Below are 123,489 nucleotides of genomic sequence, written 5' to 3' on the forward strand. Positions count from 1 at the left end.
TAAAAAGTGGCTGCCAAGACCACATAACACTGGTCCTGAAAGACCTACACAGGCTGCCAGGACGTTTCCGAGCACAATTCAAGTTGTTGGTGCTGACCTTGAAAGCCCTAAATGATCCAGAATACCTCAAGGAGCGTCTCCACCCCGGACACCGGGGTCCCTCTCCCGAGGGCCTTCTGGTGGTTCCCTCAATGCAAGAAGGGAGGTGACAGGGAACCAGGCAGAGGGCCTTCTCGGTGGTGGCGCCCGCCCTGTGGAATGCCCTCCCAGCAGATGTCAAGGAAATAAACAACTGCCTGACTTTCAGAAGACATCAGGGAAGTTTCTAATGTTTGAAGTTTTATTGTGCTTTTAATATTCTGTTGGGAGCCGCCCAGAGTGGCTGGGGAAACCCAGCCAGATGGGCGGGGTATAAATATATTATTATTATTATTATTATTATTATTATTAGCGCAAGCCATCGTGAACACTCCACATTTAAAAACACCTTCTGCGGAAGATACAGGAGCTGTCTACAGGAAGATCCTAACAGAACCAGAGAACTGTGGAAGGGACCCTGAGGGTCATTCAGTCCAACCCCTTGCAATCCGATTCCCTACAAAACATTATTATTAGCCCCCAATCCTGGACAGGCAAAATATCGCTGCTTGAGACAGCACAGGATGCTGCCAGGATCCAGAGGGCACTCTCACCTGCCTCTCACCTGTGGTGGAGTTGTGGCTGGCGGATGCGGCCTCTCGGCTGGTGAGCAGTGGCTCCCTGGAGCTGGCCAGGGGGGTTGTGAGTGGGGCGGTGGTTGTCGTGTTGCCCCCCTCCCTGGTGGTGCTGTTGGTGGGCCTGGGAGGAGGCAAGGAGCCCGGGTGAGTCGTGTGGTTGGCAGAGGCGGTCTCTTCTGTGGGTGCTTCTGATGCCGTGGGGCTGATCTCGCTGTGGGGTGCAGAGGTTTCCTCCACCCCGGAACTGGGTGCAGTTAGGTGTTTGGAGACGGCCGAGGGGCTTGCTGCTGAAGAGCTGGGAGTGGCCTGCGTGCTGGCGGAGACAACTGCAACGGGAGGGGAGGGGAAGTCAGAAAGGAGCAAACCTCCACAGCTCAAGGAATCATCATCATCATCATCACTTTTAATTTGTATACTGTCTTTCTGTCTTACTGTACCCAAGACAGTTTGCAAGCTGAAGAAACAAAGAGTGGATGTCTTATAACCATCAAATGCAATACAAAAACATGAGAATAAAACATAGCTATAAAATAAGCAACCTGCATCAAATAAAGTAACATTCAGAAATCATTAGAATAGTATAAGAATAATAATATCAGCATATAAAAATTAAACAGAAATCCACTCTTAACAATTACAATAAATAATTTCTAAACTACAATCAATAAAACCAGGGCAAGCCACAGTGCATAAAATAATACGATACAAATTGAGAAGCAGAGACTGGAGGGTGAGGGTGAATCGTCACAGTGTACCATTGGGACCCCAAAGGGTCATCCAGCAGAGCCCCCTGAAATGCTAAAGGTGGCCCGATGGAACCTCCATGGCCCAAGCTAGTCTACCTCTGGTTTTCTGAAGGCTCAGCAGGAGAGCATCTCACCTAGAAGACAAAAGGTCCCATTGTTCAATCCCCAGGGGGATCTACGGGTAGGCAGGGGGGAGACTCCTGCCTGGGACTCCGGACAGCCCCTGCCAGTCTGTGCAGACAGTATGAGGCTAGGTGGACCAATGGCCAGACAGCTTTCAGAATCATGAGGACTAGAATCTTGCTTTATTTTTTCAAAGACGAGATGCAGCTTGACACTCCAACCCAGCCTAAATCTGGCCCTGGTAGACTGCCTCCAAAACTGGGGGTTCTCAGGCAGTGTGGCAGTGATACGCCTTGAGTACAGTAAGACAGAAAGAAAGGGAAATGAAAATATGCTCTGCCTGGCACGGTGCCCGTGTGGCTCTGACGCCCATCAAGGTGGAACGGGTGCAAATATTGGCCGAGGCTCTCGAGGGCCGCCTGCTACAACCGGCCTTGCCTTTCCCTGCCAGACAAGCGGAGGGCTGTTCCTCCACCTGCACGGCACAAATAATCGACACACCTGGCAGAATCAGATTGTGGCGCTGCCCCACCCTCGTGGGCACAGTCTGTTTGGTTACTTCCCCACATCCTGCTTCTCTGCCAGAGGGATGGGGCAGAGACAGGCAGCGAGGCTGGGAGTTGTGTTTCAGACCGCAACAGAAACGGGATGGGAACTCAATGGGGCAGCCGGTTGGGCGCAGAGGAATGGGGTGGGGGGGACCAGCTGGGGAACCCCCAAGAGCAGTGCTGGATTTATTGTCGCTGTTGGTTTGTGTTGAATATATGCTAGATGGTCATTGATGGACCTCAGAGGTATCTCAAGCCATTTGCGCATGTTGCCCTGCAACCAGTCCGTGCAGAGTGCAGGCACCCTATATATAGAAAGGAGCAAAGCAGGGATATTTGCAGGAGCAGACGGGGCCCATGACTTACATCCGAGGAGCCTGCACAACGCAAAACACAGTTGCTGGATGTAGGTTTTATTTCATTTATTTTTTATCTTATATTTCGGAAATGGACATCCAGTTTTGTTTCCCTTTAAGAAATGTTGGGGCCCCCAAGAGAGTGGGGCCCTAAGCTAGAGCTTGCTGAGCTTAGACGTCAATCTGGCACTGCCCATGCTGCCCCACGTCCCAGTCCTTCTGCAGCCCCCCACCAGCCCCCTACCTTGATCTGAGACCACCAGCAGCAGAAGGACCCACACGGCCATGGCGGCGGGACCCAGTTCTCCTGGAGGGGGAAGGCAGGGAAAGCAGCTGCTTGAAGGAGTCTCCTCCCGCCTGCGAACAGGACCCAGGCACCTGCCTTGCCACCTCTCCAAGGAGGCGGGCACCTGGGCAGCGGCCAAATCCCGGCTTGTGATGCTTGGCACCTGGAAAGAAGGCAGGAGCGTGGCCTGACAGCTCCCCCTTCTGGACAGGTGAGGGAAAGCAAGCTCAGAACTCACATTTCCCCCCCCTCTGGGCCTCACCCAGAATAAAAATTGGCTCATGCTGAATTTTTAAATATACTGTATTGGCCCGAATATAAGCCACGTCCGAATATAAGCCAGACCGCATATAATATAATATAATATAATATAATATAATATAATATAATATAATATAATATAATATAATATAATATAATATAATATAATATAATATAATATAATATAATAAGCCAGAGGAAAAAAAGGCAATACCCGAATATTTGTGTGTGTGTGTCATTCAGTCTTCCTGCCCCTCTTGCTCTCCTGCCACCCCTTGGAGAACTGCTGCAATACGCCATCACCTGCCTTGTGAAGAATCATCACAGAATTGTAGAATTGGAAGGGGCCCGAGGGTCATCTAGTCCAACCCCAGGAATCTTTCGCCCAAGTGGGGCTCCGACCTCAACCCAAGTCAGAAGCTATGGACCGGTGATGTTGGTGGAAAGGCGCCAGGTGGCGCCATCCCTACGGCAGCCATTTCCCTTCCAACGAAAACAACTTTTTAACTCCTGATTTGCTGCTTTTCTTCCCGTTGCTGCCTTTGAAAGGTGTCTGTGCTGCTTTTTGATCTCACGATGGCCGCGTTAAAGCATTTTCATCTGCAGGCAGACGAGGCCTGCCACACTCCAGAAACCCTGGAGAGCATCTCTCAGCCGGCGTAGACACAGAACTGGGCAAAGTGGACCAGCAGTCCGACATTGTGCCTCTGGAAATTGGACATTTTGCTCAGCTGCCTTTGGCATCTGCCTGTCATGGGAGACAATGGAGTTTGCCTCCAGAGGGGAAGTCAAACCGTGGGAGAATCACAGCGCCGGCTGCGAATGCAGAGACCAGGAACTCAGTGGTGGCACCCTCTCCCATCAGATGTCACGAAAATAAGCAACTAACCCGACCTTTAGAAGACATCTGAAGGCAGCCCTGTTTAAGTTTTTCATGTTTGAAGTTTTTTTATTCTGTTTTTAGTGTTCTGTTGGGAGCCGCCCAGAGTGGCTAGGGAAACCCAGCCAGATGGGCAGGGTATCAATAATAAAATAATAATTATTATTCCTTCTCTTAGATGGGCTCCCTTCCCAGGTGGACGAGCCCCACCTGCCCCTCACTTTCCTTTCCAGCATGGGCAGAAACCTCCTTCTTGCCCGTTGGACCCCCTCTTGGTCTCTTCTTCGCCTGCAGGGGAAGCCCCTAAGTCCCTGGGGGTCTCAGCCCCATCGGCTCCCCTCACCTGGTTCAGCTGGCCAGTCCAAGCCATTCCTGGGATTGGGGCCACTGCCAGCACATCCTGGCAGCTTCATGGAGCCACAGATGGGAGCTGAGTGGGGGGGGGAGCAAAGGTGGGCAAACTGCCCCAGAAGGAGAATGTGCCCTCCAACAGAGGTGCCCCCCAACACCCCACCCGCTCAGTGGCACAGAGCCCGGGCTTTGCCCGCAGACATCCCAGCAGCAACCCCCTGGCATATCCAGGTACCCCAAACCCCCAAAGTGTTGTGAGAATTATAAGGTCTAAGATATCAAGGTTCTTAGAACAAAAGCAACAGTGGATCTGGATGCCTGAAACTGAACCATCTCGCTACAATGCCCCCTTGCCGTGTCCCTCGGTTTTTGTTGATTTAGCTCTTCACTGCTGAAGAGTCTGCCCTGGTATTTGTATTTATTTATGTAAGAGGCTCTTGGGCTTTTTCCTAGAAAAAGGAAAAAAATTGCTCCCGAGTAGGGAGCAATGCTAAGAGGCTAGTGTATTGTTTAAGCCGGGTGGTCAGGTCTTTGGCCCTGAATGAATTTACAGCTGGGGAATTGACAAACCTGCTTGCCTTCTGCCATTTTCTAATTCCTCTTCTGTCTTCAAGGAGTTTTATACATGCCTTTTCCCCATTATTCAGATAGTGTGTGTGTGTGTACAAATATATATATACAATGGTACCTCAGTTTTCGAACGTAATCCGTTCCGGAAGACTGTTCGAGTTCTGAAATGTTCGAAAACTGAAAACAAGCAGTGTGGCTTGTTTGACTTCCAACAAGAGTTCGAAAACTGAAGCATTTACTTCCAGGTTTACAGTGTTCAAAAACTGATATGCTTGTCAATGGAGATGTTTGAAAACCGAGGTACCACTGTGTGTGTATGTATGTATATATATATAATCCTCTGTATACTTATTTGAGAGTGACCTCCTTAAATCCAATGGGGTTGATAAGGTCAAGGATTCTCATTTGAGGCAACCACGGGGCAAACAGAAACCAGGGTTGTCTTTATTCTGTGTTATACTTCCTTCCTCCCTCAACATCAGCTCTGGCTCCTCTTCCTGCAGGAATGTGGCCCCTGACATATTATCCCAGTGGCCTTTGACCAAAAAATAAAAATTATCCCACCCTTGATCTACACCCGTGAGGACTAGAAATCCCCTGCCCTCTCCTTTTTAGGATAATAAAATAATTTTGCATCCTAGAATCAGAGAACCCCAGAGCTGGAGGGGACCCCAAGGGGCGTGTACCCAGCCCCACTTGTCTTCTGGTGATGCTATCAGGGTTTCAACCTAATGGGCATGGCTGCCTTTGGTGGGTCTGCTCTGAAAACAACTTATTTGGCTCCAGCTCTCTTGGTTGTGGGTCTTCGCCGCTAGCTGCCCTCCCTGCTCACAGCCCCCTTACCAAGAGAGAAAAAGGGGAAAGCTTTTTGCCCACCCTTCCGCTCCCCCAGCCTCAAATGCACATGAAATATTTCTCTCCTTGCCTCCCCCCAATTCTCTAGCGATCGGACAACACTCCACATCTGGTTCTGCTACTACGCTGTGGGGAGTCAAGGTAGACCTGCCTGCATTACTCAGCTCAGGGAAGTAAACACAGATGTAAACAGAGCCCAGTCCGGGACGCCTCTCTTGGCCGAGTCCCAGGGCAAAGCAAACCCATGAGGCAGAACAGGGGGGGCCTCTTCCGACTGGGCCCTCCAGCTAACTGCTAGCACTCCAAAATAACTGTTTTTGGAATAAAGGGCTGATTTAAAGAGGAGTCTCTTCTGCAGGCTCTGCCCCTGAGCTCCGCCAGTTCCCAGCTGCAGTGCTGCTGTGAAAATTATTATTATTATTATTATTTATTAATAGCATTTCCCCCAAAGATTCTAGTCCTCATGGTCGTGAGGGGAGGATTTAAATAAGCTGTCACCTTATGCCAAGAGCACTGAGCTCAGGGCGGTCTGTGCTGACAGCGGCTCTCCCGGGGCTTCTGGCAGGAAGTGTTTAATTCCCAGCTGTACCTGGAAATGGCAGCAGTTGCAATCCCAAGACATTCTACATGCAAAGCATGTGTCCTATCCCTGTCCTAAGGTGTTCTCGCCAGAATCGAGATTGTGATTCTCGTGGCTCTAAGTGGAGGGGTGCTTTAGGTGGTTTAGGCAAGGAAATTTGGGGTGCAAGCCTGTCCAGTGGGCAGGGGGGTCCTGGGTTGGCCAGACAACCCCCCCCTTGACCTCACTGATGGGGCCCAAAGGACAGAGACCACCCGTACCCCAGCCTTTAATGTTCCACTAGTCTACAAAAGCCCCCCTTCCCATACGCAAAGCCCCCTTCTTAAATTCCCTGCATCCTATGGGTCTCCGTATGGCTTGAGTTCCACCTTTAAGAGGACGGAAGCTGCCAAGGGGGAAATTGAACAAGAAGCCCAGGAGGAGGCAGATGGGTGAAGTCAACCCTTAAGATTTATACTAGACCATCAAGCCTAGTATATCACTTTACACGCCACTTGGTAAGACAGGCGAACTAATACCAGTATACTGGAAGAAGCAAGGCCCACCAAAGGGTCGTGGGCTTTGAAGACACTCGAACTCAGGACGCAAGGGAGAAACGGGCTAAGAGGAAGGCACGCTTGGCAAACCCTCACCAGGATCAACTCCCACCCGGAAGCCTATGTCCTCACTGTGGAAGGACATGTGGATCCAGAACTGGCCTCCCCAGTCACAGACTCACTGTTAAAACAGTGTTCATGGAATGAAATCTTACTCGGCTACGAGAAATCGCCAAAGAAGAAATTAAATCACTCACAAAATCAAAACCTTTCACTATCAGGTTTTGTCCAAATGCACTTATTTTAAGGCCATCTGTCTGTCTTTTATTTACTGGTACACAACTATCTCGTGTTTCCCCAAAAGAGTTCAAGGTGGCCTATTGTTGCCTTCTTCCCTTCTACCCCTAACAACAACCCTATTGGGGAGGGAGAGACAGTGACTCGAGGTCACCCCACCCACCCATGATTTGAACCCTGGTCTCCCAGGTCGTAGTTCAACACTCTAACCACTACACTATGCTACCTATTTGTAACATTTGAGTTCTCAGAAATTGAATTAATGGCTTTCAAAGGGACACAAATTTGGAAATACTCAAATTTGGAGTCCATACTCCCAAACCCTGACCTTTTGTGCTCTAAATGTTCTGAAATGTTTCCAAGTTGTTTTGTTACAATCACTTCGAAACTTTCTTACATGGTTTCAGAATTGTTTGCAATAGAGTTGCTTTAAATAGTTTTGCTTTAAACTTCCTAATGTTTGCCAGGGAAGGCAGGCCAGAAAAACAAGGAGCCAGCCTCAGAACCTTAAAATTACAGCTAAGCTGAATTTGAAGCTGAAACCTACCCCCAACCTAGCCAGATGGGCAGGGCATAAGTAACAAAATAATAATAATAATAATAATAATTATACTGACCCAGAGCAACTAGACTGCTGGGCTTTTAAGAGGACCCAAAAAACTATCCAACATAACCAACGTCACCCCAAAAACACACACACTCCCCCCCCGCCCAAGGCTGTGCCAAGGGGTTCAGTGCCCAGCCTGGGCACCAGAGGGCGATGGCACCCCACAATTTTGGGCTCAGGAGCCTCCCCATAAAATTGACTCTGCAAGGCCAGCCTTTGCCAACTGGGCGCCCTCCGATGTTTGCCTCGCCAGCCGAGGGCCAGAAACATCTGGGACGCTGCTTCTGAAGGGAAGATAAAAGCTCCAAACTCTCCCACGCAATAAGAAGCCAAACAGACAGTCTCTCTTTTTTTCCCAAACTCCTGCACAGGATTTTTACTGCACAATGGAATGTGATGATAGATAGAGAGATAGGATATAATGGCAAACCTCCCCCCAAAAAACCGCAAGAAAAGAGGGGCATATTAAACATAAATACGGCGGGAGGAGGAGGAGGGGGAAATAATGGAGGGCCGAGAGTGGAAGGCAGAGTCACATCTGGGCACGCGGCGGTTGGAGGGGTGGGGAAAGAGGGGCAAAGTCCGGGGGGGGGTTGAGACTGGGTAATGGCAGCTGCGCTGGGTGGGAGCTTCCAAAAGCAGCCCCCTCCCCCAAATCCTGCGCCCCTCTCCTCCAGCAAGTTTTTAAAAAACGTCTCAAGTCCTGTGTGCGCGCGCGGCCCCAAAGGAAGTCTTGGAGAGGGGGGGGGACCCCCCTTCGGCGCCCGCAGCCGTCCACCTTTGCATTGTCCGACGTGGGGGGGGGGATCCGCGCGGAAGAGGAGCCGGGGTCCGGAGCGGAGAGGAGAGGCCTCCTCCCCCCCCCCCGCCGCGCATGGTCCTCCTCCTCCGGGCTCCTGCCTGCGCCCGTCCCGTCTGGCGGGGCGCCCCGTCGAGGCGTGCGCTCAGTAGGCCGGCACCTGGTGCGGGGGCTGCTGCTGGGCGGCCGTCTGGGGCAGGAGCTGGCAGCCGCTGTTGACGTGGCTGAGCACCTTCTGCTTGAGCTGCGCCACCTGCTCGCGGAGGAGGTTGGCCGTCGAGGCCAGCTCCGTGTTCTGGCTCTTGAGAGACTTGACCTTCTCCTCCAGGCGCGAGATGCGCTCCAGCTTCCGCCGGCGGCACTTGGAGGCGGCGATGCGGTTGCGCAGCCGCTTGCGCTCGGCCTTGATGCGCTCCTGCGTGTCCATGTCGATGGGCGAGAGGGGGGGGCTGTCGCCGAAGCTGGCCACCTCGGGCACCGTCTGGGGCTCGTCCTTGAGCGGCGGGGGCAGGCGCGAGGGCGCCGGGAAGGGGCTCCCGTCCGCCGGGTAGCCCCCGGCCGCGCCGGCGAAGGGGCTGAGGTTGGCGTAGATGGGGGGCTCCGGCGGGCCGTGCTGCTGCTGCTGCTGCGAGGCCGGGGCCAGGCTGGCGGCCGAGGGCAGCTCGCCCCCGACGGGACCCCCGCCGCCGCCGCCGCCCAGCTGGTTCTGGTTGTGCAGGTCCTCCAGCGCCTTCACGAAGCCGGCGGCGAACTCCTGCTCGTCGGGGGCGCCGCCGCCTCCTGCTCCTCCTCCGCCGCCTTTGGGGAAGTGGAAGTGGGCGCCGCCGCCGCTGGTCGGCGTGGTGGTCACCAAGCCGTTGGACTGGATGATCAGGCGCTCCAGCTCGGGAGAGGCCAGCTTGAGCAGGCCCAGGTCCGGCGAGCTGAGCAGCGCCGCGCCGTCGGGGCCGCCGCTGGGGGGCTGCGGGTGGGGGTGGGGGTGGGGGCCGCCCCCGCCGTGGCTCTTGCCGGCCGCGCCCGGGTCGAGCGCCAGGGAGAGCCCGTCTTTCTTCATCATGCTGGAGCCGTCGGGGAAGGCGCCGCCGGGGCGCGCCGCCGAGGGAGAAAGGGCCGCCGCCGCCGAGGCCGCCAAGGCGATCAACACGTCGTCATGGTAGAAAGGAATTTCCATCCTCTTCCTCCTCCTCCTCCTCCTCCTCCTCTCCCCCGCCGGCTGCGGAGGGAGGCAGGCAGGCAGGCAGGCAGGCGGCCGGATCGCGCCCGCCTCCCCTTCGACGACGGGCCGGCGCGCAACCGGCGCTTGGCGCAAGGGATCCTCCGGGGGCTTGGGCAGATCGGGGCTCGGCTCGCCCCCCAGACGCCGCCGCCGGCGACCACCCTCCCCCCGCCCGCTCCGACTGCGCCTCGCTCCTCCTCCCGCCGCGCGCCTCTCTCTCTCTAAGGCGCCGGCCAGCGCGCGCGCCCCCTCTATATAGCCTCCGCCGGCCGCGATGAGCTCACCGCCGACGCCTCCCATTGGCTGGAGATGACGTCTGAAGGGGAGGGCTGCTGGGCGCGGGGACCCGCCCCCGTCTCCTCCCCCGGGCGCGCCCCCGCCCCGTCGCCAGGCGACCCGCGCCGACAACTGCGCACAACAGCGCGCGGCCTCCTGGGCTGAGGTCATCGCCGGGCTGGCCGCCGGGGGCGCGCCAAGAGGAAGGGGGCGCAGAGGGGGCAGCGCCGCGCGCGGGCTGGCCTGGGATCCACTTTGCAATCTAGATTGCACCGAATCCAGTTTGCAAGGGGGCTCCCTGCCTGCGCCCGTTCTGTCTGTTCCCAAACTTCTGCGCCACACTTTGGGAATAAAAATGTGCCCGCGCCACACCCATTCTCAAAATCATTATTATGGATAAGAAATACATTGGGAAAGAAAAAGGAGCAGTTTCTAGCTCTTGCTGGATTTAGAATGTAGAGCACAACTGCAGTATAAAATGGCCATTCGGAAAGTATAAAACAATGCAGTTCATTGGGACATCATTTCCGAAATAAAATGATAAGCGAGCCTCTTACATATGTGCCTGAAGTAGGTATACAAGCTGAGTGAGAAGTGTGAGCTCCCAGTATCACTTGAAGCTCTCATTTGGAAGAGAAGAGTAATAATAATAAATAATATATATTTATATCCTGCCCATCTGATCTGGCTGGATTTCCCCAGCCGCTCTGGGCGGCTCCCAACAGAATATTAAAAACACGATGAAACGTCAAACATTAACCCTAAACAGGGCTGCCTTCAGATGTCTTCTAAAAGTCAGATAGTTGTTTATTTCCGTATTTTGCAAATAAAATAGATTTAGATACTATGCTATGCTACACTGTTTAAATGTTTCCCTACCGCCCAACAGCCGGCCTGGACCTGGAGAAAACCTCGTCTCAGACTCCCCCAACCCGACTTCTCCAGAAGCGCCCGGCAGGAAAGTCCAACCCCACCTCAGCCGGCATCTGGGGAGGAAAAGACCCCTTTGCCTGTGGGATGGGAGTCCCTAAGGCGGTTGGATGGCGTCTTGTCTGCCTCCTTCCGGCAACTCCTGCTGGGGCCCAACGTCTTGCTCTGCTTTCCTTTGGACCCCATCTGTGGGGCAGAGAAGAGGGTCTTGCCATCTGAGCAGCTCCGGACCCCCAGAAACATTACCCAGGCCTGCGCTAACGCAGTAGTTCGACTTCACCCTCGGAAGCGCACTCCATTCTCTCTTGAGACAGATGTGTGCTGACAACAACTATATCTCACCTTTTCCTTCAAGGTACTGTATTTTTCCGTGTATAAAACTATATTCCCCCCCCTAATTTTTTTAAGTTTGTAATTGGCGGCCGTCTTATATATGGAATGTTGCAATTATTTATTTCTTAATTTTGGGGCTCCAAAAATAGGGGTCGTCTTATACATGGTCTTATACGCAGAAAAATACAGTATTTATTTATCTGAAATTGCTTTTATACATGCAACGGATGGGCACCGATTGCTTAGGCCCGTGAATGTCCATCTCGCTCCTCTAAGTAGGCTCTGCCCGTGTACATGTTTCGGTGCACTTTGCAGGGAGCGGAGATGTAAAAAAGAGCGAGTGGCCTCCTTAAAATGGTGCAAAAAGGAAAAGAACGGTAGTGCAGCAGAGAAACAATGGCAGCGAAAGGTCAGGGAAGAGTTGGAGAAAGCCAGTGTCCTTAGAGAAAGCTCCACAGAGGGGTTACTCAGAGCATCAGGATAAGCCCCCCTCCTTGGCGCCTCTCTTTTGGAAGCCTATCAGGGCCTGCAGCAGAGAGGGAGGGGCTCCCCAGGGAGGGGGAGGGGGCTAACCCAAAGCAGATGTGCAGCGCTTGGCCCCTTGGAGGGGAGGCAGACCCTGCGCAGAGCCGCCTCTCCCGCCTCCAGAAAAGCCTGCCAGCCTTTGCACAGGCAGCTGTGGGAAATCAGAGCTGCCCCTGTTGGGTTTCAGCCTGCTGCTTGCTCCACAAACCCCTGCAGAGGCCGGGGATCCAAGGGAAGTCAGGCTGGGCTGGATCAGCCGCCCTCCTCACTCCGGCATCCTGTGCAGTTCCCATCAGACCCCGGGCGCACGGCCATCTTTGCGCTACAGCTCCCATCACAGAACGGAGTCACAGCACTGAAGGGACCTCCGGAGTCATCTAGTCCAAGCCCCAGCGATGCAAAAATAAAATGAAATCCACGTGCGGTGCTTTCTTTTCTGGGGGCGGCGCAGGGCTGCACGTACCCCTCAACATTTTGTGAATCTTTGTACTTTTGTCCATTTACTGTTTTTATTGCCTCCCAACTTGAACTATAAAATGGTGATTTTCTTGAGTCAAAATGAGACATTTTTAAAGGGGAAAAGCAACACTGTCCATGTGATTTGAGTCTTCACTCAGCCAGCGAGCTCACCAGGTGTGCTTTGGGCCAGTCCCTGGTTCGAACCAGACTTACATCTGAGGAGCCGACACAACACAAAACACGGTTGCTGCAAATAGGTTTTATTTCATTTGTTTTTTATCTTATACTGTATTTTGGAAATGTACATCCAGGTTTTTTTCCTTTTATTTTTTTGCCCCCCCCCAAGAGAGTGGGGCCCTAAGCTAGAGCTTGTTGAGCTTAGACGTCAACCTGGCACTGGCTGCCCCCCTTCTTCATAGAGGGAAAGATTTTTCTACGCTGGAGAAATCACACAGGGAGTCACAGGGCAAAGCTCATTTCAGGGTCAGGAAGCCTGGAAAGGATGTTTTCATTCTTGGTGCCGCTGCAGCCGAGCGGAAAGGAAGGCAGGAAAGAGAGAAAAGGGGAAATGGGCACATTTGGGGACTGATCCCTCCCCTTGCCTGCCTCTCCTGGCAAAGGGCTTCCTGTTGCCCCCCAGCCTCTGGGGAAATGGGCCCAGCGGGAACCCCCAATTCCCCCAAATCTGAACCCAAGAAAGTTGCTTACTACTGGCCCAGAGATGGAAAGAAGATAAAGTCCCAGCCAGAGATGAATGGCTGACAAAGATGATGGACTACGCCAAAAGGGCGAAAAGGACCGGGAAAATCAGAAACCAGGAAGGAATAAATTTCACCATTTATTTAAGAGAACACGGTAAACAATTAAAAACTTGGGCAGGATTTGAGTAACGCTTGTAATATCTTAAAAACTTAGGTAAAAATGGACTATTTTTTAAAAATAGAGAAATTACGTGATGCAGTAGGAAAACTATTCCTATTAGCTGCTGACAGGCTTGTCCTTCCCTACGAATTTAGGCTTGTCCTTCCCTAAGAATTTAGGCTTGTCCTTCCTTGTGACAAGGCTTGTCCTTCCCTCCAAGCAGATCCGATCCCCCTCCGAAACCTGCCAGGCTAGCAGCCCAGCCCTGCAGCTGGTTGGGGGAGCCCTTCACATTCCCCTCTCCTTTCTGGGGGGGGGGGGGCGCTGCCCCTCCTGGGGAGTCAGACAGAGATTTTCCTCTTTCCTTTTTTGCCGCATCTTCCCTCCGGCCTGCAACTTGGCAGGCCAGAGGAGCTGGCGGACGGCTCGGGCTGCTGCGTAAGAAAAACAATTTACACCAGGGGGAGAGATTTAAATGGAAAGCAGCGCCAGCGGCAGCAGCGGCCTCTGTGGCGTAGCAGGTTTTTTAAGCAGCTCGGCTTGGGTGCCTGTGAATCTTGGCCTGGTGTGGAGCAGCGCTGAATCACCAGCTTGGCACCTAAATATATTTGCATGCTAGCTGGGAGGGAAGTCAGGCCTGCAGGAGCAGCTGGGAGGGGTGTGGGCTGCTAGCTATGAGTCTGCCCCCCCCCTGGCTCCCCATTGAGGTCACCAGGGCCTCTGAGCCAAAAGGCTCTTGTGTGCAGCTCGGGCTTAACCCTTTGCGAGCCAGAGAGAGAAAGGAAACGCACACACACAGAGCTTCAGATCTCTCTGCCTTTCTTTTCTTTAAAAAAATCCACCCCCCTCCACCTCTTTCCCCCTTTTCTTCCTAATGTCTCAACAAATGAAAGTGATCTGTAGAAAATGCAACTTGGAAAAAGAGACATTGCACCAAACAGGCTCTAGCTTCGGGCCCCACTCTCTTGGGGCCCCCCAAAAATTTAAAGGCAAAAAAACCCTGGATGCACATTTCCAAAATATAAGATAAAAAACAAATAAAATAAAACCTACAGACAGCAACCGTGTTTTGTAGGCTCCTGTTTGTTATGTACAAATGGCTTGAGATACCTATGAGGTCCATAAATGACCATATAGCATCTATTCAACACAAAAAACAGCGTCAATTTGTTGTTGACAAAGGTCAGCTGGACATAGAAAGGGCCCCATTGCCTTCAGGAGCTGAGGGCCGCATCAAACCTTAATCCGGCCTTGCACATACTTTTGTAAACCAAGAAATCTTTAATAATAAAGGGGGGGGGGAATCCACAATAAGGGGCTTTTTTAAAAAAAGGAGGGACCCGGGGTACCGATTTCCATTTCTTCTTAAAAAAATTAAATGATAACAATTTATTTAGCAGACAAAAACATTGGCAGGGTTTAAATCTCACTTGCAGTGTAATACTACGGGCAAGATGGGAAGACATAAAATACAGATGTTTTATTACCCTCACATTAACCCTGAGAGGGAGGCGTGGCGGAGAGGCGGTGACTGGCCCGGGTCTCTCTCCTGGGTCCTCGTTCGGCACGCGAACCACTGCTCCACACGGGATTTTGCAAGGATCTTGTGCATGTTACCGGCTGCTGTTCCACCCCAGTCTGCAAAAGACGCTCTTACAAAGCTCAGAGGTGCCCTTGGTGTAAGCGCAGAGGCACTCTTGTCAGGGCCATTGCCACAGGCCAGTCTGCAGGTTGAGTCCCGGCAGGAGGGACATTTTCCCTTTTAAAAAATTCAGCAATGCCTGAGGGGCAGGATAGGGAAAGATAAAGAGGCGCGCCTGACATTCCTCCCTGTAACAGTTCTCCTGTGTCTTTGAAAGCCGGGGGACAGGCAGATATTCAAAGGGTGCAGTTCTTGCCTATCCACCATGCCGGGAAAAAGCTTCACCTGGTAGATTTATTCATTGCTGTTGCTTCACAAATACCTAAATTGCATCGCAGCCTGAAGTCGTCAAAGTGGTCTACACAGTATAAAAATAAGGTGAAATGAGTCAACATGATTACTGTATTTTTCTGTGTATAAGACTATATTTCCCCCAAAATTCTTAAAGTTTAAAATTAGGGGTCATTTTATACATGCAATGTTGCAATTATTTCTTTCTTAATTTTGGGCTCAAAAAATGGGGGTTGTCTTATACACAGAAAAATACAGTATTTATTTTTTAAGTAGAAAGATCGTTTCTAGGTACTTTTACATCCTGACACAGCCAGGCTTCCAAAGACAGAGCTGTACAAAGAGGGTGGCAAGAACCAAGGAGATGGAATCCAACAGGTGAAGCATTCAGCGGAGGCTTCACCTGTTGAACTTCTGCAAACTTAAAGAAGAAGAAGAAGAAGAAGAAAGTAGAGGGGATTACAAACTGGAAGGGGGCCCGAGGAGGGAAGGATCCTCCGGCGACTCAACTGGGGAGTGGTGGGAGATGTTCTGTTCTTGCTTTATGATTCCTCATCTTCCCAGTTTAAAGGAGAAAGAAAAATGGCAAAGCAAAGGGAGGCGGGCGGGCAGGAAGGGGTTAAGGCGGCCGGGCGCGCGCCACGGGCGAGGGGGTGGGGGAGCGCGTCAGCAGTGACGTCAGGGCCCGGGACTGGTGCGGGGGAGGCGCGCAAGGGAAAGTGTCCCCCCCACGCCCACTTAGCATCGCCCCTGCCTCGTCTGAAAGACCCAGCTATTTCGGTTTCCGGGTCTATTTGGGTGCCTCCGCCTTTGGCATTGCGAGACCATCCCAGGCGGGTTCTACTCCCGAGTAAACCCATCCAGCCCCAAGGGCTCACTTGGGCCCCCTGAAATTTGCAATGGGCCTCCTTTGGGGAAGCGCTTGATTGGAGGCATTAGCAAATTATTACAGATCAGTGCTTTTTTTCCTTAAAAAAAATGTTAAGGGGTCCTCTCATTTAGACTCAAGAAAATCACCATTTTATAGTTCAAATCGGGGGAAATAAATCCAGTAAACGGACAAAAGATTCACAAAAGGTTTAGGGGTCTGCGTACCCCCAGAAAAAAGGCGTTTTCAATCTTAGCCAATTCTTATAGATGATTATTATTATTGCATTTATATCTCCCTTAATTTCCCCGGCGAGTTTCCCCCATCCTCATTTAATCCCCACAACAGCCTTGTGAGGTGGGCAAGATCCCAGCCCAGCACTACTCGCCCTGCCGCCCTCAAAAGCCTTTTTCTTTGGGCAGAATATTAAAATAATAGCCTTGCTGTCATCGCTTTCCCAGGGGGCGTGTGATGGCCGTGGGCAGGGCACCCATTCAAAACCTTGCCTTTGGGACACTTCAGGCTTGTTTCTGGCCCCATTGGCGCAGCCCCTCTCTTTCCTCAGGCGGGCAAGCAAAGGGGGCTAGACTGGATGTCCCTCGGGGGTCCCTTCCAACTCTACAATTCCACGGGGCATGAGCAGAGCGCAAGGGCAGCCCCTTTGCAGCCAAGGAGAAGCAAGGGAGATGCGAAGGAGGGCTGGCGAGGCGGGTGGCCTGCGAGAGAGAAATTGGGGGGGCAGCTTTTGGCCTCCCCACCCCTTTGCTGTGTTGGGGGGCAGGTCCCTCCCTTCTCAAAAGTGGGGGCCCTGCAGTTGTGCCCCCAAAGTCCTGCCCTTCCACGGCACCTGCCACCCCAGGGGGCTCCTCGCCAGCCTCACCCCCTGCCAGCAGGGCAGGAACGCCCCACGGCCGGGCTGGGTGGGGGCGAGAGATTGTATCGCAGTGGGGCTGGCTGTCCGGCCGGTCTGCAGCAGCAGCAGCAGCAGCAGAAACTGGCTTGTATCCCAAGCAGCACACGCCCAGGTTGGAAGGATGGAAAATCCAAGCGCCAGATGGAAAACAGGCCTGTGCCCACCCCAGGGCGAGAGTGGAGGGCAAACCCTCCTTGCGGTTTCACGTGTCACTTGTGAATGCCACCAGGGTAAGGGAAGCTGGCGTGGAAAGGGGTTTCTTATTATTATTCCCCTTGAGATATCCTATCTCCTCTCAGTCCCCTCTTTCTGAGGCTAAACGTCCCCAGCTCCTTTGACCGTTCCTCATCAGGTTTCCTGACCCTTGACCCTCTCGGTCTCCCTCCTCTGCCCACCTTCTCAACATCCTCCTTAAATTGGGGTACCCAGAATTGGACACAGGACTGACCAAGGAAGCAGCTGGCGCCTCTCCTTAGATGGGGGGAGGAGAAACCTTCATCCCTCGGCTGTTGCTGAACTCCCAGCATGTGTGGAAGCAACACTCAGACGGTCACAGGTATCCCCACAGGCCTCCTGTGTTGGGTTCATACACTGGAAAGAATCTGCCTGTTGTGGATCCCTTTTTGGGTTTGGTGAGCAGGCGCCTGGGGCAGCTTTTCCTGGGCTCCCAGGAGTTCTCAATTTGCAGAGAGAACGGGGAAGGGAGGGAACCCCAATCCCAGAAGATGAAGGCGAGGTTTGCTCAAGGCTGTGAGTCTGGGTGGGGCGCCTCGGGTGTTCTCCTCTGGGTCCTCCTTGGCTCCTGAAAACCTTTCTCCCTCCGCACAAGCCTTGCCCCTTGCAAATCAGACTGGAAACCCTCCCCCTTGTGGGGCTGGTGGGCCTCCCAGCGAGGGTCTCTTGCAGGGGGTGCCCTCCTGTGGGGCCGAGGCATAAGGAGGGCGGCACGCCCAGCGCAGCCCCAGAGGCCCGGCCACAGCCAAGGAGCCCCAGCTTCTAATTTGGGCTCTTCCCAAAGCCCTGCCCAAGTTCCATGGAAGACTCCGCCAACCCCGTAATTAGTGGGACGGGACAGGTTTTGCGGCCGGACCGACTGGTTCAGACTTTCCGTGTTGATGAGACGCTCCTTCTTCGGATTCCGAACCATCCTATCTACGTAGCTTGGGAATTGAAAGGTGACTTCCCTCCACCACAGGCCCCCAACCCAGAAGAGGTCCTCTCTGTCAGACCCTCCAGGGGTCCCCATTTTCCAGGACAGTCCTGGATTTACAGGAGCCTTCCCGCTTCCTGATTTGATCCTGTTTTTCCTTAGGACGTCCCTGTTTTCACTGGAGAAAGGTTGGAGGTATAGGTTTGTCGTCAGCAAAGGTGCTGGATGCGACCCCCCTGCCCAAGGCACAGCAAAGTTGAGAAGATCCATAACCGGGGGAACCCAATTTTGGCCTCACACAGGGCACACCGTGTTATGAAAGATGACCAAAGTCCGTCTGTCCCCCGTTAGCAATGTGCTTTGGGAAAGCTCTCTGTGCATGCTCAGAGGCATGCGCCTTCGTTGTCGCACACTGCATTCAGCCAAAGGGGACAAACAGCTGTGCTTTAGAAATGATTGAAGCAGTGGCAACTCTCGCACACAGAACAACTCGAGGCTCCTAGCAGAGACCCTGGCCAGGCTTGGGGGGCCACTGCGATGGCAGCATTGTCCCTCAGCTCTGATTCCCAGCGCCCTCAAACTACAGTTCCCAGGATGCGTGCTTGGGCTGTGTGTGTGTCTGGTTCTGCTCAATTTGGTCGCAGCCCCTGAAAAAGCCTTCAGCTCCCCACCCAGGGGAGCCTCTCCCCCTTTTGGGTCCCCCTCACCTGGCCTGGATCTGGCCCCCTCATCTTGGGTTGCCCCCCCCATCTCTTTCCCAGCGGAGGAGGCTGCAAAATTAAAAGCAGCCTTCCAGGGCTTCCTAATCCATCCCAGGCCTCTCTCTGCCTTGGCGCTGTCCCAGGATGGGGGGAGCGAGGGAGAGCAGCCAGAGCCAGCCTTGGCCTAACCCTGCTGGAGACGGCAGAGGCACCTGGCAATTAAAGAAGGGGGGGGGGAAAGCACACGCAGTTCAGGCGCTCCCTCTCCGCCCCCCCCAGGTGCCCTTGGAAACAGGGAAGGGGTCCTAGGCAACCGCAGGTTGTGACGCTGTGGCTTCACGCAGGTTTTGCACAGGGATGGAGGCCTCTGTGAATCTCATTTTTAAAAGTACATCGGAGAGGAACAAAACAGAACAAAAGCTGTTAAGGAAGGAAAAGCTTAGTACAGACTTGTTTTTTTGGGGGGAAGGTGAGGGTCAGGAGATGTCTTACACTTAAGGATGTTGAGTCGGAATCTCCCCACTTGCAACTTGAAGCCACGGGTTCGAGTTCTGCCCTCCAAGGCAGGAGAAAACCGACTCATGCGCTTAGAAATTTGACGTCTTCCATGTGGCAGGTGTTGAGATGTCTCCCCTATCTCCTCTCAGTCTCCTCTTTTCCAGGCTAAACATCTCTGGCTCCTTCGACCGTTCCTCATCAGGTTTCCAGACCCTTGATCCTCTCGGTCTCCCTCCTCTGCCCACCTTCCAGCTTGTCAACATCCTTTTTGATGCCCAGAACTGGACACAGGATTCCAGGTGTGGTCTGCCCAACAAGGGAGTAGGACTTCCCTTGATCTGGACCCCAGATGTTTAGTGTCCTGTTGATGCAGCCCAGAAAAACATTGGCTTTTTTGTACTGCTGCATCCCACTGTTGACTCATGTTCAGCCTGTGGTCCCCCAAGACCCCTAGATCCTTTTCCCATGTCCTGCTAGTGAGCCAGGAATCTCCCACCCTGTATTTGCACATCTAAGGGCAGAACCTGACACTTGTCCCTATGGAAATCCAGTTTGTTAGCTTCAGCCCGGTTCTCCAATCTGTTAAAGTCATTTCAAATCCCAGTTCTGTCTTCTGCGGCATTAGCTACCCCTCCCAGTTTGGTGTCGTCTGCAAATTATACTTGACCCCACCCAGGAACAGCTGTGGGGCAGGAGTCTCTAACAAATGGACAGATCTGTGGTTCTAGCCCTGACCACTGCGCCTGCTAGCTCTTGTGAGGGTTCAAGTCCACACCTGCAAAGCTACAAGGGAAGAGGAGCTGCCACTTCTCTGTTTACTCTGTTTACATGTCTCTCTCTCCACCCCCCACTATTTGGCCGCCACCATTTTTAATTTTATTTTTTATTCCCCCCCAAATCAGGGGGGGGGGGGAATCGGGGCTCCTTCCCTGCACCCCAGCCCAGATTCTTCCAGGGGGCCTCAGAAGCCGTTGACCGTGACATCTCAGGGGAAAAGGAAGCCTTAATAAAAAGAATATATAAAGGAGAGGCAACGGTGGGGGGAGCACAGAGATTATTTTTATCCGCTGAGCAAAGGCCTGGAAGCATTTCTTCTGCTCCGCTTGGTGCGCAGCTATTCCAGAGTCGAGTGGCAGGGGCTGCCGTGACTCACGGCTCTGGAAGAGGAGAAGCGCGTCTCCCAGAGGGAGGGGGAGAGAGACCTTTGGCTCCCATGGGTGCTGGAAACACCTGCTCCCTCCCCACGGAAAAGGCCGTCTTGCCTGCTCACAAGGTGCTGCGGGAAAAGAACGTTCAGAGAGACTAGCGAGTGAGTTAGGGGGGGGGGAGGCAGAGGGCTGTCCTGCCCTCCAGCTTGCAACCAGGAAAGACACGAGATCAAAGGGAAACGGTTCAGGAGGGAAGAGGAAATGCTCAAGCTCCTCACGTTCTAGGCCTATGTAGCTCAGTATCGTCCACACTGACTGGCAGCAGAGGCTCTCCAGGGTTTCAGGCAGGGTATGGGACCCCTTGCATGCACAGCAGATTCTCTGTATCGGCTGCCGCAAGTGAGGAAAGATGCCCTGCCTGGGGGCTTCGCTTTGGGGGTGCCTGGCTGGCCACTGTGGGGCCACGATGATGGCCTGGATGAGCCAGCTGCCCCAGGGCTCTTTGGATAATGATAATAATAATTTCTTATTTATACCCTGCTCATCTGGCTGGGTTTCTCCAGCCACTCGGGGTGGTTCCCAACAGAATACTACTACTGATAATAATAGAGCAATAAAACATCAAACATTAAAAGCTTCCCTAAACAGGGCTGCCTTCAGGTGTCTTCTAAAAGTCGGGTAGTTGTTTATTTCCTTGGCATCTGATGGGAGAGGGTGCCACCACCGAGAAGGCCCTCTCCCTGGTTCCCTGTAACCTCACTTCTTGCAGGCAGGGAACTGCCAGAAGGCCCTCGGGAGAGGGACCCCGGTGTCCGGGCTGAATGATGGGAGTGGAGATGCTCCTTCAGGGATACTGGGCTGTTTGGGGCTTTCAAGGCCAGCACTGACCCTTTGAATTGTGCTCAGAAACATCCTGGGATGTCTTTATCCATTTAAGAAATCTTTCAAAAACAAGCTTTGCCTGGGAATCCAAGCACCACCCCCGCCTCTGGATCCGGCCGGCTTCCAGAACCACATTTCGCAAAGGGCAAAGTGTTCCAGGGGCAGGAGCTGCTTGTGGGTGGAGGGGGCCGAGACAGGCCACTTCCACTAGCAGACTGACCGCTCCCTGAGCCAGCCAGCTCATGCCAGGCACTGCCATGATATGGACTTCTTGCAGAACCGTGAAACAGCAAAACAAGATTTGCAAGTTGTGTTTTGAGAACCGAAGGGGAACGGGAGCACATTTTTTTATTTAAAAAAAGGAGAAGAAAAGGAAAGAATGGCTGCAGCTCGTTTGTTCTGGCTCCGACCAACTGCTGGTGATATCATGGAGGCGGCCGACACAGCCACCCGAGAGATTCTCAGAAGGGTCACACAAACGGGATGCTTTAGCTCCAAGGCTGAGGCAACAAATTCCACCTGGGAGGGAAATGGGTGTGTGGAGAATTTGGAAGCAAAGATTAGCCTGACTCCCTCCAGATGTTGCTGGATTGGAGTTCCCATCAGCATCCCAGAATATCAGCTGTGCGGATGGGAGTCGGAGTCCGGTAACATCCTGGGGGATGAATGGACGCAGATCACTTCCTGCTTGCCAAACACCCCTGGGAAATACCTGGGGGGCAATGGGCTGGGGGGGGGGGAAGGCTGAAGAAGAGAGACAGGAGCAGAGGGAGGCTGGGAGACTAAACTCCGGCTGAAGAGGTATGTTCCCATAGGTGTGATGGGAGCCCAGGTGGAAGCAGCAGAATTCCCTTGCCCGGCGATACCTTTTCATGCAACCCTGCTCCCCAAAAACTGAACCCGGAGCTGAAGTTCCCTTCGACAAGTCCCATTTCCTAATAAAAAAAAAGCTAATCGTTTAATCCTGACACTCTGAGCGGCAAGCCTCGCTCGTCCTCTCCGTTTCTGTCGTTCCAAAGGCTGGCAAGGCGTTTCTCTTGCCAAAACGATTCCAAAAAACAAAAAGGGGAAGAGGCGAAGTCGAATCGCCCCTCCAAAAGGTTACCTGGATTCTCAAATTAAGAGCTAAACTGTGTGTATGCGCTTGGGGGAGACGCTTTAAACACTCATTTCTAATAACTGGAACTTAAAAGCAAAAAGAGACGAAAACTTGAGGCCTTGCGTCTCCCCCGAGGTGCGTGGAAACAGAGGGACCTAAGAGTTTCTTTTGTGGGTGAAGAGGGACGGCAGACCAGCCTTCCTGGCCTGGCACCTGAGTCCGGGGCGCCATCACCTTCGGCTCCTCACTGCTTGGCTGCCTGACGCCCGGGCTTCTTCTCCTGCTGTCCTCCTCGGCCGCTGCCTGGGATCCCCCCTCGTCCACGGCCGCCAAACACACCTGGGGGGCGGGGAGAAGAAAAGAGGAAGGGGCTGAGCTCAGGGGAACCCCTTTGCCACTCACCCAGCCACTCTGGGCGGCTCCCAACCAAATATTAAAAACACAATACAGCATTAAACCTTAAAAACTTCCCAACACAGGGCTGCCTTCAGGGGTCTGCCACGGGGCCCAGATTAAATCGACCGGCAGGCCGGATTAGGCCCCCGATATGGAATTTGGACAAGACTGTGGCGTCTTTATTCTCTTAGGAGGGATTCAAGGGGTCTTACCAGGAAAATATTAGAAGGCATTTCAATCGGAATAGGCCAGATTGAATTGTGTATTTTCTGAAGAAACTCACACGAGTTTGCAAGGAGTTTTCTGCTGCGTAAGAAGGGGAATGCACTCTGCTAAGTGGGGAAACTTGCTCGCAGGAGTTAGGAAGGATATTAATAAACAACATATCAAGGCCGGGAGTCCCCTGAAGTGGGAGATTCCCCTGCCGCCCCCCGAGCTCCGCAGAGGGGCTCACCCCGGCCGGTGCCGCCGACTCCTCGCCCCTTCTGCTGCTTCTGCTGCTGCATCCCGCCGCGGCCCCTCCCCTTGGACACCACCTCCTCCTTGACCATGTCGATGATCTCGTCCGGGATGCGAAGGTACTTGATGGTGCTGCCGCGGATGTAGCACTCCGGCATCCGCCAAAACTTGTCTCCGTCCTGCCCAAGAAAAAAGAAAGAACGCGTGAAACCAGGACCAAAACAGATGAAAAAAGAAGACGACTCAAGACAGAAATAGAATGAAAAGAGCCAGTTCAATAATACAGTGGTATCTTGGTTCCCAAACGCCTTGGTTCTCAAACTCCAAAAACCTGGAAGTGTTCTGGTTCTCGAGCGATTTTTGGAAGCAGAACAACCGATGTGGCTGTTGGCTATTATTTCCAGGGTGCCTGCACCAATCAGAAGCCACGCCTTGGTTTTCGAACATTTCAGAAGTCACACAGACTTCTGGAATGGATTAAGTTTGGCGCTTTTGTTTTTGCTCTTTATTTTGCCTTTTTGTTTTTGAGTCGTTTTCGCTTCATTTGTTTTTGTGACTGATTGATTGATTGATTGTGTGACTGTGGAAATGGATAAAAGCCCTCCATCCAAACAATAACTGTCATCAGTGCAGGTAAGAATTTTTTAATATATTTTTTTATCCTCTACAATACTGTCCTTTTTATTTTATAGTACAGTGCATTGATTATTGCATTCACTTTATGGATCAATGGTCTTGTTATATAGTAAAATTCCCGTTAAATGGCTGTTTTAGGGGTTGTATATAAAAGTCTGGAACAGATTAATCCATTTTGCATTACCTTCTATGGGAAAGAAGCGCACCTTGGTTTTGGAACGCTTTGGAACGGACTTCCGGAACGGATTACGTCTGAGAACCAAGGGAGCAATGTACTGCTCTCTCTCTCCCTATCTTTCCTCATTTGAACGTTTTCCTGCCCAACTGGAGGCAATCTCAGGCAGGCTGCCTCCAGCCCCTTTGTTTCGGAAGCTTCATGCTTCTTGTTGCAAAACCGGCTGACACAAACGCTGTCCTTTTACAGCTTAAGGGGAAACCCCATTTCTAATCCTGCCCCCAGTGTGGTTTCTGCCAACCTGCTTAGCTCTGCGCTAACATCTACCTCCCTCTCTTCCGGAGGAGACTCGGGTTTTGTGCAAAAATGGCTCCTCCCCTGCTGAGCTGAAAAATAAAAGGAGATTTCCCCCACCCGCTTGCGACTGAAGTCTCGCCAACGCCAGAGCCCGGCCCTCCCATCTCCAAGAAGGTTGGGCTGGAAGGCAGCGCCACCTAATGGACAGCAGGCAAACAGCACCCCACCAAAAGGCAGAAAAGGGATGCTGGCTTACAAGGCAGTGTGGCGCAGTGGCTCCCAAATTTGTGAGAGAGCCCCCTGGGGATGGCGGGATTATGCTAAGAGGCCCCTAATGGGCTGGTGCCAAAGGTTTGGATGACCCTGAGACTGGGTTTTTTCTGCTTTTAACTTACTTTATGGAACTTTAAAAAATAACAACACAAAATGAAAATTATCCATAACATCCATTGCCTGCTCTCAAACTTCTGCACCACACTTTGGGAATAAAAATCTGCTTGTGCCACAGTCATTCTCAAAGTCATTATTATGGATAAGAAATACACTGGAAAAGAAAAGGAGCAGCTCCTAGCTCTGCTTGATTTACAATGCAGAGCACAACTGCAGTATAAAATGGCCATTCGGAAAGTATCAAGCAATGCAGTGCATCAGTCCCAAAATAAAATTAGAAATGAGCCTCTTACATGTGTACCTTAAGGAGGTATACAAGCACAGGGAGAAGTGTGAGCTTGCAGTATCGCTTGAAGATAACAGTAATAATAATATAAATAGTAATAACGCTTACCCTGGACGTGCAGATGACTTCGCGCAGGTTGATGTTCATCCAGTTATCACAGCTGACCAGGTGACCATTGTAAGTCTCCCCATTCTTCAGCTCCACCAGCTGGAAAGAGAAGGCGGGAGAGTAGATGAAGGAACTGGGCACCCAGAGCAGGGATGGGGGAAACACCTGGGACCCTCCAGGTGTTGGACAACCCCCCTCCGCATTCCAAAAACACCTCCCAGATCTAAAGAGGCATTTCCCTCCCTCTCTCACACAGCCCTGGAGGCCTTTGGGGCAACATTTGACACCCCCACAGCCCTTGCTTTGCCCTCCCAAAGCCCAGGACAGTGGGACCGTGGTTCCCAAATGCCTAAAAAACCCGGAAGTGTTCTGGTTCCTCAACGTTTTTCAGAAGCGGAACATCTGATGTCAACGATTGTTTCCGAGGCGCCTGCGCCAATCAGAACCCGTGCCCTGGTTTCCGAACGGTTTCCGAAAACAAAAATGCAAAATAAAGAGCAAAAACAAAAGTGCCAAACCTAATCCGTTCCGGAAGTCCGTTTGACTTCCGAAATATTCAAAAACCAAGGCGCAGCTTCTGATTGGTGCAGGTGTCCTGGAAACAAGAGCTGACAGCTGCATCGGATGTTCGGCTTCCAAATTTTTATCGAAAGCTAGAAAACTTACTTCTGGGTTTTTGGAGTTTGAGAGCCAAGGTCCCACTGTATACCCCACCCTTCCCTCCCAGGAGTTCAAGGCAGCACTCCTAGTTCTCCCCCCTTAAGAGGCAGGCTAGTCCAAGAGGGGAGATTTGAAACCTGGTTTCCCAGGTCTCAGTTCAACACTCTAACCGCTACACATCGCTGGCTCTGGTTTGGTTCCAGATTAGTGTCTTCCCCCCGAAAGCCAGTTTTCTGTATGCAGGGATTTAAAAATGAGTAAAATGGGGGGTGCATCCAGCCAGTCTGAAATCGTACAGCTCAGCAGCGCGTCAGCCTCCTCCTCTGCAGTTTGACGGAAGGCTAGACGCGCCCCGGACTCACCATGGGGTGGTTCTGCGCCGTCTTCAGCAAGGAGAGCGGAAGCTGCAAGAGGGGGGCAAATTGGGCAGGTTGAGAAACACACCTGGCAGGTAAAGGAGTCTTCAGAGTCGAGGCGACCTTCATCGTTGCCATGCTTTTCAGAACCGAAGCAGAGCCCTGCTGGATCAAGCCAAAGAGTCCTGCCCTCACGCTGCCCACCCAGACACCCCAAAGGGAAGCCCCCCAGCAGGACTTGAGCCGCAACTCTCCCCACTCTGATACCTCCGGGTATAGGGCAGTATATAAGGTCAATAAATAAGAAGAATTGTGATTCCCAGCTGAACATAACCCTCAGCTTACTGGGCATCAGGGGGGGGTGCAGCAGTCCCCATTTCCTTACCTTGGAGGGAGGGAAATAAGCCCCCCTTCCACTGCCTTACTCTAGCAATCTTACCCCAGTAAAATCCACTGAACTCAATGGGGCCGACTGCTGAATGAATATCTGGAAGATGTGGGGAGGAAACCACTTTGGCTGTATCCAAGGGGGAGGCACACAACCCCCCCCCCTCTATCACACTAATGCTGCAATCTGGTAAATGCCACCGCGCTCAGTGGGTCTCATCCCTAAAGGAGGCGGGGAGGAGCGAACCCCTTCTGCTTGACCCAAGCCCCCTCCCCACGTGAAACCCCACCTCCTTGTTAGACATTTGTACTGCCATCTGAAGCACATGCCTACTTTGGGCACACTCCATTGAGCTGAATGGGTCCTGCCCCTGAGCGACTCAGCTTACCGGGGGCGGGGGCAGCGGGAGGGAGCCCCCATTGCCTTTTCAAGGGGGGTGGAGAGGCCGCTCCATTGCCTTCCTCTAGCCCCCCAGGCACCCACGTCGCCCCCTCCCAGGACACTCCATTGAGCTGAGTGGGTCCTGCCCCATAGCCAATCCCCGCGTGAGCCCCCCCTGGCTTGACCTCCCGAGCCCCCTCCCCCTTAGCCCAGCCTCACCATCTTCCTTCCCGCTCACGTTGCTGCTGCTCCTTCTGCTGCTGCTCCGCCGCCCCAGCAACGTCGACTTCCGCTTCCGGCTTCCGCCCGCCGAAGGCTTCGGCCTCAGCGCCCGTCCAATGGGGAGCCTCCTGAGCGGCGGCCGTCAAGCGACGTCGGGAGCGGCGGCCGCGACAGTGTCGCAAAGAGGCCGGGTCCGCTTTACCCAGCAGGCCCCGCGGCGGAGAAAGGAGCGCCTTGCCCACAATGCAGCGCGGCGGCTGCTTCTGCCTCTGGCCAAGAGGAGGAAATATGAAATAAAGATTGGCCTCTTTTCCCTGGGGACCCTCTACCCTTTTCCTAGCTCTATGGCCCCTCTACCCCTTTCCTGCTTCTGAGACGCCTCTACCCTTTTCATAGTTCTGTGGCCCCTCTATCCTTTTCCTAGCTCTGTGGCCCCTCTGCCCCTTTCCTACCTCTGAGACCCCTCTATACTTTTCATAGCTCTGTGGACCCTTTACCCCATTCTACCTCTGTGGCCCCTCTACTCTTTTCCTAGCTCTATGGCCCCTACCCCTATTCTGCCTCTGAGACCCCTCTACACTTTTCCTAGCTCTATGGCCCCTCTAACCCATTCCTACCTCTGAGACCCCTCTACCCTTTTCATAGCTCTAATGGGTAGAGGGGCCACAGAGCTATGAAAAGTATAGAGGGGTCTCAGAGGTAGGAAAGGGGCAGAGGGGCCACAGAGCTAGGAAAAGGATAGAGGGGCCTCAGAGTCAGAATAGGGGTAGAGGGGCCATAGAGCTATGAAAAGTATAGAGGGGTCTCAGAGTTAGGAATGGGCTAGAGGAGCCATAGAGCTAGGAAAAGGGTAGAGGGGTCTCAGAGGTAGGAATGGGTTAGAGGGGCCATAGAGCTATGAAAAGTATAGAGGGGTCTCAGAGGTAGAATAGGGGTAGAGGGGCCACAGAGCTATGAAAATGGTAGAGGGGTCTCAGAGGTAGGAATGGGTTAGAGGGGCCATAGAGCTAGGAAAAGGATAGAGGGGTCTTTAGAGGTAGAACGTGGTAGAGGGGCCACAGAGCTATGAAAAGTATAGAGGGGTCTCAGAGGTAGAATAGGGGTAGAGGGGCCACAGAGCTATGAAAAGGATAGAGGGGTCTCAGAGGTAGGAATGGGTTAGAGGGGCCATAGAGCTAGGAAAAGGGTAGAGGGGTCTCAGAGGCCGACTAGGGGCAGAGGGGCCACAGAGCTATGAAAATGGTAGAGGGGCCTCAGGGATAGGAAAGGGGTAGAGGGGCCACAGAGCTATGAAAAGGGTAGAGGGGTCTCAGAGGAAGAATGGGGGTAGCGGGGCCACAGAGCTATGAAAAGATCATTACAATAAGGAAAGATGTTTGGGAGTTGCTGGGCGCCGCTCTTGCCCTCCGCTCTCCATGGTGAAGCCGGAAAGAGGAAGCTGGAGGGGAGAGCATCGAGAGGGGCGCTGGGGCGCCGCTCTAGGCTCCTCCCGGGGGCGGTGACGTGCGGGGGGCGGGGCCTGGCCCGGAGGGGCGGGGCGCGCTGGCTGGCTGACTGGCTCAGTCGCCTGGAGTTGGCCGGGCAGGAGGGCGGGCGGCCGGCCGGGCGGGAGCCATGGAGAAGCCGCGGCGGCTGGTGGTGGTGACGGGTAAGGGCGGCGGGCGGCGGAGGAGGGGGCCGGGCTCGGTGTTTTATGGGGGGGGGGACAGAATTCCTGGGGGTGGGGGGGAAGCATTTAAGGGCCGAACTTTGTCCCCCCTCGAAATGTGCCCCCCCACCTCCCGCGACCCCCCGCCTCTGGTTCCCCCCGCCTTTGGTTCCCCCCTTCCAAATAAACGAAAGTTCTGACTTGTCCCTAACTTGCCATTTGTTTCTCTTCCTCCCCTCCACTTTTTTTAAAAAATACACTCTTGCCTCGTTTAATTAATGCTCAATAATTGGCCCCTCCCTCTTTCGATCCTGCCTCTCTTTTTCCTGTTGTTTTTTTTTAACTTCGCTGTTCTCAAAATTCCAAATAAATAAATAAATGCTGTGATTTCCCGTTATGTGATTGAAGAAGCAACGGTTTAATTAATGCTCATTAATTGGCCCCTCCCTCTTTGGATCCTTCCTCTCTTTCCTGTTTTTTTAAACTTCACTCTTCTCAAAATTAATAATAAATAAACGCTGCGATTTCCCGTTATGTGACTGCAGAAGCAACAGTCAGCCCCACCCAACAGAGCCCTCTAGGATTAAACTCTTCCTTTTTTTCCATCCCCCTTTCTTTCTGCTGCTTCTCCAGCCCTTTGAACCCCCCTCCCCTGAATCATCTCCCTGAAATAATCTCTCCTTCCCTCTTACTCATTCTCTTTTGACCCTTCCCCTGAATGCCTTCTCTCCTTCCAGCCTTTCCAAAGCTCCTCCTCCTTAACCCCCCCCCCCAATAACTATATTTATCATCGCCTCATTCGAATTGTTACCTACTGAAATTTTAAACCAGATCTTAAGGGAAAGTGGCGTGAAGGGTGGTTGGGGGGGGGGACAGGAGAAGGTGGTTCCTAGTTGTGCTTTTGTGAAAGTAATCCCTGGGCAATTTAGGACGATTGTGTGAGAATTATGTTGCATATGTGGTTGAGCAAAGCTCTTTTCGTTGTGTGTTATTTGGGGGGGTGTCCTCTTGGCTAACATTCATAAATTATTGTTTTTAGTAACAATAAAGGCGCAGTGTTACTGACACCATTTTAAGGTGGCATATAAACAGTCAGGTTTTTCTGCTTGTGTGATGGAAGAAAATCAGATTGCCGTTGTCATGCTCTGTGTTTCAAGGCTAGCTTAACTTGCCCTGGGAAAGTCCCATGGAAATTGGCTCACGGTCTGTTGTTGTGTCTCTTGTCTGAGATGTGGGGGGCAACTCCCCCTCTCTCCGCTTTCTGGGGGCGGACTCCTTTTTCCCTGCAGCTGCAGCTGGAGACCTTGGAATCAAATGCAAACTCCGACAAGTGGTTAGATGCACAGCCTCCTCTTAATTTCCCAGATTCTCCCCCCCCCAAAAAAAAACAGCTCTGAAATCTCGCCTAGGGGGAGACGGGTTGGGGGAGGGGAAGCCAGCAGAGTTGACTTGCAAGAAAGGAGTCCAAAAATGTTGCTCGCGGGAGTTTTCCTGCAGTGGGTTATTTGAAACAGCAGAGTTGTGTCTGAGAGAGAGGAGGGGCCGGAGAAGGTGGGGGGGGAATGAGGCACAAAAGGGGGTGGGATCTGGGGGGGGGAGCAGAGAGATGGGAACAGCCTCTGGACTGGGGGATGGGGCTCAGAGGAGTGACGAGCTTCTTCCCACCTGCGCTTCCCCGTCATGGGAGTCAGAGCAGCGCCCTCTGGACTGAATTCGAACCCGAGACGCCCCCACTTGGCTCCTGGCAGCGAAAGAGGTGCTGGTCTTTGGAGCTGGTCTTTGTTGAGATCTCCAGCCCAGCATGGGAAGCTGTTCTTGCACACCTGTGGAGCACGACTGCCTTGCAGACGTGTTGAAAGTAAAATTGGATTTATTTTTTATTTATTTTTTGCAGAGGAGACCTTCCTTTTCTTGCCGCAAGAGGAGAGCACTGAGTGCCACAGGCGTCATGTCCACAAGTGCGCTCTCTCTCTCTCTCTGTCAAGATAATCTGGCATTTGGGAGCAGCTGGCTTCCTGCTAATTAGCCAAGGAGGCCTCTGGTGAGCCCAAACACCCAGAAGGACTCTGAAACACTCTATTGAATTCTTATCTGATGGCAGGCCTCTCTCCTTGGTTGGGAAGGAAGAATGGAACACAAAAGGAGCCCTCTGTCTGCGGGGGGGGGGGGGAGAGGGGGTCTGTCTTCCCTGCACACACACACACACACACTCTGCAGCTATGTAGCAGGCCGGCACCTGTAGGATTACCAGGCTGAAATTGTGCTCTCGGAAATATGCCTGTTATTATTTACAGACTTCCTTGTTTTTTTAATGAAAAAGGGAGAGGAAAGGTTGACGATGCTTTTCTTGGAACAAATAGATCTGGTTTTTAGGTTCCCTGATCGTCTGTAGGATGACCTTTGGGTGACCGGACTTGGAAATCTTGGTTAAAGTTGGCTGTCTTTCTCCCTCGTTCTGGGTCGAAAATGGCGGGCAGGCAGGCAGATTGGAGCCATGTAACTTCCTGCAGGTCCCTTTTTATGAGTCTGAGGCTGCGTTGGAACTGCCAATATGAATTGCCTTCCTTGTGTCTTAAAAGTTTCTGAAGAAGCAGTGCATGCACACGAAAGCTTATACGCAGAACAAACTTAGTTGGTCTCTAAGGTGCTACTGGACAATTATTTAAACTATTTATTTCGACTGTGTCAGACCAACACGGCTACCTACCTGAATCTAGGATTTTTTATTTAATTGGGAGATCTCACTCCAGGAAACTGGCACTCAACTTAATAGCTAGCATCCCTTTGTCCTAAGGGTGCCCAGACCCCAATTTAATGCTTTCTGTAAATGGGTACACTGGTCTCCCCTAAACTCAAGATCTTTGCGGGGGGGGGGGGTTGGTAAATTCTGGCACTTATGGGCACCCACAAAGGAGGCATGCATGTCAACAGAAGCTTACTGCCCTATCTCTGCGGTTTTACCAGCCTTGCAAATAGCAGCTTGCCTATGGTGAGTAGAAACAGACCTCCAGACAATCAGGTACCAATACTTTGTGCTTGTAAAAAAAAAATATTGTCATGTCAGCAAGCTCCTCCAGTACAGTAAGGAAAAATCTGACCTCTCACAGGTCCTGGGCAACTTAACCATTAGCTGGGGTGCAGAATCCAAGACGTTCTCATTCAGTAATTACAATTATGGGTTGCTAGTTAACTAAAGTTACTCATTACTGAGCCAAAGGGGCATTCTTAGCAGAATGCTGGTGTAACCTTTGCGTCTTGGGCCAGTTCTTACGTAACGCAGCTTTGTCAAAGGAAATGTTTACTAAGTAAAAAATCTGGTCGGGAGGAAAGAGCGCTGGACTTCAGACCCCATCGACTTGAGCTCAGATTCCATCGGGGGGTAAGACGTTCGCTGAGAAAGCCGGTTTCTGGCTGCCTGTCCTACCCTAGAGGGTTCTTGTGAAGCCAGAGTGCAGGTGTGTGTTTGCACTCTTGTGCGTGGATTTGATTGGCAACTGGTACACTTATGCCTGGGCTGGCAGAGCTTGACCACAGCAGTTGCCGACTTCCGTGTTCGATGACTGCAGTGCAGTCTCTGTGAGGGTTTGATCCAGAATCTGCAGTTAGTGCAGAATGCTGCAGCATAGTTGCTGACAGGTGCCTGTCTGCAGGAACACCTCCGCATGGGCGTTAATTTTAATACTGCATCTAAAAGTCCATCGCCGCTTAGGACCAGCTTATTGCCTTGATCTCTTTGATCTGCTGAGTTGGCAAAGACTTGCTTTTGCAACTCATCATCATCATCATCACTTTTAATTTGTATGCCGTCTTTCTATCTTGCAATACTCAAGATGGTTTACAAGCTGAAGAAACAAAGAATGTACACCGGGGGTTAGCAAACCTTTTCAGCAGGGGCCAGTCCACTGTCCCTCAAACCTTGTGGGGGGCCGGACTATATTTTTTTGGGGGGGATGAACGAATTCCTATGCCCCACAAATAACCCAGAGATGCATTTTAAATAAAAGGACACATTCTACTCATGTAAAAACACGCTGATTCCTGGACCCTCCGCAGGCCGATTGAGAAGGCGATTGGGCCGGATCCGGCCCCAGGCCTTAGTTTGCCTACCGATGCCTTATAACAATCTAATGCAATACAAAAAAGCGTGAATAAAACATAACTTTAAAATAAGCAACCTACATCAAGAAGTAACATCAGCTCATTTAACAATTACAATAAACAATTTCTAACTACAATCAATAACAATGCAAGCCAGGGTGCATAAAATAATACAAACAAATTGAGAAGCAGAGACTGGAGGGTGGGCAAATGGCAAGCCAGGGTGCATAAAATAATACAATACAAATTGAGAAGCAGAGACTGGAGGGTGGGCAAGGCAGGGGGAAGAAGGCCTTGCCTGATGAAGTCTCTCCCCTCTTGTAAGAAGTGAATCCCTTGGTGTGGCAGGACCCACATTTTGACTCAGAGAATCATAGAGCTGAGCTGGAAAGGGACCCTGAGGAACATCTGCTCCACCCCCTGCAGCGCAGGAATAGGCAGCTGTCCCGGACGGGGACCAAACCTGCAACCCTGGGCGTCATCAGCACCACGCATCAGAACTCCCTGCTTAAAACAGTTCTTGTTTTGGCAAAGACACCCCAGAGCAGGTAGAAGTTGCATTTTCGCTCTCTTTCAGGACAAAGGTGGTTCTGCTGGTACAAATATCAGTGTTTGTGTCCCCATCACTTGCACGAGGGAGGGGGGAATGGAAATCTCTCTGAATCAGTTTTGAGGGAGTATTTTTGTTTTGGTTTTGGGGGGGGCTGGGGAGGTGGCAGGAAATGTATTCCCAAAGCGGTGTGTCCCAGGAGAGGAGAATATCGAGGTCAACAGTATCAAAAACAATCCAGTGGAACTTACTTCAGAGTAGACCTGCATAGGATGGAGAATTTTAGCGTGGTTTAGTGGTTAGGGTGTCGCACTAGGACTCAGGAGACCAGGGTTCAAATTCCCCCATCGCTGGGTCCCCTTGGACCAGTCACTGTCTTCTCTCTCAGTCTAGTCCTCCCTCCAAGGACTGGGGAGAACTCTGCTCACTGCCTTGGAGGATGAAGTTGTGGGTGAGAGATGGGGGGGGCAGACCATGGTTGGGGGAGACAAGCTGTGGCTCTGCCCATGTTGCTGGACTCCACCTTCCAGCAGCCATCACGGCTTGGCGGTCAGGATGGCGGGAGTTGGAGTCGTCAAAGATTTGGAGCCCCCAGATCCAGGCTGCCAGCCATGCTGGAATGTAGCCAGTGTGGTCTCGGACCTGTGAGAGACCCGAGTTCAAATCCCCACCCAGCTGTGAGGTGGCCAGGTACTCGGGCCAAGCCTCCCTGGGAGGGTTTTTCTGAGGATGGCAATGGGACAGGGTGGTGGGAGGGGGGAGTCCGCCTTGCTTGGGGACGCTCAGACCAGCCAGCGAGCCCAGAGCCACGTTGGTGAAACCTCTGCTTGTGTCGTTCCAGGGTTTGGCCCGTTCGGGGAGCATTCGGTCAATGCCAGCTGGATCGCGGTTCAGGTAAATGGCGTGAGTTCTTTTTTTTTTTTTTTTTTTTATAATCATATTTATTAAAATTTCCAATAATAACAAAATAGGAAAATAAGAAAGATAAAGGAAAGAAAGAAAAAGAGAAGCTAACTTAGACCCTTCTTTTCATAACCTTCTTTCTGGGACTTCCTCCTTCCCCTCCCGATTGTATTCCCCTTTATCTAAGTTGGTTCCACAAGTTCTCATCCCCAATTAAACCTAATATATTATACTCATAAACCAATTTAAATTTACACCATCTTAGCATCACTCCTCGTCTTATAATAGAACAAAATTTTCCCCAAGATCCGCTCTCATTTCTTCCACGAGTTCCCCCTTTCTAAAAAAAAAGAAAAAACAGAAACGTAAAATATCAAAGTTATAAAGAATATAAGATAGAAAATATAGAGAAATTCAAAAAGTTGGTTACAAAGCCTTTGGATTCTAAGGTTCCCCCTCCCTTCCCCGGTTTTGATTCCCCATGTCCATTTGTCTGTATGTTGTCGGCCTGGAGATCTTAAGTCCACAGCCAAATTTATCTCAGTCCATCATGCTGTTTTCTTCGGATTTGATTGTCTTAATGATGTTTAACGTCGAAAATCCAATCTAATAGAGGCCTTTAATTTTCTTTAATCTTTTGTTGCTCCTCCCATTATTCTTTCCGTGTCGTATTCAGTCATCTACTCTTTTATTTCTTGGTTTCTCAGGTTTCTGTCTTGTTCAGCTGTCAAAACATTCTTGTTCCAAAATTTAACGTCTCTACAGAGGTTTGTTATTCAGGGACACAGACTTACGTCCAGTTCCTTTCTTGCTTCAATAGAAGATTCTATTGTGTTATATTCACCTCTGTAGACAAAATAATATTTCAGTTCTGCAGCTTTCCCAGGAGATAAGACCTTTACACATCCCAGAGTAGTTTTCCACATACGACACTTGTAATGTCCCGAATCCCCTCTAGAGGGATTACAATAACTTTGTATCCTCTAATCCAAAAGTCAATTTGTTGTTTCTTTTTCCCGACAGTTTATATCCATATTTATATAAAATTGTAACAAAATTAACCAGCAAAGAACTTGTAGCAAAGTCCTCTTTATAATTTCCAGTTTTGACAGCTCCTTTGACAGCTGTCAAAATCTCCATCTCTCTTCGCCAGGCTGTCCGAATCGCCCCGGTTCCCAGGGGGGGGTTGCTTTTTCCTCACCCTCGACTCCTCTCCTCCAGCACAGTTCTTATAATTCACATCGTGGAGTTGGTAATTTTTATCATCAATAAGCTTCTGAATAGATCTTGGTTTCTCAGTCCTTGTTTTAGCATGTTTACAATCAGGGAGGGGACTGACTTCCTTTTTTGGATCCCCTCCCGCTCGTGCCAAATCCGGAAAAAATTTTCTTTTTTCCTCCTTTTAAACCCGGTTGCCCAATTACTCACGGGTTGTTGATCAATTGTCCGAATTTCCTTTGGAAGAAGCCAGCGCTCTCCGCCGAATGGCATGCGGCTGCGCCCGGCAGGGGAAGCGGAGGACTCAAAGCACCACGCTACTCCCCGGCGCCCGATCCGTAGCCTTTAAAAAGGCTCTTTCACAAGCCGGGAGAGCGATAACGGTGCCAGCCGAGTCACCATGTCCACGGGATCCGTTCCCGTGGTTTCTAAGGGTCCCCGCGTCGCCGGCGCGGTAGGACCCAGCCCCTGCCGAGCAGACTCCCTCCGGAGCTCGGAGGGAGTCCGCCATTCGGCGATGGCGCCAACCCGGAAGTCCTAAATGGCGTGAGTTCTCAAGGTCTTTGTCCCGTAGAAAGTAATGCAAAATGGATTAATCCATTCCAGACTTTTATAAACAACTCCTAAAACAAGAATTTAACATGAATTTTACTATCCAACGAGACCATTGATCCATAAAATGAAAGTAATAAACAATGTACTGCAGTCACACAATCAACCAACCAGGACCTGAACTGGGTTCTGCACAGTCGCAAAAACAAGACAAAAAGAGCTGCAAAAACAAAAACACAAAATAAATAGCAAAAACAGACAGACCTCAGTGTAACGCTCTAAACGGAAGTGTGGCACTCAAATTGGAAGAGCGTAACACTCAAAACGAAGCACATTTGGCTGCTGCACCGAGTCCGACCCCTGGGCCACGTAGCAACTGAGATTCTAAGCAAGGCAAATTGCAAAATTGCGACTGGAAGCCTGGCTCCGAATTTAAGGCACAGCCGATCTGCTGAACGGGAAGTTGGTGCCCCCCCCCCACTCCATCCCAGTCCCCTCCCCTTCTAAGTCAGGAGCTCTGGGAATATTCCTTTTTCTGAATGCTTTCAAATTAAACTCTGAGCCCGTAATCAATTGCAGCCGACTAATGGACAGCCAGCCAGATGTCTGGGCCATGACTGTGTTCGCATCTCTCTCCTCTCCCCCCCCTCTCCTATTCCGCCCCTCCCCTCCTTCAAAACCAGCTTCTTGTATTTGGCAAGGCCCTGGGCTGCAGGTGAGACGGATCCTGGCTCTCGGCCTCTGGTGCAGAATGCCTGGGGAAAGGTGTTTTGACACCTGAACTTTGCCTCCAACGATAAGGGGTGGGAGATCACACTTGGCCAACCAAGAAGAGAAGAGATGGTGTTGGGGGGCGTTGTTCTTAATCAAGCCTTTGCCATACTTGACATGCACCCCAGAATTATTCTTTAATGGAATACATCTTGACTTTAGTTCAGAAACATAGAATTGGAGAGGGCCATCTAGTTAAATGCCCCCCAGCCTTGCAGGAATCCACCTTTTGCCCAGTGTGGGGCTCCAACCCATGTCCCCCAGATCAAGAGCCGCCTGCTCTTCCCCACCTGAGTTGCGCCAGCTGGCAGTTCCACAGAAGGGCCCAAGGCCTGCCTTCTTGAGGTGATTCAGGCCCTCTGCCTGGTTCCCTGTTCTCGCAGTGAAGGACCCCCCAGAAGGCCCTTGGGAGAGGGACCCCGGTGTCCGGGGTGGAGACGCTCCTTCAGGTCTACTGGGCCAGCTAAAGAGGCGGATTGGCATTTGAGAGCGTGAGCTTGCAAAAGTGGCTCCGCTGAACCCCAGGAAATGGTCTCCAGTGGGAGTGAGTTCCACAGTTCAACTGTGCACAAAGGAGGACTTTCTTTTCTCTGCTCAGCGCCGTGACTTCTGGTGTTAGTTGAGGTGTTAGCCCATGTTCCCCCGTAGTCTGCTTTTTAAAATACAGAGCTCAATTTCATCAGCCTGGCTTCTTTGCACTTGGGGAAACTCAGACATGTTTTATATTTCAGTAGCGGACACCAATCCTACCGTAGCCAAGTTCCTTGCTGTGTCCTTCAAAACGAGGACATGTTTGTTAACAGGAAAGATAAGGAGTCTGTATTTTGAAACTCCTTTTTTATTGTGGATTTGGTTACATGCTTGTGTTAAAAGTCACCGTCTGTGTGCATGCAAAGAGCAAGGGCGTCCCCTCTGCTGTGGTAGCCTTAATAACTCCATAGTATATCTGTAGTCTATATCGGAGAGAAATTTGGTTCAGTTCCCATTTAAAGGCGCCCCTTCCTCATTCCTGCTCCCCAGGTGAACTCGGATGCAGCCATCCTTCAAAAGTTGCGCTTCTCAAACATTTTGCAACATAGTTCTTCCCCCCTGTGTTAAGGGGAAGGAAAAAGTTGCATGCTTTGGTATCGTTTACCGTGAAACATGTGTGTTTGGAGACAAGAGCGTTCAAAAATGAGCAACGTTAGGGAAAATTGATTTGGGAAAAGGGTGCAGACAAACATGTTACTGTACTTTTCTGTATAAGACTAGGGTTTTTTTACTCTAAAATAATTTTAAAAAACAGGGGTCGTCTTATACATAGGGGGCCATCTTCCCCCATTTTCATAAATTTGAGTCCCCAAAAATATATACACGGAAAAACATGGTAATTTGGAGAAATCGGCGGTAAAATGTTGATGAATTTTTGGAAGGGCTGTTCGCGGTTAATTTTTTAAGCCTGGGAAAATGAGAAACAGAAATGGAACGCCCCCCTCAATCCCTAAATCCCTAAATGTTTATGGCCCCTTCACGGAGAAAAATCCCTGGCTGGTTTCATCTTGAGTCTCCAGCACCATCTCAGCCGAAAGTTTTCCCCTGCGCTGTTTTCTTTTGCCTCTTCCCCCGTCCCAGCCTGGAGGGGCCCCTGCAAAAAGAGAGGCAGCCCACCCCAGGCGGCTTTTGAACACGTGCAAAGTGGACCTTTGTGTCTGCCTCAGACAGGACTTCATGGAGCTGACTGGACACAAAGACCTGTGTCTGAGTTTCTGAGTTCCAGACGGTGTGATCTGCATTTTAATAGACACAAAAATCAATTAAACAATCTTTGTAAATCCTCCCCCGGCTCTCGGGGGGGAGCACACTAAGCAGGTTCCTGCTTTAATAAGTCTTGGGCGTCCTGCATCCGAAAGCTTTTGAAGGAAAAGAGAACTGGGGGGGGAGAAAGACCCCCCCTCCAATTCCTTTTCTCCTGTTTAAGGGATTTATTTTTTGTCTTCCCCTCCAGGGTTGAATGTGTCTCTCTCACCCCCCAACCCAGCCTAGAACTGTCCCAACTTGAAAGTGCTCAGTGGATCTTGGGGAGATCCGCAAAGCCCCCCTGCCCTGCCTTGACAGTATTATGATTATTTTATATAATATTTCTATTGCATTTCCGTTTTATAATATTAAAACGCAGTCTTATTGTTCACCCTACTTTTTGCTCATATGAGCTTATCGACTTCCCGCCTCCTGGCTTTCAAAACTCATCTTTATATCATAGCAATTGCACACCCTCCGTTTTCCATTTTTTCCATTTCTGCTGCTCTCAATTTTAAATAAGTGTAAAAAGGCGTCAATCTTGAACATTGCAAGACTTCTTACAACCCTGCCAGCGCTGACGGAATTATTAGAAAGCGCCCAGAGCCTGCTCGCTCCTCCAGGCTCTTTTACCCCATTGAAGGTGGATTTTTGCATCTTTGCAGAGCGAAGGAGCACAGCTCGCCGTTTGCAAAATTCCCAAAGGCTTTCACTTTCCCAAGCCGAATCTGCTCTTTTTTGCAGGGACACGCTTTTTGGCAAGCGGGCCGTTTCTTTTTCTTTTATTTAAAAAGTTGGCCTGTGGTCCAGCAGGTTGCCGGGGGCCCAGGTGTGTCCTGCGGACTGTGAAGTTGTTGGGGGGCTCCTGCTCCCCCCATTTTCCAAATCCCTCGGAGGAGGGAGGTCAGAGTAGCGAGTCTCCCCATCCCTCCGAGACAATCACTGTCAGGACGTCTAGACAGACCAGATAAGGATATTAGATTGGCACAAAGCGGCCCATTGTGGAGAGGTCAGGGAATCGGTCACACACGTGGTTTCCCCCTTTCTGCATTTGTCAGGTACGCCCAAGGCAGCGGGGAAGAATGCTTGGTGGCGGGGAATGTGGCCTCTTTCTCTCTCCCCCCTTTTAATAATCCACGCGTGGTTTTAAAAAATAAAATACAAATACGAAATAAAATACAAGTGTTGTTCCTTCCAGATTTTGAAGAAAAAAACAACAGCAAGCCAAACCCAGTATATCTTTCAGCAAGGAGTTAGTAAAGTACACAGGAGAGGAAGCCAAGTGTTCAAACCTCAAGGAGAGAGTCAGAGAAAGGGGGAAAGGGGGTTGTGGGTTCTTGCTTGAACTCTAAGCACCCCAGATGTGCTGGTGTTTAAAAGAGAGACACCCCCCCACAAAGATCCAGTTTATTTAATTTCACGAAATTCATTTCCCGCTTGTAAAACGCACACCAAAGCGGTTCATGAAAATGCTGAAACGATATAATTATCCCTTAGTAAAGCTTTCCAAAAAAGTTAACTGAGGCTAGGAACAGATCAAACGTCCCACCAGCTTTCTGAGCATCTGGGAAGACTTGTCTAAACAGAAATCTGTTCCGTAATCCTGTCCTCTCTGTGGCCCACCAGAATCTACAACGGGAAGTTTGCAAGCAGGATTTTGCAGACGAGCACGTCCCTCTCCCGTGGTTCCCAGCACCTGGGATTCTGCAGCCTTGCTGCCTCCATGGGAGCATTGGGGCCGTCGGTGACCCCCTCCTCCTCCATGGACTGGGCTGGCCCTCTCTCAGAGCCAAATAGCTTGGCAGCCATCCTGCCTCCTGCAGCAGGGAGTTCCATAGTTTATCTCTGCTGCGCAAATAAGTCCTTTGTCTTTTGTTGTTGTGGTTTAGTCCTTTAGTCCTGTCCGACTTGCCTGCCCTGAATTTTCTGGCGTTCGGCTTCAAGTCCCAGCCTCCAAATGTGTTTGGGAGAGGACTGCGTTGATCTTCAGGCAGGGGAGGGCATTCTTGAGGTGGCCCCCTCCCCAATTCATCTCCCCACTTGGCACTTGGGACCCTCTTTAAGCCGTGCCCCTTCTTCCCAATAGTGAGTCCTCAGCAAACAAGTCCTGTCCCTCGTGTGAGTTTGTCTTTCTCTCTGCTTAAAAATCTCCCCCCCCCCGCACGTTGTTTTCTCCTTTCCAGGAGCTGGAGAAGCTGGGCCTGGGAGACGACGTCGACCTCCACGTCTGCGAAATCCCGGTGGAATATCAGGCCGTGGAGCGGCTCATCCCTGCCTTGTGGAAGAAGCACAGTCCGCAAGTGAGTGAGTGATTGGCCAGGGGGGGGGGCGACGACACAGCAGCTGGGTCCCACAGGAAGCTGCCTTACATCATCATCATCATCATCATTTATTATTTAAACTCCATGTCACTCTGGGCGGCTTCCAACAAGAGATTAAAAACACATTAAAACATTAAAAACTTCCCTAAACAGGGAATCTGCCTTCAGATGTCTTCTAAATGTCAGGTAGTTGTTTATCTCCCTGACACCTGAAGGGAGGGCGTTCACAGGGTGGGAGCCACCACCGAGAAGGCCCTCTGCCTGTTTCCCTGTAACCTTGCTTCTCGCAGGGAGGGAACCGCCAGAAGGCCCTCGGGAGATGGACCCAGGTGTCCGGGTATACTGGGCGGAGGCCATTTAGGGCTTTCAAAGTCAGCACCAACCCTTTGAATTGTTCCAATGTAGGTTTTTCAGGACTGGTGTTATATGGTCTCCCCTCCCAGTCCCCAGTCTGGCTGCCGCATTCTGGATTAGTTGCAGTTTCCGGGTCACCTTCCAAGGCAGCCCCACATAGAGTGCATGGAAGTAGTCCAAGCGGGAGTCAGACTATTGTGCCCACACTGGCTGGCAGCAGTGACAGGACATCTCTCCAAACCCTTCCGGAAGGTGTTGGAACCATTTCCCGTTTTCATGAAGTGTCCTGGGTGCTTAAGCCGAGATTCCAGCATTGCAGGGGGTTGCTGGGCTCTACAATTCCGTAATTCATAACGCAGCACCCATTTAAATAAGAATATAGGACGCTGTCTACTTAAGCAGGGTCATACCTTTGGTCCATCTAGCTCAGACCTGGCAGCAGTTCTCTTTCATAATACAATAAGGTAAAAGAAACTAATCTAAATAAAAACCCAAAGCGAGAAAGAGAGAGAGAGGGAGGGAGGGAGGGAGGGAGGGAGGGAAAACACCAAAGGGAAGGAAAAACAAAAATAGAGAAGAAAAATAAAAAGGACACCCAGTTTTCTGCCTGTCAGTTACGTAAAAGAAAACATTTGCTCTATGAAAGCCGCCCCCTTTTCCTGGCAGCGGTTCTCCAGGGGTTTCCGGAGGTGGCGGGGAGGGAGGGATATTCCACGCCCGACCCGGAGAGGCGGGCGGTGGGCACAAGGCAGCTCCTCTTCCCCTTGCAGCTGGTGGTGCACGTGGGCCTGTCGGGCATGGCCACCACGGTGACGCTGGAAAAGTGCGGCCACAACATCGGCTACCGCGGCCTGGACAACTGCCGCTTCTGCCCGGGCTCCCAGTGCTGCGTCGAGGGGGGCCCCGAGTGCATCGACTCCGCCATCGACATGGAGGCCGTCTGCAGGAGGGTCTCCACCCTGGGGCTGGACGTCGCCGTGACGATATCGAAGGATGCCGGCAGGTAGGCGGGGCAGAATCCCGGCTGGCGACAGAAGGAAGCCCCCCCTGGCTCATTGGTAAGGCAGAGCCCCACACCCTGGAGAGCCTCTGCCCCTCAGTGCAGGCGGTACAGAACTAGACGGAGGGAAGGGTCTGGTCCTCTCTGTTGCGGCAGGGAGTTCCATAGTTGAACAGGACAATTAATATCAGTTTAGCAAAGGCTAGAGCAGATCAGGACCTCAATGTCTTACGGAGCGCCTCTCCCCATGCAAACGGATGCTGACCCTGCGTTTGTCATCTAGGGACGCAGGTGGCGCTGGGGTCTCAACCACGGAGCCTCTTGGGCTTGCTGATTGGAAGGTCGGCAGTTCAAATCCCTGCAACGGGGTGAGCTCCCATTGCTCGGTCCCTGCTCCTGCCAACCTAGCAGTTTGAAAGCACACCAGTGCAAGTAAATAAATAGGTACCGCTGCAGTGGGAAGGGAAATGGCGTTTCCGTGCACTCTGGTTTCCGTCACAGTGTCCCGTTGTGCCAGAAGCGGTTTAATCCTGCTGGCCACATGACCTGGAAAGCCGTCTGTGGACGAAGGCCGGCTGCCTCAGCCTGAAAGAGAGACGAGTGCCGCAACCCCATAGCTGCCTTGGACTGGACTTAACCGCCCAGGGGTCCTTTACCTTACCTTACCCATGCCCCCCACTCCCTGAGAGGCCCAGAGGGCGGCAACACGAGAACAGGGCCTTTTCTGCGGTGGCTCCCCGTCTGTGGGATGCTCTCCCCAGAGAGGCTCACCTGTTGGCATCATTGCATGTCCTTGGGCAAAACCAGTCCTCTTTACCCATGAAATAATCCATTGCCTATTAAAGCTGGGGGGTGGGGAAACGGGACTATTATTATGATTATTTTATTATGCTTTTTGTTGTGTTTTTACTACCATGAGTTCTTAATGTTGGCTCTCTGAATAGAGGGCAGTACACTGCAAACCTGGACAACTGTGTTCCGGTTTGTGAACTTTTTTTGGAAGCTGAACGTGCTCCGCTTTGAGTGCCACACGTCCGTTTTGAGACTGCAGTACATTGTTCATTGCTTTCGTTTTATGGATCGATGGTCTCGCTAGATAGTAAAATTCATGTTAAATGGCTATTTTAGGGGTTGCTTTTAAAAGTCTGGAACGGATTAATCCGTTTTGCATGTCTTCCTATGGGAAAGCGCGCCTTGGTTTTGGAACGCTGTGGTTTTGGAACGGACTTCTGGGACGGATTCAGTTTGAGAACCAAGGGACCACTGTAAATCAAATTAATGCTAGCGAAGCGAGAAAGCCGTCCCTGCAGAGAGCCCCCTTCTGCCGTTCAGCTCCGAGTTCTAATCCCCGGCTGCTTCTCCTCCTTGCAGGTACCTCTGCGACTTCACCTACTACACCTCGCTGTACCACAGCCACGGCCGCTCGGCCTTCATCCACGTTCCCCCGCTGGGGAGGCCCTACAGCGCCGAGCAGCTGGGGCGAGCCCTGCAGGCCATCATCGCGGCGATGCTCAGCGACTTGAAGCACTCAGACAGCAACATCAATTGCCACAACGAGCACTGAGGCACGAGCCCCGCCTCCCGCCTGCTCCCTCGCTCTTGCACTTCTGGAAAAGAAACTTTTCTCACAGTACCTGGGGGGCGGGGGGGGCGGGTTTTCCTTCCTGATTTTGAGCCGCAGGGCCCTCTCTGTGTCCGGTGATCAACGATAACTCCCCAAGAAACGATTTTGCACCCTCTTTCAATTCTCCAGGTCCCCCCTTTCCAGACACAACTGGAGCAGTTTTTATTTTTGGATTGCCGCGGAGGAGTCAAGGGTTGTTTTTTTTAAATTGTGTGTCTAGGATTTCGGCTTATGCCTCCTGCAATATCCAAGAATCCAAGCCCCAATTTGTATGAAAATTTTTGCCTCCTGTCTCGACTTGGGTTTTTCAAAAAGGGTGCATAGAAAAACGTTGTGGCTTAAAGCAGAGGGCAGCAGAACGTACTCCTGCCCGGGGGAATTTTCTAGCCCCTCGTCAAGGGGGTCAGAGCTTTCCACTCTGCCAGCCCCCCAAACGCCTCTGATGCCCTCTTTGGGGCAGGAAAGGGGGTGGGGTGGAGAGAGGCCGCCTTTGCTCTGACCTAGTTTTTTTTGGGGGGGGGCGTTGTTGGAGCAGATGACTCTGGGGGTCCCCTCCCATTATTTTTTTTTTAAAGAAAAAACGGACCTCTGCGTTACTGCCTTTTCCAAACCTGGCAACTATATACCTCTGCATCCGAAGCGCACACCTTCTCTTCGGCTGGGTCTTGCTCCAGGAACTGGGGGCTGCCTTCTCCTCCCCCAACACCCCCCTGAGCCCTCTTTTCCAGTGCCTCAAAAGCTAGATGCTGCTCAGACCCCCCCCCCCAAACACCACTTTGTACCTTAGAGTCTCAGCGTGGTACTAGATCCCTTTTCTGAACTTTTTTTTGCTGTGTCCTGGGAGAGGCCTCTGGAGTAAAACTGGAATGGTGCCGCCTCCTTGATGACACTTCCTAAGAAGATTTTTTTTTGGGGGGACAACAGTGAAGATGGAGGGGGAGACACCCCTGAGACTCGCCCAGAGACGTTTCTCTGTGGTTGGAGCAGAAGATCCAACGGCCCCTGTCTGGAAAACATTCTGGATTCTGGCAAAGGAGAGCTGCCCTTACAAGTATTGCAGGAAAAAAATTTGTATTTTTCCTCTTCTGAACATGGCAGGATGAGGGCGCCACGCTCAACAGAGAGCTCAAAGAGTCTCGTTTTCAAAACCAGCGTGCCAACTTCGCTCTAAAAAAGTCACGGGGCGTTGCAGACTTAAAAGGAGACGAACCCGAGTGTTTAAAAATCCTGAATGGAGTTGGGTGTCAGACTCTCCTGTCAAAATAGAGCTAAATGACTAATGTCTTGACTTAAAAGGAGGAGGAGGAATCTGTTCAAGTGGAAATATGTGGATCCTTCTCTTCCCCCCTCCCTTTTCTCTCTTTTTGTAAAAGAAAAGTTGATTGCTATTTGAATCTCTTAAAATCTTTAATTGGTTCTGCTTTCTCTAGTAACTCTCAGTGAGAGTTCCCCAAGGGCCCGCCTGCTTAGCCAGTGGAATTGTCTTGGCGAGCGAGAGCCACGGGGTTCGGATGCCGGAGCGGAGCTGCTTTCTGGCCTCGCAAATGGGACAAGTGGGGGGGGGGGCTTTCTGGAGTGTGAAGATCCTTGTATATCTGAAGTGTCTTGACTCTGAGCCCGTAGAGTCTACAATGGCTCCCGTTTTTGTTTAGTGCAGGGATCTGGGTGGGGGGCGCGATCTGTGGCCGGCCAAATGTCGTTGGAGTCCATCTATTGCCCCTGACAGCTGCCTGTCCAACTCTCCAGTCTACATGGTGTGACCAGAAAGTTTGGTGATGGGTCAGAAATCGGACAGTGAGAAATATTTGAACATCCATGCCTTACAGGCCTTCAAAGTACCCCCCTCAGGGTCCAGATTGTAGCTCAATGAGAGAAGACTGGGCCAGTTTCAAGCCTGGCTTCTCCGGGCAGAGCTGGGAATTCCCATCTTCCTGAAATCCTGCCAGTCAGTGTAGAACGGAGCTCGATGGACCCAGGGATCCGCCACGGAGCTTCTTCCTGGCTTCCCCTGAGCCACAAATTTGGGAGCGCGCTGTTGCCACTTGGGTCCTCCTTTTGGGCTCTCCTGGAGACAGGAGGCCGGGCCTGATCTGGCGTGCTCTTCTTAGTTTCCTTGTGGAACCTCCATAGGCAGAGCCAGCTTCCCTTCGGACAGGGGAGAAGAAGAGCAGGAGGCGGCGGCAGCTGCGCTCTCCTCGTGAGGACAGGTGCTGGGTCTAATCCAGCAGTTTATGACTGTCCTCCCACAAACAGTGAAGTCCTCCTTCTCTCTGGCCTGCACAGTGTGCTTTTTCCTGTGTCTGCCCATTTTACTCCTGTGGGCTCTGGGTTTCCCAGAGAATTTCCAATCCGCCATCTGTCTCCCTTTTTCCAGTGCCCTAAATCGCCCCCTTCAACCTTGAGAGTGCCAGATATTCAGGAATCCCACCTCCCATCATCGCCAGTCAATCGATCAACCCGTCTCCTTTCGTGGAATATGCCTACGATTGTTCAGTAGAAAGGAAACCCTGGAGAAGTCGGTGTCATTTAATCTTGCTTTCAAGCATGAGGTTTAAATATTTCTGGTGGACTTTTGCAGTAAAACAAGACATGTGCAATGGGTTTTGATCTGTTTCATAGCATATTCCAGCTGGCAATTTTGCAGAGGGCATTTCTTGTAAGGGAAAAAGCTCTCGCTCCTGAAAGTCCCGCCATTTCATTCTGTTCCTCCATTTCTGGGCCGCTTTTCACTTGCGCAAGTCACAAAGTGACTTGCAAACAAGACTAGAACATCACGACGACAGCGTAAATCACATAGAATAATTACCAATCGTCAGTAAAACAACTATTTTCTGTAAAGCACTATTAACAAAACAACAATAAAAATTAAGCCGAACAGCAGCTACACCCCTTCCTCTTCTGGCTGAGAGCTGAGGATCCAAAATGCAGTGCTGGGAATGTCTCCCTTTTGCAAACCCCGGAGAACGGCTGCCTGTCAGTCAAAAGCGCTGAGCCTGACTTCTACAGACGCCTTCCTCTGTTTTTATGAAGTTGCTTCTGTTTTTCCATCTCAGGAATCCCACAAAAGCGCCACACTGCCCCCGCCTCACTTTTACATTGCTAGCTAGAATATGTAATTTATTTTATAATCTTACAGTTTTCACAAATAATTTGATTTGGGGTGGAGGGGGGAGGGAGAGGGAGGGGGCACCACTGTTTCTCCGAAGAACCTTCACTTGGGTGCTGATTTGTTTTTAAAGTTGCATTAAAAGTCATTTTTATTTAAGCCGTTACAGAATTAAATGCGTGTGTTTGTGTTATTTTCCCCTTTTCCCCTTCTCTCTCCTGTCCTGTTAAGTTTGCAGACTCATAAAGTATCCCCGTTTGAACGGAAATATAAACGCTGCTGATAATCCTTCAGTTCTCCAACCTGAAAAATGTGTCTGCTGCTGGAAAAGCATGTGTGAAAACGCATATATTGGTGAAAAGAACATACCAGTGATGATAATGCAGTGGAACCTTGGTGCCTGAACTTAATACGTTCCAGGGGTCTGTTTGCCTCCTAAAATGGTTCGAAAACCAAGGCATGGCCTCTGACTGGCTGCAGGAAGCCACACTGGGTGTTCGGCTTCCAAAAAACGTTCAAAAACCGGAACAATCACGTCTGGTTTTTGATCGTTCAGGAGCTGATTTGTTTGGCTCCCAAGACATTCAGGAACCAGTTGCATTTCTATTGTATTGCAGAGGGTTGGACTTGATTGATCCCTTCCAACTCTGATTCTATGATACAAAAATAGAGGAAAATTGTTTGCGAAAACTCTGGAATGCATATGAAAATTAATGGGGAAACAGCCAGATGGGCAGGGTACAAATATATTATTATTATTATTATTATGATTAAGCCCATTCAGAAAATTTGCCAGCCTTTTAGAGTGGATTTATCCTAAATCTCCATACGAAAACATGTATATTTAGGAGAAATCTGTGCTGAAGCCCTGTTGCATTTGTGTGTGTGTGGACACTTAAAATAATAAAACAATAGCAAAAGTGATGCTGGGATGTGGCGAGCGGAGCTGAAGAGTGGAGAAACGAGAAGTTGAGAGGGACAGAGACTTGATTCAGACATGTTTGCCCGCTGCTACGTAATATATGCCTGGGAGCAGCCCTGGGAGGCTGGCAACACCATTCGAGGAGTGCAAGGGGACGAGAATCGCGGGTGGCTGGGAAGGAGACCCTCCTCTTTGTGGTTTCCACATCCCCCTCAGCCTCCCCCCAAAATATTGATGGTGCAATGTGACCTTTGGGGGGGCACCTAAGCCAGCCCCCCCCCCCTGCGCTTCTGCAAACAGGGCCAGCAGGTGCATCGCTCGGGAACGATGCCAACCATTTCTGCGCATTCTTCTTGCAGGACTTGTCCCCCACCCTCGGGGGCAAATGTATTTCCTTTTTTCCCTTTTAAATTGAGGCTGGAGTCAGGCTGCGCTGCATTTTATCACCACCAGGTGGTGCTGCGTCCATGCCATCCTCGCTTGGAGAGGGAACTTTGGCCCCGAGAAGGGAACTCTGCACCTGCTCAGGAGCCTCGCCTTCCCTTCCCTCCTCTCGAGCAACCCCTCCCAGGGTGGAGCCTCGGCGCCGAAAGCAGGAGGGGTCCAAAGCTGGGTCCAAGTAACCCAGGCCCGCTTTTGACAGGGGAGGCAGAAGAAAGAAAAAACGCAAAAAATGTGGTTTTTTGGGGGGAAAAACACAATTAAAATCAATTCACTTTTAAAAGACAAAAACAAAAATGCTATGCAAAAATGAGATTTGTTTCTAAATTCATTTTTAAAAGAAAAACACCCTGCGCAAACTTTTCAAAAAAGCAATTATCGACTTTTCAAGCCAAAATAACGTCTTTAGACGTTTAGATCCGCTGCCCAGCCCTGGAATAAAATCCAACCGAAGATGGTTTAAAGATCCAGACACCAAAAGACAAAAGCAGGAGGTTAGAGAGGAACCTCGTGATTCTGATATGATGATTCTACCCAAAAAGGCACCCTCGATCTGCCGAGGAAGAGGCGCGCTCGCCTGGCCGCCCTTTGCGCGCCTTTGCGCCCCTGCGCTCCTTCCGCGCCCCTGCGCGCCTCCGCCCCCCTGTCGGCCCCGCCCTCGCCCTCCATTGGCCCAGCCAGGGCGCCCCGCCCCCGCCCCTCCCTCCCCGCCCGCCCGCCGGGCAGCCGCGTCTCCGGCGCGCAAAGGTGCGCTCCTCTCTCCTCTCTCCTCTCTCCCTCTCTCTCTCCCTCCGCGATGGGCTCCGCGCAGCTCCGCTTCCAGGCCTTCCTGCAGCGGCCGGGCTTGGTGGGCGACCTGCTGGCTCGCCTGGAGGCGCAGACGGGCCTCAGGAGGGACTACCTGGCCGCAGGTGAGCCGGGGCGCCAACCCGGGGGGGGGGGAAGCGCCGCGCGTAAGAGAGCCCGCGCCAGGCTCGCCCAGCCCTCTCCATCCCTCCGGGGAGGGGGGAGGACTCTGCCCATGCTCAGAAGCACCCCTTTCCCCCTGGGAATAAAGGGCCTGGGCGGGACCCCATCAGAAGGCAGGCTGGCTCAACGTGTTGTCTTCTTCTTCTTATGAAATTTCCATTTTATAGTATTTAAGTACATCCTTCTTTGTTATCTCTTTGCTCATAGCAGCTAATCGACTTCCCTCCCTCCCCTTCATGGTTTTCGTCATTCTTTCTGTATCATCGCATTTGTACCTCTTCCAATTTACCTTTCACTTATTATAATTGTCCCATATTTGTAAAAAGTTTTAAAAATTCGTTAACATTACAAGTCTGTTTAAATCAACCCTGCTAGTGTTAATTGTTTGCAATTGTCCTTCAAATATTGCTTGACTTGTTGTCTTTTAGTACATACAGTATTTAATATTCTCCCCCCACTTCCTTTTTAAAATCCCTGACATTGTTGTTAAAGCTCATTGCTTTCCAAACGTTGTTTGTCTCCTAGGTGAGTGATCAGGAAACCCAGCGAGATGGACGGGGTATAAATAATAAATTAATACTATTAATTATTATTATTCATAGCCCCCCCGCCCCAGAAGGCATGTAGTCTCTGTAACCTGAAAATTCCTCAACTGCAACTTGTCTTGAGGTTCAAGCTGGATATTGAACTGGGATAGAGCATTTTTAAATAAAATCATGCAACCCCTGTTAAACATGCCAGTGTTGGGGTGTCTGAGAATCGGGGGCCTAAGCGTGCCATGTCTTTGCACCTCAGTAGGTCTACTCTGAGTAGGTAGTGACTGGCCCAAGGTCAGCCAGTGAACTTTGTGGCTGAGTGGGAATTTAAACCCGTCTCCCAGGTCCCAGTGCAACACCCTGATCTCTGCCCCCACACTAGGACTGTAGGGCAAAGGGCTGGCAATAAAGCAGTGAAATATATTGTAATAATGAATGTTTAAGCCCCTGGAGAAGGCTGCTCTGCTTCTGTGTCTCTCTGCCCCCAAACAAAGCCCTCCTTTGCCACTATTGCATGTTCCACCCCCTTTTCTGCAGGTGGCTCTTGAACAGATGGGTTAAACTGGGGTCCCCCATCTCCCAAATTCAGTAATTAATTCCACAAGGTTAGTATTGCATACATGGGAAGAAGCTGACGGGTGGAGTCTTGGCTCTAACCTTTAATAACGGGAGGCGATAAGAAACTAATTGCAAATTACGACAGAAAGGTTTTCAGCACAGAGGTTCAGGTGTTGCTTCCAGGTATGGGGACATTGTGGGGTGTTTTGCAGTCCCTCCATCCTCCCGAAACTGGCAAGAGACGACTTTTCGCTCCTTCCACGTGCCAAAGTTAATCTCCTTAGCATGTGATGCAGTGGGAGAAATCGTGGGAGATCTTTCCCTGCTGCTGACCTACTGAGAGTTGTTGGGAGACCTCTGCATTCCCCTCCCAAGAATCTGTTTCCTTTCCCCGGGAAGAGGGGTTGATTGTTAAACTACTCTGGGAATTCAAACTCTGCCAGGGTCTCCTGACAACTCTCAGCACCCTTAAAGGAACGACCGTTCCCAGAATCATTTGGGAAACGCTACTGCTTTAAACATATATTGTGCAGATGAGGCAGTAAGTCACACTGAAATTACCACATCCCTTTATCAGAGCATCTTGCAATCTTCCCTTCTCTAGAGAAACCCATAAAAATTGTCCTTTTCATGTCTAATACATGCCAAGTGTGTGTAATTGTTGACATCTCTATTCCTTTTCTGACGCATCACACTAAACAGACACCCACCATCACTTGTTAAAACTGACCCAAGAAGTCCCAGATCTGTCCAAATTAGTGCATGGATAATCTGTTTGACGCTTTCAAAAATGCATTCAATTTCTTTTAGTCCCTGAGGACACAGGTGCCTTTAGCCGCAGAACTGGATCCAGCATCCCCCCCCCCCAGATGCACTTGCTCTGTCAGGGATCGGGGCCCCATCTGGGGGTCAGGCAGCCCACTGCTCTGCCCAGGAATGCCACCCCCTGGTTCTTAGGGAGAGGGACTTTTCCGGAGCTCCAGGTTGGTGCAAGGAAAATCACAAGCCCCCCGTTTGAAACTGACCAAGCTCTGCTAAGATACCCAAACGGTTCTTGCCGCACACGACTGAGGAGCAGCTAGGGGGGGAACGGGATAATCTTAAACCGGAATATCAGGTTTGTCACGGAGCAGAGTCCTGTTGCAACGGCGCGGTTTGCGCAGGGCCGTTTCGTAAATGGAGAATTTACAAAAGCCTGCAGCCATTGTGAGTGTGGGAGGAAATGGTCTGATCTGGCCCGGCTTTGGAAACAGCCTTGTCAGGTGGATTGTGACTGCACACAAACACACGCTATACATTTAAAGCACCTTTCCTCCAGCAGAAAGAATCCTGGGAACTCTGAGCTTGTTGAAAAAAGCATGTTGAGAATTGTAGTTTCCTGAGGGCTAAACTACAGTTCCCACGATTCTTTGAGGAAGGGTGTGTGTGTGCTGTAAATGTGTGGTGTGTATGTAGCCCTGGTGGTGGTGTGCTAAGTGTCCCCCCCCCATTTTATTGCATTCTTTTTCCCCCAAACATTCTAAGCAAGTGAAAGGAACAACCAAATTCTCAGCATTTCAGCTGCCTGTTCCTGGCTGTTCTTCTGCCATGGAGAGTCGCTGGCTTTAGGGTGAAGCCTTGTTTTTTGTGGTGGTTTAAAATGTTTTAAGCTCCTTGCCACTACAAACGGAATGGCTTTTATTTGCTCTTCTATTTAGCTTCATTGCTGACTTTCTAAAAATGGTTTTATGGTTGCTTTATTATTAATATTAGTCATTCTTGCCAAATAGAAGCCTCTTGTACAGAGGCAGGAGGAGGCCAAACAGGTGCAATTTTGGTAGGCGAATGAAGATCTGCAACCCGTGTATGCGTGGGTTAGTAATCCAAAGAAGCAGGACATCTGCATTCCAAACATGGGCTGTTATACCCTCTCCAGCAGGAGAAAGCCCCCCAGCAAAGCTTCAAACAGGCAGAGGGCAAAGCAGGCCGGAACCCCCAGCTTACCTGGCACCAAGTCCTGCTGGCATCTACTGCATGTCAAGTCCAAAGTGCAGCAGTCGGGAAACACCGTCTGAGGGTCAATCCACGTAGCCAAAGTCCAGCAGCCAGGAAACGCACTCCAGAGACAAACCCAAAGCCGAGGAGCAGCTGAGCAGCCCCAGCCCCGCTGCTGCCCTTTGATGCCTTGCCGGCTGATTGCAGCATCTGGTCCTGACGACCAGGCGAGCCACACCTGCCCTGAGCCTCCAGCTGAGGAAGAAAGAGCCCAGTGCTCCTGGTTAGGGAAAGGGGGCTGATTGAAAGAGAAACAGGGAGGGCTGCCTTAGTTGGAGTCGCCCAGTGGAAAAGTTAGCAGCAGCAGAATTCCTGGCCTTCACGGAACATTACGATAATGGTCATAGCATAGCATGTTGATTAAACTCCTTTGTTTCCTTCTGCATGTGTTGAGTTGCCCTCCTTCCCCTTTTCAAGAGGGACAGGGGCAGCTGCTCCCACCTTGGCCTGGAGGGGCTGAGAACGGAACCCAGGACCGTCTGTGCCCAAGGCAGATGCTCTGGCACCAAGCGGTGGTTCTTCCCCAATTATTAATAAAGATTATTGTCCTCATAACTGTGAATAAAGGGTAGACTAGACGCTTCTAGAGTTCAGGAACATAACTGAACATAACATGAACTGAACATAATACAAATGCTTTTTGTAAAGAGGCAAGAATGAAGGGGAATTAATTCCTTTCTGGGAAATATTGGAGTGGAATGAATTCCTTTTGTAAAATGAACTTTCCAGGCTCTGAGTATGGCTTTGCTCCATTTAGGTGCAATTGCGTTTCTGGGACTCTACCTGATGTTTGGCTATGGCGCCTCGTTGCTTTGCAATCTCATCGGTTTTGTCTATCCTGCTTATGTCTCGTGAGTACCCATCTTGAGAGCCAGACGCTCGTCTTCTCGTCTCCCTCCATCCCTCTCGGGGCGTATTTTTGCTGGAGCTGTTCTGCAGAGCCGCTGCCCCAAAGCAGCAACCAATATCGAGGTGCAGAGCGAGCCCCCCCTGCACCTGACATCCAAAGCAGTCCCAGACCACCTCAACAGTCGTGGCGGCCCTGAAAATCCTCGGAGCCGAAGGGGGCTGAGAGTTGCTAGGAGACCCCAGTTTTTCTCATGGAGCTACAATTCCCAGAGTTCTTTAACCGTCAATCCCTCTTCCCAGTTGTAGGAGCAGTGGGGGGGGGGTCTCTGAACAACTCTCAGCATCCTTAACAAGGTCCAGTTCTCAGGATTATTTTGGGGAAGCCATGACTGTTGAAGTGGGACGCTACTTTAGAAGTACAGTGCAGAGAAGGGCTGAGGGCCGATGCAGAAGGGCGTTGCCAAAAAGGAGAGTGTTCAGGAGAGCAGGAGCAGGGCTTAGAAACCTCACCTGAAGAGGAGCCGTTGGAAGAACTGGGCATGTTTAGAAGATTATAAGGAAGCCATCTCTGGAGGACTCTTCCAGCTCTGAAAGGCTCCCCCTTGGCCCAGTCGCCCAGCCCTCCGGCCCCCTGGCTGCTCTGGCACTGGTGGCGACAGAGGCGTCTTGCGGGTGAACATGGTTGGGACCGGAAGGGATGGGGGGGTTCCTGGGGGGGACCCAAAGTGCTGCATAAACGAGGGACGTTCTCACAGCCTTGCCGTTCTTTTCAGCATCAAAGCCATTGAGAGCTCCACGAAGGATGACGACACGACGTGGCTGACCTACTGGGTTGTCTACGGGATCTTCAGCGTGGCAGAGTTCTTCTCGGACACCTTCCTTTACTGGTTTCCCTTTTATTATGCCGGCAAGGTAACGTCGTTCGTTTTTAAAAAGTATCTGTATCCTGCTGTTCTTTAAAAAAATTAAATCAAAGTTATGTATGGTTATTGCACATCACTTTGAGTTTTTTTTTAAGAACAGCAGGATAGAGATAAACACATATACAGTACAAGCATATGCACACAAAACACTTAAATGTCTAAAACTGAAGAGCAATTATTTATCATAAGATTTATCTGCTACTTGACTGTAAAAAACAAAAAACCCTCAAAGCAGTTTGCAGAAAGATTAATTGGGAAAAATTTACAGCTGTAAATTTTCCCCGATTTTCCTTACTTATCTTTTTGCAAACTGCTTTGAAGGTTGTTCTTTTTTTACAGTCAAGTAGCAGATAACAAAAAAGTTTTAAAGTGCCATTTGGGTTTCTAACACTGGTGCAATCCTGAGCCGTTTAAGCGTGGGTCACACACAAATATCTGAAGACAGTCCTGTTTAGGGAAGTTTTTAATGTTTGATGTTTGATTGTGTTTTCAATATCCTGTTGGAAGCTGCCCAGAGTGGCTGGGGAGGCCTGGCCAGATGGTCGGGGAATAATAATAATAATATTAATAATAATATCATCTCAGATGCCCACGTTCCCAGGTAAAGCAGTGGGAATGGGAATGGAGTATCCTGGGAAAGTGTCTATGTGGCTAGGCCCCTCCAAGTGGACGCCTGTGGCTGGTGGTGATGCGCTGCGCCCCCTTGTTGCAGCGCCCTGCTTTTTGACGCTGAGCTGCCCTCTTTCCCCTGCCCCGCAGTGTCTCTTCCTGCTGTGGTGCATGGCTCCCATTTCGTGGAACGGCTCCCAGGTCCTCTACTGCAACATCATCCGCCCCTGGTTTCTGAAGCACCACCAGACCGTCGACAGCGTCCTCAGCGACCTCGGCGGCCGAGCCGCTCACGTCGCATCCACCGTCTCCAGGGAAGGTAATTGTGTCAATTATGGCTATGGATTTTATATCTGTGGTTGCATCGTGTTTTAATTCCGGAAGCTGCTTAGAGAGGGTTTGGCCCTTTTGAAAAAACGACAGCCCTAAAAGCCTTTTAAACAGGCAAGATGAATGACAGCAGCTGAGCTGCAGCCGTGCCTTTAAGGGTTTAAAATATTCCCAGGGCGTAAAAACTGTTCTAGGCAAACTCTGAAAAGCAATGATCCTGGAAATTTGTCGTGTGTGTCCAGACCAGTGCCGGATTTATGTATAAGCTAAACAAGCTATAGCTTTGGGCCCCACTCTCTTGGGGCCCCCCAAAAAAATTAAAGGAAAAAACACACCTGCAAAGCAACCATCCTGGAAATTTGGCATGTGCATCCCGACTCTGCTCTGCTCTTGTGCGCAAGCAGTCAAAGGCTTGGCCTCCTCCTTCTTTCGCAATCTCTCGCTCTTCCTTCTGCAGCTTTTCATTCCCTCTGCTCTCTTCCCCGTCCTTTGTCTTTTGTCTTCTTAGTTCTGCAATCTCTGGCTGACAGCTGACCTCCACCTGTGGGCCAGGCAGCTTTCCACCACCGTCTTTACTCGCGAGTAGGTCGCCCTTCCCAAAGGATAACATCAGCCGTCATCGTTCAAGAAACCATGTGGCTTTTTAAGGGGCTCAAGGCAGGGAAGATACAATGAGCATTCATTAAGATTTCCTTAAAGCTTTCTGTCCACAATGCAACAAAATAAGAGAAACCAATCTAAATAAAAACTAAAGCAAAGAGAGAAGAGAAAAGAAAAAGACCCAAGGAAGAGAAGAGAAATAAAAATGACTTGTGATTTTCCATCTCTCAGTTACATAAAAGACTCTAGAATGAGACCCAACAGATCTATTTTCGATTAGGCGATCTTCTCCCAACCTTCTGACCCCAATAGAATTAATTTTCCTTTTTATTTCTTACTAATAAATGTCAGCAATAGTTTCCCTGCTCCCAGATCGGCTTGATGAGCGTAATCTGCCCCTGACTTTCTTCTGCAGCGTGGAGCACGTGCTCCTGTCTCTAAAGATCTAGATTCCACCACTGCCTAGTGACAGGGAAATGGGTTCCCCAGCTGCCAGCTAAGTTTAGATGTGGCTTAGCCCATCTCTCTACCTTTGCACAAAGTGGATTAGAGGATGGCGGAGCTCTTGGCTGCCAGCAAGAGATGGAGGCTGGGATTTCCTGGTGGGGAAAGAGGCTATTTTTAAGTCTCCCCACTGCAGAAAATCTCAGCTCTTTGCCTGCTCTTGGCTGGCAGTGAAACCTCTTGCTCTGATTCCAATGGATATTTGATGGGGAATATCTGTGGCTCCGAGGGAGAACATTTGCTGAGGGCTAGGAGAGAAGCCCTTTCTGAATTCCTGGAGAGCTGCTGTCAGAAGATACTGAGCTTTATGATCCGGGGTCTGACTCTGTATGAGACAGCCACACCATTAAAATTCAATAAAAGAAAGAAAGACAATACCCAAATATAAGCCACTCCCTTAAAATTCCACTGGCACTCACACCAGTGAATGACAAATGTAGAAGAAAATCCTACAGCGATATCGTAAAAGCCCATTTTCATAAGGTTGCAAATTTAAGCCACACTCGGAATTTGGGAAAAAGTGTGGCTTATATTCAGGCCAATACGGTAATGCCTAGGAGTGCATTAGGGGAAACATTTGGCAAAAATGCATGTATTGGACAAAATTACCTACAAACCTGCATGTGAACTTTCAAGGAAGGTTTTAAAGGAACCCGCAAGGTCTTCTTGGAACGGGGAGATCTGAGCTTAAGGACTGAAACAGGCTCCCCCCTCCCTTGCTCTCACGAGACACCCTTTTCTCTCGGTTTATTTTCAGCCTCCAAAGAAGCCATGAGAACAGCCCTACGGACAGAGGACTGAGCAACGGACGTTTTAAACTTCCAAGCAAAAGAAAAGATGCCCACGTTCTGGAATATCCCTGGAAGCTTGGGAAAGACTTTGGGGTTTTTCTGCGCACCTATGATAAGATCATTCCTTTGGCTCCCCTCCCTCCTCGCCGCCACCAAATTCCGGAAATGTGTGGCGATGCCACCAATGTGATTTGATTGCCTGTTCACTGAGCGCCCCAAGATATCCTTGTTTCCCTTCTGAACTCCAGCAGAGGGTGCTGTGACTTCAGAGGTTGCCTGGATTAATCCCCATCTGACACTCCAACCAAGTTCTTATGTCTTTGGTCCCACAATGTGTGATCAGTTCCAGAGCGATCCTTCCATCCCTGAATATTCTCCCTGGCAATTGTGGTTGGCTATTCCTTGGGTGGAGAGAGACTTGATGAGGCTGCCCCCCCCCGCCCCCCGGTTGGATCTCAGGCTGTGCAAAAAAAGGTTTCAGAGGTTTCTGCTTCTGAGCTTTGGCAGAGCAGATGCCAGGAACCAGCTGGTTAACAGCTTCCCAGCTTCCTAGTACGGCCGGGATGCAGATCTGTGCGTGAAAACCTGTAGTCACAAAAGGGTGGGCTCTTTCATCCTGGAGCTTTGGGGGTTTTGGCCTTCTGGTGTGGGTCTCCATGGGGAAGCAGCACCTAGCAATCCAGATTGCGATATCATCCTAAACGCTTCCCTTGTCCTTCTCTACATTTGTGTCCTGAGCTCACATCTTGCAACACATTAAAAAAGCAGCGCAAGGCCTGGTGTCCTCTCCATCTTCTTAATACACAGCTTGGGAAAATGCCAAGACTTGCAAATAGAAGCCAATGTTCGACCTCCAGTATTGATGGTGAGCTTAGTGGCTATTCCAGACCATCCTAAGCTGATCCTTCCTTCATGTGTCGCTGGTGGGATGAGGCGGGTGGGAGCAGTGGTGGGAAACACGCCCTGACAAATTCCAGAAACTCTCAGGTTGGTACGACTCTCGTTTCTTGCTCTGAACTTCAGTCCCAGCCCCCCCCCCCAAAGCAGGAAAATCTGCCAAGATAACCCATTGCCCTGAAACAACCGCACAACACTCCTGGCGATTTTCTACGTGGTGAACGTAAGAGATTGTGAGCTTTGTACTTTCTGCTGATAAAGTTGTAGTGATCTAGTGTCCTCCCCCCATTTGTGTCCGGCTGCTTTTTATTTTTTAAGAGATAGATGCTTGCCAAGTCATTTGGCACACTTTTCGGTTCTGTACAATCACTTAGGATTATAGAAAGCAAAACGACATTATGGAAGTCTCTCTACAAATCATTGAATACATATTGCAATGCGGCTGGGGATATTGGGGGGGGCACACAGGTGTGATTTCTGCAATGACGGGTTTATCTGTCTCCGGAAGGACCTCTGGCTGCCATGGGCTGAGTCAGGTGTGGTGGAAGAAGCAACGGTTGGGCCCCTCAGTCGTAATGTGGCCCCTTCAGGGCTGACCTCTGCTCTTCCACAGTGGGAAGGTGTTCTGAGCAGGGCGCTCCGTCTTCCTTGTTTCTGTGTCTCTGTGTAGAACCATTCAACTCTTGTGTGATTGAAATGCAGCGTGCAAGGGCAAGACTTGCACCCACTGCAACTGCTGAGGCTCAGATAGGCTTGTCTCAGCTGCACTGGGACCCTGAGCTGCTTCTCTCACCCCCCCCCCCAACCCGGCCATTCCTGCTCTGCACTGACAGGCAGACAAGATCCCTGAAGGAGCGTCTCCACCCCCATCATTCAGCCCGGACACCGGGGTCCATCTCCGAGGGCCTCGCACCCTGCAAGAAGTGAGGTTACAGAGGGCCTTCTCGGTGGTGGCGCCCGCCGCCCTGTCGAATGCCCTCCAATCAGATGTCAGTCAGATCACAACTATCAGACTTTTAGAAGACATCTGAAGGCAGCCCTCTTTAGGGAAGTTTTTAATGTTTGATTGAATTTGTAATATTTTGTTGGGAGTCACCCCGAGTGGCTGGGGAAACCCAGCCAGATGAGAGCAGTATGAATGAATAAATAAAATTATTATCATTTGTTAGTTTTCCCCAGCCCATTTTGGAAATGCCAGGTTATGGACCCAGGGACCTCCTGCATGCAAAGCGGCCCCCCTGCCCTGAACTACAGAGCCTGTTTCAATCTGCCCCCCTCCCGGGAAAAGAAAAGGTGTGCCTTGAAGGAGTGCAGGCTCCTTCCCAAACTCCTGAGTCGGGGCCTGGCCCAAGCAAAGGCCGTGACCTAATTAGCGTGGCCCGTTAATTGGGGCAGGGCCAGCTGTTGAAGGGACACGCCACCGAGCCGCCTCTTTTGACGAGGTCTTGACAGGCTGGACTCTGGCGCCAGATGTACAAAGGCTCTCCCCCACCCTTTTCATGCCAAACCCGGGAGCCTGCTCTGTCTGTCAGCAGTCAAACCCCATTAGTGCCGCTGGGCTGGGCGGGTGCTCCTCTCTTCTGCCCCCTCCCCAAGCACGCATCCCACAGCGACCGGTGAAGGGAAGAGCTACCTTGCTGGCCAGCCTGGCAAAGGGCGGAGGGAGAGGGCATTGAATTGCTGTGCCATTGAATTGTTGTGTCATCTAATGGGGCCAGGGAGAACCACCAGCCTTTCAGGAAATGGAGGAAATGATTTTTGTCATGGTGGTCTTGCTGGGAAGGCAGGCAACTGCAAGTAGATATGTTGGTCACAGAACTTTTTTATTATTAAGTCCATAAGAAGAGCCCCTGAGAACATCTTCTGAGGCCCTCCTTCGCGTGTCTCCTCCTCAAGAGGTCCAGATGGTGGCAACACGAGAGCAGGGCCTTCTCTGCAGTGGCTCCCCGTCTGTGGAATGCTCTCCCCAGGGCAGTTTGCCTGGCACCTTCATTACACACCTTCAGGCGCCAGGCAAAAACATTCCCTTTTAACCAGGCCTTTGGTTGATCCGATTTACATCCTATGGCTTTTAAAATGTGTTTTTTTTGGGGGGGGGGCTATTGGGTTGTTGTTTTTAGTTTTATTAGGCATTTTGTGGTTTTATATCTTAATTTTATGCTGTGAACCGTCCTGAGACCCCCGGGTATAGGGCGGTATATAAATTCAATAAATGATCAAAATAATACTTCTGGTTCAGATAAGGCCCGTCAACTCCAGATGACCCAATGGGAAGCCAGGAAGCAGGAAAACTCCCCCCCCCCCGCAATTTCAGCAGCTGGTTCTCAGAATGAAGGGCCGAGAAGTGTGTCTCCCTCTGGCAGGGTCAGGAGCCGCTGAGAGCCTCCTGTTTCTCCGTCTCTGTGCCTCTTTTACGCCTCACAGGTGGGTTGCGCATCTATAGCCCCCCCTTGCCCCTTGGATCCCAGGCAGCCCCCCCCCCCTAAGCCCTGGCCACAGACCCAGCCCTGTTTCTCACCCGCAGAGCCTCACGGCTTTCCGGCCCCATCCCCTGCTGGGGCCCCTGGTCAGGCCACTGTGCCAAGCGGGTCCAGGTGGGACTTTGGCCGGATCCAGCTGCTCTCTAGGAGTGAGGCAGGTCCCACGGCTGCCCCAAGGGGGCCCAGGGCAAGTCCGGCCGCTGCATCCCCACCCCACAAGGGACAGGGGACCTGGCCAGCTTCCTCCTCCAGAACACGGAACTGGAGCCCAGGATCCTGCTCTCACAGCGGCCCACCAGATCCCTGCCGGATCCCTGCCAGAAGGATCTGAGCCCAAGAGCTCTCTCCCAGCCCCAGGATCCCAGCCTCTGGCCTTCCGACAGATTGCTGCCTCCCCACTTTGGGGAAGAGGGAGCCCTTTGCAAGGAAAGTCTCAGCCCCGGTCGGCTGGGGCGGAGGGACGGGCCCTGGCAGAGTGATGGGTGAGCAGATTCCCCCTAACGAGCGCCGTGGGGCACCCCAGAGCCTCGCATCTGTCGCAAGACAACAATGGTGGCCCGTGGGGGTCGGTGGGGCTTGGGAGAAGCAGCCCTGGCCAGGCCCCTTTTGTTGTGGGGGCAGCCAGGCGTGCAATATGGAATCGGGTCTGAGGCCCCCCCAGCCCCCCAGCCCCAGTGGAAGGGGAGACGAGGTGAGAGGCGGCAGCTGGACCGGGGAAGGATGCGAGAGGGAGAGGAAGGAAGGAGGCTGTGCAAGGGCCCTGGCAGAGAAACAGCAGAAGTGGGTGCTTTACAGATGAGGAACCCGCAACCTTCCTGCTCCCAGCAGCAACCAGCATGCCCAGTGGTCAAGGAGGGCCTGAGTTCGTCGTCCCCAGCTTCTGGAGCAACCGCAAAGCTTTGCTGCAGCCGTAGACCCTTTCTTCAGTTGCAAATGTTTCCGGCGGAACGGGGGCAATTTTCATTAGGATTAATAACAGGGGAAAGGTTAAGTGGGATTGCACTCCTAATGATGATTACAGCCCCCCCCTCCATACTCTGCAGTCTAAGGGGGCAGTGGCGTAGCGTGGGTTGTCAGCACCCGGGGCAAGGCAAGTAATTTGCACCCCCTAACCCGTGGATTTGCGCCCCCTAACCCTAACCCCCAGATGTTGCGCCCGGTGCGGCCGGCCCCCCCTGCACCCCCCACGCTACGCCACTGTAAGGGGGTGAGGAACTGCTATAAGAGCAAAGATTGGAGTAGTTAGCATGTGCAAAGTGCAACTTTTTGGGTGAGCCCTACAACCCACCTTAAATGAGAAATGAGGGGGTTGAGGCAGCCTTTAGTTCCCAAACCCCCGCCCCCCCGCCCCCCAGCTCCCGTTCTTCTGGGGCAACAAGCTCCAGTCAGCACCAGTGCGGCTAACTGCATATTGATGGATTGGGAATGTGCGCCTGGGGAGCAAACCGGCAGCTGAAGGCAGGGGAGGAGCACTTTGCAGCCTGCGTGTCCCATTCCCTTCTTCGCTGTGGGGTGGGGAGTCCCAGGGGGGGTTGAAGGCAAAATGTGTGGAACAGCGGATGCCCCAGTACCTTTGTACAGTAAGCGAGTTTCAACACACGCACAAACCTCTCTGTCCTGCATTGAGACCAGCAAAAGGCGTCTGAGTACCAGACTGAACAGACACCAGTCTTTCTCACTATGCTGAGATGGACTGAAAGAAGTGAGAAAGTGAGTAATTATTAAAGAAAATATTTTCCCCTCCTTCATTCTGTTGGCTGAACTCTGCTGCATAGAAATCACACCAAATGTGGCAATTTTGAGACAAACATCAGAGAGAAATGTCTACCCAAGAAAAAGCAGAGCAAGTGAAACCCACACGGAGAGAAAGGAAAATGGATGTGTAAACAGAAAGTGGTGTGCCCACTTTGGAATGCAATCTGCTTTGGAGTAGCTGGCTGCTTTGGGCAGAAACAAAGGAGCTGTCCATCTGGCCTGGAGGGATTTACGACTGATGGGTGCCAGTCGAGATGGTTCATAGTCATTTTGTTCTCCTGCAATCAATACAAATCAGTTGCTCCAAAACTGAGGACTAGTGACTTGGTGCGATGTCACAGCCTTGCCAAGGGCATCTGGTCCTGTTTTTGCAATCTCCACCACAGCCTTCGCTTTCTTGTTTTTGATATCCCCTTTCCAGGGGGTGCAGGAATCACTGAATCCAACCAGTCCAATCCACAACTCAGAATATCCCCCAAATATCTGCTAGAAGAGGAATATGGCAGAGCCCAAACTGCCAAACTTCTGTGGAGAGATGTCCTTCATCCCCGTAACAACTGGAACCGCCCCCATGCAAGGAGAAGATTCCCTGGGGGGAATTCCCTCATCCCACTGCCCCAGCCAGAGTCAGAGGGAAAGTGGAGAGAGCAAGAACTTCAGGATTTGAGTCCCTGGTGCTAAATTCTCTCATTCGAGGCAACGCCCGACTATGACAGCGAAACCATCGCCATTAGCCAGCGTAAACCCAGCTGGCTTGAAGCGGAAACGCCGTCCGCAGTGCCTGAGAGGCCACGTCATAGTCACTGGCCGCGATGGAAGAAGCTGGGAGTCGCCTGGCGAGAGACCACGCGGTGTCGCTTCCTTCCTCTGTCCCCCTTCCTGGCCAGGGTTTGGCACGGTGGGTCGCCTGCCCCGCCATCAAATGGGCTGCCACGTTTTGTCAATGGTCTGGATGTGCTCTTTGGCCTTCATCCGCAGCGAAGCGATGCTGGAGCTGCGCTGGTCCACGTCCTCCAGAGGGTACTTGTCCACAAACGTGGTGGCGCACTGGTAGGCGGCGGGCGCCATGGGCTGCATGCTCTGGGGCATGGCGGGGGGGCTGTTGAGGAAGGAGTGCCCGGTGTAGGCCGGCTGGAGGCCTTGCGTGGGGCCCATGAAGCCCGGGATGCTGTGGACGGCCGTGGCGCTGGAGATGGGCGAGGTGAGCCAGGGGTCCAAGGGCAGGGAGTTGCCGATGGGCCCCACGTTGGGGGCCATGGGGGGCCTGTTGAACGACAGCATGGGCGCATCGTGGAGCTTCATGGAGTTGGCCTCCATCTTCTCTTGCCGGCGCCACTTGGCCCTCCGATTCTGGAACCAGACCTGCGAAAAGGAGAAGCACCTTCTCAAAGCATCCACGGCATTATCATCAGCATCATCATCGTTGTTGTTGTTGTTGTTATTATATATTTATTGGCACCCTGCCTTTTCCCCTGATGGCACTCATTGTAGCTTACAGTTTAAAAACAAGAATTGCTAAAAACAGAAAAATTATCTATCTATCTATCTATCTATCATCTATCTATCTATCTATCTATCTATCTATCTATCTATCTATCATCAACTAAACATTGATAAAAACTATATAATTGCAATAAATTCAGCGGGCAGAATTCAGCGGCCAGGTTGCTCACCGGAGCAAGACGGTTTGAGCAGCTTACACTGATCCTGCTCCGGCTGCACTGGCTACCAGTTAGTTTCCTGGCCCAATTCAAAGGGCTGGTTCTGACCAACAAAGCCTTAAATGGCTCAGGACCACAATATCTCAAGGACTGCCTCTTCCCATATGAACCAGCCCGGTCCCTGAGATCATCTTCCGAGGCCCTCCTTCATGTGCCTCCTACTTGAGAGGCGCGGAGGGTGGCAACACAAGAGCGGGGCCTTCTCTGCAGTGGCTCCCTGCCTGTGGAATGCTCTCCCCAGGGAAGTTCACTATACATTTTTAGGTGCCAGGCAAAAACGTTCCTTTTTAACCAGGCCTTTGGTTGATCTGATTTACATCCTATGCCCTTTTAAAATGTTTTTTTTTTTGGGGGGGAGCTATTGGGTTGATATTATTTTTATTATGCATTTTGTGGTTTTATATCTTGATTTCATTCTGAGACCCCTGGGTATAGGGTGGTATATAAATTCAAAGAAGAAGAGGAAGAAACAGCCCAGCCCCCAGTTCCCCCCACACCTGGAGACCCACGGTTGAGAGAGGCTGCTGTCGATGGACCAGTGCTCTGACTCTGGCAGCGCCATCTGCTCCACCACTTTGTCCCCAGGGCTCCTCGTTGCTCTTGCTCACCTGAACCCGGACCTCTGGCAAGTTGACTTTCATGGCCAGCTCCTCGCGGCTGTAGACGTCCGGGTAGTGAGACTTCTCGAAGGCCCTCTCCAGCTCATGCAGCTGGTAGGTGGTGAAAGTGGTCCGGTTCCGGCGATGCTTCTTCTTGGGCTGCTCCTCCTCCAGGATCTCCGGCGTGGTCCCCTCGCTGTCCACGCTCTTCGGCAGCTCGCTCAGCTCCCCCTCGCACTTGCTGAGGAACATCTCGCCCGTCGATCTGCGCAGAAAAGTCAGAGAGCTCCGGATAGTTCTGAGCAGCGTACTTTTCAGGGGCAGATATAGTGGGTCACATGCAGTGGCCAGGAATTCCCAGCAGGCAATAAGGAGAGGAGGAGATGGGTAGAGGAACGATGGGTTGCTTGGTTCCTCCTTCGCTGGCCAATGGCGGCTGCAGAGCCAGTGCAGAAATTTAAAGGGCCCGCCAAGGGCTAGTCCGCTTTGTATTTGAATGATTGCAATTAGCCAAGAGGTTTAGTAAACCGAGTTTCTAGGCTAAACATTGCGAAGAACTTTCTGGTGTTTTGCACAAAGCGAAACATAGCCATCGTTTGAATTTTTCCACTTACCCGAATTTTGCAATGCAATGCAGGAGCCAAGCAAGCCGTACAAAAATGTTTGTATTGAGCTAAAAGTGTGTCTCAGAAATTCACAAACTAGTGAAAATAACCCACGAAACCCACGTTATATCAAAAGAAATCACTTTGCAAAAATATGTGTGGGTGCTTGGGGAAATTGCATACAGAAATGGGCATATTAGGATGCATTTGCCATGAAATGTTGATGGATTTTCATGAAGACTCACTTTAAACAATATTTTTGCAAATTGAGGTGGAAACAAGGAGAACTGAGCTTGAGACTGGAAAATGAGAAACTGAGAGAAATCGCAATTAACACATTAATGTGCGCCACATTCTGTGTGCAAAGCAAGTGTTCTAGCTCTGAGCTAGTGTTCTTCGCCTAAAAATGAAATAGGATTCTGGTCCTCAACTCTGTTGCCCACACTGACTGGCAGCAGGGGTCTGGTTTGACAGGACCTCATTGCGCTTGGAGATGCCAAGGGTCAAACTTAGAGCATGTGTCTCCCTCCTGCATCCCAACCCCAACCTGAAATGTCATCTATGACTTTTGATGCATTTAAAGAGGAATCTATCAAATTTGCAATGTTCAAAGCTGTATGAGATCCGCAACACCCTGTTTTTGAAGCAGTTCTCCAACCAAACAACCTTTTAAAAAATGAACATATTACAGGAAAGTGTGCATAAAATTGAATATATGCATATGAAAATAACATTCAATGATACATTACGTTAGGATAAATTTCTTTCAAAAATGTGTTTGTTAAGTAAAAACTGCATACCAAAATTTGCATAAATTTGCATTAGAATGCTACGGAATTTTCATGAGGATTAATTTTTTCCTCTTACAAGCTGTGGCAGAAATGTGGAAAGCTGAATTTAAAATGGGAAAGGGTCTTTCCATCCCTCCTTCAGGGTTGCAATAAGGGAATCCTTAGTCCCCTAAGGAGAGGGCCATCTTTCCCGCCTCTCTAAGGCAAAAGAAAAAAAAAATGCCCCTTTGGCAGATAATAATTAACAACAATAAAATATCAACAGTTTGGGAGTAGAATCCCAGACCAGCTCATTGCCTCGGGTGCAATTTAGTGCAATTTAATTATTCCCAAAAGTTGATTGCAGCTGTTTAAAAGCAGGGTGGGGTGCTAGTACCTCAGATTTGAACTCTTTCGGTGAAGAAAATGAAGACGGCAGGAGAGCAAGCAGACCTGGTGAGATGTCAGGTCCAAGGGGGATGCCAGCAGGTGGAAGCGGTCAGAGGCTCCTGGTCTGCCTGCTGCTTTCCAAGTTGGCGCAACGCTGGGTCTGCCGAGCTCACTACAAGAGCCCTGATCCTGGCTAAATCCCTGGATCAGGCGGACGAGGAGACACCTGTCTGGTGCCACTACTTCCTCCCTCCTCTCTCTCTCTCTCTCTCTGTCTCTCTCTCTCTCTCTCTCTCTCTCTCACACACACACACACACACACACATACACATCTAGGGTAACCGTCTACCAAGCCAAGGGATGGTCCTGCCCCCAAAGGCAAAGATTCTAGACCTCATGGCCTTGAATAAGGCCATTGTTTCCAAGAGGAACTGAGGAAGTGGCCAGGAGTCCCTCTCCCTCTGTGGGGCAACAGGGGCTGCAGGGCTGCGGACAGGGAGTCCCTTTGAAGCCCCACCAGGGATTGAAGCTCCCACTGGGAGTCCCCTTCTCCTGCCTCCTTCTGAGTTCTGCACGGGGGACACTGAGCCCCTGAAGCAGCAGGAAGCTGACAGGCTTGCAAGGCAGGAAAGGGGGGCTGGATGAGAGCGGACTGAGGCTGGTGGGGCAATGTCCCCTTTACGTGACTGGACCGGCCTCCACCGCCAGTTTGTGCCCTTGTAACAATGTCCCCCAAACTGTTAGGGAGAGGGTTGCAAGCGTTCAGCTACATAGCAACACAGACGGGACTTGCAATCAGATGTCGTGATCCAGCTGATGCTCCTTTTAAAATGAGTTTCTGCCCACTGGCAGAAGGAGCTGTTAAGGATTTCGAGCCTCAGTTTCCCAATGGCATGCTGTGGATTCTTCTTTTCCTTCTGCGTTTTCCCCCAGGACCTCCGCAGCCATAGATAGGAGGGTGAGGTATAAAAGGGGAGAGGGAGGGAGGCTTGTGGGAGAATAGCAATCATTGCAGTTTGGAGATACAGAGAAAGTGGGGGCAGGATTGTGTCCCCCTGTGCCGTACGAAGAGCAGGCTAATGGTGCATTGATTTCAACGGGACTTCTCCTGTCACAGTGTGGGTAGGGACAGGAATCTCCCACTCCCACATCTGGATGGGAAGCCCCAGACCCAGGGGATGAATGCCTCCCGCTATAATTCTGTGGGGCCCTCAGGGATACCCCCAGCCCCCTGCAACTTCCTCTGAGGCTGCCTCTCCCTGGCCTGGATGGAGAACGGGGTGTGTGTGTGTGTGTGAACCCTTGTGCGGCTAGGATGTAGCTGTTTGTGCAGAGGAGTCACCCAGTTTTGCGCCTGAGACCCTCCCCATCCCCAGCACCATGTGTCCTGCTGTTCCAAAGATTGCCTACGATGACATTGCGGCTCACTGGCTGAAAACTGTCCCCGGTCCCAGCTGCACAGCAAATGATTTTGGGAAGGGGGAAGCTTTTCTAAAGTGGCCTGAAATGAACGCTGCTGGAGGGGGGAGGCTGGGGGGGGCGTGTTTGTGTTTCTGAGCCATCATTTTTGCTCCCTGCAAAACTGGCCTTGCACACCTTATTGCGGCGTAAACATTTGTGGCATTATATTGATTCGGGAGGTGGCGAGTAATTTGCATGGGCCCTGATCCAACAGGAAATTCTCCTGTGCAACCCGCATGTGTCGCTCTCACCAGCTGCCACGTAGTGACTACTGGGCTAAGTTCAAGGTGTAAAAGGCCCTATAGAGTGTGGGATCAGGAGACCTGAAAGGCTGTCCCCCCCCCCCTATAGTCCCATCTACTCTGTAGGTGATGCCACCTTTTCAGGAGTTTCCTTCTGCCCAATGTAGGCCCTTTGGAATTCCCTCTCCCTTAACTGTCTTTTGGGAACCTCCTCTTGTAACAAGCCTTTGAAGTAGAGATCTTCCCAATCTCCATCTGCATCAGAATTGCTTTTTGCAATTATTTTAAAGACTGTTTGGTCACTTCCTGATGCCTGTCCTCCCCACCCCCCACCGCCCCTGCTCCTTAGGAAGGAAGCGGGGGTATAAACATAATCGCAAAAAATAAATGTATAGCCCTGTCGTTTGTGCAGGAGACGTCCCTGTTGGGTCTGCTATGCCTTTCCCCACCCCCTGGGCTGGATCCATCACCCTCAGCGATGCTCTGGATCCTGCCCTCAGGCCAAGCTACCTCTGGATCCCCTACACAAAATTAGAAGGGGGAAGGAATCCAATTTGGTTCATGTTTAAAGACAAACCTGCCTAAGTCACACTCCCTAAAACGAAACAATATTTGCTCCGCCCAGCCACAACCTGGAAATGTGGAGAACCTAAGAATGGAAATGATGCAACCCCCCCCCCCCCGCAAAATCTGAGAAACTGAAATTAATGGATTTCCCCCTCCCTGTACAAAATTTCACACTGCAACAGAAAGTTTGTCTCTTAGGCATCTTCCCTTCGCCGCCCCACCCCAACAAAATTCTTCTGACACCCTGTTGCATTTCCATCTGTAGCCCCCCGCCCTGCAGGATTTGTGCCCAGGCCAGGTTGGGGGGGGGGGAGTTGTCCACAAGTGACTTCCTGGGAAAAGAAACTGAGTCAGTTTCAGCTCTCTTTGTCCAACACTTCCTTCCACAGTTCAGCCTCTTGGCCTTCCCAGGACTCAAGAAGGCAGAGGGGATCTCAAAAGATGTGCTGGAGTTATTTATTTATTTTCAAACCCTTAACAAAAGGTCTTAGCTAAAATTTATGTAGTTAGAAAAATAGACAGTTTATTTATCCACTTTTTCCTGCCTGATTGTCCTAGCCAGCCTCAGTATGTCCCCCCCCCCCAATATCTTTTTTCTTTCTGAAACAATCAACTCCACCTTATCCACAGCAGGTTTTTTTTCCCCTTTTTGGCTTTAAGTTCTTAAGCTCGAAGATTGAAAGGAAAAGCATCGCCGAGACGCACAATCTCTTGGGGATTTAGTTGCTATCCGAATGTTGATTTATTCTTAAAAGACACTTTTGCTTTCCGGAAATGTTACAGGGACTGGAAACGGGATGGGGGGCAGAAAGGGCATTTTGCTGGGCCCACTTGTGGCAAAGGGGGAGCAGTTCTGGAATATTGGGGTGTGTGTTCCCCCATGCCCTCCTAATATGGTCTAATATTGGGGAGGAAAGTAATAAAAGTTCCCAGCTGTAGAATTCAATGAAGCCGGCCTTCTTGGGAATGTAGAAATCAGTTCAGCTGGGGCTGGGTGTTATATTCTTGCTTCAGCTGATCAGCTTGAACGGCCTATTGATGACCTTAATTTGTATTATTATTCACATCTATGTTGGGATTCCGTGATTTCAGTGGCAATTTTATTTAGGTGGGGTCGAGGGGTTAAGTTTAGGCCCCTCTGCAACTCACTGCTATGCTCTCCTTCCTCCCTTTCAAATTGTTAAAATAAAATAAAAAGCAATTATCCTCTATATTTGCAGCCCCTGTTCCAGGGGTTGGGAGTCATAGCAAACCCCTAGCACTCTCTGGAACGGAGAGGAAAACAATCTACTTGTCTCAATTTTCTGTCAGGATTTGGTATGAATCTTCGGCAAAATCCCCCAGGGCAGCAACATTAACAAGCGATGGATATAATAATATCGGAAGGAAACAAGAGAAAAGAAAGATGGTTACGAAGGCTCTGTTACCTGCTCCCGGCCCTACTGGGATTTGCTCAGAAGTATTTAACTTTGACGGTCCCTTCAGGAAGCCAAACAAGCGGCTAACTCGCTCGCAATCTTCTGGCTTGGCAGCCAAGATGCTCAGTGGTCGCCTTAGCTGTCACGGAGCCCACCTCGCCCAAAGCCCCAAGGAGATTCTTTATTTAGTCTTGCAGATGTCACTGGACCCTTGCAGATTGGAAATGAGTCCAGCGGATTAGGACGAGGTTATTAATTGGAGGCCTTCCCCTTTAAGAATGATTGACAGTTACTTTCTGGCTAAGTAATTGCTCTAAGTGTCCCCTTGGTTCATCCACTGGGCTGGGCTGGGGGCGGCTGGCGGTGTGGAGGGGACACCGAGGAGGCACTGCAATGATGGGCCAAGCGGCGCCCGCCCCCTCCCCACTTGGATTGTCTTCCACACAAAAGCACCCCGCTGCAGTTTCCCCTCGTAATCCCCTCATTACAGGAGAGGGAAAGAATGATTAGACACAGAGAGAAGAAAAGAAGGGGCACCACAGAAATGGAGGGGGGGTTTCCGCCCCGCCCGGGAGGGCGGGAACAATGGCCTTTGTCTTTGGGCAGCAGGCTGAAGGGATGGATCCCAGGGCCGGGGGGGGGGGAGGGAGGGCAACTTCCTAACTTGGGATCCTTGCTCTGTAGCCAAGGGGTGTGTGAACTGGCATGGCAGGACTGGAAGCACCACCAAGGACGCTTTGGGGGGGGGTCAGGTGCAAAGCTGAATGTGGCTGGTGGCGTAATGCCACTGATGAGCCCTGGGCACAAGCGAGCAGCAGCTTCAGCAGCCCTGATGTGCGTCAAAGTGTAGGGAGACGCTGTTTGAAGGAACACATGCAGGAGGAGAGAAGCGTCTGGCAGGATCATGGCCCACAGGCCTCCCCCTCCGCCCCAGTTTCGTCCTCCGAAATGCAAGTGACCAGGCCATGTCAGGAGTGCTCTGATGGTGTTTCCTGCTTGGCAGGGGGTTGGACTCGATGGCCCTTGTGGTCTCTTCCAACTGTAGGATTCTATGATTCTATGATTCTAGGCCTTATGGGGGGCCTCCCTCTGACACCCCCCCAACCTGGGCAGGTTGCCTGATGCCTGGCTGTGTGTGGCCAGGATGGAGAAACTATGGTGGCCCTTGGATTTGAGTCCGTTATCTGGGAAGCCCCTCTTGGCATGGCAACCACAGCCTCGGCCTCCAAAATGTCCTGAGATACTTGGACCATTGCGAAGAGCCCGGCTGGGTGAGAGGCCGGTATCTTGCTCTCAAACATGCATCTGTGGGAAGCCCACAAGCCAGGGTCTGCCCCACGTTTTGTCCCTCAGGAGAGAGAGGGGGGGGACACATCCACAGCAGACATTTGAAGCACCTTGAAAGTACATGGCTTCCCCCAAAGATTCCTGGGCCCTGAGCTACCATGTGCAGGACCATTAACAAACTACACTTCCCATGATTCTTTGGGGAAGCCATGCGCTTTCAATGTGCTTTAAATGCCGGCTGTGGGCAGGAGCTGTTCCTCTCCCTACGCAGCTCCCGTTCACCTGCCATGACTAACAGATGTTGACTACGGTGGGGCAGCGGAGTCAGTTTGGGCTTCTCTCGCTTTCTCACTTTTCCCAGTCTAAGGTTCAGTTCTTCAAATTTCTACATCAGTTTGAAATTCTTGCTATTTCATCATGAAAATTCATGAGTGTTCTAGTGCAAATTCCTCCGAATGATACACAAGTTTTAATGCAGTTTTCCCAGTGACCTTTTTCAGTGTAAGGGCCAAAATCTCTTCCGTGCAGGCTTCTGGGGGCAAGGGGGGGTGGCTCTGAGATTTCCCAGCCTTGTTCTAGACTGGGGAAGTGAAGAATCTGACAGAACTCATAACATGATTGCTTTTCAGAATGTAAGCTTTGAAATGTTCTATTTTGTATAAACTGTGAGCAAAGGATTTAAAACATAGTTACATTGTGTTCATTGTATTTCTGTGCCTTTTTCACACACACACACCACGCTCAAAGCGGCTTACAGCAAAGAAAACACAAACACATTTGCAAAAACAATTTAATTATTATGAAATGAAGGCAGCAAAACAACACAAGAGCAAATATAGTTGCATGCAAAAGGCAACATTTCAGTGCAGCACTGTAAATATAGCAAGATTACATAAAGGGCCTCCAGTATCCCACAGCAAAAATAATAAGGTAGCTTCGCAGGTTCCCTTTGGTCTGAGAAATGCCCCCCCCCGAATATCCTCTGACCGCTTCCTGGTGATGTGGTGCTTGCGGCCTGGCAACATCCCAGCGCCATCTCCTGTCCCACCACGGCTTGGTCTGTTCCTGGAGGGACCTTGCGATGGGTTTCATGGTTGCCCCTTTTGGGTCCAGGGAGGAATTTGTCCCCTCAGGCGAACTGGGCCTGTCTGAGGGTTTGCCCACAACTTTGGCGGATATGGCACTGGGTTCGTTCCTGGTCTTTGGCAGAGGGAGAATAGTAGCCTCTGCTTCCCTCTGCCTCCTCAGTGGTGGGGAGGTCCATTTGCCCAACACTAAACTCATTGACATCTGTAACCACCAAGCTTGTGGCCTATTTTAAAACTGTTTTTGTGTCCTTCTTTACTGATACGGCAGAGCAGGCTCAGGGTACACAAACTGGTCACACTCTGCCTCCTGCAAGTCTTCCAGAGGCTGGTTTCTCAAATGGATTTTAAGGGAAGCACAACCCGCAAAAACTCAGGTTTTCTTTGGCGAGAAGAGCAAAATCCGGCAATGGCCCTGCTGTTTGGCCTGTGGAGGATTAAAAGATTCAAACGTTTTTGTATCGCGAGAAGATGTTCCTCTGCCGTGCGCCTTCGTGTTTCTGTGCACAAACAGCTTTTTCAAAAAAACAACTCTACCCTCAAATAACGAAGGCTTCGTTTGGATTCTCTGACAGCTCTCTCTCAATGAAAATATATACTATATATTGATTTTATATTTGAGGTTTCTAAGCAGAGGTCGGGTGGCCATCTGTCAGGGATGCTTTGCATTGCATTGCAGTGGGTTGGACTAGATGCCCCCTACTTGTGGGGGTCCCATTGGAGCATCTGCTTGGCCAGTGAGAGAACAGGACGCTGGACTCCCTGGGCCTTTGGCCTGATCCAAGAGGTTCTGATTTAAAATGTTCAGAAATAACCCCGCATGATTTCTAATGCCGCTCATTGCACCTCCTTCTCCCACTTCGTGTTCTTGCTGGGACCAGCACGCTTCCCCTCTAATGTCCAGCTGGGGAACAGAGTGCTTTTGAGTTTCTACAGCGCCCCCCCCCGACTTACCCAGCAACGGAGGCTGTCACCCCTAGAAGTGCAACGCTGGCATTCTTTCAACCAGAAGGCAATTTGGTCTTGATTTTACCACCCCTGAGCTTCCACCATCTGTCCCAAGTGGAGTCGGGCTCCTTAAATTCATTTCATTAATTAAATGACATTTCAATTAAATCAACTATTTAGGCGTAATAAGCAGCCCACCCACAAAGCTGAGAAAGAGAGCAAACGAGCCATTATTATTCACCAACTGCAACACATGCACGTGCAAAACAATTTTTAAAGAAGAAAAGTTCTTTTAAAAATAATTGTTGTTTTATTTTATTTTCAAAGGGAAGCATTTAACGTCACAACGAAGAGAGACTCCAATCCAAGCTAGATGCTTCCTCCTTGTTCTGGGGGTGAGGGGACTTGAGACCCCAGGGCCAAGTCTTTCAGCATAAGGCTGACACCATTGACCAGGGTGGGGGGGTGATGGGAGCCAACAACATGTGCAGGACGACCAGGGAAGATTAACCTTCCTTTCTCTCCGATTCTCATTTTCCCAGTCTTAAAATTCATTTTTCCATGTTTCTGCATTGGTTTGAGATTCATTAATTTGTAAAGTCCTCCTGAAATTTTTCCCCAATATATAAATGTTTTCAGATGCAATTTTGGCCAATATACTTTTTCTGCATGGCGATATAAAGTTATTAGAATAACTTGTAACTAAGAACTTAAACCTGAGTTCACACATTTCCTCTTCCCTCCCAACCTACTTTGGAGTCATTCTTCATAGATTGTAAGCCTGAGAGTCAGTTAAAAAAGAGAGGAAGGAGTTGTCCTTCGTGTCCCTGGAGACGGAAGGATGCGCTGGAAAGATGCTTGCAAGTTGCCCTGCAGAAAATGCTGGTCTCCTGAGCAGCACTGCCTTTCCCCTGACCAAAGCCGGTACGTCCACAGCCTGACCCAAGGTGGGTTCCAAACACAAGGCAAAAGAGGAAGAAATGTCCTGCCCCCATGCACGTTTTGGTTAAAAGTGGGTGGTGGGTCTGAAAAGGTTGAAGACTGGACCATACTGGGGGAAACAGAGGAATAGTCTGGCTGGATGCAAGATGGCTTCCCAGGTTCCTGCCCATTCAGAATCATGAGGACTAGCACCTGACTTTGCTAGCACCACTGGGAAGCTCTGGGGAAGCGAGGCAAGCCCTCTGCTGGGGCGCAGGGCCTGTGAGGTGCTTCACAATGCCCCTGATGCAATGCTGCTCAAATTTCACCTGGGGGTGGATCTGCTGCGGATTGGGACCAGAAAGCACAGTGGTTGATCTCAGGGTAAAGGTCCTGGAGCCACGGATCTTGGGGCTCCGTTTCTGGCAGGAAGGAAAGCAGCGAACCCAGCTGCCCTCTGCCAGCCTGAGCGGTGTGAGGATTTAGTTTTTCCACACCCTGCCAGGCTCCCCCTCCTTGCCCCCCCCAACCTCCTTAAGGTGTTGTCAAAGGAGGGTGTTGAGCAGAGAGGAGGAAGAAGCCGGAGGGCGATTATTTGCCCAATGATGATAATTGCCTTCCCAAGACGCAGATAGCAAATTGATTTCCTTCCTAGGCCGGGTCCTGTAATCACTTCATCACTTTAAAATATTAATGCTACACTTCTTTCCTCGTTTCCCAATTACCCTAATTGAAGCCAAATTGGCTAAAGAGGTGCAAGGCAGGGGTATCAAGGGGGTTTAGTTCACTCAAATGACAGTTTTAAACTTGACTAAGCCTATTAGACACCAAAGCTGATAACACTTAGAGACGCTGTGTCAGCTTACTGGAGGGGGGGCAAAGGATTGGGGAGATGGGGGGGGACTAAGGCCAAGAGCTGGATGGCCGGGGGGGGGGGGAGGTGGCCACGTGACCAGCTCTTGAAAGGACTTAGCACCTTTTCAGTTCATTAAGAGAACTTTGCTGGATGGGGCCAAGGCTGGATCAGGGTGGGGTGGAATGCAGAAGGGGCCCAAAACACCCGGGGGAAGTTTATTGGGCAGAAAGGTGAGCAGCAGGGAGAAAGAAACCTGTTAGAGGGGTTCAGAAGTCCTTCAAGGCGTCCTGCCACCACAATACTTCTGCCCCTGCATTTAGAAATCATAAAAATGTGGAATGCAGCGAGGAATCGAGGAATGCTCCTGTTTGGGGTGCCAGCCAGCTGCCCCTCTTCGGACTAGATGACCCTTGGGGTCCCTTCCAAGTCTACAACTCTATGCCCTGGAAAGGGGGGGGGGAGCTAGTGATGGCCGAATGTCTGAGAGGGCCTAGGGAGAGCCTGCTAGATCAGACTCAGGTCAGCCCCACACCGCACATTTAATTAACCCATGGCACCAATCCCTGTGTCAATTAAAACACCCTTGGACAAACACTGAAACACAAAAAGGAGATCTCAGCAGGCTGCTGCGGATCCCTCATGTAGTCACCAATTGCCCTCTGCTCCTGGATCAGACCAGAAATCCACTCTGCCCAGCACCCTCCTTCCAACAGTGGACAGTCGGGAAGACCACAGCCAGCCCATCGTTCTGCACCCCCATCTCTGACCAGAGCACCCACCGTTCTGAAGGGACTGTGCCATTCTGAAGAAGGCCTGCCTAGGACTGTGGCCACAAAATCATGCTCTCCACGCCTGTAGCATCAGAAGGGGGGACACAACTAGCTTTGATACCTCTGGCCAACTCCACCCGGAAGAAGTCTCTCTACCGCTCTTCTTCCTGACATGCGCCTGGAACCCAACGCCGCTAGTGTGGGACATTCCCACATGACAATATGCCCCGTTTCCCTGAGTTATCTCTAAGCCCCGCGAGATTACACTGGGAAATCAATCTGATTACACGCACCCCAGCCCCATTTCCGCCACATCCCAGGCTGAGCTGGAGGTGACAGCTGCATGCTCCAAGCGCTGGCACAGCCCTGCGGCCGTCCTGGCACCCTTGTGTCCTGGAGAGGTGCAGGTCAGATGGTGAAGATGTGGGATTGTTGCATTGAGCCAAAGATCTCCCAGCCCACCCCCAACAAACTCACACATACGTGCACACAACGCTCAGTTCCCCCGCTCCATACCCTCTCCTGGCACAGATGCTGAGTCCGGCCACAGCGGAAATAATCCCCAGAGGCAAACAGGTGCCCTTATTGGCTCCACTCGGCTTCCTGCACTCGGCCGCTCTGGGTGCAGGCCGAGTCCCAAAGCAAGCCTGCAAGGCCTGAGCAGGTTGGGCTGGTCTTGCAGGCGTGGATTCCACCTGCACTGCTTTCCCATCACGGCAGCAGCCGGCCATCGTCCCCAGAGCCTGAGCTCCACTGCAATCCAGAACCGTCGCGCAGTCTCCCCTTGCAGTGCTTGTGTTGTGAGGAGGTTAACTGGGCTTAGTCAATTAATTAATATATTGCTGACGTGCTTTTGGGACCTTTGGACGAAATGGGCTTGGGGGTGTGTGTGAGAATGTGTTATCATTCTCAGTAATCAATCCCATCAGGTCTTATTAATTAGCTCATTGTTTCATTACGATTCTTAATCTTGGGTTGTTTGGTGAAGAGAGAGAGAAGGGCAGGCAAAAGGGAGGCCAGGGGCCCCTGCGTAGAAGGAGCAGGATCCGCAGAAACTCAGCGTAAGACACGGGCTGGCATTTTCTGAAAATGCAGTGAAATCAGGGGTGAGCCAGAAATTGGGATTTGCAGAACCTGCCCTCCAATTTCCCCCAGTTGATACCAAGGAAAGTGCTCTTGGGCCCCGAGAGAAGGGGCAGTTACGTCCACATGGGCAGTTTTGCCCCCCTCTGGTCCTGACCTGCACTCAGCTCTCACCTGCAGCAGCGCCTGGAGGCTGCCAGGATGCCACAGTGGCCACAATCCCCGGAATGGCTTCCACTGGTGAGTGCAGCCAATGGGTCTCACACCCTCGGGGGGGGGGGGGCGAGGGGCTTCTCCTGCATGCAAAGACAGCAGGCTCTGGCAGATGGAGCAGACCAGGCCAAGCGTGGGTCCAGCAGTCCAGAAGGCAGTTTCTGCATGTGCTGGGGAGGGAAGGGGGGGTAGATGGGGCTTTTCTGCCTGGGAAGGGAGGCCGCCAGGGAGAAGGAAAACGCTGATCCTTTGCAATTCAGCCATAAAACACTGCAGCAAACTGATAGCTTTTATATCCATTCATTCCACATCACTTCATTTTTGCCCCTTCAAGTTGCACTGAGAGCAGTTGATAGTCTTTTATAGAAACATGGCAGGGGTGTTGCCCATGGGGAGAGGGGTCTAGAATGAAATCCACCCCCCACCTCCCTCCAGCCCAGTTCCACGCTCTTCTTCTGGAATCCCACAGTATATTTTAAAAGGGTTCAGCTGGCTTAGTCTGCTGGGGACAGAAGTTCCAGGCAGATTAGACCTCACAAAAATAGGCAGGCATTAAGCCATCTGAGTAGCTGGCCACCTCCTGTGAACGCTTCCCTTTAAGCCTCACAGTACCTGCGGAGAGCAAACGTGTCAAGGGGACGCCTGGCTTGCCCGACAACAGGCAAGAGTCATGGCCGCAGCAGGGCCTGCGCTAAGGGAAATGCCAAGCCCCTTCCCTGGAAAGTTTGGCATTATTAGCTATCATTACATTGATCAGTCATTTTGCATCCAAAAGCAATTGAAACATTAAAAATATATATAATACAATGGACAGTACAAAAAAAATTGAAATGCCCTTCCAGCAGTGCCCCCTAAAAGATGGGCCTCCACCTGCACAGGAGGCAATCACAGGTCTGGGCAAACTGACACCTGAGGAGCCTGTGTGGTGCAGTGGCTAGAGTGTGGGAGAAGGAACTGGGAGAGACCAGGGTTCAAATCCTGCTGAGATTCCTGCATTGTAAAGGCTCAGACGGCACGACCCTTGGATCCTCATGAAGCTCACTGGGGGACTTTGGGCCAGTCAGGGTCTCCTGGCCTGATTCACATCCCCAGGCTGTTGTGAGGATGAAAATGGAGAGGATGAGAACCATGTGCACCTTGGAGATATAGATATAAACGCAGCAATCCATCCATCCATCCATCCATCCATCCATCCATCCACCCACCCACCCACCCTCTGGCTAATTATTACTGTATCAACAAGTATGTTTCTATTCCTTGTTAGTTGCGGGCATGTCATGAAAAGTGCAGGTGCAGGATTCAACCCAACTGTCCAATAGAAGCAACCCTCTTGCTGCCTCCCAGTGTTTTGCCCAATGAATGCAAAGTCACCAGGGTGGGTGCGGTGAGGGGGGAGACAGACCAACGGGAAGCCTTTCTTCTTAACTGCTACAAGATGAACTGTTGTTGCACGGCTGCTGAACTGGACATTGGTAGCATTCGCCTGGCCGCAAGGTTTGTGCTTCATAGCCGTGAGTCTTTCCCATCAGCTAAGCTGGATTCCCACTTCAGAATCCCCACCCTCCCTCCACGGCATGTGCTGCAACAGGAGCAGGGGCCAGAATACCTTGGGGTTACCAAGGTGCCGGAATCCAGCTCAGAGGGAGACACAAACAGATTAGGTCGAAAGACTTGATCAAGGATCGAAAGTCTGGATGGGAGACAAGACAGGGATTGGAAGAGAGGAGAGGCTGCTTCCAAGAGGAACACACACAGCTGCCTGGACTGATTTGCTAATCTTTGCTTGGCTGAGACCACAGGATTGTCAGCAAACGCCTTAGCTCAGTCTCCTACCAGGGAAGTTGAGGCAGCTCCTGGTCTAGATGGCCCTTGGGAGTCCCTTTCAGCTCTACAATTCTATGATGCTATGAAATGAGAGAAGCAGAAAACGACAGGTCTCCCATCCCTAGGCATGGGAAAGGATTGCTGGGAGAATACTAGTCCGAAGGTACCAGGACTACTAAGGGCCCAGGAAACCTTAGGAGCTCCTGAGTTTCTCTGTTGTAGTTCAGTCACTAAACTGATCCAGAGGACTGCTGAGGGTTGTCGCCTGTGTTGCACAGAGGCCCAGGGAACCTCAAGCAGAAGTTGGCCTTGCTGGCCCCATGTTGTGCAAACTCTCTTCTGTCACAGATTCTGCCGGCATCCTTCCTTTTGACTTCCATGCACCCCCTGAATACTGTTTTATGGCAACACTTGAACTATGCACTTCTTTAAAATTTCCTTGCACTACTGATTTTAAGTATTGCTCTGCATTGCTTTTAAAGTTTTCTTAGGCTGCTTTATGTTTTTATAGGGGACAGTATATAAATACCTTCTAAGTAAACAAACTAGCCGTCTGTTTTTTCCAGATACTGGAAGTTGGTGGGGGGGACGTTTTGGATGGAAAGCGCTGTGTCCACAGGCATAAATTGAGGTGGCTGGGGGGGGGGTTCAAGCCATATGCCCCCCTCTCTTTCTCATGCCTCTGTAGAGCCGGTGCGCCTGTTCCAGAACGAGATGGGATCAGCTGCTCCCACAAATTGGCTTAAATTTAAACCAGAGCAATAAAGGCGGCAGTGGACCAATTTCTTTGATTTAATACGCAAAGAGCTAAATCCACCCCGAGCTTTCGACCTGCTTTACCAGTTCTGGCTTGGGGTCCCCAGCAGGTGGAGGGATAGGAGCAGCGTGGTTTGGGGGAGCAGAGCGTCCAAGGCACAATATGGCAACCCCCCTTCCAAGCTCATCAGTGAATATCCACTGGCACAGCAGGGGACCCACGGAAGTAGAGATGTAGCCCAGCAACCCGACTCCCCTCAAAGCTGGAGCCAGCCCAAGGCACACAGCAAAGGGCTGCTGTCAGGATTATGGGGCAAGTTGCACCGCATGTTACGGAGCAACTGAAGTTTTCCAGTGGCAGATATGCCCGTTGGTTCAGTTCAGCCCAGGGATCCCCTCCAACTCTGACCAGGCTGCAGAGCAATGAACAATTAATCCTGAAGCCTGCAATTCCTGAATCATCATTTCACAAGATGCATTTTAAAGATAAGGGGGTGGGGAGAGAATGGTCAGAGGTTTGGCTGTTTTAAAAATGACACATGTTGCTGCGAGAATTTTTTTTTCAGATAAGCAATTGGAAAGGTGGAAAGTGTATCTCCAGGCTGCAGAAACAAGACCACTCTTATGGATGATGGAATCCCTTTAATGACTGAAGCACAGTATTAAAACAATCTACAGTATTATTTCTTTTTTAAAGGGGGGGGGACACACAAAAATTACCAAAATTTTAGACTAAACAAAAACCATATTTTGCAACTGTGGAAGAGTGGTCAGGCCCCGCCCTCCTCCCCCTCTTTCTTGTCCTTCTTCCCCTCGCCCTCGGTCTCCTCCTCAATGTCCCGCCGCCTCTTCCGGTTGTGTGGGCTGGGCCGGTTTTTCAGCAGAGGCAAGGGCTCCATGCCGAGGACTTTGTGGATCTGACGGAAGGCCATCATCCGCAAGGCATGCTGCGGGAGGGAGAAAGGCAAAGATGCACACAGGGTTAGGATTCTGAAGCCTACATATCTTTAGGTGCCAGGCAGAATCCTTCCCTTTCTAACCAGGCCTTAAGCTTTAAACTACTCCTGCTTTCCCACTTCACTGCTATTTTGAAAGAAGTGAATAGCATTCACATTTTAAGGATAAATGACTTCTTGAGGGTGGAGCAAACATTCCCCAATCAGCTTAGAGCAAAAAGTATATAGATAAACATTCATGAATGTTGGTGCTACATGAAAATGTTAATGTTTTCTATGGTTTCTCTTTTATAGTATAATGTGTTTATGTTTTGTTTAGGTAACAAGCGACTCCTCCTCCTCCTCCTGCTGCTGCTACTAAACTACACTGTCCTAACTCAGAGGAATTTCTAGGTGAGTGCTAATAATTAAGGCTCCCTTGGGCTGACAGAGCAAATTCCACATTTCTGGATCCTGGCGCTGGTTGACATCAAGAGAAGGCAATGAGCACCAAATTGCAGATCTGCCCTCGCGACAAAGGAAGCGCAGGACACCCTCTGGCTAGAGAGAGACGGCAAGCGGCCAACTATGGGCTATGACACACTGAAGAGAGAGAGACCATGAGCTGTAGAGAACCAAAGTCTCTCTTTCATGACACTTAAGGGCAAGTGAGCCAGGCGCCGCCACTCGGGGAAGCAGGTGGTCCTGGCGAAGCCTTTCATGATTCCTATCAGCTTAATTTTAAGTTCACAAGCCCCACAGCAGAGATTGGGAACCTCTGGTCCTCCAGGAGCGGTGGGGCTCCCAACTCCCAGCCAGCACTGCCCATGGAGACGCCTGGAGGGCTGCACGTTCTCTCTGCCTGCCCTGCAGGGCTCAGGGCACTACCCACCTGGCTGCTGGCCGTGACGTCCTCTCGCTGCTGCCTGGCCATGCTCCGCAAGGCATCCACTGGCTCTTTCTCACAGGGGTCTTGGAGCCCTGGGCCGTCTGCAGGGAAGCAGAACACGGCAGCATGGGGATGCGTAGGAAGGAGGCAAACTCTGATTTTTAGCACCCTGATTCCACTCCCAACCCAGATTCAAAATATTGAGGGGGCTGGAGCCCCTGGAGCCCCCTATCCTTGGTGACAAGGAGTCTTTCTAGTGGTTTGTTTCTCCGGTTCATTTCTGGGGATCAAATCCTCCTTAGGGCAGGGATGGGGAAGCCTAAGCCTCCCCCCAAACCCTTGTTGTTGCAGATTACAAATCTACGTTACAGCTTTTAGAAAACTAAGGAATGAACCTAAAATGAATGAGAAGCCACCAAGCAGGGTTTTCTCGGCTGCTAAGCTACAGTGGTACCCCGCAAGACGAATGCCTCGCAAGACGGAAAGCCCGCAAGACGAAAGGGTTTTCTGTTTTGGAGGCGCTTCGCAAGATGAATTTCGCTATGGGCTTGCTTCGCAAGACAAAAGCCCATAGGGAAATCTCCGGGGACCTCTTTTAAATGCTGGTGGTGGGGAGCAAAGCCTTTCCCCCCCTCCGGCCTTCAGAAGAGGTCCAGGAAGGCCGGCGGGGGCCGAAAGGCTTTGCTCCCCACCGCCAGCGGATGGCTTTTGAAGGCAGGTGGGGGGGGGCAGAAGCTGTGGTCCTGCCCCACAACTGGGAGAAAGGCTTGCAGAGCTGACCTGCCAGGAGCATCCCGGTGGCAAGGCACTCCAGGACCCGCCGCATGGCCTCCCCAGGTCCCAAAGGGCCCGTGGCGCTGCTCAGAGCTCTTTCCACCAGCAGCTCCATCGCCTGGAAGAGAAGAAGAACACAACTTCTTATATGGAAAGTGCAGTTTATAAACATGTGAATATCTTGTTGAGAATGAAGTGTGCCTTTCTTAATGCCACTAAGCATTCCCCCTTTTTTTTTTACTTCAGACTATGGCCTGTCTGCACTACCCACTTAAAACAGTATCATACCTTCCCCTGAAGCATCCTGGGAACTGCGGTTTGTTAAGGGAGCTGAGAGGAGGACACCCTTCCACCCAAAGAACTACAGTCCCCAGAGATCCATGGGAAGAGGGGCTAAACCACTCTGGGAATTGTAGCTCTGTGAGAGGAATCCAATTGCGGAGCAGCAACAAGTAACCAATATGGATGCAAACCAACTTTCCTCCACATTCTCCTTTCCATTTGCTCTTGGACTTCAAGTTCAACACAGCCAGTGGTTCAGAGATCATGGGATTGGGAGTCCAACAAGGTCAAGAGGGCACCGGGTTGCGGAAGGCACCAAGCAGGGAGGAGCTCCACTATTGGGGGCCATCACCGAAGAGGCCTCCTTTCCAAATACCACCTCCCCCCCCACTTACACCCATGCAGAAGGGGCTCCTATGACGACCTGGGTGAACTGAAGCCCAACATATATAGCCTACTTCACTTGCTAAAAACAAGACTCTGGGAATGGCCTAATCCTGTGATGTGCATCGTGTGCATGCGTGTGAATTCCCCAAAGGTGCCGCCTCTCCCCGCCTCCTTACCCAATCTGGAAGAGCGCCCCATGTTGGCACACGCTGGCACAGGTCCCGCAAAACCCTGATGATGATGACACACGACTGCAGGCCGTTGGCTCGGGCCTTTGTGGAGAGGGAAAAACAACATCTCCATCTCGGATCCATGTCTTGAAAGAAAACAACCATGAACTGTCCCCCTCCACAACAAGCAAATGTCAGGGCTCAAGAAATTAAGAAAAAGGGAAACTGGTGATGCTCTAACCAAGCCGAGGGCTGTCTCTGAAATGGGTCACTGTGGATTTGAAATCATAAGATTTAAAAAACACCAAGTTAAGACTTGGTGGCTTAGCTGGACCCTCCTTCTTGGGGGCCAGGGGGGCGGACACAGTCCTTGGCCAAACTGGCTTCTCTTACCTGGAACCATTTTGCATGGCGAAGAGCAGCCAGGGACTCCAGGCACTTGTCCTTGTTCAAGGTCTCTGCAGAGTCGAGCGGAGGTTCTGGCGATGCTCCTAAGAAGGAAGCAGAAAGGGAGGGAGGAGGTGGAAGAGGCAGGCTGCAGCCCAGTCAGCCAGAAGAGAAGGCAAGCCATGTTGCATAATGTGGCACAACAACCAGCATGTTGGACTAGGATCACCTGGGAGACCTGGGCTTGAACTCACCACAAAGCTCCCTGGTCCCCTTGGGCCAGTTTCCCTCAACCTGCTTCCCTAACCTCACAGGGTGGCTGGGAAGATAAAATGTGGAGGAGAGAAGCATATACACCCCTTGAGCATATTACACCTTGCAATAAACCATTGGAGCATCACATCTACAGGTAGCGGGGGATATTCCTAGTTCCACTCTCAGTAGAAGTCTCCGAATAGCAGGTTGCTGGAATCCCAAGTGGGGAAGAGCTGCTCTTGTGCTCAAGGTCTGCCTGTGGGCATCCCATTGGGGCATCTGCGTGGCCACCGTGAGAGCAGGATCATGCCCCCGAGAGGCCCTTGGCCTGGTCCAGCCAGGCTTTTCTTCCGGCCCCACGCTCCCCCTCCTCCACCCACAGCACATGGATGCACATGGCAGCATCGAAAGGCAGAGGCCCCTCCACAGAGCGGAGATGCACCCACACCCCTCCTTTAACAGCCTGTGAGTTTCCTGCAGGGAACATTGGCCAGACATGGGCGCACCCAAGACGTTGTATGAAACGGCCCTGGCAAAGGAGGGGTTCCCTTGCCATTGGCATTTAAACCGCCTTCCCTTTTTCTTCCTGCTTTAATGGGCAACCACAGCTGGGGGAGAGTTTTCTCGCGAGATCTGCCACTACAGTAAGGCTGCAAAAGCAATTTTCTTTGCCCTTCCAGGCGCCCATAAATGGGTGGGCTTCAGCAACATTACAAAAGAGCAGGCATGGAAGCAGAATGCTTAGCTACCCACAAGCATTGATTCTAGCTAGGAAGACTTCCACAAAACAGTTCCAAGTTCCTCTGGAGATGGTGATGTGGAAACTCAGTCAGAGCCAGAGCTGACGGTCAGGTTATTTTTATTTTAAATGACACAAGGCCCAACTGTCCAATCAAAGGATCTCCAAGGTGGCTTATAGCAAAGGCATGAGCTCTTGGGGTTAAGCCCGTCTCTGGCACCCAGGACTCCTGTCGCAGCATCCTCTGGGGAAACCCAGATGCCAGCCGTCTCCCAGGGCAAAGAAGCAGGGGAGCTGGAGGGAGACAGCCTCACCCTTCCTTCTGGGTGCTGCCCCCTGGTGGTGGACCCCAGATCTGCCCAGATGCCAACCCTTTCCCCTCTTCGAAAAGGGGTGAAGGTAAACAAGGCAACACAAACAGCACCAGCAGGATCTCCAGCTCCGTATGCTACGCTGATAGATATTAATTTCAATGGGACTACTAATGAGTAAAATTTAGTTGGAGTGAATGCTGTCGAACACTCTTCCAGGTGTGATTTGGCAAACACCCTCAAATTTGAATTTCAGGTGTCTCTTGAAGACCTTTTTCATGCTGACAGGCCCACACGCTTACTTAAAACTTTCCTTGAGGACCCAAACGTTCTGCTCTGTTCTGCTTTTAAAGGTTTTTATGTTCCTATACACAACTCTGAGGTCTAAACTTTTATAAATAAAGTTCTGAAGACTCACCTGCATCTGCAGCGGCCTCTTCTCTCATCAAGGGAGACGTCAGCGAAACGGTGACCTGCATTTGGGGTTCTCTGCATGACGCAATTACAATATTGGCTTCCTCAGAGTTGGACAGCACTTCGTAACTGTCGCTCGTCACCTTCTGGGACAGATGAGGAGAAAGAGAGAATTCCATCAGCCTTTGAGATATGCCCACCTGCCCAATCCAGATGAGGACAGAGATGGCAAAGCCTCTGACCCTAGGGCTGCTGTCCCCGAGGACAATCAGCCAGGAGCTGCGTGCCAGTGGTGGCGGATGCTGGCCCAACAGACAGGACTGTCACACAGGTGTGCAAGAGCCAGAGGTTTCTACACACAGCTGCTCCATCTAGCAAGCAGGAGACAGCGGCAGGAGCTCCAAGGACACATTCCAGCCAGGCAGAGGCACTCAAGGAGGGTGTGGGGCAGGCTGGGGAGAGTCCCAAAGGCAGGAAGAGGCCAGATCTTAGATTCACCGGGAGCAGGGACCTGCTTTTACTGTGGAAACTGTGTCATGCCTCCTGTCACTTGTTATACTTTGGTATTTTTCTTAAATGCTCTTCCTCAACCGATTCCAGGGTGGTGTACAAAGTGCCACAATATAAAACTCAAATAAAAGGCAGACTAAAAAACAGCAACTGAAGAGCAGAGTGAGACAATTCCAGCTCCACGTAAGATGCCAATGTGACCATTAAGGCCCACTTGGCATCAGTGAGGAGTCATTCCTTTAGTTTAGCAGCAGCAGCAGCAGCTGTCCTGTGGAACTCCCTGCCTCTGGATGTCAGGTGGGCCCCACCACTGTTTTCTTCTTAGATCCCTGCTGGGAACCTTTTCTGTCTCAGCAGGCCCATCCAGACACAGGATTTGAATAGCATCCTATTCAACAACAGCTAAAATATATAAAAATACACACCTCCTCCCTTTCTCCCAAGGTTGGCAAGTCTGATTGCGGAGCCCAGAGAGGCTTTCCTTACCTCCAGCTGCTGGGGCAGCTGCTCCGTGATGCTCTGGAGAAGAGCGAGGGTAGGTTTGTGGGCTGACAGCAGGATCAGGCGAACATTCCTGTCTCCGCGGAGAAGCAGCCCTTTTGCCAAGACGCCAACTCTCATGACCCCTTTCAGAAGCCGGGGAGGGTCATCTGCCTTCCTGTTGAAAGGAGAGGGGCAGGAAAGGAAAGGAAGCGTGCTCATGAGGACTAGCTACCTAGCACGGGCAATTAAATGCATCAGGAAGGGTTCCAGTAGGGATGTCCAAGGCCCTTGTGTGCCGCTGCTGCTCCCCCCCCCCCAAGTAAGGGGAGCAGGTTATTCCCCCGTTGGCAGCCTGGCCTCGTGACTAGGAGTGACTAGGAAGACTTGGTGACTTTGAGCCAGTCCCCCTCTTCCAGCCTGTTCTCCCCACAGGGTTGTTTGTGAGCTTAATTCGAGTGAAGGTCCAGAAGAGAGGCGGCCGGAAAGCATTACCCTTTCTCTTTACTGCCTTCCTCTTTTTCTGTTTCCTGCTCCGTCAGCCAATCGGAGACGAGCCTAAGGGCACGCTCAGAGTGAGAGACAACTTTCTGAACGGCCTGCAGCTCGTCTTCTGTTGGGTAGATGCTGGAGTGCTTTGTCATGATGTGGCGGTCATCAGAAGAGTCCGGTCGCCGGGGGGGCTGAGGGAGATAAAAGGGACAGAAGGAGTCTGTCAACTAAAGTGGGCAAAGAAGGGGAGGAAAAGGCACAGGTCCGACTTCATGGTGAATCATAGGTCAGCGCAATATGACTGAGCCTGGCACTTTTACACGCCCCACTTTTCTTCCAACAGTCAGGAAGAGAAACCAGAAGCACTCACTTCCTGGTTTACATGAAGACAGTTTCTCATTCTATCCAAACTGGGAACCGTGATAGGTTTAAACTATTTTTCATTGAAGCAAGCCAGGAGCAGAAATCAGTTTTGATTCTGGCTTCTTTCAATAAATTTAGAGTTTGAGCCAAGAACATGGATCCTCCTGCCTGCAGCCCTAACACAGGTTCCTCCTCCACCCGCAAGTCACCCGCAATCCCCTGCCCCACCCCTGATGTTCAGCCCACTGTCAGTAATAATAGCCTGGCTGGTGCTGAATGTGAGGCCCACCTTTGCCTATGTCCGGGTGCCAAACTCCCGCTTTAGAATAACCACAGTTCATGAGCAACAAGAAACTGGTCAGCTCAAACCAGTAAATGGATGCTTCCAGATCCCCCTGGCAGCCATGTGAAGAGCCAAAGAGCCAGGCTTCTTCCGGTCTAGCGTTACACTGGGATAGATTCACGCTGTGATTCAGCTGGCTGGCTTTGCAGGGAGCCTGGGGTTTGAAGGAAATGCCACCCAAATCCGGATACCCACCAGGAGAGGGGGGACTGGCACTCCAGGCCTGCCCATGAGGGGTGGCGGGGGCCAGTCTGCCGCCAGGTGCCGCCGCTGCTGCTCCTCCCAATACAGCTGCTCCTCCTCCACCCGACGCCAGTACATTTCTTCTTCATAGCGCCTGGAGGGGAAAGGCGGGAGAAATGCTGCATTAGAACAGCCTGGCTCTCTCACAGGAAGGAGGGACAGCAGCTGACCAGCCAGGAATATGGACCATCAGCAGGACACCCTCTGGACTTGGAGTGAGGACTGTCTCTTTGTGTTCAGTCCATCCATCCTGGTCTGCCTCCTGTGACACTGTACATTCACATTCTTCCTGCCCTGCCCTTTCAGATGCGACGCTGAACTGTGATTCCGCATTCTGAGCAGCAGCCTCAAGCTCACAAATTTCATCCTGCCTCCCTGCCTCCGAGGAGGACAGCAGGAAACTCAACCGAGTTCTCCATTGCACCAAACTCAGACAAAACTGTGTTGAGTTGGAACAATGGCTTGCTCAAAGTAATCAGGATCAAAATTGTGCTTCATGAAGCTGGCTTGTTTAAACAAACAGCAGTTTAACCAGACGTGTGCCCCCCTCCCTTCCTACGTGCCTGGATGCAGCAAGGAACTGTGATTAGTTCAAGAAGCAAATTTCCAATCTCCTCCTCCTCTGACAGGAAAAGCGGGAAAGGATGTGAGACCAGAACTCATGTGAGCAAAGCTAAACAACGGTGAGGGTTATGCCTAAACTGTCCTCTGCGTCTCCTGGCTTCCTGTTGTGATTCCTACACTGCCCAGTTTAGACTGTAAGCTGCTCAGGAGAAGAGACTGTCTATATTTCCTCTGGGTTTCTGATGGTGCTGGATAATATTGATAATATAACAACAAGAACAGTCCCAAGAAGGCTTCTTGCCCTCCCTCCCTCCCTCAGCCATCAACCTGCAAAAGGCCAGCCAGAGTTGGAACCTGACATTTAAGAGAGAAAGCAAACATGGACCCAGCACTTCAAGGCAGCTTTCCCGGTCTCCTGAGCCATGTCTCCACCAACTGAGCGCAGTTCTCCCAGGTTACAGGCAGGGACTGAGCCTGGCACCTGCTGTTGCACGCAAAGGGGACGCTCCGCCCCCCAGCCGCCCCCTTCCCCAGGACTCGCCTCATCTCTAGGTGCCAGCGCTGCTCTTCCTCTCGGCGCCTCTTCCCCAGGGAGCGCAGCTGCTGCTTCTTCAGCTTCTCCTCCTGCAACTTCTGAGCCCGGTTGCTGGGCTTGATCTCGACGGGCAAGTCAGGATTGACTTTCTTCTGCAAGAGGTTTGTTGCCATCAGGCTCAGAATAGAGCAGTTCAGTTATTGCTACAAGCTGTGTCCAGAGGCAAAGATCCAGAGGGACCAGGAACTGGGTCCCCCAATCCGGGTTTCCCATCCGGGTTTTCCAGATGCTGCTGCTCCAGGCAGCCTGCTCAATTTGGGAAGATTTATTGGCACCCATACAAAGCACGCTTTCCATGATTCTCCAGTGTGGGAATCCAGAAGAGCTCCCTGCATTTCAAAATGGTCCCTTTCTATCTTGCAGTCCTGACTTCCACCCTCACAGCCACCCAAGTGTTGTGGAGGCTACAATTACGGCCAATTTACAACTGGCAGAACTGACTTCCCCAGCGCTCCCATCATTAATTTCTGCATTCCAGAACAAGATTACATCAAAGATTTTTTTGGAAATCAAAATGGAAGCTTCCAGACTCACCAATCTGCCTCTAACTGGAATGCGGGGTGATGGGAACAAAAGGGGCCGCAGAGGATGAGAGGAGGGAAACCCCTCGGGCCCAGGGGCCAAAGACTGCTTCACCGAAGCAAACAGGCTCCCTGCACCCCTCTGACAGCAGGTGGGTCTTGCCAGACCGGGGCTCCCCCCCCACTGGGCCGGCCAGCCTTGGAGGCCCAGCCCACACCAGGCCCCCCCCCAGCCCTCGCACCTTGTACTGCAGCCTGTGCCGGCGGCCTTTCAAGTGCATGTCTTTAGAGTTGGGGTCATTGAAGCTGCACTCACAAAGCTTGCAGTGGAAGCGAACCATCTTGCCTTTGTCATTGTGGACCTGGAAGGGTGCAAGATGCCTCGTCTCAGCCAGGCTGGTCTTGAGAGGCAGGCAAGCGAAGATCTCCCCCGTGGGAGAGAAACCAGGCCCTGAAAACCCCCACCTTGCCAGATCTTCCACAGGGAGAGGCAGAGGGGAAAGCAGGATTGAGCCAAGGGAGCAACCTTGGGAGCCCGGCTCCCATGAGCTCGCCCGCCCCATTTGCACTGCCTTGGTGGAAGAGCTCTTTGAAGCAACTCCGTTAACATCCCTGACAGATGACGGGCAAAGATTTCAGTGACGGAGGCACGTCCTCCCTTTCCCTTTGCTTTACCTCTTCGACATAATCGTGACCCACAGGCTGCACGTCCAGCAGGTCCCTCAGACCGTCTCCGGAGCTGCTGAGGGGGGACTCGTCTGCGGGCCTCGCGGCTTTCGGGGACACCCCTTCTGCCCCTTCCTGCTTTGCGCTTGTCACCTGAGCTTTGCCTGCTCCTGCTAAAAGAGCCATGGAGGTTCTCAGATCTTGACCTGGCCCCTTTGCTTTTATGAAGGAACTTCCCCTTCCAGGTCCACTTGGCCAGTGACCACGTGGGCAGCCATGCATGCAGCAGAATGAGGTCCTAAGAATGGCCTGTACCACTTCAGGTCGCAGATCTGGGTGTGTGTGTGTGTGTGTCTCAGATTTTGGAAGTCCCTGGGCAAAACCAGCATTGCACTGTAGACTAGTGTAAAATGGCACACCGCACATTTAAAGTACATTTAATATACATGGCTTCCGTAAAATAATCCCGGGAGCTGTAGTTTACAGATCTAAAATTCCCAACACCCTTAACAAATTACAGTTCCCATGGTTCTTTGGGGAAAGCCATGTGCTTTGAATGTATGGCGTGGAGGAGGCTTAGCCCTCCCTGGTGTGCTAGGCAGCCAATGATAAAGGAAATAAAAGGGAACCAGGCCTCATGGAGTTTGTCTGTGCCAATTTCCCCCCCCCCCGAACCCCTCCCCACCACTTCCCTATGAATAATACGCAATAATATGGAAGATTGCCTCTATTGGATATGGAGAAGTGCCTTCTTAGATTCAGAACTGGTAGCCCTCCAGACACTGCAGAACTACAACTCCCAGCCTGCCTTGCCAACGGTCAGGGATGATGGGTGCTGCATGTCCAGCTACACCTGGAGGGCTGCAGCCAGAAACAGGGAGTCCCCTCGACCACCTCACCCCCCGGCCTGCGCAGAGAGATCACTCCCCCGAGAACGCCTCTCTGCCGAGCCTCTCGCCCAGCCCCCCTCGCCACAGCGCCTACCTGGAAACAAGAGCTTTGCCTGCCCCAGGGGCTTCTGGGCAGAAAGCGGCTTGCTGGGGCTGGGTGTGCTGATGCCTGTGCCCACAGGCTGCCTTGCCAGCACGCTGTCCGTGGTGGAGACAGGGGGGTGTAGAGCTGGCTTGCGGGCGGAGTCATTGGCAGGACTCCCAGAGACGCTGAGCATCATGGGCTCGACGGAAGGGATGGGCTTCCCCAACTTGGTGTGCAGCTTGAGGACCTGGAAGACACACGTCCTTCAGCGGAGGGGAGACATGGCCCAGCACAGGCTCCCCAGTACTTGGGCAGCTTAGCTCTGGGCAGGAGCAGCTGGCGCCCCTTGGGGAAGGCAGAAAGGCCAAAGAGAGTGGGAGCCAGAGGCAGTCAGCCAACGCTCGCTTTGTCCCTGTCCTTTGCCCCAGGAGACCCAAGGCGGAGGGGCCACCCCCTGGAGTGGAGCAAAGTCTCCCCTAAGATCCTCCGTCCCGGTGCCCCCCTGCGCTTCCCCAAACACGCAACCTTTTGGTGCTTGGCTCCTCGGATATGGGCCACGTAAGCATCTGCCCCGGTGCAAGAAACCTCGCAGAGCTCGCAGTGCAGCTGGCTCTGGCCCCCCCGTGGGCCGCTGCCCCCCGCCTGGCTCCCTGTCTTCAGTGCCGCCTCCTTCTTTTTGTGCTTTTGTCCTTCTAGGTGCTCCCGGTAAGTCTGCAGGGGGGTGGGAGGAAGGACATGGCAGGATCCTCTTGTCCCGAAACGTTTTTATGGCCTACGGCACGTCTAAGAAGTGGAGGGCGATCCAGGACGGGCCTTGTGTTGGTGCAGGGAGGTGAGCTGTGTCTGGAGGTGGTGCAAAGAGGCCTTATGGCACTCTGAAGACACATTCCGGCCCTGCGAAAGCAGTCGAGGAGAGGGCTGGTCAGGCTCAGTGAGGTGCGAGGCCTGCAGAGAAGGCACGGCTTGGGGAAGAGTCCCGAGGGCTGCAGAGAGAGGCCGCCAGAGCTGCATTCCACCCCCAGGCCTAAGGTTTCTCAGCCTTGCTCCAAAGGGAGAAGAGGAATGCCTTTTATGGAGAACAGCTCTGTCCACAATGATTCCCTGTCAGAGCTCAAGGGAACTGCTATGTTCCAAGGATGTAGATCTCTGAACCCCCTCCTTTTGCGGAGTAAACAGGGGACAGCTGCTGTATTCAAGGACTGTTTGGGTGGGAGGGCTTTCCCAAAGCACCTGTTATCCTGATGAATACAGAAGAAGGAGCTAGAGGAACCATTTCTACAGTGCTTAGTAAATCTGAGGGGCTTGGTAAGCAACCAGGGCAAGACAAGCCAGCCTGGCACTGTAAAGCAGGGGCAGGGAAGCTATGAGGAACCCTTTTGGCCCAGTGGTCCAGATCCGTATTAGATCCTAGGCTTGTGGTCCAAATTTGACAAGACCAAGACGGGTGGGATCATCAGGACACTGGCATCTAAGCCAAGGCAGGGCTTGCCAAGAGCTTCTGCGTGCCTGAGGCTTTGCCTTGGCCTGTTTCCCTGTCAGGGACTCACTGGTGCAGCTGACCCAGCCGCTTTTGATCAGCCCAAACCTGCTTCCCCTTGCCTATGAGCCATCAGGATCCCACTTGAAGGCTCCCAATGGGTGCACTGATAGTCCCAGCTCCACTACTGACATCAAGGGTGGTGCAGGCGGTTGTGGGTCAAGTTGGCCCTGCTGAAGACCAACAACACCTGCCTGGCCACGGGCTCCTGAGCCCTATCTGCATAGACTCTGTACCTCTGGTTCCTGCCTCAGGTCTGGTCCAGAGGCTCTGCTGCTGCTGCCGGGAACAGAGAAGGGCCTTCTGAGTGGGGGCACCTAAAAGATGGCCCTCTTTGTTCTATGAGGTTTGGGAGGACTCCTCTCAGAGTGTTCTGCCATTTCAGGCAAGTACTTCTTTAATCTGGAAGAAACTGATGCGTCTCTTGTATCTCAGCCCCACCACGAAGCACACGGCTTCCATGACCGAATCCTGGGAACCCATCCCAATTCCCAACTCCCTTCACAAACTACAGCTGCCAGGATTTTTGGGGAGGTAAGACATGAGTTTTTCATTTTCATTGTGTCAAGTTTTTATGCTTGGCTTCCAATGATTGTTAAGGCACCCCGAGTAGCTCATTGGGAGACAGCAGACAGATCTTTGCCACAGAACCAAAAGGGAAGAAGCCAGACTCACCTGGGGGCCTGCGCAGCTGATCTTGCAGATCTCGCAGTAGTGAAGCTGAGGCTGTTTGGGGGGCCCCTTGGGCTTGAGCGGCTTGCTGGGGTACTGGGGCTTCTTGCTGTAGCTGTTGCTGGTGGAGTTGCTGCTGCCTCCATCGCTCCACAGTGAGCCCCCCATGGGCTTGGGCTGCTGCTGCTGCTTCTGCTGTGTGGGAGGCAGGGGCTGCGTCGGCGGCTGGGGGGGCTGGTAGTAGGAAGCGCTGGCTGCTGCGTAGGCAGTGGCCTCATAGTTGGAGTAGTTTGACCCTGGAGAAAGAAGACCTCCTGTTGATGCAGGACGAGCAAGGCAGGGGCAGGCAACAGCCATTCCAGCTCCCCCGAGTCCCGGCCAGCCTGGCTAGCCAGCAGGTGAGCTGGAGCCCAGCAACGTCTGGAGGCCACCGGTTCCCCCAGCCCTGGTCTAGGAAGCAGCATTTCTTTACTACTTAGAAGAGACACTGTCTCCTGAGAAAGGGGATGTTTCCTAGAGCAGGTGAGGAACCAGGTTAATGTTGCTGAGACTACCAACGCCCACGGTCAGGGGCGATGGGGATTGGGGCCCCACAGGCTCTGCCCCCTTGCGGTAAAGGAAGTGGGAAAGAGGAAGCAAGCGAGGCCTTTGAGAAGCTCTTACCAGAGTAGGAGGCAGGAGAGGAGTTGTAGGAGGAAGAGGAGGAAGGGGCGTACGACTGGATGGAGGAGGCAGAGATGTTCTGCTGGCACGTCGTGGAGGCTGGGTAGGTGCTGTAGGATGAGGAAGCAGCCACAGTCTGGACGGGCTTAACGGGGGTCACTTGTCTCTGGGGCTGGCTTGGAGTGTACACGGCTGCAGGCTGGCTGTAGCTGCTGTGGGAGTCTACGAAGGACAGAGAGCAGTCGCTGAAGACCAGAGAGCAGCAGGCGACTCCTGGCTGGATTCTGCCGGCCTGAGCTCCTTGGGCTTTGTCTGGCTTCCATCCCACTCAATTCTCCTCAGAGGAGACCCAGTGAAACTGAAGAACAGGACTAAGAGCCATTCATTTCAATGAGGCTAGAGAACAGCTAACCTACAATCCTTCATTTCATTTGCCTGAGCAGACTCCTCAGCAACAGGGAACAGCAACACCTTATTTTATTTATTTTATTTCTCTCCTCTCTTCTCTTTCTCCCAATGCAGGACCCAAGGCAGCTCAGCTCCCAGCACAAATCTAAACAAGCACACCAATATAAATATTAAAAAACGGTTAAATAAGCAACCCTTTTAAAAATGCAGTGCTGAAACCTTTAAAACCCTTTGAAAGCACACCCAAAACCCCAACCACATTCAGCCTCAGAAGACCATCCACAACAGCCAGTTGGTGGCCAAAGGCATGGCCCAATAAAAGTCTTTGCCTGCTGGCCAAAGGAAAGCAGATGGAGACCTAGCCTAGCCAACTAGGCTGAAGTGAGTTCCACAGTCTGGGAGCAGCCACCCAGAAGGCCTTGTCTCATGTCCTCACCAAACATGCCTGTGAAGGTGGAGGAAGTGGGACACGCCCCCCCCCCGCCCAGATCTCAAAGCCCAGGCTGGCTCATATTGGGAGAACTGCTCCTGCAGACAGCTCTAAACCTGTGTGAACTGTTTACAAAGGAGTAATTGCACTCATCTTTATTCCCACACAAAGGGAACTTCTTGGTTCTATGAAACCAGCTGAAAAGCAGCGTGAGATTGCAGTGCAGGACAGCTCCTGTGGCTCAGGAAGGGGGCAGCTTAAGATGACCCCCATCGCCATGCCTGCTTCCCCAACCTTTCCTGTTTCCATCACCGCTGTTACTGGAAACTACTTGACAAATGCTTCCACAAGTCTCTAGTATTCTGAACATGCCTGAACAGTGATTTTTTTCTTCTTCTTCTTCTATTTGAACTCACTCGAGTGGTAGTACGAGTCCGTGGCCACGTGTTGGGGCTGCGTGACCACCGTCGGGTAATATGGTTTGGTCTCATAGCCGCCTGCTGTTGGGGATCGGCCGTAACTGTAGCCATCCTGCCAAAACAAAACTTGGCTGTCAATAAGCAGGTGAGGGCAACCCAAGCCGACCGGATGCCTTCCACAGGGCGACCCATGACCCAGAGCATCTTTTGGCTGAGAGGAGCCTTTTCTGGGTGGATTATTTAAGGTAGCTTAAATATTAGGGTGGGGGGGGCCCACAAAAGCCAGGGACACTTTAACACACCTTCAATTGATTCCTCCTAAGACAGGGATGGGGACGTTTGTATCCTCCCAGGTGTTGGAGCTCCCAATTTAGTGCAGCAAGATCTGGGGAATGCTAGAGACATCCCTGTGGCTCTCTCATTCCACTCGAGCAACGGGGAGCAGTCCAGGCTCTACATGGAGCCCCAACCTCATTTGAAGGCGATGCCTGATGTCTCCTGAAGTTGCCCTATTATTCCATCCCATCCGAAGTCCTTCCTTACTGTTTGTTTCCTCCATATCCCTCCTGCAATGCAGTTTCTGACCAGCTGGAAGAGGCAGTCTATTAATTGTAAAAATCAATAGATGCTTAAAAAAGAAAAGTTATCCCAGGTTGTACTGCTTGGGGCAAGATTCAGGTAGGTAGCCGTGTTGGTCTGATGCAGTTGAAATATATATATAAAAATTAGAAATTGTCCAGTAGCACCTTAGAGACGAACCAAGTTTGTTCTTGGTATAAGCTTTCTTGTGCATGCCCACTTCTTCAGATGCTTGTGGAAAAGAATTCTCCCGCTAGCTGCTCTGATAACAAATTTATAGCTTGAATCCTACCCATATAGCTATGTGTGTGTGTAGCCCACTCTAGTTGGAAAGGAATTGATTTCCCTTTCTCTCCCAAAGGGTTGCTGTGTTGGTCCATTGGGTAAGCTGGTCAGAATGGTTGAGGAAAGCCAGCCAGATGGGTGGTGTATAAAGAACAAAATCCTCATCATCCTTCTGATTAAGTTATTTATATGTATGAGGTGTTAGGGGAGGGGTAGTACCTTTGTGGGGGACACATCCTGCTCCTTTGGTGCCCCCCCTGCACTCAGCTCTCACCTGCGGCTCCTAGAAGCTGTCAGCCTGTAACCATTCTGGGCGCCACAATTTAAGAAGGATATGGACAAGCTGCAACGAGTGCAGAGGAGGGCAACCTAGATGACTCAGGGGTCTGGAAACCAGGCCTTATGAGGAACGGTTGAAGGAGTTGGGGATATTTAGCCTGGAAGAGAGACCAGAAAGGAGACTCTGACTCAGTATCAGGAAGAACTTTCTGAGAGGAAGAGCTATTTGAGAGTGGAAGGGACTCCCTTGGGAGGTGGTGGGCGCTCCTGCCTTGGAGATTTTCAAGCGGAGGCTGGATTGCCATCTGTCAGGGATGCTTGAGATGAGATTCCTGCATCGCCGTGGGTTGGGATACCTTCTAAGTCTACGATTCTATGACAACAGCCACACCCTGTGAAAGAGCCTTGACTGGCTGGTTCACCCAGGTGAGGGTATCTAATAGTCCTCAAACCCCTGGCCAGTCAGGGCCGTCCCCTGCACGTCAAGACAGGCTCCAGCAGATTAAGTGGACAAGACCCCAAGAGGGGGTCAGATGGAGGTTTTTACATGTGTTGCAGAAGGAAGTGAAGGGCAGGTGGTGCTTGTACGCCTGGGAACGGAGCCCATCTAGAAGAAGGAAAGCTCTGATCCCAAACCTCCGCTGCCTTGAGGGAGAAGTAAAACCCACACCAATCTGGAGTGGAGTCTCTAAGACAATTGGATGGCCCCTTGTACACCTCCTCCCTGCCACTCCTGCAGCCGAATGTATTGGTCTGCTTTCCTTTGGACCCCGTCAGCGACAGCCAGAAGGGGGTCTTGTTGTCTGGGCAGGCAGCCCAGGACCCCCAGAACCACTGGCCAGGCTTGCGCCCCAGGGAGGTCATTTTGATGCTTCTAACCCAGCGTTTAGACTTCACCCCCAGAGTGGCAATCCATTGTCTCTCGAGACAGATGGATGTCAGTAACATATACAAGCGCGACTAAGTTGCTTTCTTAAAAACCAACCATGTGAAGAATAAAACAGAAATTCGTCCTAAAACCAAATAATCTGAAACACTACATTAAAATGCCTGCTGGAATATGGAAGTCTTTGCCATGTGCTTTAAGTTCATCAAGGATGGTGACTATTTCATCTCCGGTGGGATGGCGTTGCACAGGCTTGGGTCTGAATGAACGGCTTCTGGTCATTGTATGCCATGCGGGATCACCCAGAGACTCCTCCAAAGATCCCTGGGTTCACTCATGGGTCAGCTGATCCTGAAAATAACCTGGACCCCAGTTGCTAAGGGCCTTGGAAATGAATACAAGAACTAAAACTGCCAATGTCGAGCCGCAGCCAGCACAGCTGTTTGTCAAGCCTCGTTGAAAGAAGGATACAGACTAGACGTGTTTAGAATGGTCCGATTCCAACCCCTTTTGTACTTATGGCAAACCCTCCCTCTTCCCCCTCTCCCACAATTCTATGCATATTAGACACACCAAACCTGCACTGCCACAGCTTTGTAAAGAAGCCCACAAAGGTTATAAGTCTGGGAAAAACAGTAGCCTACATGGTACTGGATGAGCACGGAGGAGGTCTTCCTTCTTCCAGCAGACCCCCGGATGAAGGATGGGTGTCCTCTCCCTCCCCCACCCACCCACCTGCTCACTAACCTGCATGGAATTAATGGACACCTATGGGAAGGGAGAAGAGAAGCTTCAGGAGTAAAGCCAGCAGCAATCTGGAGTGGAGTTCCTAAGACAGTGGGATGGTGCCCTGTGCAACAGCTGGTGCCCAACGTCTTGCTCCGCTTTCCTTTCGATCCCATCAGGGAAGCATCTTCTCATCTGGTCAGCCCAGGACTTCCAGGTGCTCTGGCCAGGCTTGTGTGCCAGGGAAGTCCCTTTGGTGCTGTTAACGCAGCAGTTTGCAAAGAGCTCCCCCACCTTGTTGTCCTTTTACACACACAGTGGAGGAGCCTATAAAGCAGTCTCTGTCGTCTGAAGTGGTGCATCCCCTCCTCCCACCTCATTCCACTGCACATATGGGATCTTGGGACCATGCGGACTTTGGACCCCACCAGGAAATAGGATGGAAAGGCTCGCTATTGCCATTCCGTTCTCCTGAAAGTCAGCTGCTCGTTATGGCCAAACCTGACCACCCATTGCCAGAGGTTCCTGCCACCCGTGGTAAGGATGCCCTGGTGGGAGACCTGCTGGAGGAGGAGGTAGTGGAGCCATCCTCCTGTCCTCAAGAACACTGTCACCCAAAGGTCCTGGCCAAAGAGCAGCCACAGAATGTGGACTCACACAGTCCTCACACCGATCTGGAGGAATCAACCCAGGAACTTCTATGCCACCATCAGGTGCAGTTAGGCTTTGGTCCGTGTGGTGGGGACTAGCTCATAAGATGTGTGCCTCTTGCAAGAAACCACACAGGTCTCTGGCTCCTGATTCTGTGTCCTTCCCCCACCTCCTTCCTGTGTTGCCCCTTTCCTGGACTTACAGCTGAACGATTCCCCGGACCTGACCATGGCTTGCTGAGGCAATGCTGCTGTGTGAATCCCCTTCTCTTGGGAGGTGTTTGGGAATGAGACCCTAGACCTAGAGAACCTCCCACGGAGCAGGACAATTCTAAGACACCAGTATGCAAAATACTTTTATTCCAGCCCCTAAACTATCAGGCAAGGGGCACCTGTGGCCCTCCCTCCCATCGTTCCTAGATATTTGGAATGAATGTTGTAGCAGGGGTCTGGAGTCTAACCACATCTGCAGGGCCGCTAGTTGCCTCCCCTGTGTTCAACCCACCCCACCGATGTGAGGATACTGATGAGCAGCTACCTGATAGTTCTGGGTGACAGTTGGCTGGGGGGTTGGCTCCGGTTGCCGCGTCCCATAACCGTAGTCTTGCGTTGACGGTGGCTGGTAGCCCCCATATGCTGCAGATGCCACAGACCTGGCTGCCTGTATAGCTGGAGTATAGGTGGGGGCCACAGCGTGCTCCATCGCAGGGCTCTGCGGGACTGTGTAGCTGGCTGCTGTTGCGGGGTGGCAGTAAGCTGGAGCAGGCTGGGCACTGAAAAGGAGGACGACAAGTGAGAGACTGACGAGGTTGGAAAAAAAGTGGTGGCCGCTAAGGGGAAATGGCCCTGCGGTCGTCTGCAAGCGGTTTCCACATAGCCAGGTTGGAGTTGCCGGGCTTCGTGTCACGTACAACTTTTAGAATCCTGATTTCCCATGCAATCTTGGGCCGATGGGACTTTGAGTCCCAAACATCTGGAGGGCAGGCAGCTGGTTGGGCAGATTTCGGAAAGGTGGATGCGATGCCTGTCCTCTCAGCTGCCCTCTCTTTCTTGCCCTAAGCGGAGGAGGGGCGCCGGCCTCGGCCCCCCTGGCTGGGCTGTGGCCCCGGCAGCTGAAGCCAGCGCCCGCCCGCCCGCCCCGCCCCCTGTCCCGCGAGGCTCCGGCCCCCTTCTGACCAGGCCGGGGATGCCCCCCCCCCCGGGAAGAGCCCGCCGGCTCCAGCCCGCCGGCTTCTCCGCCTCTGGCCCCCCCCCCCGCCGGCCCTTCTGGCCGGGCTGTTGTGCGGGAGCGAGAAGGACCCCTCGCCCCTCAGGCCCAGCCCCTGCTGCCCACCCACCCACCCACCTGTACGGGCCTCCGGCCGCGAAGCCGTAGTAATTGCTGGCCGCCATCTTGGCGTCTCCGCTGGGCGACCGGGGGGGGAGAAGCGGCGGGGGGGGGGCGGGGAGCGCGGAGGGCGCGCGAGGCGAGGCACGCCGGGAAACGGGCGACGCGCGAGCGAGCGAGCGAGCGAGCCGGCCGGCATCTGAAAGTGCGTGCGTGCGTGCGTGCGTGCGTCGTTGCTCCGCCTCTCTCGGCAACCAGCCCCGCCCGCCCCTCCCTCCCCGGTCGGCTTTGAGCGCGACTCTCCGAGGAGTCGGAAGGGGCCCCTCGGTCGGGGAGCATGGCGCTTTGGGCGGCCGCTTCTCCCCCGCAGCCATGGCCTCCCAGGCGAGGAGCCTCCTGGGCCAGAGGCAGTCTACCTGCTTGGAAGCAGCGCGCAGGGAAACGCCGCGAATAATGCGGAGAATCATTAATAATAATAAGGCGAAACCAGGCCCCTCAGGCACTGTTGGGACTCCTCCCGGAGGGGATTGGGGGGGGGCCTCCGGCCTTTCTTCTTCGCAGGGACCCCCAACGAGGCGGCCAACTAACTAAGGAGGGAGACTAGCTAGCGCCACCCAACGGCAGGCTAGGTCCCACTGCCCTCCACCAACATGGCGGCGGTGGCGCGTCTTCTGCCCTTTCTTTCCCCTTCCGGCCCGTTTCCGTCTTTCCCGTCATGCCCCCGCTCAGCGCACGCGCCCAGCAGCCACAGGAGCAATAAAAATCTCGACCGCGATAGGCCGGCGTTTTGGCCAATCCCAAGCCGGGTTGTGGGCGGGCCAGGCTTTTGGCGCCTCTTTCTTCTCCTCAGCGTCTCTGTCCCGCGCCCTTTAGGCCAAGGAAGCGCGTGAGTGAGCTTGGTCGTCTTTTTACTACTGTCTTCTGTTGGGAGCCAGCAATAATGAAGGATTATCCGCATTGATTTTTAAACTCTTAGTTTTGTTATTATTATAAAAGGCTTAGGGAAGTTTGCAATTATTCTGTTGTGTCGCGTTTTTGACATTCTGTTGGGAGCAGCCCAGAGGCTGGGGGGGGGGAAGGGTAAGAATGAATTATGATTATCATTTATTCTTAAATTGTTATCGTCATTATTATAATTGTTCTTACTCTAAAAGGGTTGGTGAAATTTGTAGTAAATTCCTTTTTATCATTTTCTAAATAATTCTGTTGGTGGCTGGCTGGGAAATAGTAAGAAATTATTATTATCATTAAATGTTAAATTATTATTATTATTATTAGTAGTAGTAGTAGTACACCCACCCACCCACCCACCCACCCACCCTCCCTCCCTAGTGGGACCTGGCCTCTTCCCCCCTAAGCCTTAAAAGTATAGTAGTCCTTTTATTGTATCCTTTATTGTACTAAAAAGGCGCCCAAACTCCCTTGGCTTCCCGGGCGTGGGAAACCGCAGAGGAGAATCGGCTGAGAAGCACCTGGGAGGAGGGAGGGAGGGAGGGAGGGAGGGAGGGAGGGAGGAGAAAAAGCGGGAAGGTGCTGCTGGCCCCCCCCCCCCCCGAGTTTACTGCTGCTGCTGCTGCTGCTGCGACTGCTGGGCGCGTGCGCTGAGCGAGGGGGTTCCTTGGGCGGCCATTTTGGACCAGGGCAACGGGACGGGGAAGAAGGGGGGCAGGAGAGGCGCCACCGCCGCCCTGTGGGTTGAGAGCCTTCGGGCCTTTGGGCCAATCCCAGGTCGGGCTGTGGGCGGGCCAGGCCTTCCTTGGGCGCGTTGTCTCCTCGGCGTCTCCGTCGCCGCCATTTTCTCGAAGGGAGCGCGTGAGTTTGGTCGAGTTTTTAAGACTCTCTTTTGTTGGGAGCGGGCGGGAAATAATGATAAAGGATTATCACAATTTATTTTTAAATTATTATTATTATTATTAGAAAGGCTTGGTTGAAGTTTGTAATCTATTTATTTTTGTCGAATTTTTAAATATTCTGTTGGGGAAGGGGAATAAATGAGGATTATCCTTTATTTTCAAATTGTTAGCATTATTATAATGGTTCTTATTATAAAAGTGTTTGGGAGATTTGTAGTATGTTATGTTTTATCTCTTTTTAAATTTTCTTTGGGTGGCTGGGAAAGAGCAATACATTATTATTATTATTATCATTAATTTTTAAATTATTGTTTTTATTATAAAAAGGTGTGGAAAGTTTGTAGTATATGATGTTTTATCTTTTTTTCTAAAGTTTTCTGTTTGTGGCTGGGAAAGAGTAATTCATTATTATTAGCATTAAATGTTAAATAATAATAATAATAATATTAATAATAATATAATAATAATAATAATTACAGCATTCCAAGTGGGACATGGCCTCTTCCCCCCTAAGCCTTTGCATTATAGTATTTTTATTTATTGGAATTGGGGCAGGGAAGCTCCCCTTGGCTGCAGCAACTCCAGAGGAACTGGCTGTGAGTTCAGATCTCCATTGCTTCCCCCCCCCACCCCCCAGGCCGCCTTTAGTGTATTGAAAACTGTACCTGAACAGTGTATTGTTCAGACGAAGCACTGCTTGAAGCGGTGCTTTTGTAACCAGCTAATTCCTCAAGATCCTACTTCTTTCACTTATTCCTATTTTTATTATTTATTAAATGAACCCTTGTGGTTCCTTTGCAGATTCCTGCCTTGCAGCGGGTGGGACTGGATGACCCTTGGGGTCCCTTCCAGCTAAATGCACCATCCTACGATTTTTTGGAAAGTGCTTCAGAAAGAAGAAACAAGAATAAACCAGAAAAAATAAAGGTGAAAAGCACATTTTTTCCAGTTTGTTGTCTGCTGGCTCCTTTCCTACTTGATTCTTTCTTCCACTGAAATCTGTGCTGGACATTTTATATGTCTTCTTTGACGGCAACCCTTCTTTCCCTTCTTGTGAAAATAATTGACATTATTGATATTTCTTAGGTCTGCTCTGCTGAATTTCTGTTCTGAAAAGGAGGAGGAGGAAACTTTGTGTGATGAAGTGAGAAAAGGAGATGGAGGAAAAGTCATGAAGGTAAAAGTTAAAAAATAGAAATACATATAAATATATAACATTTAAGAACATTTTTCAGCAACCCCACTCCTGATATACCACACGCACCCAAGTGGTGCTTGGCCCCATCCCCCCTAACCACCAAAGTACAGAACAGTACAGTACAGTAAAAATACAGAAAAGTATTTTTATTTATTTGATTGGGGTAGGGTAGCACCTCCTGGCTTCCCCCACGTTGGTGAGGTTTGTCTCCTATTCCTTTTCTTGTTAGGCTATCTAAAGGTGACCAAGCAATGTGTTGAAAACCTAATTTCTTCCGATGAACCATTGCTTGAACCAGGTAATTCTCACCTATCGATTTATCCACAGAATCCTACCGGAGATTAATTAGCATCCAAAAGTGGTACAATTGCCTATTCAATTTTAAGACCAATGTTTTGGAAGGGGCATAAATTAAAAAAGATTATTAATTTGCAAGGAAGTCCAGACAATTAGAGAGGCAGAGCTGGCTTGTTTGTGTAATGGAGCATCCCAAACCCAGTTTGGGTCCAGAAGACCCTGTTTGCCCTCTCGCCCCAGCCTTAATGGCAACCCTCCCTTGCTTTCTGTTTGATTTTTTGAGCAGATACTCTGAATTGAGCACCACAAGAAGAAATGGGGATCAGCTGCTGCTGTAGTGGCCAGCACTAGAAGCCATTTTAGTATTTCAGATCAATAATTTTGGAATAGTTAATGTTTACAAACCATCAACTTGACACCCGTTTTGGACCCTTGCAGCAGCTTGCAATGTCCAGAGAAGTGTTCTAAAGAAAAGCACTTTATACATTTCTGAGCCTTCAGAGTAGGCTCATGGTTTTTCCTTTGCCCTGAGGTATAAATGTTGTTAGCCTATGTGCAATCACCCTGAGAACTATAGGCCTGCTCCTGACTGTCGAAATGCTCCGGGAGAGGCTGTAAGCAGCCCTTCCTCTGCTCTCAGTCAGCCAAAGGGGATGGCAAGGTGTGCTTCATGGCATACCTTAACTTGCAGCTGCAGGAGAAGTGTGGATCCCTCAGTCATGCACCAATCCCTGCCTTGTATCAGGTTGGCGTGGATGACCCTTGGGTTCCCTTCCCAATATATACTCACCCACTCACCCAACATCATGTGATTCTTTGTAAAGTGCTTCAGAATACAGTTGGGGGGCGTGTTTCTTTGTGTCATCCCTTAAAAATCAACTGTGCAATGTGCTCCATAGCAGGGGCAAAGCAAAGATTTAAGACTGTCCCCCGCCATGCACCTAGGCTGGGAACCCCAATGGCAGGAGACTAAGTGGGCTGAGCCCCTGCAAGAGGGGCCAAAACCAAAAGCCCATTGAATCGTTTACATTGACAAATACTGGCACGTATGTATGCATTTTGGAAATTTGCAGCAGTTTGTAATGTTAAGAGAGGTGTTTTTTAAAAAAAAGCACTTTATAGACTCTTGAGCATTCCCTTAGAGCAGGTTCATGGTTGTTTCCTTTTCTGGAGGCATTAATGTTCTTAGCAGATGTACAAACCCCCCGAAGGCTTCAGGCCTCCTTCTGACTGTTGAAAAGCTCCTGGGGAGACTGTAAGCAGCACCTCCTCTGCTCCCAGTCCTGAAAAGGGGATGTCAAGGTGTGCTTCATGGTGCAACTTGCAGTTGCTGATTAAATTGCCTGAAAAGTGCCTTTTCATAGGGCAAGACTCACCTCACAACCAAGGTTAGCGGTTATTCTGCATATTCCTGCCTAGCAGCGTGTTGGGCTGGATGACCCTTCCAGATAGATATATACACCATTATTTGATTCTTTGGAATGTGCTTCAGAAAGAAGAACCAGAAATAATATTCCTTTACGTTAGTTGTATGATGGCAAAGGTGCCTCACTTTAGGCTGTGACACCTAACAGTTCAATGCTACCACCTTTTGGTCCTTTGAACACCAAGCTTGCAGGGGGATCTCCCTAATGGACGCCTGCCTATTTGTAAGAGCTGCAAAGTGCCACACAAAGAAGATAAAGAGAACCATACCTCCAGGTTAGTTGTATGATGGTCAACCACTTAGTCATGTTGGCCACATGACCCGGAAGCCGTACGCCGGCCCATAAAATACGTAGCACAACCCCAGAGTCGGCCACGACTGGATCTAATGGTCAGGGGTCCCTTTACCTTCACCTTTGACAAAGGTCAGAAGATGTAAGTCTGCTGTTGTAAGTCTAGGGGTTGGGGTTTGGGTTGCTGTTAGGGTAGGGGGTTAGGGAGAGGCTTGGGGTTAGGCTTAGAGGTCAGGGTCTCCCCTGACTGTTGAAATGTTCTCAGGGAGGATGTAAGCCGAGTTTATTCTGTTTACAGTCAAGAATAGTGGATGGCTATGTTTGCTTTCTGAAAAGGATATATGCAGAACTCTGGCCGAAAGTTTCACTATAAGGAATAATTCCTACTCAAGAGTTGAAATGAAAAACTTGTGTATTCTGCTAAGAATAACAGTTTGAAGCTAGTAGTCAATTTAAACACAATGTGTAAGTCCCATAGTTTTAAAGTAATGGTAAGTTTGGATATAACGTTTAAGTAGAAAAATAATGTAGTTTCCAATATACATTGATATAGTACAAAGGTATATGAACAACCCTTGTTTTATACAAGTCTCAATAGCAGTCCAAAAGAGTCCACATTATATAAAATCAGAATAAGGAATAAAGAATAAAGGATCCAATGGGACCCAAAAGGAGTATCCGGAATGTTATCCGGAGTGTGAATCAGATGTACGACTCTGTAGTGTTCACCAGGACTGGGCCCTGTTTTGGAGTACATGCCTTCTTCCGCTTGTAATATCAAAAAATAGGTCAAGATGGATCAAGGTGCTTCAATCCATAGATCATAAATATAATAAATTATAATCATTCTAAAGTATGTTTAGACATATCATGATATTTGGTTCCATACCTTGGTTTTTTGACGACTATAAATCAGTTGGAAGTCTGAATCATTTAGTTCTTTTTCAAGATGCGTCTAGAAATAAGGATTTCCAAGAGTTATTATTTCTAGTCAAATTATTTGTGAAAAACGGACATCAGTTCAGTGTTTTCTCATCTTAGATAATTGCATCCAAGAATAGACATCCATTTAATTTTAAATTCTTCATTATTGTAAAATAAAGTTGGAGCTTTTTGAATGCGTAATCCTGTGGGTATCCTCTGAACTTTAGTGTAATCGGCCATGAGTCTAGCATGTAGGTTGTATCTAGTTTGTCTTTTTAGAATATTTAGATAAGTGTTCCAATCTTTGTTAGGTTTCGTAGCAGTTTCATTTGTAAGGGAAGGTAAGGAACCAAGCATCTTCTCTTTTTCATCAGCGGAACACAAAAAGGTCTCAGCCCATTTGGCCATAGCAATCGTTAAAGAAATGGGAGTTCTTGTTGAAACTGCACTGAAAAGGATATATCAAGAACTCTGGCCAAAAGTTTCAATATAAGGAATAATCCATCTTGACCTAATTTTTGATATTTCCAGCTGAAGAAGGCATGTACTCTGAAAACAGGGCCCTGTCCCGGTTACCGCTACTGAGTCGTACATCTGAATCCCACTCTGGATACTCCTTTTTGGTCCCATTCTGTTTGCTTCCTGGCTGAACTTGCAGCTGCAGGAGAGGTGTGCCTCCCCGAATTCTACTGAAGCAGCCTTCAAAGTGCCATTTAAGAGGGGAACATTTGCTGCAGAACCAAGGTTGCGGGATTGTTCCCCGTAAGGGATTCCTGCATGTTCTGCGATGCAGCGGGTTGGACCGGATGACTTTTGGGGTCCCTTCCAGAGGTTTATATACCAACATTTTTCTTTGGAAAGGGTTTCAGAAAGAAGAAAGAGAAATAGTGTTTTTTACAGTTTGTTGTTTGATGGGCTAGTCACCTTGCTTCCTGTGAGGATCTTTATTATTCCTTGCACTTTAATTTGAGCTTGGCAGATCCTGTGCCGGTTTTTACACGGACCCCTCTTTTAGTTATTGAAATAATCCACCCCCCTGATATTTCTCCGGTCTCAAAGGGCTGTGCTGAATTCCTTCTCCCAAAATGGGGGAGGATAAGGCAGTTTTGCTGGACAGAGGGAGGGAGAAGAGGGGATCTTTTGAGACCAGATGCCAGTGCCCCAAAGGTGCCAGTGGCAGGGCGTTCCTGCTGCTGTCTTGTGTGGGAAAATGATTGCTTGTACATAAGAGCATGAGCAGAGTTCTTATTATTGCAGAGTGATTTTACAGCTAGCAGGAGATATTGCTAAGAGTATGATGAGCACGTGAACACCTCACGCTAGACTAAATGATTGGCTCACGTAGCATAACACTCTCTTTGGTTGGTGGGCAAAGGCAAGGTTACATTCTTGTGATTGTTACTTTTGAGTACCAGGCAGAACAAGTGCTTTGCTGGAGGAGAGAGGATGAATTATTTTCACTGCGTGCAGTAAACATTGTTGGCATAAGCCAAAGCTTTTTCTTCAAGTTATCTTGGTGTGAGACTGATTTTATTACTGATTTTGAGTTGGTTCTCGACAGTCTTGTGGTGCGAGAGGGGGAAAGGGTATCTCGGGGCACAAGATCCAGACAGTTCCTTTAACCAAACTCCTGATTCTTCCAGCAGTGTGGCTGCCAAAGGAAAGAGAAGAGAAGAAAAAGAGGCAAGGCAAGGCAGCTCCCAGACATCTCCATGAAGTTACAAAAGGCAGTTACATCTGCCTAAGTGCACTTCCATCCACTGGAAAAGATTCTTAGCATCAAGGAGCAAAATGAATGTTGGGAAATACCTAGCTATCTCTCTAAATGGGTAAGACCGCACAGTCCCTCCACCTCCACAAGGCCTGGTCCTTTCCACAGGTGCAGCCCGCCTTCTCCAAAGGTGGATTTCACCTCAAACAGCTGGTTGAAAAGTCTCTTTTCCTCACACCCATAACCCTGGGAACCTCCCAGAGAACAGTCTCTATTCTTTGATGGTCAGGGAGATTGTATTTTCCCATGGTTGCTCTTAAAATGGAAACCTTATTATTTAGTAATGTTTCATTAAAGTTTTGGGGGGGGGTGTTTGTGTGTGTCAGTCCTTAAAAATCGACTTTGCCATGTGCTGCACAGCAAGGGCGAAGCAAAGATTTAAGACTGTCCTCCGCCATGCACCTAGGCTGGGAACCCCAATGGCAGGAGACAAAGTGGGCTGAGCCTCTGCAAGGGGGGCCAAAGCCCAAAGCCCATTGAATCTTTTAGATTGACAAATACTGGCACGTATGTATGCATCTTTAGAAATTTGCAGCAGTTTTTAAAGTTAAGAGGGGTGTTCTAAAGAAAGGCACTTTATAGACTCATGAGCATTCCCTTTGTGCAGGCTCATGGTTTTTTCCTTTTCTGGAGGTAAAAATGTTCTTGGCAGATGTACAATCCCCCTGAATGCTCCTGGCCGCCTCCTCTTGACTGTTGAAATGCTCCTGGGGAGACTGAAAGCAGCACCTCCTCCGCTCCCAGTCAGGAAAAGGGGATGGGAAGGGGTGCTTCATGGTGCAACTTGCAGCTGCAGTTTAACGTCTCTGAAAAGTGCCATTCAATAGGGAAACCTTGACAGCAAAATCAAGGTTAGTGGTTATTCTCCTGCATATTTCTGCCTTGCAGTGGGTTGTGCTGGATGACCTTTGGGGTCTGTTCTAGATGTAGATATAAATGTAGTATCATTTGAATCTTTGGAATGTTTTTCAGAAGGAACAAACAGAAATAGCATTCCTTTAAGTGTTATGTGACGTGGGTGGCACTGTGGGTTAAACCCCAGAGCCTAGGACTTGCCGATCGATGGTTCGAAGCCCTGTGATGGGCTGAGTTCCCATTGCTGGGTCCCTGCTTCTGCCAACCTAGCAGTTGTAAAGCATGTCAAAGTGCAAGGAGATAAATCTGTCCCGCTCTGGCAGGAAGGTTTCCGTGCGCTGCTCTGGTTTGCCAGAAGCGGCTTAGACATGCTAGCCACATGACCTGGAAGCTATATGCCAGCTTCCTCGGCCAATAAAGCGAGCCGAGCGCCGCAATCCCTGAGTCTGCCACGACTGGACCTAATGGTCAGGGGTCCCTTTACCTTTACCTTTGACAAAGGTCACAAGTTGAAAGTCTGTTGTTGAAAGTCTAGGGGTATGTGTTGGTGTTAGGGAGAGGGTTAGGCTTTGGGGTCAGGGTCAGGGCCTCCTCCTGACTGCCGAAACGCTCCCAGGGAGGATGCAAGCAGCACTTCCTATGTTTCCAGTCAAGAACAATGGATGGCCATGTTTGCTTCATGGCTGAATTTGCAGCTGCAGGAGAGGTGTGCATCCCTGAAGTAGGCTTCAAAGTGCCATTTAAGAGGGCAACATTTGCTGCATAACCAAGGTTGCAGGATTGTTCTCCATAAGGGATTCCTTTGATGCAGCGGGTTAGACTGGATGACCCTTGGGGTCCCTTCTAGAGGTTTATATACCATCATTATTCTTTGGAAAGGGTTTGGCAGATACTGTGCCTGTTTTTATGCAGACCCCTCTGTCAGTTCCCCTTGGAAAAAAGCCCCCCCCCTGTTATTTCTCTTGTCTGCATGGGCTCCCAAAATGGGGGAGGAGAAGGAAGAGGGAGGTATTTCTGACAGAGGGAGGGAGAAGAGGGGCCCCCCTGCTGCTGCCTTGTGGGGCAAGAGGGGGAAAGGTGATCTTTGGGCACAAGATGCAAACAGCTCCTTTAACCAAACACCTGATTCACCCAGCAGCGTGGCAGCCAAAGGAAAGAGAAGTAAAAGAGGCAAGGCAGCAGTGGGAAAAGATGGGTTGTCTTCATGGGCGCTGTTTTCTTCTTTAATGTTGAATGCTACATCTGCCTAAGTGCCCTTCCATCCACTGGAAATGCTTCTTAGCAGCAAGGAGCAAAGTGAACGGTGGGAAATACCTAGCTATCTCTCTAAATGGGTAAGACCGCACAGTCCCTCCACCTCCACAAGGCCTGGTCCTTTCCACAGGTGCAGCCCGCCTTCTCCAAAGGTGGATTTCACCTCAAACAGCTGGTTGAAAAGTCTTTTCCTATCCTCACACCCATAACCCTGGGAACCTCCCAGAGAACAGTCTCTATTCTTTGGTGGTCAGGGAGATTTCACTTTCCCATGGTCTCTCCAAAAATAGAAACCCTATAGTCAGAGCTGCCTGAGGTCCCAGGTCACAAAGAACGAATGCCGGTTTGTTATATACAGAAGTCTTTATTGAAGTTTAATTTTGCTTCCACATCCATAGCGTGCAGCTCTACATTTGAAACTGTAGACTGCTGAAGCTCCATCTGAATCTCCTCCCTCCAGACATCAGTTTAAGACTCTAGCCTTGCTCCACCTTTAACTCTGCTTCTTCCTCTGGTTCCACCTGTCAGCTGGTGTCTTGCCCTTCCTAGACTCTTTTGATGCTGAGCCCCCTGAGTCTCCCCCGTGCCTCTGGTGGTCTTTAGGACCTGGTTCCCAATCTGGGTTTCCTGCTGTCCCATGTGACTGTACTTTTGAACTTGGTGCAAATGCCCAGCTGGCAACCTTCCTCCTGACCGCTACACTGCCCTTGTCACCAATTCCCCCTTGGGGGGGTGGTGGGCTAGCTGGAGCCAACCTCCACTCCGTTTCCCCACTCTCTGATAGAGGTGTGGTCAGTTCTGACTCACCTTCCTCTGCTGTAGGAGACACTGCCATCCTACTATACCCTGGTGTGGAAGAAGAGGAATTTGGATTTGATATCTGGCTTTTCACTCCCCTTCAGGAGTCTCAAAGTGGCTCACATTCTCCTTTCCCTTCCTCCCTCCCAATAAACCCTCTGTGAGGTGAGTAGGGCTGAGAGACTTCAGAGAAGTCGGAGTGGCCCAAGGTCACCCAGCAGCTGCAGGTGGAGGAGCAGAGACGCAAACCCGGTTACCCAGATTACGTGACTACCGCTCTTAACCACCACACCACACCACACCACACCACACCACACCACACCACACCACACCACACCACACCACACCACACCACACCAGAAGCTGGTCCTGATCTCCCACTGCTGCTTTGGGAGTCCCCACTAGCCCTTTGTTTCTGGTGTGGCCCCCCCCCAGACCCTCCTTGCCCTGACCATCGGTGCCTACTTCTGGGAATCCCCTGATTTGCTGTAGCTCATGGAATCTCTGGGGTCCACTGTTGTACTCCCCCCTATGCTGTCCTCAGATTCTTTCCTGTTGCTCCCTATTTCCTCTATCCCCTGTACCTCTGTCCATGAGCCCCTGATATCCCCCCCCTCAAAGCCTCCCTTTCTTCCCATTGGGGATGTGTGTTCTGGGTGCTCCAGCGCTGTGTGGGGGTGAGTGCGGGATACCATTCTTTCCCCCCCTGGTGTGCAGCTGTCCAGCCGGATCTGGCCAGCTTATGATGGGCTCATTGTTGCTGATCTCCTCTGCTTCCCTCTCTGCATTTGTGCTTGAACCTAGGATCCTCCCCCAACATGTCTATGTATGTCCCACCCCATTACCTTGGGTGATGCTGTGTGTAGGGGCCCCCTTAGCAGTTCCCTGCTCCATGCGCTGGCCAGGGTGCCTTCCCTGGTGAGGAGGTATTCAAGTCCCTCCTCCTCCTCCCATCTTGAGTCCAAAATCTCTGTGACCTTGTTGAGTGGTGCTGTCCTCGGTGACTCCTCCCCCCTGTTGAGTTTCTGAGTGGGTCTGGTGCATTCTCTGGTGCCTGAAACCTGTGGGGTGCCTTGTAGGGTGTGAGCACTGACCTGTGACAGACCGGGTGCATTCTGGAGCCCTCTGGGAGTGTCAAGTGGAACTGCCTGGGCTGCTAACCAGACCCAGTCCCCCACCTGGATGTCTTACCCAACCTTCCTGTGCCCATCTGCCTGCATTTTGTAAGCGTGTTTTCCTAGTCCCAAGGTCCTTTGGAGTTGCTTGTGGAGCTCCTGCAACTCTGCTGCCAAGTCCTCTGCTCCCCCCCTGGCCTCCCTCCCCCTCTGTCTCTAATCCCAGGAAGGTTCTGGGATGCCACCTGTTTTTGGTGAAGAATGGCGTCACCCCTGTAGATGCGTGCTTTGTGTTGTTGTAGGCAAAGTCGGCCAGCGGCAAGTAGTCCACCCAGGTCGAGGGCTGCTGGTTTGCGTAGCATCACAGGTAGTGCTGCATGATGGTGTTGGCCCTCTCTGCTCGTCTGTTGGTCTGTGGGTGTCGTGCTGACGCTAAGCTGATCTTGGCGGAGCTTCGGTGAGTCTAGAGTTTCAGATGTAGGTAGAGCTGCACACTATGGATGTGGAAGCGAAACAGTACTTCAATAAAGACATTTGCATATAACAACAAAGTGGTGTTGGTCCTTTGTGACCTGGGCCCTTGGGCAGCTCTGGCATACAGATTATATGTGTGTGTGCGCGCGTGTGCGCTGTGCATATGTGTGTTTATGTATGTACTGTGTGTGTGTGTGTGTGTGTGTGTGTGTGCGTGAATGTACTTCATATATATGAGTGTGTATGTACTGAATATATTGTACTGTATATATGTGTTAACTGTGTGTGTATGTATGTATGTATGTGTGTGTGTGTGCGTGCGTATGTATGTATTTATGTACTTTGTATCCTGTGTGTGTGTATATCTGTGTGTGTTCATATATGTGTGTGCGTGCGTGTGTTTGTGTATGTACTGTATATGTGTATGCGTGTACTGTGTGTGTGTGCGCGTGTGCGTGTGCTTGCGTACTGTATATATATGTATGTATGTATGTATGTATGCATGCATGCATGCATGTGTATATATATGTGTGTGTACTGTATGTGTGTTTGAATATATGTATTGTATATACATATGTGTGTGTGTGTATTTATACTGTTTGTGTGTGCACTGTGTGTATGTATGTATGTATGTATGTATGTACTGTATATGTGTGTGTATATATATGTGTATGTACTGTAAATTTATGCATGAATGTTTGTGTATATATATGTTTGCACTGTATATGTGTGTTTGTGTGTATTTATTGCATATAAATATATATGTGTGTGTGCGTATGTATGCATCTGTGTGTGTGCGTGTGTATCTGTGTGTGTATATATATGTGTATATGTATATATATATATATATATATATATATATATATGTATGTGTGTTTATTTGTACTGTATGTGTGTGTGTACGTGTGCTGTGTGTGTGTGTGTGTACTGCATATATATGTGTGTCAAGACAACCACACAAGGGGAGAGAAGGATATCCAAAGTTGAGATCAAAGGGTTAGGGAGATTTTGCAAAAATATTTGCAGTGATTAGAGAAATTAGGAGAAAGGTTAAGGAAAAAACATTGAGGAAAAGATAGTGTAAGTTGGAACAGAGTTATCAGGAGAAAGGAAGGAATGGAAAGTAGAAATGTGAACAGTACAGGAGCAATAAAGAAGTGCAGAAAGAAATGTGGGGAAATAAAGAGGCTGGAAGAAGGAAGGGGGGCAGTTAGCTCAGAAGAGCAAGTGGAAATGCAAAGTGTAATATGTGTATATTATGTATGTAACTAAAACAAATTAAACAATAAAGGTCATTAAATATATTACAAGGAAGACAGTTGTCTAGAGAAATGTCTGTCAGTCATGCTTCTTGGTTATTTGCGTACTTATGTATAAAAATCATCATAAATTAAAAACTAGACAGTCATGCTGATGTTCCTCACCTGCTCTGTGCCCCAATGACAGTCTTGGGCAGTCCAGTCGTGCCAGATGCAGAAGAGCTGATCTGGGAAGAAAAGACAGAAGAAAAGACAGCTTTTGTCTGTTCTTTTTATTTACCTTGGCCAACTATTAGCCTCCGAGGCAGCTGTTTTGAAAAAACCAGAACAGAACAATGACAAAACACACAAACACACCTACAGGTCTACTCCCCGCAACAAAGGTCACAGGCACAAAAACCCACATGCTGCAGATATAAAGAAGATATTCTAAAATATATGTATCCTTTCATTTCCATTAGAGATCATTTGAACAATGCTGATGGGCGGGGGTCTGTTTCAATTGCTAGTCGCTGCTGCTTTGTATATTCATTTATTTTAAGCACCCGTACACAGTTTTTAAAGCAGAAAAATAATTCATGGAATAGAGATCAATACTAAAGTAAACAGTGGCCCTGTGTGGCCATTACTCCAAAAAACATCAATAGGAAAGTAAACAGTGACTCCATGTGGCCAGTGCTGGAATAGAATTCATGATAATTTCTAGGTGTAAGTTATTTCCACGGAGAAATTTGAATATGCCTCTTAAATTATTTCCCCTTTCAAACTTTTTATTCATCTCATTTATTTCATTTGGGCTCTGAAGCATACAAATGTCCTTTTTCTCAATGGATCTAGAATTAGTACAGTGGTGCCTTGCCTTGCCTTGCAAGACGAAAAGAATCTTTTCCGCGAGTCTCTTTGTCTACCGATTTGTTTGTCTTGCGAAGCAACCCCATTAGCGGCTAAGCGGATTAGCGATTTAGTGGCTTGGTGGATATTAAAGGGTTAGCGGCTAAGCTGACAAAAGGCAATGAGTGGCTTAGCTGCTTTGACAAAGGGTGAAGAAATCGGGGGGGGGGGGGAGTGGAGGTGAGGTGAGACTTGCAAGATGTTTTCGTTTAGCAAAGCAAGCCCATGGGGAAATTTGTATTGTGAAGCGCCTTAGAAACGGAAAACCCTTTAGTCTTGCGGGTTTTCCGTCTTTCGATGCATTTGTCTTGCGGGGCACCACTGTACCTGGCCCATAAATGTATCCAAGCGGGAGCGGTGGGGGGGCACAGCACTAGAAATCCTTAACTATCAGACCAATTCTATTGGCTCTGTTCCCCTTTCCAAAGTCCTGCCCTCCACTCGAACAAAGACCCTGGCTATGCTGATGGCCTGGCCACAAGCTTCCTGGCTGGGTCGCATTTCTCTACATTTCACATTATGTGTCGTTTGTTGATTCTACACATTTACACCATTTCTGGTTTTGAGAAGACAAATAGCTAACCAAACTTTACGCCAGCTTCTCTACCACCACAAACTAGTTCTCCTTTCAAAGGGAGCATTTTCTTTCAAAATAGAATCAGAAAAATGAATTTCGCAACTTTTAGTTCAGCCCCACCCAAATCTACCTCTAACTACTCTGTTCCAACTGCTGAGGACAGACAATTTTTCAGGAACATTTTATCTCTTTGAACTGTGCATTTTCATTTGATGGCCTCGAGTCTTAGGAAGTGACATTCATTCCTGCTCAAGGGTCTTCTTGATCTTTTGGAGATGGAGCTTCCTTTCCATGCAGACCCTCCCCACCCATACATTTGCTCCAACCTCCTACAAACGGAGTTTGTGCCTCCAAGCAGAGTTTAGGGCTCCACTTACTGTGTGCTCGTAGTTCACACAGTCAGGCCACGGATGACAGCCTGGTCAGCATGCAGGGTATTCCCAGAAAGAATGAGGGAAGGATCGCCTACCTGCTGAGGCAGACAGTGGGAGACCGTTCTGGATGATGTCCTTGTTCTGTACGCATCATAACCAAAAGCTTCCTTTTGGTGATCTGTGCAAGGAAACAAACAACAGGTATGAATTGAGGTCACTACTAGCAGAAAGAAGTATGGAAGTATATGATCAAAACATGTCTTTTGCAGTATATAAGCACGATTTCAGCTCATATAAGGAGGCTACCCAAAGCAGCAACACAAGAACATGCAGGATATGCATCAAAGGAGACTGCTATCAGGATCCTACAATTTGTTCACAGGTACAGCTCGGAAAAAAGTTGAAGAAGGTACTAACCCCATGGTGAATAATAATAATTATAATAAGTTATTATAAATATCCTGCCCATGCCCATCTGGCTGGGTTTCCCAAGCCACTCTGGGCGGATTCCAAGAAAACACTGAAATACAATAACCTATAAAACATTTCAAGATTCCCTAAACAGGGCTGCCTTTATATCAAGGCTCCTGCATAATTTCTATCCATAAAATCCAAAAGAGCCACTGCCTTTTGTTTTACAGCGATATTGACATTGGTAGGTTAGTAAACAGTGACCCTGTGTGGCTATTATTGTAAAAGACATTGAGAGGAAAATAAACTGCCCTCTTGTTGATATTTGATAATTTGTAGGTTAGGGTTGTATTCAAGCAGAAATTTGAATATGGCTCTAAATTTCTATCACTGTCTAAACTTTGAATGTACACAATACAACTCTATACAATGCAATGCAATACAACAATCCAATCCAATCCAATCCAATCCAACCCAACCCAACCCAACCCAACCCAATCCTACAATACAACACAACAAAACAATACAATAGAATACAATAGAATAGAATACAATAGAATAGAATACAAAACAATAGAATACAATACAACACAACACAACACAATATAATACAATACAATACAACGCAATACAATACAACACAATAGAATACAATACAACAGAATGAAATACAATACAACACAACACAACACAATACAATAGAATACAATACAATAGAATGCAGAAATACAATACAATACAATACAATACAACAGAATGAAATACAATAGAATGCAAAAATACAATACAACACAATACAATACAATACAATGCAATGCAATGCAATGCAATAGAATGCAAAAATACAATACAATTCAACACAATACAATACAATACAATACAATGCAATGCAATAAAACACAAGACAACACAACACAACAATAAAATACAATACAATACAATAGAATGGAATACAATACAATACAATACAATACAATACAATACAATACAATAGAACGCAACGCAATACAATACAAAACAATACAATACAATACAATAGAATACAATAGAATACAACAGAAAACAATATAATACAGAACAATTTAATACTGTAAACACAACGACAATATAATGTATATTTGACCTAAAATAAGTACATCGTTCGTGCATCAAGTAAAGCAATAGAGAGTCATTGTGGACTAGTGGTTAAGATGGGTTGAATTGTTATCTGGTGAACTTTGTTCGATTCCCAGCACCTCCACATGCAGCTGCAGGGTGACCTTGGGCAAGTCACACTTTTCTTATCTCTCTCAGCCCCACCCACTCACCTCACAGAGGGTTTGTTTTGGGGGAGGGGAGGGAGGAGATTGGAATAGATATTGATAGGAAAATAAATAGTGCCCTCATGTGGCCAGTATTGGAATAGACTTAGATTGGAAAAAAAACAGTGCCCTCCTGTGGTCAGTACTGGAATAGACATGGTTGCTGTTGAGTCGTGTCTGACACTTCGTGACCCCCATGGACCATCTATATTACTATATATCATATTATAATACTATTATTGTTGTTTTTGTTTTGTAATTATATATCCTGTCATTTTATCTAGGCACTCCCAAACTGCAGACCTCCAGATGATTTTGTCAACAATTCCTATCATCCCTGACCGCTATTCCTCTTTGCTAGGGATTAAGGGACTTTAAGTCCCATCTGGCGAGCCAGCGCTGCCCATGGAACGATGTTTGACTTCCCACTGATAAGCGGACCCTATTTTTCTACTTGCACCCAAGGGTGCTTTTGAACTGTTATCTTGGCAGGCGATGGGACTGAGCGACGGGAGCACACCCCGCCACGGGGGTTCAAACCTCCCACCATGTGATCGTCTAGTTCCAGGCGCTGAGGCTTAAACCCACCGCGCCACCAGCGTCAGTCATACATATATATTTATGATAGAACGTGTAAGTGTAAAACTGTGGTATGCTTCTTAATCTCCGCTAGGTTTATGTGGATGATTTGAGAGGTGGAAGAATCAAATACCTGTTTGATCTGAAGAAATTTACTTTTCAACAGTTTTTTAGTCGCCATTACAAAAGGAAAAAGAAGACTTCACCAACATGGGGGAAGCAAGAAGGTTTTGCCCTTCCCAAGTCAAATAAATAACAAAACTTTACTGTATTTCTAATGTACTGTACTGTGCTGGATAGGGGGGGGCGGTGTTATATTAGGACTGGGTTTGTTTAAAATTGTTCTTCTGTGTTATATGTCAATTCCTATTTCTATTTCTTCCCTTTTACCTTGATGCATGAAGCTGACTTTTCCTCCACCTACTTTTATCACATCAGCAGGCGAAACTCACTCCTCCTCCTCCTCCTCTTTTTCAGAGAAGGAATTCAGAACTAAGAAATATCAATAATGTCAATTTTTTTTCACAAGAAGGGAAAGAGGGGTCCACGTCAAAGTAGATCTAGAATATGTACAGCACAGATTGCAGTGGAAGAAAGAATCAAGTGGGAAAGCAGCCAGCAGACAACAAACTGGAAAAAATGTGCTTCTCACCTTCTCTTCTTTCTGAATCCCTTTCTCAATAATATTAAACTGGTGTATCTACCTGGATGGCACCCCAAGGGTCATCCGGTCTAACCCAACGCTAGGCAGGAATCTGCTAAGGAACCACAAGGAAACTTCATTACATGAACAGTGGAGGAATTGGGATTTTGAGAAATTACCTGGTTAGAAGACAAATGCCTCAAGCAGTGCTTCATCTGCAAAATACATTGTTAATGTACAGCTGTCAATACATTAAGGACAGCCTGAGGGGGAGAGCAATGGAGATCTGCACTTTATTACATATAAATAAACATTCAATTATCATTATTATCATCAAAGCCATTTACTATTGTGTTGCTGCAGCTAAGGGGAGCTTTCCCAACCCTATTCAAAGAGATAGAATTACTATACGGTTAGGTTAAGGCCTCTGCCATTTCTGCAAAAGACATTGCAAGCGGCCATTTCAGGAACAGACATTGCAAGGAGAATAAACAGTGACCTCGTCTGGCCATTACTGGGAAATACTACAATAGGAGAATATGCAGAAACCACGTCCTGCTAATAAAGGAATATACTTCAATAGTAAAATAAACATTGCCTTCGTGTGGCCATTACTGTAAAAGATATACTTCAATAGGAAAATAAACATTGACCTTGTGCGGCCATTACTAGAATAGACTTCAATAGGAAAATAAAAAGTGACTTCACGTGGCCATTGTTGGCGTATGTTTCAATAAGAAAATAAACAGTGACCCCATGTGGCCATTAGTGGAGTCAACATATATAGGAAAACAGTGACCACGTGTGGCCATTACTGGAATAGGCTACAATAGGAAAGTAATCAGTGACCTCATGTGGCCAGTACTGGAGTGGACAAGACATCTATAGGAAGGAGAACAGTGACCCCATGTGGCCAGTGCTGGAATAGATAGACCTCAAAAGGGAAATAAACGGTGACCCCGAATTCCAGTTTACGGAATAGACCTCAGTAGGAAAATAAACCGTGAGCCCGTGTGCCCATTTCAGGAGTTTACCACAATAGTAATATAAACAGTGACCTCGTGTGCCCATTTCAGGAGTAGACCTCTACAGGAACACAAACAGTGACCTCCAGTGGCCACTACAGAGATAGTCCTCAAGAGAGAAATAAAAAGTGACCTGACCCCGTGTGGCCATCAGTGGAATAGACCTCAAGAGGAAAGTTAACAGCGAGCTCCCGTGGCCATTACTGACATAGACCTCAACTCAATAGGAGAATGAACAGTGCCCTCGTGTGGCCATTACAGCAATAGACCTCCCAAGGGAAATAAACAGTGACCTCCCTCGTGCGGCCATTACTGAAATGCACCTCTATAGGAAAATAAACAGTGGCCCTGTGCGGCAATGAATGCAATTGACCTCTATAGGAATATAAACACTGACCCACTGTGAGAAAAACTGGAATACACCGCTATAGGAAAACTAACAGCAACCCAGTGTGGCCATTACTGGAATAGACATAAATAGGAAGACAAACAGTGCCCTTTTGAGGACATTACTACTGCTGGAGGAAGTGGGACTTGCAGGAGATCTCTCCAGGCATTCTCAAGAATGAGCTTGAGAAATGGTCAGAGCGACAGCAATACTCAAGGACTGGCCAAGCATATAAATGCTTCTGGCTGAGAGAACAAAGCGATGCAGTGCAAACACCCATCAGACGCCTTCTAGAGAAATAGACGGGCTTCAGGGTTACCCACAAAGTAAAATTGTTTGGCATTCACATTTGACTCGCTACGCGGTTAGGCAGCGTCAGAAACTCACTATCCACGAGCCCATTTTCATAGTTTTACATGCCCGTAACTGCAATTGCTTGACTACTGCTTTGCTTCTTCCCAGGGAGCCTGGGAGGAGGGAAGCCCCTGTATGGATCCCCTTTGTTTCCTCCCTCCTCTCTGCTCAGCTCTTGCTGGCATCGCCCCATAAGACGCACAGACATCTCCCCTTCCTACCTTGGGTTGGAAGCGCGTGTGCTCTGGAGCGATAACTTTGCTATCTGGTTGAAGCAATGGTTCATCTGAGGAAATTAAGTTTTCCACGCATTGCTTTGTCACCTTCAGATTGCCAAAGACGAAAAGGAATAGGAGACCAACCTCACCAGCATGGGGGAAGTCAGGAGGTGTTGCCATACCACAGTCAAATAGGTAGCATTTTCTTAATGTATTTATAATGTGCTGTACTGTGGTGGTTTGGGGCTCTGTGGGATGTATCAGCAGTAGGGGGGTATGAGAATGTACTTATGTGCTTTATGTTTGTTTTTACTTTTCCACCTTTACCTTCACGTCTGCGGCGGACTTTGCCTCCACCTTTTCTTCTCCCCTCGTCACGTGAAATTTCCTCCTCCTCCTTCTCAGAACAGGAATTCAGCAGAGCGGACCTATGAAATATCAATAATTTCTATTAAAATCACAAGAAGGGCAAGAGGGGCCCACGTCAAAGTAGGTCTAGAATTAGTCCAGCACAGATTGCAGTGGAACAAAAACACCTGGGGGAAAGGTGCCAGCAGACAACTAATTTGTAGAAATGTGTTTTTCCCTTCTGGAGCCCTTTCCAAATAAAAATATAACTTTTTAATATTATGATGATGCATTTAGCTGGAAGGGACCCCAAGGGTCATTCAGTCCAATCCGCTGTAGGGCGGAAATCCACGAAGGAACGATAAGGGTTTATTTCAAAATGAAAAAAAAATTAAAACTTATAATGTTAATACTACCACTACTACTACTACTACTACTACTACTACTAATAATAATAATAGTGGTGTGATTGGGATCTGGAGGAATTAGCTGGTAGAAAAAACACTGGATAAAGCGGTGGCACATCTGCAAAAAGGATTGTTGGGGTCCAGTTTTCAATTCATTAAAGACAGCCAGAGAGGGAAAGCAATTTGAAATTTTATTGTATATAAATAAAACATTAAAATCAGAATTATTATCACAGCTTATTCAACAACAGTTGCTCCTCCCCAAAATTAGAAAAAAAAAATTAATACTATGCTGTACAGGGTTGGGGTCTACAACTTGGGTGGGTGAGATTAAGAATAATTATAATTTAAAATTTATTATAAATAAATTATTACTACTCTGTTGCAGCCACCAACATAGTATGTTTCTCTTTATAAATAAATAACATACTATCAAATTCTCCCCCCTCTTTAGCAGTATAACCATTGATATTACAATGATAACAATTTAAAATTGAAGGATTATCCTCGTTTACTCCCCTTTCCCTGCTGCTCCCCACATAATATTGGAAAAGGGATTTAAACGTACTGTGCTGCAAAATTCACCACGCCAATCCTACTAATAACAATAAAAATAAATTAAATAGTAATGCTGATAATCCCTTTGGTGTAATAAAAAGGCGCCAAAACTTACTTGGCGTCCAGGGCGTGGGAAAGCGCTGAGGAGAGTAGGCTGTGAAACACCTGCGAGGAGTAAAAGCGGGAAAGTGCTGGCCCCGCCCAATGCGCCCGAAAAAACGCGCGCAAGGCATGGTCCCGCCCACCGCCCGACCTGGGATTGGCCCAGAGGCCGACTTAGCGTCTACGAGTTTACTGCTGATGAAAATGCTGGGCGAGTGCGCTGAGAGAGGGGCTTCTTAGGGCGGCAATGTTGGAACCGGGAAACTGGGCGGGGAGGAGAGGAAGGGGGGGGGAAAGAAAGGGCAGAAGCGTCGCCTTCGCCGCCATGTCGGTTGAGGGCACTCGACGGCGATAGGTCGGGCTTTGGGCCAATCCCAGGGCGGGCGGTGGGCGGGACCATGCCTTGCGCGCGTATTCTCCTCGGCGTCTGTCTCTTTCCCCATTTCTTCGAAGGGAGCGCGTGAGTTTGGTCGAGTTTTCAATACTCTCTTTAGCTGCGAGAGGGCGGGAAATGATAATAGAGGGTTATCATCATTGCTTTTTAAATTATTATTATTGTTATTTATTATTATTATTATTATTAGCAAAGGCTTAGGGAAGCCAGTTATTTGGTACGTATTGTTGAATTATTTAATATTCTGCTGGGGAAGGGTAAGAAATGAAAATAATCTATCATTTTGAAATTGATATTTTTTTCATGCATATTGCAAATAAAGGGTGAGGGAAATTTGACTTTTTTACGTATTTTGAAATACTCTGGGAGACGTTACTTGTATGATGGTAAAGTTGCTTGACTTTGGGCAGCATCACATGAGAGTTGGATGGTGCCATCTTTAGATGCTTTCTAGCGTGGCAATACGAAAGATGGCTGCCAGCTCTGTACTCCTTATTGTACTTTTCAGCTGTAGGAATTTTGGTCTAATGATAATTCTATGTATGGGCTGGGATTTATTGCGTTATGTCAATCTTGGGGGATTTGTTTGCTCCTATATGTGGTGTCAATGAGCCCACTTTGGCATGGGAAGGGGGTGGTTGGGGGAATCGAGGATTGCAGAAGTGAGTGCGCTTCAATGTGCCCACTTGGAGGAGGAAGGGGGAGATGGGGAGAACGCTCTGCCTTCTCCCACCTAATCTGTCTACCATACATTACTATGACAGACAGAGCCTTCATCCCACCTTCAACGCCTGCCAGAAAGATGAGGAGGAGCACCACCCGTCTAGAGAACGGTAGGAGCTAAATTTTCTTGACATCTTCTGGGAGTGAGCGTTGCACATAGATTTAAGTTGGGTTGTTATGCTCTTACGGTTTCTGGGTAACGTTGATGTTGTCGTCACGGTGTTTGGGTTTGGGAATAGAGGGTTAGGGTGTTTGGGGGAAAGGGTTGGGTTTGGGGTTTCAGATTTTTGCTTTTAGGACTCCTATTCTGGGTATTGGTTTTTGGGTTATTAGTTTCGACCGTCAGTTGTGGATTTATGTTTTTGGGTTGTAGCTATTGGTTTATGGGTTTTGTGCTTCGGGATTAGGGTTTCTAACTTTGTGCTTTAGGATTTGTGCTTCATGTTCTGAACTTTGGGATCTGTGAATTCTTTTCCGTAATTAAGGTTTACGTGCTTCTGGTAGTGCAGCTTTAGGGTTGGAAATTTAGAATTTGGGTTAGTGGATTTGAGTTTCAATAGTGGGGTCAGGGGCAGGGACGGGAGTCGGGGGTCGGGGGTCGGTGATCAAGGGTCAGGGGTCGAGGGTTAGGGACAGGGTCTAGGGTCGGGGTCAGGGGTCAGGGGTGATGGTTTAAGGGTCAGGGTTTTAGGGTCTGGGTTTAAGGTTATGGGGTCAGGGTTAGGGCTTAAGGGTCCAGGGGTCCGGTTAGAGTGTTAGAGTGTTGGAGGGTTGGAGGGTTAGAGGGTTAGGTTGAGGGTTGAGGTTGAGGGTTGAGGTTGAGGGTTGAGGT

General features: G+C 50.2%; 7 protein-coding genes and 1 long non-coding RNA gene across 12 annotated transcripts in view; 3 read left to right on the forward strand and 5 right to left on the reverse strand.

Moving 5' to 3' along the window:
* Positions 1-3,044, reverse strand: part of CIST1 (colon, intestine and stomach enriched 1) — a 4,761-nt gene extending 1,717 nt beyond the window's left edge. The window contains exons 1-2 of the mRNA XM_082206690.1: positions 2,734-3,044; positions 704-1,042 (exon numbers count right to left, since the gene is read on the reverse strand). Coding sequence (XP_082062816.1) covers positions 704-1,042; positions 2,734-2,776 — 382 coding nt within the window. The 5' untranslated portion in view covers positions 2,777-3,044. The remainder of the gene's footprint in view (positions 1-703; positions 1,043-2,733) is intronic.
* A 5,573-nt stretch (positions 3,045-8,617) lies between these two features.
* JUND (JunD proto-oncogene, AP-1 transcription factor subunit) lies at positions 8,618-10,042 on the reverse strand. Its single transcript, XM_082206518.1, has one exon. It carries the CDS (start codon positions 10,025-10,027, stop codon positions 8,657-8,659), a length of 1,371 nt encoding a protein of 456 aa, XP_082062644.1. The 5' UTR covers positions 10,028-10,042; the 3' UTR covers positions 8,618-8,656.
* An 11,505-nt stretch (positions 10,043-21,547) lies between these two features.
* LSM4 (LSM4 homolog, U6 small nuclear RNA and mRNA degradation associated) lies at positions 21,548-27,163 on the reverse strand. The gene is made up of 5 exons (XM_082206805.1): positions 27,055-27,163; positions 26,073-26,114; positions 25,051-25,149; positions 23,154-23,337; positions 21,548-22,642 (listed from the first exon to the last, which is right to left on the reverse strand). The coding sequence occupies exons 1-5, from the start codon at positions 27,055-27,057 to the stop codon at positions 22,548-22,550; spliced, it is 423 nt and encodes a 140-aa protein (XP_082062931.1). The 5' UTR covers positions 27,058-27,163; the 3' UTR covers positions 21,548-22,547.
* A 1,426-nt stretch (positions 27,164-28,589) lies between these two features.
* On the forward strand, positions 28,590-44,072 carry PGPEP1 (pyroglutamyl-peptidase I). Its single transcript, XM_082206953.1, has 5 exons — positions 28,590-28,705; positions 34,195-34,247; positions 40,757-40,873; positions 42,019-42,251; positions 43,620-44,072. The coding sequence occupies exons 1-5, from the start codon at positions 28,672-28,674 to the stop codon at positions 43,810-43,812; spliced, it is 630 nt and encodes a 209-aa protein (XP_082063079.1). The 5' UTR covers positions 28,590-28,671; the 3' UTR covers positions 43,813-44,072.
* A 5,058-nt stretch (positions 44,073-49,130) lies between these two features.
* Positions 49,131-58,229, forward strand: REEP6 (receptor accessory protein 6). 2 transcript variants are annotated; one of them, XM_082206779.1, is made up of 6 exons: positions 49,131-49,252; positions 53,196-53,289; positions 54,061-54,199; positions 54,970-55,138; positions 55,658-55,731; positions 57,011-58,229. In XM_082206779.1, the coding sequence occupies exons 1-5, from the start codon at positions 49,138-49,140 to the stop codon at positions 55,681-55,683; spliced, it is 543 nt and encodes a 180-aa protein (XP_082062905.1). In that variant the 5' UTR covers positions 49,131-49,137; the 3' UTR covers positions 55,684-55,731; positions 57,011-58,229. The 2 variants fall into 2 exon arrangements, with proteins under 2 accessions (XP_082062905.1, XP_082062904.1); XM_082206778.1 differs by lacking the exon at positions 55,658-55,731.
* Positions 58,230-62,492: 4,263 nt separating this feature from the next.
* LOC309523117 (retinal homeobox protein Rx1) lies at positions 62,493-70,059 on the reverse strand. Its single transcript, XM_082206874.1, has 3 exons — positions 69,959-70,059; positions 64,506-64,761; positions 62,493-63,538 (listed from the first exon to the last, which is right to left on the reverse strand). The coding sequence occupies exons 2-3, from the start codon at positions 64,746-64,748 to the stop codon at positions 63,095-63,097; spliced, it is 687 nt and encodes a 228-aa protein (XP_082063000.1). The 5' UTR covers positions 64,749-64,761; positions 69,959-70,059; the 3' UTR covers positions 62,493-63,094.
* Positions 70,060-80,320: 10,261 nt separating this feature from the next.
* Positions 80,321-99,936, reverse strand: LOC309523193 (zinc finger RNA-binding protein-like). Of its 4 annotated transcripts, none has more exons than XM_082206959.1 (19): positions 99,867-99,936; positions 99,060-99,294; positions 95,114-95,228; positions 93,860-94,081; positions 93,200-93,492; positions 91,513-91,698; positions 90,997-91,234; positions 90,022-90,182; positions 89,589-89,708; positions 88,772-88,917; positions 87,619-87,760; positions 86,721-86,908; positions 86,232-86,403; positions 85,240-85,381; positions 83,523-83,620; positions 83,136-83,231; positions 82,297-82,408; positions 81,520-81,617; positions 80,321-80,639 (listed from the first exon to the last, which is right to left on the reverse strand). In XM_082206959.1, the coding sequence occupies exons 1-19, from the start codon at positions 99,911-99,913 to the stop codon at positions 80,463-80,465; spliced, it is 2,988 nt and encodes a 995-aa protein (XP_082063085.1). In that variant the 5' UTR covers positions 99,914-99,936; the 3' UTR covers positions 80,321-80,462. The 4 variants fall into 4 exon arrangements, 3 of the variants coding, with proteins under 3 accessions (XP_082063085.1, XP_082063084.1, XP_082063083.1); XM_082206958.1 differs by having other exon boundaries at positions 85,240-85,378; positions 86,721-86,944; XM_082206957.1 differs by having other exon boundaries at positions 86,721-86,944.
* Positions 99,937-101,788: 1,852 nt separating this feature from the next.
* Positions 101,789-109,653, forward strand: LOC309523230. The gene is made up of 3 exons (XR_014215287.1): positions 101,789-101,901; positions 102,788-102,878; positions 109,603-109,653. It is a non-coding gene; the product is annotated as an uncharacterized lncRNA (long non-coding RNA).
* The last annotated feature ends 13,836 nt before the right edge of the window (positions 109,654-123,489 follow it).

The sequence above is a fragment of the Podarcis vaucheri genome, assembly GCF_965113315.1.
Source record: "Podarcis vaucheri genome assembly, chromosome: 18".
NCBI lineage: Eukaryota > Metazoa > Chordata > Lepidosauria > Squamata > Lacertidae > Podarcis > Podarcis vaucheri.

What these genes read in the sequence shown, in the direction of transcription:
- JUND (XM_082206518.1), bottom strand. Translation starts at nt 10,027, where the DNA reads ATGGGAGGCGTCGGCGGTGAGCTCATCGCGGCCGGCGGAGGCTATATA.
- LSM4 (XM_082206805.1), bottom strand. An exon ending in CGGCGCAGAACCACCCCATG is followed by an intron (nt 25,150 to 26,072) that starts GTGAGTCCGGGG and finishes TTCTCTTTCCAG; the next exon opens with CTGGTGGAGCTGAAGAATGG. An exon ending in AAGTCATCTGCACGTCCAGG is followed by an intron (nt 23,338 to 25,050) that starts GTAAGCGTTATT and finishes TTTCTTGGGCAG; the next exon opens with GACGGAGACAAGTTTTGGCG.
- PGPEP1 (XM_082206953.1), top strand. Translation starts at nt 28,672, where the DNA reads ATGGAGAAGCCGCGGCGGCTGGTGGTGGTGACGG. An exon ending in GGAAGAAGCACAGTCCGCAA is followed by an intron (nt 40,874 to 42,018) that starts GTGAGTGAGTGA and finishes TTCCCCTTGCAG; the next exon opens with CTGGTGGTGCACGTGGGCCT. An exon ending in ATATCGAAGGATGCCGGCAG is followed by an intron (nt 42,252 to 43,619) that starts GTAGGCGGGGCA and finishes TCCTCCTTGCAG; the next exon opens with GTACCTCTGCGACTTCACCT.
- REEP6 (XM_082206778.1), top strand. Translation starts at nt 49,138, where the DNA reads ATGGGCTCCGCGCAGCTCCGCTTCCAGGCCTTCCTGCAGCGGCCGGGC. An exon ending in GTCTATCCTGCTTATGTCTC is followed by an intron (nt 53,290 to 54,060) that starts GTGAGTACCCAT and finishes CGTTCTTTTCAG; the next exon opens with CATCAAAGCCATTGAGAGCT. An exon ending in CCTTTTATTATGCCGGCAAG is followed by an intron (nt 54,200 to 54,969) that starts GTAACGTCGTTC and finishes CCTGCCCCGCAG; the next exon opens with TGTCTCTTCCTGCTGTGGTG.
- LOC309523117 (XM_082206874.1), bottom strand. Translation starts at nt 64,748, where the DNA reads ATGTTCCTCAGCAAGTGCGAGGGGGAGCTGAGCGAGCTGCCGAAGAGC. An exon ending in TGCCAGAGGTCCGGGTTCAG is followed by an intron (nt 63,539 to 64,505) that starts GTGAGCAAGAGC and finishes TCCTTTTCGCAG; the next exon opens with GTCTGGTTCCAGAATCGGAG.
- LOC309523193 (XM_082206957.1), bottom strand. Translation starts at nt 99,913, where the DNA reads ATGGCGGCCAGCAATTACTACGGCTTCGCGGCCGGAGGCCCGTACAG. An exon ending in GAGGAGCCAAGCACCAAAAG is followed by an intron (nt 91,235 to 91,512) that starts GTTGCGTGTTTG and finishes TGTGTCTTCCAG; the next exon opens with GTCCTCAAGCTGCACACCAA. An exon ending in GAAGGCAGTAAAGAGAAAGG is followed by an intron (nt 86,404 to 86,720) that starts GTAATGCTTTCC and finishes TCCTTTCAACAG; the next exon opens with GAAGGCAGATGACCCTCCCC.